At 46.8% G+C, this 140,361-nt stretch overlaps 9 protein-coding genes across 18 annotated transcripts in view; 4 read left to right on the forward strand and 5 right to left on the reverse strand.

Annotated features, from left to right (window-relative positions):
* Nucleotides 1-4,309, forward strand: part of acvrl1 (activin A receptor like type 1) — a 13,327-nt gene extending 9,018 nt beyond the window's left edge. For all 3 annotated transcript variants that reach the window (XM_029246270.1, XM_018760643.2, XM_018760644.2), the window contains exons 6-11: nt 218-317; nt 641-787; nt 957-1,232; nt 1,626-1,823; nt 3,331-3,461; nt 3,805-4,309. In XM_029246270.1, coding sequence (XP_029102103.1) covers nt 218-317; nt 641-787; nt 957-1,232; nt 1,626-1,823; nt 3,331-3,461; nt 3,805-3,951 — 999 coding nt within the window. In that variant the 3' untranslated portion in view covers nt 3,952-4,309. The remainder of the gene's footprint in view (nt 1-217; nt 318-640; nt 788-956; nt 1,233-1,625; nt 1,824-3,330; nt 3,462-3,804) is intronic.
* Nucleotides 4,310-9,092: 4,783 nt separating this feature from the next.
* acvr1ba (activin A receptor type 1Ba) lies at nt 9,093-27,827 on the forward strand. Of its 3 annotated transcripts, none has more exons than XM_018760419.2 (9): nt 9,095-9,477; nt 21,942-22,181; nt 22,491-22,742; nt 23,524-23,754; nt 23,878-24,045; nt 24,253-24,409; nt 24,963-25,087; nt 25,732-25,862; nt 26,100-27,827. In XM_018760419.2, the coding sequence occupies exons 1-9, from the start codon at nt 9,387-9,389 to the stop codon at nt 26,223-26,225; spliced, it is 1,521 nt and encodes a 506-aa protein (XP_018615935.1). In that variant the 5' UTR covers nt 9,095-9,386; the 3' UTR covers nt 26,226-27,827. The 3 variants fall into 3 exon arrangements, with proteins under 3 accessions (XP_018615934.1, XP_018615935.1, XP_018615936.1); XM_018760420.2 differs by lacking the exon at nt 9,095-9,477 and adding an exon at nt 21,809-21,860; XM_018760418.2 differs by having other exon boundaries at nt 9,093-9,477; nt 23,524-24,045.
* A 5,794-nt stretch (nt 27,828-33,621) lies between these two features.
* Nucleotides 33,622-65,752, reverse strand: kmt2d (lysine (K)-specific methyltransferase 2D). Its single transcript, XM_018760422.2, has 56 exons — nt 65,527-65,752; nt 64,042-64,124; nt 62,963-63,074; nt 60,919-61,121; nt 60,592-60,701; nt 60,195-60,357; nt 59,919-60,090; nt 59,675-59,792; nt 59,143-59,321; nt 58,844-59,031; nt 58,460-58,567; nt 57,420-58,201; nt 57,057-57,167; nt 56,666-56,779; nt 56,474-56,578; nt 56,033-56,214; nt 55,668-55,832; nt 55,149-55,258; nt 54,621-54,659; nt 54,251-54,418; nt 53,829-54,038; nt 53,569-53,691; nt 53,321-53,451; nt 53,041-53,194; nt 52,861-52,947; nt 52,690-52,764; nt 52,434-52,595; nt 52,127-52,196; nt 51,785-52,023; nt 51,602-51,675; nt 51,341-51,391; nt 49,591-51,198; nt 48,186-48,350; nt 47,651-47,763; nt 45,596-47,544; nt 45,363-45,486; nt 45,167-45,254; nt 44,087-44,153; nt 43,477-43,709; nt 40,154-43,342; nt 39,411-39,557; nt 39,063-39,233; nt 38,799-38,946; nt 38,618-38,699; nt 38,354-38,520; nt 38,005-38,147; nt 37,773-37,911; nt 37,553-37,692; nt 36,213-37,434; nt 35,961-36,097; nt 35,747-35,877; nt 35,075-35,360; nt 34,798-34,871; nt 34,599-34,707; nt 34,316-34,391; nt 33,622-34,113 (listed from the first exon to the last, which is right to left on the reverse strand). Exons 2-56 carry the CDS (start codon nt 64,088-64,090, stop codon nt 34,073-34,075), a joined length of 15,303 nt encoding a protein of 5,100 aa, XP_018615938.2. The 5' UTR covers nt 64,091-64,124; nt 65,527-65,752; the 3' UTR covers nt 33,622-34,072.
* A 5,241-nt stretch (nt 65,753-70,993) lies between these two features.
* dhh (desert hedgehog signaling molecule) lies at nt 70,994-80,587 on the reverse strand. Its single transcript, XM_018760224.2, has 3 exons — nt 79,417-80,587; nt 74,101-74,362; nt 70,994-72,394 (listed from the first exon to the last, which is right to left on the reverse strand). The coding sequence occupies exons 1-3, from the start codon at nt 79,726-79,728 to the stop codon at nt 71,565-71,567; spliced, it is 1,404 nt and encodes a 467-aa protein (XP_018615740.1). The 5' UTR covers nt 79,729-80,587; the 3' UTR covers nt 70,994-71,564.
* Nucleotides 80,588-90,447: 9,860 nt separating this feature from the next.
* Nucleotides 90,448-105,696, reverse strand: lmbr1l (limb development membrane protein 1-like). 3 transcript variants are annotated; one of them, XM_018760196.2, is made up of 17 exons: nt 105,483-105,696; nt 98,207-98,291; nt 96,712-96,745; nt 96,268-96,407; nt 95,421-95,524; nt 95,174-95,297; nt 94,058-94,126; nt 93,893-93,957; nt 93,734-93,806; nt 93,573-93,656; nt 93,363-93,439; nt 93,162-93,239; nt 93,008-93,081; nt 92,763-92,853; nt 92,616-92,682; nt 92,208-92,369; nt 90,448-91,658 (listed from the first exon to the last, which is right to left on the reverse strand). In XM_018760196.2, exons 1-17 carry the CDS (start codon nt 105,543-105,545, stop codon nt 91,564-91,566), a joined length of 1,485 nt encoding a protein of 494 aa, XP_018615712.1. In that variant the 5' UTR covers nt 105,546-105,696; the 3' UTR covers nt 90,448-91,563. The 3 variants fall into 3 exon arrangements, with proteins under 3 accessions (XP_018615712.1, XP_018615711.2, XP_029102275.1); XM_018760195.2 differs by having other exon boundaries at nt 93,162-93,439; XM_029246442.1 differs by lacking the exons at nt 98,207-98,291; nt 105,483-105,696 and adding an exon at nt 97,946-97,979 and having other exon boundaries at nt 93,162-93,439.
* Nucleotides 105,697-109,254: 3,558 nt separating this feature from the next.
* Nucleotides 109,255-112,218, forward strand: dnajc22 (DnaJ (Hsp40) homolog, subfamily C, member 22). The gene is made up of 4 exons (XM_018760369.2): nt 109,255-109,294; nt 110,388-110,995; nt 111,201-111,493; nt 111,763-112,218. The coding sequence occupies exons 2-4, from the start codon at nt 110,458-110,460 to the stop codon at nt 111,952-111,954; spliced, it is 1,023 nt and encodes a 340-aa protein (XP_018615885.1). The 5' UTR covers nt 109,255-109,294; nt 110,388-110,457; the 3' UTR covers nt 111,955-112,218.
* Nucleotides 112,219-114,178: 1,960 nt separating this feature from the next.
* Nucleotides 114,179-120,990, forward strand: ikzf4 (IKAROS family zinc finger 4). 4 transcript variants are annotated; one of them, XM_018760139.2, is made up of 9 exons: nt 114,179-114,402; nt 115,516-115,678; nt 115,807-115,861; nt 116,072-116,176; nt 116,411-116,716; nt 117,708-117,875; nt 119,064-119,216; nt 119,389-119,520; nt 119,754-120,990. In XM_018760139.2, exons 2-9 carry the CDS (start codon nt 115,628-115,630, stop codon nt 120,554-120,556), a joined length of 1,773 nt encoding a protein of 590 aa, XP_018615655.1. In that variant the 5' UTR covers nt 114,179-114,402; nt 115,516-115,627; the 3' UTR covers nt 120,557-120,990. The 4 variants fall into 4 exon arrangements, with proteins under 4 accessions (XP_018615655.1, XP_018615656.1, XP_018615657.1 ...); XM_018760140.2 differs by lacking the exon at nt 115,516-115,678; XM_018760141.2 differs by lacking the exon at nt 119,389-119,520 and having other exon boundaries at nt 114,179-115,678.
* Nucleotides 120,991-123,556: 2,566 nt separating this feature from the next.
* On the reverse strand, nt 123,557-125,991 carry rps26 (ribosomal protein S26). The gene is made up of 4 exons (XM_018760318.1): nt 125,897-125,991; nt 124,390-124,567; nt 123,819-123,949; nt 123,557-123,656 (listed from the first exon to the last, which is right to left on the reverse strand). Exons 1-4 carry the CDS (start codon nt 125,897-125,899, stop codon nt 123,621-123,623), a joined length of 348 nt encoding a protein of 115 aa, XP_018615834.1. The 5' UTR covers nt 125,900-125,991; the 3' UTR covers nt 123,557-123,620.
* Nucleotides 125,992-136,583: 10,592 nt separating this feature from the next.
* Nucleotides 136,584-140,361, reverse strand: part of wnt1 (wingless-type MMTV integration site family, member 1) — a 4,323-nt gene continuing 545 nt past the window's right edge. Inside the window, exons 2-4 of the mRNA XM_018760329.2 lie at nt 137,671-137,924; nt 137,189-137,454; nt 136,584-137,075 (exon numbers count right to left, since the gene is read on the reverse strand). Coding sequence (XP_018615845.1) covers nt 136,584-137,075; nt 137,189-137,454; nt 137,671-137,924 — 1,012 coding nt within the window. The remainder of the gene's footprint in view (nt 137,076-137,188; nt 137,455-137,670; nt 137,925-140,361) is intronic.

Genomic DNA, 140,361 nt, shown 5'->3' on the forward strand with positions numbered 1-140,361 from the left:
GGTAGCGATCCACAGTAAATTCAGCCTCGCTCTTTCTCAGTGAGTCACTGCAATCTCTGCAGGGGGGAGAAGTTTAGCCACATCGAGTTCATCCAGCGTGGTAAAATGCGAGATCTCAAGTTTCACTTCTGTGGTCGCACAGGGCTCCTCTGCAGCATGACGGAAACGCTTCCCGCTGTGTCAGTACGATGGATGTGCCTCTCGCTCTCATCTGCAGGACATATTTGATGAGTTCTGCACGTCGGGCAGCGGCACAGGTCTGCCCTACCTGGTACAGAGGACGATGGCCCGGCAGATCTCTCTTGTTGAGTGTGTCGGTGAGAAATCGACTTCCACACGCACACCCACACGCGGAGTTTCTCAGTCATGGTGATCTCTTGCAAGTGCAGCAACGTTTAGTTGCGCAAGCGCTTAGTCTCACAATCTCAGAAACACAGGATAACCAAATAAATTGTGCCATTAATTGGGTACGCGCCACAGGAGGAACACGGTTTCGACCTTCAGTTTCATTTCAAATAAAGAGATGTAAAGTTGCTCGAAAGGCCTTAAAATAAACCACCTGCTGCCTGCCACTGTCGACCTGCAGCAACCTTTGTGTCGGTCCTTGACGGAGCGTGTTGGTCTGCTGCATTCCCTCCAGGGAAGGGCCGTTACGGTGAGGTGTGGCGGGGCACGTGGATGGGGGAGAGCGTAGCCGTGAAGATCTTCTCCTCTCGAGATGAGCAGTCCTGGTTCCGCGAGACCGAGATCTACAACACCGTTCAGCTCCGGCATGAGAACATCCTGGGTGAGACCTCCAGCGCTCTGCTGGGCGGTGTGCTTCCCGGGATTTACCTCAATGTTACCACTGACAGATACTCCAAAACACAGAGCATATGTCCAGCTCCCATGCAGCGCTGAACACTCCGCTCAGTCCTCAACAAGCTGTGTTCTCCCTTTTTCTACTTCATCTGTAGGTTTCATAGCCTCCGACATGACGTCCAAAAACTCGAGTACCCAGCTTTGGCTGATCACACACTACCATGAGCTGGGCTCCCTTTATGACTTCCTCCAGTACAGCAGCCTGGACCCCGAAGGCTGCCTGCGCATGTGCCAGTCGGTGGCCTGTGGCCTCGTGCACCTGCACACGGAGATACGCAGCTTCCAGGGCAAGCCCGCCATCGCCCATCGGGACCTCAAGAGTCGCAACATTCTGGTGAAGAAGAACGGCCAGTGCTGTATCGCAGACCTGGGTGAGAGAGGGAAACAAGGACGCAGACTGGGAGTGCGGTGATTACAGCTGTCGCCCTGCCATCGGAGGTCTTGGGTTTGAACTCCCGTTGAGCAAGATGCCCTGAATCACTCCAGTAAAAAATGACCCAGCTGTTTAATGGCTAATAATTCTAAGTAGGTTAATTTACAAACTTAACATTGTAATTCACGTTGGAGATAAGCACCATTTAAATGCACAAGTAATAAATAAATAATAGAATGATGGCTCCCTCCATGGAGGGGAGCCCACTGGACAAACGTGGGAGCTTGTCTCTACATGTGGCCCTTCGTGGAGTTCAGTGGGTGCAACAGCTTCATGGTGAGAGATTTGTGCAGTGAAACGGCACTACTGATGCAGCGCTCTGTCCCTTCAGGCCTGGCGGTCATACACTCTCAGACCACAGATTACCTGGACGTGGGCAACAACCCTCGGGTCGGAACCAAGCGTTACATGGCCCCTGAAGTTCTCGACGAAACCATTCGGATGGATGTCTTCGAATCCTACAAGCAGACTGACATATGGGCCCTCGGCTTGGTTCTGTGGGAGATCACTCGTAGGACCGTGGTAAACGGTACCTCTCCCGTTTCTTAGTGCCTTTTTATTTTCCGCTCTTCCCATTCGGGCACATGGTGCAGTACCCTCATTTTCATGTTCCTGGGCTGTTGTGTCCATTGCAAAGCTGCTGAGTTCCTTTTTTAATCCCAGATAGAATTTTGAATGGAGAACATAATTTTCAGTGTTTTGTAACAAAATTAACATCCTGTTACTTTTAATAATGTGTGCTTCATCCCATGCGCGCAGCAGGTTTCTTCTGAAGTTCGTTAGAAGTGAAAAGAACTGTTGGATCTGAAAGACGGTGTTATTTGTCTCGGCAAATATAGCATTTCAACATGGAAAAGGCAAAGTCGTTATGATTATTGCTACATTTAATGACACTTACACTGAAACAGAAACAATTATGGAGATTTGATTAACCCTTCTCCAGGAACTAGGCAGTGCATAAATAAACACCCTGGCTAACCTTTCTAGTAATCATAATGGGTGTTTTCTTCTTAATCTGAGATTTATGACAGTAATAAAAAGAGCAAAAGGAACTGGCCAGGGGGGCAGTCATAGCAGAACAGCCTACAGCTCTTCAGTCATCGCACTGTCCGTCTCTGGTTTCTCCTTCGCTGTCTGGTATCCTCTGCTCCGATTAGCGCTCCAGTAATTATAAACAGTCTTATCTGGTGTCAGCACTCAGCCCAGACACGAGTTCTGTGCAGAGCTCCAACAAACACAGGACCCGCTCTAGGGACCCCGGCAAATCTTTCTCGGGCCATTTCTCTCTCTCTCTAATTCAATGTACAGCTTTCGTGTTTATCCTCGCATTCACTTCTAATGTTTCAGTGCATTCTTGGCCCACAGCAGCGGTACAGTGAGAACAGAGCAATGCAGCTCGATAGGGTTTTGACCTCTCTAGCCGTTGCTGACTGTTAAAAATCCTGAAAAGAAAGATGGAAAATATGGAGGGTGTGTACGCTCGTGGCACAGCAGATATACGACTGATAACTAAACAGTATATCAGAACGTGATTTATAACACCTCATTTATAAATGTGTCATTTGAACATTCAACTTCAGTGTTCTACTGTATTTTAAACACTCAGACTGAGAACGTAGAGGCTTCATCCACTGCTGCTGGTAAAAAAAAATCTCTAATCGTGCTAATAGAGATTAGGAGGTTAATAGAGGGTGACGGGGGCAGCTGGTAGCGTGGTTGGCTTGAGTTGCTGCCTTTGGACCCGAAGGTCAAAGGTTTGAATCTCACCTCCGGCTGTAGCACCCTTGACCTGCACAGGTACACTGTACAAATAAGTAAATAATTTTAACTTTAGAGAAAAGTGTCAGGAAAATGAATAAATGTAAATATATACAGTAATCTGTACTGTACCCGGGGCTCATTGCAGCAGGACCCTGGTTACACATTCAGTGTGAGTTTCATGTCACTGTGTGCCATTTCACTTGGCTCCAGCCTCCTTCCTCTTGCCCAGCGGGGAGGTCCTTGAACATTCAGTCCTCTTTCTGTTCTGCCCCAAGGAATTGTGGAGGAGTATCGGCCTCCCTTCTTTGACGCGGTGCCCTCTGACCCTAGCTTTGAGGAGATGAAAAAGGTGGTATGCGTGGACCAGCAGAGGCCGAGCCTTCACAACCGCCTGCACTCGCACCCGGTGAGCCCTCCGCAGCACGTGTAGAGGAACAGTCCTTCGCTCTTGTGCGCCATAGAATCTACTGTGTCTTAAGGAACGAGAGACGTGACGTGCGCTCGAGATTCTTTAATTTTCCAGCGCAGTCACTGCCATCACTAGGACTCTCAGCCGCTCCTACTTACCGTATGTCTCCCTTCCTAAAGTTTTACTTTCAGGCATGTCGTCGTGCAATCTTGAGCATAATTCAGTGAGAGAAGTGGCTTTTTGCTCTCTGTGATGTTTTTCGACCAAAGATCCAGTGTAAAGGGACACGGCAATGTTCGGCTATCCCGATCTCACTGTTCCTCCTCCTCTGTGTGTCCAGATTCTGTCCACCATTGCCAAGATCATGAGGGAATGCTGGTTCCAGAGCCCCTCGGCTCGGCTCACCGCTCTCCGCGTGCGCAAGACCCTGTCCAAGCTGGACCAGGATCAGGACTACAGCCCCAGCAAAATGAAACAGGACTTCTAGGCCACAGACGGCTATACGAGAACTCCCGGCTAACGTTCAGCCGCTCAATGGCTCCATCTCTGGAAAGCTGAATCCGTCAAGGTTATGTGAATCCACCGTGCATAATAAGATTTACGGGGTTATTGAACTTGGCCGGATGCATTAGTGTGTCACCACTAGCTGGGTTCGCTCCCTTTTTCAAGGACGCAACAAAGAAGAGCGTTCCGTGTTTTTTACTGGGAGGACTGCAGCCCTGCCCTTTCAGCTCCATGGGCTCTTCACCTTCACCTCGTGCCCTTCCGCACTGTCCAACAGCAGCGCGCCGATCAGCCACCTCGCCTCACAGACACACTCTGGACCCATCCACGCAGCGTCCTTTGCACAACTTCTTGAACCTTCTTCCCGGCAGGCTCCCAGCTTCTAGGGCAGCATCAGGGAAAGAAAAATAATGTTTTGTTTTTCATGTTTCGGCAGCAGTAAAACATACCAGCTCAGCTGACTTTTACATGCAGTTTGCATATCAAGACAAATATTTAAATGCCTCTCTTGCAGTCTTAATAAGAGCCTTCTTCTGCAGAAAGGAGCTCCAAACTAAAGAACTTTTTATCGATCGCTATAAGAACGACATACGCATCTTTGACTAGCATTGACTTTAAATGCAACCGGATGTCAAAAGTATGTATTTTGTTACATATAAGTGTTTTTGATTTATTTTTATAATAATATCTTCATAATGAAATTCAGTAGACAGTATTTATATTTGTAAACTGCTGTGAGAATACATTTAGAAATAGGACTGTATAATCAGTCTAATCACAGGCTAAAACATTTAAAGAATGTTAGAGGGACGAATAAAGCAATTCGGGCACATTAAACATGGCATGTGTTACACAGTCACAGTGATTGTGATTGGAGGTGTTTATGCTTTTATTTGTGTGCTGCATGTTGTCAACAAAGGACCAAGAGTTAAATGTAGGTGTCCACTAGGGGGCGGAGTGTGACTCCACTTGGTCTGCTGCTGCCTGGCTACACCCTGCAGGCCCAGAGTAACCCCTCTTTGAGGAATTTAGCCATCAGCAAGCCTCGACCCCCTCCTGCTTACACACACACACACACACACATACACACACACACACACACACACACACACACACACACACCATTGTTCCAGCATATTCTGTGAAAAACAAGCAAAAAGGCGATTCCTCTTAATTAGACAAACCCTCGGAGAGCCGATCGGTTACACGTTTTCTACATTGCTCATACAGCCTTCGTATCCCGCGTTTCGCTCCTCTCAAACGGCGGCATTTAAACGCTCGATTCCGTGACAACCAGCAGATGGCTCATCGCCGAGGCCCAGGAGCGCCGCGCGCAATTCCGACACCCAAATCTAATTCGGCGCTCCACTCGTGATCGAGTTACACGCCGGACTATATTTACTCTTCTGCAAAGAGACATCGTGGATAAGTTCTGCATGGGAACCGATTCGCCAAATGCACGCGCTTCTGGTGAGGGCCGTCTCGGCGAAGTACACGGCTCGGTTTGGCAAGTGCTTGGAGTACGTATGTGCGACTGCCGGCCTGGCGGCACCACTGGTCTGCGTAGCTGTGACACCGTGGTGAATCCATGTGTGCCGGTGTGTCTATATCTGGAGCCCGAACATGCCTGGGTCTGAGTACTGTATATATCTGTCTGCAGCACTGTGGGAGTGGGTGAACTTCAGAGAGATAATACTCCTTCAAAGCCCCCATCTGTCTGCTCAGCCAGGACATGAGGGGAAGGGAGGGGAGGGGGATATTTTTAACAGCTTGTGTGGAGGGTGCAGGGGGTTGTGGGGTATTGTGGGTGGACTGCAGGGGATCCATGTCCTTGTTTCCTGAAAGAACACTGAGCCATGTGGGGTCACGCCGGGCCATTTTTGTTCCTTCCTCGTCTTCCTCGCTGACAGCATCGGCCGGCTCCGCATGGCACAGCCTCGAATTTTGGATTTCCGCGCACAAAGTCTGCGGCGAGAAATCTGCCGATCCGCTCGACAGCCTGATAAGAGCGAGATACGCCACGCGACGGCATGTTGCCGCGCTGAGGCAAGGTGGGCGACTGGGACGGAGCCTCAGCAGAGGCACAAGTGATACTAAGCGAAGCAGATAATGTTCACGCAGCCAGATTGCCAGCGATGGGCTGTGGATTCGGAGTACGTGTTTTGCGAGGAAATGTGGACAAGCCCGACTCCGGCCCAGATCTGGAGACCTTCGGAAATGTCGGTCTGTCTGCTGGCGCGCCTCAAGGAGCCACAACTAGGCAGCGTGCCGTTCATTGGGGGCGGTGCCTTTTTATGCTTTGCCAGCATTTAAATGTGTATCATGGTGGAAATATCTAATGCATCTTTCACACACCCCAGATTCGAGTCGTGAGCTCCTCAAACATCCCAAATGTGCCATTCTGCTGTCAACTGTGACAGACTGCACAATGCAAATGTTCCCAAAGCTCTCGCTGCAGCCGTCTCCTTCAGGCTGTTTCTAGCTGGACATTAACTGTAGCTCTGACTTGTACAAGCAGCTGCAGAAAAACCATTCGATATAATTTGTCTGCAATCTCCTGAGACGGAGCCGATTTGTCCGCCGTAGAGGACACATATTTTTCAGTGTCTTTTCCCCAAATTCCACATGCTAAGGTGCTGAGTCCGAGCAAACCTTACAGAATATGTGCCATGACTCGAAATGATAGCGCGTGTTTCGGGGCGGGCCATGGTCAACTTTCTAGAAATCCTACAAATATATTTACGAAACTCTTTTTTTTCTGGGTCTCAGGAGGATGTGGCTCTTACTCTCTCCTCAGTTAACGTCAGCCTTTCGGAGACTCATTCAGCTTGGACGTATGTTTTTTTTGTGCATCTCTATATATGTTGAGTTTATTTCGCAGTCATTTTTGATCTCATCCCTCACAGCAAACACCAAAACACATTTATGGTTCCAGCACAGCCGGTCAAAGACGATAAAAAGGATGAATAAAGAGCAAATTTGCACCGGACATGTGGCTTTTTCTAACCATCGGTCACAATGACCGTACAGAGACCGTAGCGGCGAGAGAAGCTCGTCCCCAGAGCCAACGGCGAACAACAGGCTGCTCAAACATCACCTGCTAGACTGAAGTCCCAGTCTGAGCAAAGCTGCCAGTCTCCCCTCCCACGCCAGGAGCCTGAACCAGCCCATCTGCCTGGAAGATTCTTATATCTCAAGCCTCTTGCCAGAAAATCCTTGAGCAAGCTTTAAGAGCTTGTTTTGCGGTTCAGATCAAGAGCATCACAAATGCTGCTCTTCCTCTAGCTGCTTGTCTGCGTTTAGGATGGAACGTGTCAGACACGCGGAACCCCGGCACAGTATATGTTTCTGAATTGTTTTTTTCGGCATTTTTAACTGGTTTAAGGCATCTGGACTTCATGCAGGTTGTCTCAAGAAAGTATGCACATTTTCCACTCAGCCGTCCAGGAAATGCCTACATGTCAACAGTTAACATTTCAAACAGCTGGACTAATTCCGTCTTTGTCACAAACGAGTCTTTTCTCTTAACTCGGTATCTACCTCCTGTAAATTATGTATGGAGGATTTTTTTGCGTTAAAGGGCGCATATGTTGTTTGGGGAAGCCACGTGTATCTCGTCGTTAGTTGGTGTTTGGCACAGTGCCTCCCCAGAAGACAGTGCTGAATATGTCATCCCGAAAAGAAATGCGTGCATTTTCACTTGTGCAAAGTGAAATTTAAAAAAAAATCCATAGCGTAAAAGTCAATAAAGTTTTCATTTTAGTTTAAAAACCTTTTCAAACTGGAATGCATTTAGAATTCTGACACTTGCGCTTCTGCATCGAATGAATGAAAGTATGGTGGCGAAGCCAACAGAAAGATTCTTAGCCTATTTCCTCTGAAAAAAGCGCAAACAGCACGACGGTGGTGCGACTGAAGGAAAGTGTAAACGGTGTCCGCTATCCTTGTTTTATCTGGAAAATGAGCCGCTCTCAGGGACACGTCCGAGGGCTGCCGGTTCAAACGAACGCGTCCTGGATCGGAGCGGCGATAGGAACCAAACCGAAGGCCTCTTCACTGCAACGAAACCTGCATCCGCCTTAAAGTGCAAAAGAAGAACTCGCGTTACGTGCATCAGCTCAGCATCAATACGCTGAAGGCTTCAGATAGATTTCGTGAACTGACAAAGAGGTTCCTAAAAATCACTGCATTTGTTTTCTAAAGCAAAGGCCTTGTTTCTGAGAGTTGTGGACGTCCATCCGTCTGCTTTCATCATCTTTATCTGAAACCATTTCGAGATTTATAAATTATGAATAAATAATACAATTTATTAAAAAATGTATTTATTTATACAATATTATATGCCCTCTAAAAGCAGCGAGAGCTGCAATGCTTTTGTCTATATAATAAAGTGTGTATCTTTATAAAGAAGAAACTTAGAAAGACATACTTTTACTGCATGCGGGCGCCCCAGGCATTGTATTTATTATATTAGTTTATCTGATACTTTTCTTCAAAGTGACTTATGACACTGAGCTCTTGACATTTATACAGCTGGGTAATTTCACCGACAGAGCAATTCGGGGTAAGTAGTCACCTTGATGAACAAGGTGTGTGGGCTGGTAACACTACATAGAGTTCATTGGAAGTTGCTTGGAGAAAAGCATCTGCTAAATGAATAGATGTAACTACCTCACCCAAGGGTACTACAGCTGGGGGTGGGATTCGAACCTGTGACCTGTAGGTTGAAAGAGAGTCTCGAACCATGACACTACCACCTGTTCGGCACTGTCGCTCTGCAGGCTGATGGTTCCTGGTTCAAATCCCACTCCTGGTGTTAATACTAAAGGGATGGCCCTGACATAACAATCCAATAATAGAATGATCCAGAACACTTGCTTGCTGATAATATAGTGCATTAATAGAGCAGCGCGAGCAAAGTGCTTAGTTTAAGTGTCCTAAAGTGGCCCCGCGTACAAGTTACGGAAATGGAATCAGTTCGACGCGCAAGGCGCTGTGTTTTCCGGAGGATGCTTTTGGTTTGAACGTCAACATGTGACATTATGATTCCGCTCCAGTCGCAAAAATGAGCACGGAGATATATTACTGCGACGTCAGATTGACGTCGCCTCGTGCACGCGACGCGCGACGCCCGGCGCGCTGCCGCCGCTGCTGCTCAGTCGTTCCGCGTCCCCGTCTCACCCGCGGCCGCCCCCACTTTCTACAGTCTGTCCCACATCGGCCGCAAGGAAAAAAAAAAAAACAAGAGACCACAACAAAGGGCTTCGCGAGAGCGGCCCTCCCCTTTAAAGAGCCCGTCCCTTTAATGGCGCGAGCGCGCATGTCCGCCTGGCTCGCGCTGCGCGCTCTTCGCCTCGCCTCGCCGCTCAGCTCACACTCTGCTTCCCTCCTTGTCAATATGAGCGCGCCGATGTATTAATGCGGAGCGATGGGATTTCCGCAGACATGGCTGGGAAACGCGCTGCTGTGACGCTGCTCGTCCTCGCGGGCTTCTGCTCGCTCTCAGACGGTGAGTGCGGCGGCGGCGACGGCGGTGGTGCTGGACGCGGCGTTCGGGCAGCCTGCGTCGTCGTCGACTTGTCTTGTGTGTGCCTCCCCGTTTTTGTTTGTTTGTTTCTTTCTCTCTCTCTCTCTGTGGTGAGATCGTTGCGGAGCGGAGGTGGCGGAACATGGCCGGCGCTGCGCTGCGCTGCTCTGCTGTGGGCTCCTTCCTTCCCTCCTTCCCTCCCTCGCAGCGCCCGTTCAGGCGGCATCGATCTCGTGCTCGTTGTTTGTGCGGAAGCCGCGACGGCATCATTAATGTGTGTATGTGTGTGTGTATTTTTTATATATATATATATAATATATGACGTGTATGTATGTATGTGTACCTACCTACCTACCTGTGTGTGTCGTGAGTGTGTGTCGGCGCGCGTCTCCGAGGACACGACGATGTGCTGGATCATGATCACGTCGCGCGGGTTCCAAATCAAATGTCCGTGTTTGTTACGGTCTGGATTTGGGCTCACCGGGCGGTTCGCTCCGCTGCCCGCTTTACACACACACACACACACACACGCAGAGCTCGCGTACCGCAGCGTTGTGTGTGTGTGTGTGTGTGTGTGTGTGTGAGGCAGCGAGTGTACGATTTTGCACTGCAGCAGTGTGTGTCACACGGGAGCGCCGAAGCTCTGGCGGATGATGATGAGGAGGATGATGATGATGATGATGATAAGGGCGATGACGACTTTGCGCTTCGCTCCTCACCGATGACTGAAACACGACTAAGGTGATGACGCCGTGGGAACGGAGGATGTGGGGCCGCGTGAGGGGAAAACACATTTCGGAGCGATCCGTCTCTGCGCGTCGCGTGAAGCTGTGCACGGAGCTTACATTGGCGGATGTGCGCGTGCGCGCGCGCTCTAGCTTTGGACGACAACAGCCCTTCATTTCCATCGCCTCTTCACCCGCATCACGTGCAGGTGTACCTGTGTTAGGCCCCTATTTTACCATGTTATTGCCGTTCTCCTGTCACGGGGGCAGGCACATGCCCCCCACCCGCATAGTCCACTGTTCTTGTGCCTCAAACCTACGAGCAGACCTCAACTGCATTGCAAGGCCGCTTGTTCACGGTACGCGTACCGTACCCTGGTAAAGTAAGGCCCGGCTGGACCGGTCGTGTCTCCTGGGAGCTGCGAGCCGTCGCTGCCGTCACCCGGCCGCGTGGGCCCCGTGAGCGAGTGTGTGCGCACTGACGCGTTCGTGGTGTTCCAGGTGGGTTCAGCGGCCGACCTGTGACCGCTGATGCTCCTCTAGTGTTTGGGATCGATGCTCCGACTCTGCTGATAGCTGCTCTGTTGACTTTTACGCTCTGGGAGGGACTGGTGTGATTCTCTCTCTCTCTGTCCACACACACAGAGGTCATACATGGATTTGGTGTGTGTGTGTGTGTGTGTGTGTGTGTGTTGTCAGTCATTGGCAGCGACACTAATTTACAGGATACAGTTCAGATATGACTTGCTTGGGTAGCAGGTACTCTGTTTGCCTAGGATTGTCACCTTTAAATCTGATGGGTTCGAGTCCCACTCTTACTAGTACCCATGACATCGGGTTTATTATCTACCATTTATATATTTATCTGACACTTTTCTTCAATGGGACTTATTAAGCCACTTACAATTATTTACCCATTTATACAGCTGGGTAATTTTACTGGAGTAATTCGGGGTTAGTACCTTGCTCAGGGTTACTACAGCCGGAGGTGGAATCTGAACCTGCAGCCTTTAGGTCCGAAGGCAGCAGCAGCTCTGTCCACTGCTGCCATCCCTCATTTCATTTTAGCTCATGTTTTTTTTTTTTTTTTTTTTTCCCGAAGAAACTTATTGTTATTCCCTTTCAGAGATTTCCCTTCTGTGCAGCTAGGTAACTTTTACTAGAGTAATTTTAAGGTTAAGTCCTTTCCTAATGGGTACTGTGGAACCTTGGACTTCCAACTCCAGAGGCAGCGGGTCTAAACCACTACGCCACCTGCTGGCTGATGCTGCATGAACATCGTGCTGTGCAGATGGGTAAATCGTGGTAAAACGTATCAGCTAACGCCGTACCAAAAGGGTGCGGTAAATAAGGGCAGTAATCGCACGTGTCGTGTGACAACGAGCGGCGCGCTGTCGGTCGTTAAAACCGCGAAATGCCTCGTCCTGAGCGACTCCCCAAAAGAAGCGGTTGATTTAAGTCGGCCGTGGAGCACATGTTTACGACGGGGCTCTGAAAGCGATCTGGCCGACGGCACAAGCGGCACGGCGCGTAAGCCGGCGTAAAATACCGCGGTGCTGCGCGTGTAAACGGGGCCCTGTGCGGTGGCTGCCTGCCAGCCATCAGAGCCGTGCGTTCGGGCACAGCAGACTAAAGTGACAGCGCAAGTCTGGGTCCTTTGTCATGGAAATGAGGGTGGCAGGGGGTCTCTATTGCGCCTGGCATGGGCCAAACAGCTGCCTCGCGTGTGTGTGAAGATGGCTTTGCCTGCAGCCTCAATGGGGACGCCTCTTAGTTGTGCTGCGGACGTCAGTGGAAGATGGCAGCCGGCTGCTTTTGCGCCGCTCGACACTCGCGGCTCTGCCCAAGGGGGCTCCGCGGGGTGTGTGCGGCGCCATCCGGCGTTTCCGCACCCTCCTCACCTTTTCTCCGCGGGACGGCTGGCTCTCGTCACCGTGATGCTTTTTCGATAAACCCGGCGGTGCAGGCCTCTCCCCCCCCCACACACACCACTCTTACTTCTTCGCTGTGCTCCCATTACAGCGTGGACTGAGGTTATTCCGTTGACGTTGGCGCCTAAGTGCCTCTTTCCGACCGATTGTATAAAACGCGGTACAGGTGCCGCCAGGGAGGCTGAACGGAAGAAGAGAAGTGCAGAATGGTGTTTTGATTTGGATGGGGGGTGTAAACAAATATCGGGCCCCCACCTTGTATCAAAGCAGAGCTTTAAGAGCCTCTTATTTCCTAAATGGAATAACGTGGCGGAGGTGAGACTTTGTTCATCATAAATGTCTACAGGCGTCCGGCCGTTCGGTTTTATTCTTCTCTTCTCTCCATATGGCCACCTTGGGTGTTGCGTACCAGTGCCGTGTGCTAAAAAGTGAGCATCCGGTACTGTGACGTTTAATTCTCATCTTCGTCAAATTATAATATTCTAAAGAATATGTATATGAGGTGTTCAGGAGCTTAGTCTTGAGCGTTGAAGTGCCAAAAATGTAATGATTGTAACTGCTGATTGTTGCCTTTATTTATCGATTTATTGTAGAAGCTCTAAATAATTGAGAGAAGGGTTTTTCTGAAAACGTGGAGCTCTACCAATGCGAGTGGCTGATTGGAATAAAAGCGCTCGGTCTGAGACGAGTTACGTTGGGGGCGGCTGGTAGTACGGTGGTTAGAGCTCCTGCTTTTGGACCCGAAGCTCATGCCTTTGAATCCCACAACTAGCTGCGGTGCCCTTGTACAAGGTACTTACCCTGAAATTGCTCCAGTAAGATTATCCAGCTGTACAAATGGGTAAGTAATCGAGTCGCTTCGGAGAAAAGTGTCAGATACGTGTGATTTCGGCCGCTTCGGACGATGAGCAGCGAGGAGAAACGGGAGGGGAACGCATGCCGGGACTTGGATGTTGTCGGGTTCTGCTCCGTGCCGCTCCCGTGTCACGGCTTGCCATGCGGAAGGCACGCGTGAGGGGGAAGCGCCTCCGTTTGTCTGCGCGCTGGCTCCTCCTTCCATTGATACCCTCTCTGTTTGACTTTGTGACATTTTTCCCTTCGCCGGTTAGAAGAGAACCCGGCAGGGAAGGACGGGAGCGCCGCCGTACGGAAGACTCCGCGGGGAGCGTCGCGTGGAGCCGAGGACGACTTCCGAGCTCGAACGGCCTTTTGCGAACGCGGCTCGTGCGGGCCGGCCGGTGACGCCGGCGCTGCGATCGCGCTCCATCTTTCGCGGGGGGTGTGCGGCAGCGGCTGGCTGTAGGTCTTTGGTGAGATGAGGTGAAGGGTGGCGGTAAACACCCGCTGCTGATTAACTTGGCGAGGAACGATGGCGGCGCGGCATCGCGCTTCCGCCTCCGGGAGCCAGAGTTTGCACCCTTGGGGGGTGCGGTTTGGGAGTCGGCGACGGACGCGTCACGCTCCGCGTCTTGCTCCGTGGGGGTGGCGAAGCCCCCGGCGCCAGTGGGCGCGGAGCACAGCCCACCTCTGAAGTCCACGGTACACACCTCACAAAGGGTTGCGCTCGCTTTGTTTTGCGGTTGTTTATTATTAAAGTAGGATTTTTAACTTCTTACAGGTTGCATTGTGGTAAACAGTGATTTTTAGAAATTAGTGTCACGATTTGCCCCCTTGTCGGTTTCCTCGTGGTTGCTTACCCAGTTCTCGTGTGTCGCTGGAAATGCACACACCCGCTCCAGTGTGTATGCTGAGTTGCTGAAAGGGGCGGGGAAGGTGGGGCAACCTGGTCTACAGGATTTTTTTTTTATTGCTCAACCTTCTCAAACATTTTGATTGAATGTGTGGCATGATTCACATCATGTTCAACCAGAATGGTTGGCTGACAGCTCAGCTCAGCGTTTCTGCCAGGCCTGCTCTACGCACTGCACGACTCCTCGGGCCAAGGAACGAGCCTGGGGGCGGGGGGGGGACGTGTCCCGATTCGCACCGGTGGACCTGCGGGTGTCCGGTCAAGTGGACCCCGAGTGTTCCGGTGAGCAGGGAGGGAAGAGCCGTGTCGTCGGGGCCACTTTAGGGGTACCGTGCCGGATCGCCGCGTGAGGATTTCCGCTAAAAGACAGACTTGTACCATCCTGTCCCCGAAACTTCCCAGCATGCCAAGTTGTGACAGCATGATTCGATTGTTTATCGTAATTATAGCGGGAAAAGGTTGAGAAAAATTGGACGATCAACAAGCAACATGTAACCGAGCCAGGAGTCGTGGTGAAGACATGATGATCGACTATCTGCCATGTTTTGGAAACACAGCTGACAGTTTTTAAACAGAGCACTGAAGTGATGAAAATAAAAAGTAGATAAATTGGGGGGGGGGGGTTAAATTAGAAGACCTGGGAACAATAATTCTGTGGACGGGAAGTGAAATTGAGGGTTTGATCATAAACGACACAAGTCTGGTCTGAGGTGGTTAAAAAAAAAAAAAAAAAAAAAGAGCTGATGTTCAGCAACGCTGAAACATTCTCAGACTCACCTTTTGCCTTGTGGCAGTCATTGAGAACTTAGGAAAATTAGGACAATTCTAAGAATTAACCTGGTTTTTTTTTTTTTTTTTAATTTTGTTGTGGAGTGAAATTGAAATGCGTTTTTGTGCCAAGCCATAAATTGGCAGGAAAAGGCACCCAAACAGAACAGGAATGTGGGACGAGCCTAACTGCCCACTTCTGGTGTTCGCAGCTCGTGTCTGGTGTTCCTCGGCGATGGTGATCAGTACCAAGATGACAAATGTTGCGCGTGTTACGGGATGAATCGCTCGATAGGAATTTGTGGCAAATACATTTTTACTTTTTTTTTTTTTTTTTTTTTTAATCTAGCTCAAAGAATAAAGTGGTGTGTGTTTTTATCACAGCTGTGTCCAAGATTTATTCTCCCCCCGAAAATTAAGTGAGAATAAATCAAAGGACATCTGTATTATAAAGATTTAATTGATCATGTAGGTAAAGTTTTAACTTCTGGCCACTTGCAAAACGTAGAGATCCTTATGTGATGAGTCAGTGAGCAGTCAGAGTTCAATAGTAGGTTGTGTAGATGCCCCCCCCCCCCCCCCCCAGTAATTTTAGCTGTAGTGTTAAAGTTATGCAGAGTGTTTGTCTTTATAGAACCTAACCGGATAATAAATCAAGGGACATCTGTGTTGTTAACATTTAGACTGTAGTTTAATGGTAAAAGAGACTTTGGATGTAAGGGAAAAATACAGTAAGTTGTGTTCGGATGGTATTTACCTGCTGCTTTGCGTAGCCTGTTAAACCAAGTTATTTTAAGTGCAGTATGTTATAATATACACTTGGCAAGGAGGTGGTATCATGGTTGCCCTTGCAGGACCAGCAGTGTTCAAGTCCCACCTCCTGCTGGAGTACCCTTGGTCAGGTACTTCCCCTGCATCGGTACGGTAAAAGTGACCCACGTGCATAATGGGTAAATCGTTGCAAGTTGCTTCGGAGAAAAGTGTCAGCTGAATAAATTTTAAAAATGTGCCACGGTATCGCTGCACAAGAGAACGTTTAAACTTTGCTCTCGGTTCCATTACTCATTCTGCGTGGTATTGTACCGCGTCCTGCGGAGTACTTTGTTCCTATCGAACCGGTCCTTCGCTGCCTGCGTGCTGCGTCTCCCGCGTGCGCGAGGCAGCGCCGCACCCCCTCCCCGTGGAAGGTTTTGTGTGCGTGTGTGTGAGAGAGGGAGAGAGAGAGATACTTAAATTGGCTGCACGGCACCTTGGCAGATTTTTCTTTTAGAGGAACGCTGAAGCTTAATTTCGTTAAACGCGAGTTATTGAAAGGCCTCGAAGTAAGGAAGCCAAAATAAACTACAAGTTAGTTCAGATCAGATACGCCGTCGCCAAACGTTTTCCTTCGACTGGCCACGATTACAGTTATTTCCTGGTAAATGTTTACAGAATTAGACATTGTTTAACACGCAGCAGATTGGGTCGTGGTTCCAGCGGTCGCCCTGCGGTCAGAGGAGGCCGGTTTGAATCCCCGCTCTCGCCGCGGTACCCGGATCACGGGGCTCGTCCTCAACGAACGGCCCCGAGAGCACTTCTCCGCTCTACGAATGGATCGTTTTAAGTAGCGGAGGAAACGAACCTCCTGTAAGGTCCTTGGGGGAATGCACCGATAATGCGGTCGCCGTTCACCATTTGCGAAGGTAAAGGTGCAGATGGCCGCGAATTCCAGGAACCGCATGTTTTCGGCGGCGGCGTTTCTGCAACGTGTGCATCGTGCTCCGGAAAGGCGACCGAAGGGGAAAAAACGTGTCAAAATTATCGAAATTATACTGACATCAAAGCATACCGGGGCGTGTTTTCTCATGCCCGTTGGACAGAAACCCGAGAAGTTAAGACGTGTGTGTGTGTGTGTCTCGGAGAGAGAGAGAGAGAGAGAGAGAGACCATGGTTGAACAGCTGAGGTCAGGGTCAAGTCGAGCCTGTCTGACTCTGAGGAAAACAGGGTACTTCTACCATGGCGATGTTTGTTGCCCATCAACAGAATGGGCTGAGTGGGTGGGGGCTTGGGGGGCTTAATTGCCCAAGTAGACGCAGTGGCCTCCCTACGACCTACCCTGGAAACTCTTATTGTGTTAGGTGACCGCAGACCGGCTCGATGCTTTCCTGCGTCTCGTTGTCTGCTCGTCCCTCCATTTGTTTCCGTTTTTTTTTTTTTTTTTTTTTTTTTAACCGTTCGAGTGCTCTGCCTTTTTCGAAATTATATTTCTCCCCGTTTTGGGAACGAAGATGTTTTGCCCGCCTGGAGATGGACTACTCCTGCAGTATACTCATCATACTCATCGTGACGAGGCTGATCGGGTTGCTTCGGCACAGGTCCACATGTGAAATGGATGTAATTGGTGACTGTGTTGCTTACCTTGACCTTACCCTGTTTATGAAGTAAAACTAGTAGTTTTTTTTTTTTTTTTTTTTTTCTTCAATGTTTAGTCTGATTTTTTAAATTTAATCAGAGGAATGTAATCATTAAATTTAATCAGTAAATGTAATAAATAAGCGTCGCATCATTGTGTGAGAACTGAACCCAGGAGATGCAGTGGCAGTGAGGTCCAAACCCGCTGGTTTCGGTGGTTCTTTGCGTTTTTATTATGTGGTGGTGATGATAAAATCGACAGGAGATCCTCCTTCAAGACCCAAAAAAGAGGGATTTTGTCCCCTGTGCTGAGATGTGCATTTTAAAAAGAGGGCAGCCACTCTTAAGGGTGAAGGGTACATGTAAAGGGTAAGGGGAGCTGGACTTCTTTCTTTTCCTTTCTCTCTCTGAAGGACAGTATTTTGTGCGAACACCCGTCACGGTGGTGATCGGCGCTGCAATTTGCACTCGAAACGGTCGGGAAACGCTCGGCGGCGTCATTCTTGGCGGCGATGATGGGGTCGACGGAGCACTTCCTCCCCTGGCTTTCATACGCGTATTACACGAGGGAATCGGGGTTGGGGGGAGGGGGGGGGGGGGCAGCTGTTTCCCCCAGAAGTGTTTTCTTGTCTTAATCTCTTCCCTCTTCTTGAATTACAAAAAAAGCACATTGAAATGCGCAAGTGGAGGAGATTCTCTCCCTCTTGCTAAGACTCTGCTGGCGCCTGCTTGGCCGGCTAAACCCCCCCCCCATTGACTTGCAAACTCGGGCCCCTGTGGTGGGGGGGGGGTATGAATAAGGTGGCGTGAAAGGTAATTGCCGGGGAGGGAATGTTTATTCACTGATCACTCCTCCCCTCTCTCTTTCACTCTTATTACCATGAAGAGCAGCGAGAAATATTGCATCATAGAAGTACCGTAGTACTGGGAATTTTACTTGATTCATGTTGCGGGAGGCTCTGCGCTGTGTAGCGAGTTGGACTTGAGCCCAAACGGGAGAGAGTGCGGTGCGGATCCCACGCTCGACACGGGGTGTCCTCCACCCCCGCGTGCCGGGCGTGTGCTCTGCGCTCCCTCCGCGTCGCATCCTCGCCGCACAGCGCTTCCCTTCCGCTTCCTTCAGCCGACCGAGCGAAACGAGAACCGACTGGATCCTCTCGAAGGCCGCGAAATGCTGACCTCGCGAAGCTCTAAACCCCGTCTCCCCCTCTTTAAGTCAAAGTCTAGACTGGGTTTAATGATGGTGGCTGCAGCTGGTCTCTCGGTGGGTCCCCGCAGCTGGGGGTTAAACGCACTAAGCTCCTTTTGTCACCCTTACGGCTGTCTGTTGGCCCCCCGCACCCCCCCCAGCCCTCCGTTTGGCCTTCGGCGGCCCAGCGGGTCGCGGGATCTGTGAAAAGGGCGCGGGCGCTTTGCGCGCACGAGCGCGTCCCGCCCGCCGCTCGCGTCGTTCCCGCTGTCGTGTCACGGGCGCCAACGTGCGAACGCCTGAAGCGCCCCGTTCCGGGGTCCGCGCTCGCCGAGGCTCCTTGTCTCCATAGCAATAGCCCATCGCGTTCGGTACATTTCTTGAGCGATTTCTCGCCTTCTGGGACTCGTTTCCATCCTCCGCCAACACGGCCTTCCAAGATGAATGACTTGCCGTGCTCCGTACTCTGTTTCCAGACCGAGTTTCAGGCAGCGCCGCATGTTACCTTATTAGATCGTTCAGCTGTGTACATGGGACTGCTGGGAGCGGTTGGCACTGCTCCCTTTGGACCCAAAGGTCACAGGTTCGATCCTCACCTCCAGCTGTAGTATCCTTGAGCAAGCAACTCCTTACCCTAAATCACTGCAGTAAAGTTACCCAGCTGTATAAATGGGTAAATAATTGGGAATAGACTAACATTAAGTCGCTTTGGAAGAATAAATAGAGGTGAAGACTGCAGTCGTCCACCATGTGATGTATCGGGACACTGAAAAACTATCCGGCTGTATGTTTGCTGAAGCAGTTGAAGTTATTTACCATATTCGGTGTTGGAAAGACCTGCTGGGGTGGGATTTGAATGTCCCGACTCCCAAGTAAAATCCGTTTGGCAGGTGCACCAGCTCCAGCCCTGAAGTTCCGGCATCCTGCACGTTTTCGGGAAAGCATTTCGATGAGTTCCTGCGCGGCACCTGACCTTCCAGATAAGGGAGATGTGCCGTCCGGTTTGAGGAAACGGTTGCTCGGCGGTGCAGGCGAGCAAAAACCCGTACGCCGCGTGGCCCTTGAGCTCCGGAGCCGCACAACTCTGCCGTAATGCCTCCAAAACCCAGCCTGCCATCACTGCACCTTCGAAATGTCCTCTGACACGCTAAACAACCTGAAAGATCTGAAATGGTTCTTTATCTCCCGACAAGAAACTGGGACAAAACGCTCCTTGTTTGCACTGCATCGTCCTTTGAGGGCCTGACGACCGCACCCGGTCTCATTTTGCTCGGTGTGCGATGTTGTACACATGGGTGTTCCTCCCGCACGCCAAAGACAGGGTTCCCTAAACTGCCCGTGTGTGTGTGTGTGTGTGTGTGTGTGTGTGTGTGTGTGTGTGTGTGTGTGTGTGAGAGAGGCTGCCCTGCACTGGAATGGCATCCCCTCCAGGGTGTACCCTACCTCACACCCTTTGCTTCTAGGAAAGCCTTCGGATCACGGTGACCCTGTGACTTGGGCAAGTAGGCAGTGAAAAGGAGAACATATGGATGTTGACCCTTCCCCCATCTTCAGGGCTTTAACACACACACATGGGTTCTACAGGAAGTAGCGGAAGCTCCTAGTGTCACCGTCGTTCGTAGAATGACGCGCAGAAGCGATCACAGGCAGACCAGTGGAAGAAAAACGGGATGGTTGTGCCAAAGGAACCGTGAGCAGAGCGATGCCGACCGTACCCCGGTACGAGCGTGCGGACGGACGGTCTTGGAGCTCAACTGATCTTGCGTGGCTTTTGAAAGCGATCTTGCGAAATTACCGCCTCTCTTGCGGATCATCTTGCTGATCAACATCGTCTCGTGTCCAAGTAATGGACGCTTTACCGGAAAATGACCCAGAGGACAACTTCCCATTTCTCCATCAGTACCTCCCCCAGCCATTGATCTGCTCCTTGCATTTCAGCCATGTGCTCCATTGCTTTGTTTGCAGGAAACCCATAATCCATATGGGCCCTACAGAGGGTTTTCAGAATCAACATTTCCAATGTGATTATTTTGGACTTTTTTTGGGAACAAATGTATGATTTCCTGTGATGCAGCAGGTAACGCTGCCATCTCGCAGCACCTGGGCTGGAGTTGGTATGTTCTTGCTGTGTTCATGCGGGTTTCCTCCCGCACTCCGCACATTTGTGCTCTGCAGTTGCCTGTACGGAGGGGGTCGATGGGCGCACTCGATCGCCCTTCGGTAGACCGGCGTCACATCCAGGCTGTACTCTGCTTCATGCCCTGTGCTTCCGGGATAGACTCCGGACCACCGCAGGCTTGACCCGGACGAGATTATGAGGGATTGATTAGGAACGAATGAATGAAGGCGTGACTTCCTGACCCGCACCTTGTGTGCGTTCACAACTTTGACAGCTACTTGGGATGCGGAAGTTGGTTTCCACCGTTAAACGTTTTGAAGAAAATGTCAGCAGCCTAATGGGACAGTTTTGTTTTCCCCTCAGAGCAACTGAAAACAACCAGAGCAGAACAATAGAAGAAGCGTGTCACCGAGGCTCTCGAACCTCGGGACGCGTTGAGGCAGATGCGCGGAGCTTCTCGTGCGACGCGGTCGCGGAGTTGTTTTTCAGCCGTTATCAGGGCCTGGTCACCTCCCTTTAATGGACAGGAAATTCCTCATGCTAGCAAACCATTGTGAGGTTGGACATGGTCCACCTACAGTTCCTGGAACTTCTGTTTTCTGTGCTCAGGAACTGATGAGAAGTTGCCAGAAATGACCAGAAGTCATAATGTCCACCAGTAGGTTTCCCTGCAGTGTGTGTCACAATGCCTCCCACACAGTGTGTGTGCGCCAGCATAGCCTGCCTGTTGCATCTAGAAGCTCACGAAGCATTCCTAGGAAGTGGTCATCCTTGGCACCAAAGCCCTTCCTTTTATCTACATCTTGGTGACCGAGCTCCACAGATGAGCATCGTGTGCGCGTGTGTCTGTCGCCAAGCAGAGGCAAGTTTGTCGCATTTCGATGTTTAGTTCCAATGACTCTGTAAATCAGACGACCTCTGAAATGAGTCATTGCAGTAGATATGGATTTTTTTTTTTTTCCTTCTTTTGGGAGGGGGAAGAGCAGACAGTGGCTCCCTTGAAAGCTTAAATTGATTAAAACTCCTTGGCGAATGCAAGGCGAGCTCTCGATGGGTTGAGCTACATTTGAGCTAGACGGCGATCTGCGTGATGGAAGAGTCGAGAAAGGGGCCTTGAACACATTTGTATCTGAGTGAATGTAGTAGGAAAATGGTTCAAGCGCTCCTCGGATCTTCTGGACAAGGACTGAGGAGGTGCTAAAGATCTGCTTCCTTGAATCAGTTTCTTTCTCAGCTTTGCCTCCAGAATCTCTGCACCTAGTTAAGGTAGGGGACACACGGCCGAAGCAGAAGCGGCGGTGCCGGCATGTGTCGAGTCCCAGTCGTCTGCGGCGTGCTGTCCGGTCAGCAACCTTTCCCGCTGGGGTACATCGTGGAGCCTCAGCCCCTCCCAGCAGCTTGCGCCGTTTCTGCCCCCTGGTGGTCGGTGTCGGTGTTGCGGACTACAGCAGCATCGCTTTGGGCTAAAAGGCCTCGCCAAACAAAGAAATCGTGAGGCGTTAAAACTCGACGTCTGCTACGCTCCCATCCCTGCTTTCTCCTGCTCAGCTTGTGCCTTCCTCTTTCTTCCAGCTTTGAGGTGCAACTGCACGGTGTGCGAGAAGACCGGCTATGAGTGCGAGACAGACGGCGCCTGCATGGCCTCCATCTCCCACATCGAGGGCCAAGACCGCCACGTGCGCATCTGCATCGCGGAGGTCAACCTGGTGCCGCCGGGTCAGCCGATCTACTGCTTGAGCGCCGACGGGCTGCTCAACACACACTGCTGCTACACCGACTACTGCAACAGCGTCGATCTCAAGATCCCCCTGGGTGAGTCTACGCCCTGCGGCCGTAGGTATGAGCTGGACTCGGACCCGCGCCGGGGGGTCGTCGGTCGGCCTTTAGCGGAGGCGTAACGTTAAGTGTCGTTTCCCGGTGGGCTTGGCGCCGGCATCCGTTCCAGTGTGTTTCCCATCAGTCCTTCAAAGCAGGACTTCCAGGCACATGTAGTAAAAGTGGAGTGTTTCTTCCCCCCCCCAACGCTAAATATAGACCTCGTGCAAAGCATTTGCTCGCTTTAGTTACGGGTTAGAGCTCGGAGGCGTCGCCGTGCATCAACGTCGTCTCTTCTCCCTCCAGGAATCGCGGAAAAGCAAGCGGATCAAGGCTGGCTGGGGCCGGTGGAGCTCGTGGCCGTGATCGCAGGGCCCGTCTTCCTGCTGTGCGTGCTGCTCATCGTGGGCGTCTTCCTGTTCCAACACCACCAGCGCACCTACAGCCACCGGCAGCGATTGGACGTGGAGGACCCCTCCTGCGACCACCTCTATCTGGCCAAGGACAAGACGCTGCAGGACCTCATCTTCGACCTGTCCACCTCGGGCTCCGGCTCAGGTACCCTTGGGGCGTCGGCTCAGTATCGCACGTGAACTGCGGCTCCGCTGTGCCGCTCGCTTCGGCACGGCGTTCAAACTCCTCCTCAAAATGTTAGCGGAGCGGCGGTTCTGAACACGGAACCGGAACGAGAGTCCAGTCGTCACAGATCGCTGGACCAGGAAGACGTATAAACCACTAACATGCAGAAACGCCACACTGAGTAACAGGGCTTTATCGTGTGTGTGTATGTGGATTTTTTTTTTTTTTTTTTTTAAAAACACTCATTTCATACATCCATGTTAAGATGATACTAATGTAGAATAATATCCTAAATACAGTATAGTACTGCAGTTTTATTGGACTCTACTTATTAAGAAATGCTCCCCTTCTCCCTCAAAAAGTGTCCTGATGGGAATGACAACGGGAAAGTTTTGTCAACAAAGCACAGTCGCAGCTAGACGCCCAAACAGAGTGTGACCCGAAGGTTTATGAATAAATATGGGCGACCGTGGCACCACGGCACAGTGGTTGATGTTATGGTGCCGCAGGTGCAGCGCTCCTCCCTACGCCATCACAACACACACACAGAACAAGTAACGCTGTGATAAGGGTGACGGGACCGACCTCGTAAGTGCGGGTCGTTGTAACTGGAGGACCACTTGCGGTCAAGTTCCCGTAAAATCCCTGTTAATATGTCTGGGGCTCTAAAACCTGAACCAGCCTACGTTATAAATCTTGAAGTCTTAGCTGTGCTGCTATCGTGACCTGAGTTTTTCTTCCCTTCCCTCCCCCCCCGAAGGCCTGCCTCTGTTTGTGCAGCGCACCGTGGCTCGCACCATCGTGCTGCAGGAGGTCATCGGGAAAGGTCGCTTCGGAGAAGTGTGGCGCGGCAAGTGGCGGGGCGGCGACGTGGCCGTGAAGATCTTCTCCTCGCGCGAGGAGCGTTCCTGGTTCCGTGAGGCGGAGATCTACCAGACCATCATGCTGAGACACGAGAACATCCTGGGCTTCATCGCTGCTGACAACAAGGGTAAATGGAGCTGGTGCAATAGAACCCTAGCAGGGATGGGAAGTTTTCAGTGTGCATTGCCATCGTGCCACTATGTGTGTCTTTCGATCTCCAATGCTTGTCTGCCCCTTGCTCCTTTCCCAGACAACGGCACCTGGACCCAACTGTGGCTCGTCTCCGACTACCACGAGCACGGCTCCCTGTTCGATTACCTGAACCGCTACTCGGTCACCATTGACGGCATGATCAGACTGGCGCTGTCGGCCGCTAGCGGGCTGGCTCACCTGCACATGGAGATCCTGGGCACGCAGGGTGAGATGCCTCACAACCTTGACAAAGAGGTGTGATGACTTTAGGTGACCCATTTTGTCTGGGGAAGCAATTCCTCCCCCCACCCCCACATAAGACTATCGATCTGATCACCTCATAACAGGAACTTGGTTAAGGGGGTAATTTCATGGGGCGAAACAGTTAAGCAAGGGATGGTTGTACTGATAAAGCACTGCATGTCCAACGCAGGCAAACCGGGCATCGCCCATCGAGACCTCAAGTCCAAGAACATCCTGGTGAAGAAGAATGGGACTTGTGCTATTGCCGACCTGGGCTTGGCTGTCCGTCACGAGTCCATAACGGACACCATCGACATCGCCCCCAACCAGCGCGTGGGCACCAAGAGGTACGGACGTGTCTCCAAACACACGCACTGCTGCGCTCCAGCTAGAAAAAGACGCCCTTTTTCTCGGTCTCTCCAGTGTTGTATAGAAGGAGCCGGTACTATAGTGGGTACAGCTGCTGTCTTTGGATGCAAAGATCTCAGGTTTGAATCCTGCCTTCAGCTGTAGTACCCTTGAGTAAGGTACTTACCTCAAACTGCTTCAGTAGAATTACCCAGCTGTGTAAATGGGTAAAATCACCGTTAGTTGCTCTGGAGAAAAGCATCCGCTAAAAGAATAGATGTCAAGTGCAGAGGTTGGCGTTAAATGCCCTGTAAGCACCGACCTCGCGATAAGGGCACGCTGCGTGATGGCTAAATCGTTCTAAGTACACCGTCAGTCACTTTGTAGAAAAGTGTCAGATAAATAAATAATCCCTAGTGTCCACTGACACATTGAGGGCCACTCAGTCTTACCTTTCAGTCCCTCTTAAACATAGTGTTTTAAGTAGGGCCTCCGAAGGGGCAGTTGGGAGATTTCTGCATGGCAGGGACAGGAGTTTTCCCTCTCTTCCAGGTACATGGCTCCTGAGGTTCTGGACGAGACCATCAACATGCAGCATTTTGACTCGTTCAAGTGTGCCGACATCTACGCGCTGGGGCTCGTGTACTGGGAGATCGCTCGCCGCTGCAACGCCGGAGGTGAGACGTGACCGGAAACGGCGCGAACGGGTGGCCAACGGACACCGGACGCCGTGTGTCCTCCACAGGGCCGCAGCGTGTAGCGGCAGTGGTAACTTACACTGGTCCATAATAAGTGAATAAAATGTCTATGCAGTTAGTGGCAAAGAAAGCAATGTGAGATATTTACCCCCGTAAGTATGCCTATGACATCACAGAGCAGCTGATTTGTTAGGAACGCAGGTCTGAACGCAGCTGCTGTGTATTCTTTACTCCGGGCTGTTTAGGCTTCTTCTGTGCGACACCATTCACATCGAGCAGCGAATGGGCACTCTTTTCTCCGCTGCGTTCGTTTTGATGTACCCAAGTGCTAAAGATTGCTTTTTCAACATCTTTCCCCGATGAAACTTCGAAGAGACGCCACATTACTTGTTACGTTTCATCGCGAAGCGGCAGATTTTCGTCGCTGTGGAACGTTCTTTGTAGAACGTAGTGATTTACGGCCATAAATACTGCTGTGCTCACGGCGCAGTTCAGTTTGGATTTCTGAGCTCGTTTGGCTCCAAGAATCTCATCACTGGTTGTTATGCAGGTGTGTGTGTGTGTGTGTGTGTGTGTGTTAAGCTCTGCCATCACAGGTGCAATAATGCTGTGTCTGCATCCAGGTGTCCATGAGGAGTACCAGCTGCCCTACTACGACCTTGTGCCCTCAGACCCATCCATCGAGGAGATGAGGAAGGTTGTGTGTGACCAGAAGTTACGGCCCAATGTGCCCAACTGGTGGCAGAGCTACGAGGTAAAACCCAGTGTGCAGTCCCCCCCCCCCCCCTTTCCCAATTTCCCCTAATAATAAATTTTATAGCTGCTGTGTATATATAGCTTCTGGAAAATAAACTTGACGCCACTTCTAGCAGTACGTGAACGGAGCCTCAGAAAGACAAGACACCAGTGTTTTAATTAATGAAATGTGGCCCTCCGAGCCATCGGGTGACCAGCTGACCCGACCCGACCCGACCTGTGCGTCCCCCAACAGGCCCTGCGTGTCATGGGAAAGATCATGCGGGAGTGCTGGTACGCCAACGGTGCTGCCCGGCTCACGGCCTTGCGCATCAAGAAGACTCTGTCTCAGCTCAGCGTGCAGGAGGACGTCAAAATGTGACCGGCAGGAGCGGCACGCGTTTCTGGAAACGCACAAGAGACAAAACCTGCCAGTTCCCAAGTCGCAGTGGAAACTGTGACGAGGTCTACCTCGCGTTTGCAGCCAAAACTACTGAGTATCTCGTCCCACCCCCAGCCCCTAGAGACTACCCATACTCCTCGGTCCTACCCAAATGGGCCACCCACAAGTGGTAGCGCTAGTACTACTCCTCCTGTCCCGTCCCGTCCCGCTTCTCTGGTTCCTATGGCAGGAATTGTACAGCGATGACCTTTTTAATGTCTAAATTTCCCCACACAGCTATGCGAAAGACTTCTGAGATCAACACTGCATAAACCCATTTCTTTAGAGGTAGATTTTGGTGGATTTTAATTTATTTTTTTTTGTTCCTTTTCCCTCGGAGACTGTAGTGTATTGCTGTGGTGATAATGTGAAAGTTGCTGTAATTTTTACTTTTTGCTTGAGGTCAAGTGCCTCAAATGTACAGACAGGGTGTAGCAATGGCTGCCGAGGCCGTCTCGAAAATGTATGTTGATGCTCCGCGTCGATCGTGCCCGCGCGCGTCCCGAAGCGGGTACGCCGGGACACGAGCGCACGGCGACAAGTCGGTCCGGGGTTGCCCTGGAACAGAGCAAATAATTGCACTGTCTGCGCTGATGGTAGACAAAGCTGTGCACATTTAAAGTGCGAGATGGAAATGGATTTTTAGTCCTTATTTAATCGTCGTTTATAACCAGTTTGACCGTTTATATTTTGCGTTCTTATAAATCAAGCTGAGACTGTACAAAGGAGGTCATTCATGAGCACGCTGGCTATTTATAGTCACGACGCCACCCATGGAGTCGGAAAAATGGCAGAAATGAAAGCATGTCTTTCCTGCTTTACAAGGTGCTCACGCGTCACTGTAGCCTGTTCTCTCGGAGCGCCGTAACATCTGTGCCGGGCCTTTCCGAGCGGAGCTGCGGCCCGTGAGGTCGCGTCCGATGCCACGGGGCTCCTCCGAGATTCGTCGGAAGTGGTTTCGTACCCGTGCAGAATTGTCCGCCACGTTGCTTCGCCGACTGGAAATGGGGAGTTTCTTGGGTCGGGACGTGAACTTCGAGTCTGAGGATGATGCTTTAGTGACGAGGAAGAGCACTGACGGGCGGGTCCTCGCCGGGGGGGGGGTTGGATGTAGCCGAAAGACGGAAGACTCGAGCCTGTATCTGCCGCCAGTGTGGCCGCTTGTTGTGCGAGAGCGCGGTCCACGTTGCGCTGGAAACGTGCTTCTGGAAGAACATAGAAAACACTGATATAGCCACTGCAGAGAAGAAAAACGCACGAATTGTAACTCAGGCTCAAAGTGCTGCTATTGTTTCGAATGAAATCACTTCACCCTTTATTTACTGATGGTGTCCAACACACTGAGCAGATGTGTATGACTATTAAATGACAATTTAATGTCTTTGTACAATACCTGTAATCTGTATATAGATGCTACACGTTTTAACTCACCCGAAAGACTACTGTATGATAGTTTTATTAGGAAAAGGAGAAAAAAAAAAGCCCTTCCCACCCAGTCAGATACAAGGTACAACTTATCTTAATAAACAGAACATTAACAGCTTCACTGGTACTATTTATTTTAGATGCTTTTGGTCTATTGTTTGTATTCAAAAGTTTTGCCTCTGATCCTTCAGTGAGAAGTTCATTATGACTTCTGTAACTACAGTATAGCTTTTTCACTGCCTGCTTCTCCTTTAAAGTGCTTCGTTTTGGTAAATATCAGTATGCCGAATTATTCCTTTTTTTGATTTTTGTGAAAACTTTTTTCCTCTTCAGTGAACACTAATTCTCACCCACTTTTTCTTTTTTTTTTGTCATCATTGAGAACTTGATGCTTCTGTTGATCTATTTTGATATCATAGGATGTTAATTCTGAAGCTTCCTGGGGACATGAAGCTACAATTTCAGCTGTAATATTAGGCTCCTGCTGGTAAACTCATTTATATTGTCATTCATTGCAGGGGAGAAGAGAAATTCTGCATGGTTTTTATTTTTAGTAGCACCAGATTACATATACTGTTTCTTAGCTGGCTACAAACTTCTCTCACACACACGTTTTATGTAATAATTAGCAAATATTCTGTGAAAGTCACGATTAAGGTTTGCGAACTGGACTGATTATTTAAGCAATGACGTAGTTTGTACTTTTTGGACAACAGAGCCTGATTTGATAGTGAGTGAATGGATTGCATACTGGAGGTTGTCTCAAGCATGTGGGGGCATCCTATGTTGGGAGGGACATTAGCTGTGCAGCTATTGTGTGTGTCTCAAACTGTCAGCCTGACTGATTCTAAGTCGCCCCCACAGGCCTAAATGTCCGTGTGTGTGAAGCCGCTGCAGCAGAGCAAGTGCTGCCCTTTCCAGCCATCGAAATGGGAGGTTGTGTAAATCGACTCAATGAACTGATGACACTAATAGTGCGTTTTTAATTCAGGGAAACTTGTGTTTATTTCGAGGTTTAATGGCCCACACTGTGTGCTGTTCTGCAGAGGATTTCTTTTTTTTTTTTTTTTTTTTGCACTGGATGTTCTGATTGATCAGATGTGCTGACCAGTTTGCACTGGTGGATATTGATTTGTGTTCTGCCCAGCTAAACATACTCCCCCCCCCCCCCCCCCCCATTGATAAGCAGCTGCCAGTCTGTTGGCTTGCAGTTTATTTTACATTAATGCTGTGAATTCTTTAAATTCAGGGGCAGCTTTACCCTAGTGGTTGGAGCTGCTGTCTTTGTCTCCAAAGGTCACAGGTTTGAATCCCACCTCTAGCTGTAGTACTCTTGAATGAAGTACTTACCCTCAATTACTCCAGGAAAATTACTTAGCTGGATAAATAATTGTAAGTTGCTTGGAAGAAAAGCAGCAGCTGAATGGTAAGTGTAAATTTCCATATTGCCACTTGATTCTCCCTAAGTGAACACTATCCACTGTACGAGTATGTACAAAGTTTTGGAGATGTGTACTTGTCACATTGTACCTGTGCAGACAGGTAATGGGACTATCAGATGGCTTATTAGCTGGTAACACTAGGGTGTGTGTGTGTGTGTGTGTGTGTGTGTGTGTGTGTGTGTGTGTGTGTGTGTCACTTGTATGCTTCATGTTTGCAGATTTAAAAACTGGTGCTTCATGAATTCATTAGCCATGTTGGATATTTGGGTATAGAAAAAAATAGTAATCAAAACTACTGTCCACCAGGAAAGAATTTGTTTCCTGCTGTTATTTCTGATATTGTCTGTTGCATTTTGGCTTCTTCTCCAGGGGAGCAGTCTGTAAATAGTTACCGATAACGTATCCAGAAAGTGAATGAACTGCAGCATGAACATTCATGCCACAAGTCCAAAACTAGTTTAGCTTAGTGCTTTTTTTTTTTTTTTCCCCCCCCCCACCCCTCTTTACATTTCACATATTAGCAAGTACTAGGAGACCAGTTAGGGAGATGTGCAACATGCCATTTACCCTGTTAGTGTCTGCACAACTTTATATTTTCAAAACCTATTCAATCTTTTCAGGAGCAGTTTGCAAATTGTACATAAATGGTATACCATAATAAACTTTTTTTTTTTTTATTCTTGTCTTGTTTAGTTTTTTTTTTTTTTTTACAGCCAATATAAAGTAGCTGTCTGGTGAGGGACCAGGTACTAGAACGTCTCTATGGATCCCCGCACTGTATCCTGGATTACTTTGCACCTTTTCCACCAACATCTCCATTTCATGCTTACTATAAGCTTAAAGTATTTTCTTCTGTCCTAGATTTAAATTTGAGCGATGAAAACTTTACCAGCAGGTCAAAATCATTTATTCCTTTAGGTGATGTCTAAACCAATCTCACCCCCCCCCCCCCCCATATATACCATGTGGTCATTTTTACTGGACCATTTTAGGGTAAATACTGTACCAGGGTCCTTCAGCTAGTGGGTTGTGGCTCTAACCACTATACTGTCTTTTTCCCAGCATACTGCTTAATTTTACACAACTTAAACAGCTTTTAATTTTTAAAACCTAGTCATTGGGTGAATTACATCTCATTCAATATGCTTTCATAGCATCTGATTGCAGAAGACTGTTCTAGAAAGTTCACGAAGATGTTAATATTTAATGTTAACGGAATATGCCTTCACTTTCACATTTAACCACTTGTCATCTTGCAATGAAGGGTTTTTTTTTTGTGTGTAATCTCCACTCTTGCTGTAGTATCTTGATGAGGGTGCTAATATACTGAACTCTTCCAGTAAGTTACCTTGTGAAAATAGGCTTGTAATTGTAAGCTGCTTTTAACAAAGGCTGTGGCAAAATGCTTAACTGGCAGCAGACCTAATGCACTTATTTCCATAATCTCACTGACCATTCTATTGGCATATTTTGAAAGTTTTAAAACTAGCTGTCGACACCTTTTTTTTCTGAACATTAAAAAGCCAAATTTGAATCAAAGTGGCTTGAGACAAACTTACCTCTAGCCTCGTATGGGCACAGTACTCTACCTTAACCCTTCTGCAGAGATTTTGATTTTTTCAGAATTCATACTTTCTTTCCTAGAAGTCATTGCTTGCCTACTGCAGCCAGTCAGCCCTCCAGCTGCTCCTGCAAGCCTCTGATCGAAATGTCCCCACTCCAGAGAGTTGCAAGCACCGTAGTACTCCGAGAATCTGTCCTGGCCCCCCTAATGCATCAGTATGTACATTGACTATTAGTGCAGTTGAACAGTGTGCAAATGGTTTATAAAACTTACCTTCTGTTGTAAGTGACTGAAGGCTCTTGAGAGATCCAGGGGATCCACAGTGCACCTCTTCTTCATGTCGTCTTCAGAATTTCAGGCGCCTACGCAGCACCTCTGCACAACGCTCCAAGAATTTAGTTTAATACCCCTACTTCAGCCTAGGAGGCACATCTCCCAACTGCTGAGCCACCGTTCGTCCCACATTAAGTTGTCAAACTCTGTTGGCCCTTGTTTGCTTATTTCATCTTATGTCTCAGTTATCGTGGCCCCTGTCGAGAGATCAGCTTGTTTGATGTGCGAAGCCAGCGGTGTGGCTTTTACACTTCTGTTGCACTAGGGGATGAACTAATAGAAAGACATTAAATAAACTGAATAAATTCTTGGGTTTAAGAATTCACTTCCTAAAGGAGTTTCCAGGAACGAGTGAGTCATCTCCCACCTCACGAAGGTATGTTACTCCTGTCAACATGAATAGAAATTAAAAACATTAGGTGAATTAAAGCATTAATTTCAGCTTAACCCCTGTACATTTATTCACTTAGCAAACCCTTTTTTCCAAAGCGACTTCCAACGGATACTACGTAGTGTTACTAGCCCACACTGGGTCACTCACATACTATACAGTACAGAATACTGAAGCTCCCTAAACTTTTCCCCAAAAGTGCCCAGTAGAGGATTCAATGGTATATATTTAAAATGCATTTTTATTATTCTTTACAAGAAATAAAGCAAGGACAGAAAATGGAGGGGGGAATGCTGTATAGAAACAACCTCTGGTGTTGTCAAAAATATATATACACAATTCAAAATTATATCCATACAAAACATGCCACATACAATAAAAATTATAATTTCAATACGTCATTTCCCCTTAATGAGCTCTCCTGTACAGGTACGCATTTTAAAAAATTAGCTAATGCTTTAAAAACACTTCAATATAAGCAATCTTTTTTTCTTAAATTAAGAGTTATGCAGAGAATTTAAGATAATCAAAATAAAAACGGATCAAAATAGTCTATTCAGCCAAAAAAAAAGTCAACTCCTGAATACATTTTGTGCGAATGTCTAGCCCTCTAAAGTAGTATGTGAACAACACAAATGATCCATTCTCGTCTACACGGGTATGATTTTGGAGACAGATGTCAGAAAGGGATGTTCTCTAAATTTCACACAAGCTTTTCCACAACCTACGAAATTCCCAAGAAAAAAGATGGAACATAACATGACCGCACTGACAGTGTCAACAGTTGAAGGGTTCAAATTTGCTTTTCAGATTTTCCTTTAAAGAATCATCAGTCCCTGGCGGACCCACTTTTTGGTGATCGACTTGCATTTAAAAAAAAAAAAAAAAAAAAAACATTTTATATAAATACACAAATGCCACAAATTGTTCCTCTGATTTCGGTAAGAGTAAGGAAATGGGTTTCAAACAACTAATCAACATGATAAAACCCTCTTTTTGAAAACCTCAGCTTTTGCACTTTTGTGTACCAAGTCATTGCCAAACGTATTCATACAAACGAGTAAACAGCTTACAAAATGTTAAAATATGAGATTAAGATTTCCATTTATATATCTATAATAAATTGATATCCAGTGGTTGATTTGTATCAGAGCTCCTCTGACCATTATTAATTTAAGAGCTCAAAACTGATGTTTTGTGCTCCATTTTATATACACAGTTTGTACATGTTTGCATTTCTGAACAGATGAGGTCACAGGAGAGAAGTACTGCGGTGTTGCAAAGAGACAGTATAGCTCCCTTTTCAAGATACAATTAAAAGCAATGCCCATTTTCTGCCGATCCACGCCTTGCTCCAACTCTGAGTACCAGTAACTCACCCTAAATGCACAAACATCAATTTCACTGGCTGCAGCAAGGCGAGGAAAGACTCACTACAGTAAGTACACAAGACGTCCACACAAGTGTGTTCCTACAGCGGGGAGAGACTCTGGTGTTTAAATGTCCTGGGTGGAGCCGCACAAATGCAAGGGAAAGCAAAATGAAAAAGGAGTTCTCTAATTTCAGGAGGACAGTAATTCGTATTATAGTAGTCTTGAACTGCATTCACTGTTGTAGTCGTGAATGCGGTAAAACGCATGAAACATGTTCTTCCCTCTGCTGAGGTTGGCCAGACCGGCTGCCATGCAGAAACACCAAAGGCTACGCTCTGTCGCTCTGAATCGGAGCTGCGGTCCCACCTTCCCCCATTTACACACCAACCGGCACGTGGAAACAGCCCATCGTGCTTCCCCCAAACTTAGTCTTGATTTTGTGCGTTTACATGTAGAACACAACAACACAGGCACACAAACATGCACTCGCACACAGTAAACACAAATATATTCTGTCAAGGAAGTCTAGAAATCCCGGTGTGAAGGTGAGTCAATCGGTAGACTTATAAATCTTAACTGCATAATCTTGTACAAATTAATAGCATATTGAATCAGTTTACATAATTAATATCTACAGTAATGATTACAGAGTAGTTACCTTAAATTGTCATTGTCAGCTAGATAGAAAAGCAAACCTGCTGCTAAATTTCCCTGCTTGCCCGAAAAAGCATTTTCAACAAGAGCATTTCCACAATCCACTGTCTATACTAGTAGTAATTATATATATATATATATATATATATTTTTCTTTTTTTTTTTTTTATATATAAACAAAGCCAACATCGCTTACACATCCAATGAGGTAGAATGGGTCTGACTGACCCACTGTCAACTACATATCATCATCTGCTGCCGTTGGGGCCAGTGTCAACAGTACAGCATCTTACAGAATCTCCATCCACCATCTCTACTCTTCCACCGCACACCACTGCAGGATTGTCTTGTTAAAACACACACACACGCACGCGTGCACACACACAAACACACGTGTTCCTCCTCACAGATGAGATGGAGATCTGTTGCTTGCTCTGGTACTTCCTTCTGTGCTCTTCCGCCAAAACGCTGTACTTTGCATGAAACATCTGGAGCAGATGCAAAGAGTCTAAAAATGGTCATCTTAAGTAGGGCAGCACAGCAAGGAAGAGACACTTCGTTTTGGCATGAGACTGCTCGGGTTTCGTTTGTCCTCAGCAGTCGCATCAAGGAGTTGTTCCAAATGTTGTCCTTGTAACTGTTTCAACTGCGCTCATTTGAAAAGAGGAAGGGGGAAAAAAAACAAAACAACTTTGGCTCTGAAGTCTGTGTACAGAATCATGTTTTTAAAAACGTTCCATTTAATAATTAGAAAAGGTTTCTTCCGTTCCTCACAAATGCAGCAGAGGAAAAGGACCAAGTGGTTTTCCGAGAGAGGCCACATGCTTCCAGTCAGTTCATCCACTTACGGCAATTCCATGCCCCACAATGGCAGGGGATCTTGTGCTGATCATCCTCAAAGTCAAACTGATAATCGTACGTCAGCTGGAAATGGACAAGAGTCAAAAAGTTATGTTACTCACACACCCTTTACTTGGTACGGTTCTTCCTGGTGCCATACCTGCCATAGTTTACCTTTATTTTCTATTTTTTCCTACCCACACTGGATTAGATCTTGACCTAGACTAGGAACTGAATAATTAGAAGCATTTCAACAGCATTCATGAGCACATGAGATTGTCTTGATATTACCTCCTCTCCTTTCGGAATTCTGCGACTGGAGATGATTATTATTTTATCCTCTTTATCGAAGGTCACAACCTCTGCCACGCAGTTGGGCGCACAGGAATGATTGACATAGCTGAAAGCAAGAGATGTATTCAATGCCACAAACTGAGAAACATGGTAGTGGGGACTGTATTGAGGTAGATGCACAATGTAGATTACCTACCGGGCTGGACCACCAGTCAAAGTGGCATCAATTACATGCTCATTGTTGATCCGAAACATATAGATTCCCCGGTTCTGAGAATACAAAATGTTATTACTGATTCTTTTCAACGATGCACATTTTTCACATTATTGGTGCCTAGTTGAAGCATCAACTAAATCCAAGGAAAAAAGAATAATCCTCAAAATTGGGAAAAAAGAAAAAAGCTTTCTACTCTTTTTGAGGTGAACATTTCCACTCAGCTCTACTAATATCATGAAATACAATGAACACTCACCTGTTCCTCATAGACCTTCTCACGGCGGTTGGCCACCTCATTGCGGATGATGGTACCAATGTACTCGATGACCATGGTATGCTTCTCCAGGTCCTTTGCAGCATACAACCCAAGGCCCTGGATCCGTGAGCGGGCCAGGTACACATTGTTCTTCCACTCTGTCTTCAGGCGGCGATATTGTGAGGACTTGGAATGGACAAACTGCTTGCTGTATGGAGTGTTGATCTCACCAGTGAAGGTGCTCTGGTAGGCCTTAGACATGCTGGTGCTGTTTAAGGTGTGCGGTCTGAAGGAAGATGCACATGGAGAGCAGTTAGCCATGTTGCGCTTACAGATGATCTTATTGTTCAGGTAGGAAAGCCAATTATTGGAGAAAAAAGAAAAGGTGAGCTGGTGTTGAGTCTTTCTTCTGATCAACAATGTATGAATTTCATTTAGGTGTTAAAATAACCACTAAATCATTAAAGGGGTGAGAGTCTAAGTGGATGAATTTAGAAGTGAATGACAAATTCAGTCTAAAAAGCAACATAAGAGGGGGGAGGGAAAAAAAAAAAAAAAAAACCAAAGTGCTAAGCTTGTGAATAACCATTACAACACATTAATTGCAGTGCTTCCCAAAAAAAAAAAAAAAAAACATGCACACACACGCCTTGTGGTTTTGGTTTTCATCACCTCTTGCAGTGAGTGGGAACTTTGGGCTCAGAGCGGGCACATCCTGTGGGGTTGATCATCAGCGGAAGCTCCATCAGTGGGTGGCGGCCATACCGGAAGACATAATTCTGACAGTTCTCTACACCAGGCAGCTAGAGAGAGGAGGGACATATCAGTACAGTGATGTGAATTGGGTCTTCACTTGAGTAAGAGTGTAGGAGGCTGGAGAACTCACAGACTCTGTAATGCGCATCACAGCGTGGACCGTAAGGCCATACATTTCCTCTCCCTTCACGTGGTCTGTGAAGAGCTTCAGCATATCAGCCTCTTGCCGCAGTTTTGCCACTTGTGCCACCACATGGGCCCAGATCCCTACACAGACACATTCAAAGGTAAGGGGAGGAGGACTTTAGTGAACCGGAAATCAAAGAGCAGAGAACTGCTCTCAGTCTGCTTGTGTGATACAGCAGATCATAGCACAGCGTACCGTCAGGACTGGTGTCTTTAAAATGCAGGTCCTCCTGGCCGTGTTCCAGCACTCGCACCTCGAAGAGCGGCCGGCCATCCGCCTCGCTGATGCGGCAGCGGTAGCGGCAGCGACGATTGGGGACTCTGGTGCTCCAGTAGATGCGTGTGGCCTCGTAGCCGACGGGGAAGATGGCAGTGGGTGAGTGGAATGCAGCCATCTGGGAGGGGAGCAGCTGGCCGATAGTGTGGAAGATCAGGCCGCCAACCCGGAACATGTGAATGCGGTCACCACGCTGCAGGATGCTGGCGATCTGCTTGACCTCATCACGCTCGATGTAGACGCGGCGGAAGACGGCGAAGTTGGTGAGCTCCTCCTCACTGGGGCCTTTCAGCTTGTGCTGGGTGCAAAGCATAGTCTTGTCCTTGAAGAACATGCAGCGTGCACGGATGGCACAGGCAAAGTGGTATACATTGGGACAGCGTAGACGGTTGCAGCTGTTAGTAGCGCCTGTCTTCTGGCAGCAGGCGCAGCGTGTGCGCAGGCCCCGGCGCAGTGCTACCTCCACGTTCATTAGCGCACCACCTTGCGTCTCGTACACCTCAGTGGACCAAAGAGCGCAGTTAAGGTGCACCCACAAGTCCACATCAATGTTCAGCAGGCGGGCTGGGCCATCTGTGGCTCCATCTCCCTCCTCATGACAGAAGCAGCACTTGCGCTTGTCGCGGGGCAGTCTGTCCGGCCGCAGCGTGATGCGCAGGCGCTCCATGAGTTCCGACACCTCCTTGCTGTTCTCTTTCCGCGAGCTGCCTTTGCGGATTGTGATAACCAGCTGCAGGCGCTTCCAGCGCAGTCCTTTCCACTTCTTCACCTTTGGCCGCAAGTCCTCTTCATCAGAAAAGGGACGGCTTCGCTGCTTGCAGACCTTGGGGGAAGAGTCCTGGGCAGGTGAAGCAGATCCCAGTGGAGCTGGCAATCCAGTGGTGTCAGCTGAAGTCAGGAGGGGCTCCAGGGTGGACTCAGGTTCAGATTTGACATGAACACTTGTGGGGCTGGAGGGAAAAGAAGAGGTAGACTGCACAGCAGTCTGTAGCTGAGCTGAAGGTGGTGCAGGAGGTGGTGAAGAGGGTGATGGTGGTGGAGAAGCCTCTACAGGGAAGGTGGGTAGGTGGTGCACATCCAGGTCTGACACATTGGTTGTGTAGCAGTGCTGGACTGGTTTGTATTCAGGTTCATCACACTCCTGAAAAAAATAAGTTTGAAGAGATGTCTACATGACTGAACTTTGAGAACTTACCCAGAAGAACTAAATTTTTCAGACAGTTAGAAACCAGGCTGGAGAAAACCCCAGACCAACCAACCAGTTTGATGAGAGAGAGGATGTCCACCTGCTTCTTGGCTGCACAGCCAGGTAGAGAGCCATCAAACTGCTTAAGCCAGTCAGCACTTCCCTGACTTGTGGGGTTTGCATCTATCTGGCCAGGTTTCATACCCAGAGCTCCTAATGGAAAGAAGTGTCTTTATTTGAACACATTAACATGCATCTACTCATAATGCAATTTTATTACGCAGAAAACCTACCTGTGGCCAGTGAGTTGGGGGCTTTTCCAGGTTCTCCAATCCTCCTTCGGACTGGGCTTTGTGGAACGGCCACCTCATAGGATCCAGGCATCCTTATGTTCAGAAGCTGGGCCACTGCCATCATTACCGTGTTCAGATTCTACATACACGAACGGAGGCAGCATTACAAAGGGGAAACCATGACGACAGCAGGACACAAATGTCTATGAGCCAGTCATGATTTTCTCAGTACCTTTGGTGCAGCAGCAGAGAGGATGAGGCTAACAGACACTTCATCTGTCTTGGTTTTGTTCCAGTGACCAGGTCTGGTTACAGTTATGCCAGGCTGGCCTGATGAAGAGCTCGGTGACACCAAGGGCTTAACATCAGGAAATACTAACAAAAAAAAGGAAAAATTAAATTTCTAAGAAGCAACTGAGGAGCTGCAGGAATAATTTTCCTTGTAGAGACAGAGCTTAAAAGATGGTGATTTCATTCAACAAAGATTTATCATGAGCTTAAGTTGTTGGGAGTTTGATGCTGTTCTTGACCAAATTTAAACCCTTCAGTAACTTGACTTGTGTTGCAGTTACAGAACCTACCAGGAATAGCAGTACGAGGAATAAGCGGGATGACGGGGGAGATGGCTCTTTCGATTTCCTCCAATTTCGGCTCCCTTAAACTGAGTGCTTCATCTCCTAGTACGCTCTCGGGGGAGGAAGCAGGGACAATGCTGTCCGGAGAATCGCTGTCCTCGTCACTTTCCATTCTTAAAAATAAAAAGTAAATAGGCTGCTTCCTGAGGCAGCAACTTACATTTGCATGTAACACCATGCTTGAACTGAAATTCACCACATTTTACCCACCTGATGTCCTCATTCTGGTTGTGTGGAGGAGTGGGCAGGGCTGCCAGTAAATCCACACTTCTCACTGCCTCAGCTGCAGGATCTAGAAAGAGGAGAGGCGGGGGGGGGGGAGGAAACATGGTTGAGAAGACCACAACAAGGTCAGTACAGATATGGAAACTCAGTCAATACAACCACTTACTTGGGTTCTCTTCCAGGGCCTCAACTTCCTTCTGAGCCTCTGACAGGTCCTCAATGGCATTTACACCATTCACAATTTTGTGCTTTACCGAAGGGGGTGGAGTTGGGGGTAGGGAAGAAGGTGGCGTCGGTGGGTTACTGAGGTTGCTCTGTGATGACAGCACAAAAATGTGATTAAAAAGAAATACCAAAAAAAAAAAAGACAAATAATGTCTTCAACGCATTTGTATCCATTCTACTTGAGCAACTCTCCACAGGGCGGTACCTTAGCGAGCAGCTGAGAGTAGTAGTCAGGGATGTTGTCCAGGACTGCGTTACCAAAAGAGCCTTTGAGCTGTGCTTTGCCATTGGCTGGGCTGCTGCCAAAAGGGGCAAACACATCCAAGCTGGCAGTAATAGAGGGCTCCATCAGGGGCAAGAGAGACAGCAGAGACTCCTGTTGATGAAACAAGAATATCTATTTTTTCCACAACCCACATCCAAACCAATACCTGAAACAAAGCAACAAGCACTTTTCACTACGCCTACTGTCTCCTTACAGTGATAGAAACACAGTATCCATGGAAAGCTAAAACAGTATCGTTACTATTCCTGACCATCCATCAGCTCCTACCTGCTTCAGCTGTTTCATCAGGGCTTCCGTGCTTTTCCCCGCTTCATCCTTTTTTGTCCTTTTTCGATAGCTGGGAACTCGCTCTCCAGCCTTCAGGGTTCGTTTAACCTTGGGTGCTGGACATTTCTTGGTGATAGACTGCAGGTCCTAAAAAGGAAGAATAAGATTTACATGAGGCAATGTACAGGTGGTCTTTGAGTTATGAACACCCACAGTTACAATGCCCACCCCAATAACCTTATAATATTATTTCTGAGTCCCAGTGTTTGGTCATAATGTCCAAAAACAGCCGTTTCATTTGTCCTACAGCAAAACTGGCCGTCAGTGCCAGTGCCACATGGTGCTTGAGGGTCTAGCAGCAATATCGTGTGGCGAACAAAACAAAGATTTTGATTCCTTTCAAGTAACTTATTTAAAATGGCTAGCAAGCAAAACATGTGTTCCAGTGGTGCTGAAAAGAGAAAGACAGCTTTAGAAATAAAGATAATAATAGGGCAGGATGAAAATCCTTTGCTGTACTTAAAATATATTAATATAGAATAATAATGTAACATGAATGTGTGAAATTTGTGAACTATATTAAAGCTCAGTTGTACAATGTAGAATTCATGCATGTTTATATACCCTTATAAAGGGATTTTCAGCAGAGTCAACTTACAAGAGGGTCATTAGAACAGAGCCCTGTTGCAAGGACTATTTATATAAAACAGACTTAATTTAGTAGTCAAAATAAAGGTTGTCACCTCCACATTACATGGTGTCCCTTGCAACTTCTGCTCCAGCACAGCAAGCTTGCCATTGATGTGGCCGTTGATCTCACTGGGGATACCATCTGAAGGTCTCTGAGCAGCAAGCTGCATGTTTTTTGTGCGCAGGAGCTTCTGGAGCAGCTGTTGCCCAGTCTCAGTCCGTGGCAGGTGAGGCCCTGTAGCTCCTGGACAGTCTCCGGGGTTGATGGGATTGGCACAAGCTGTACTGCTGGAACTGACAGGCTCCTGGCAGGACTCGTGTTTTATTCCTCCATTGCTAGGTTCACTCTCTACCTGAGAGTCACACTGCACCTCCCTTGGTTCCTGTTTAATATTCTCCATAGATTTGTAGCATATAGTCTCTTCACTTTGGTCCAGGGTAGGCTGAGCCATCCGGTTGTCTGTAGTTTGTCTCTCTGATGTTGGTGGTTGTGGATTTTCTCCCAAGTGTGGTGGGGGATCATTAGCTTGGACAGAAGTCGTACGTGCACTATCATTTGCTTGCTTCAATGAGGACTGGGGCGCCATCTTTGAACCTATCTGATTAGGAGAGCTACTTGGCCCAATCAATGAAGACTCCTTGGATTCTGCCACCTGAGTAAAAGAACATCGCCCAGTTAACTGTTCTGCTTTTATAGCTGAAGCAATAGTAGGAGGCTGTGTGGGTTTTCCTGGGTCATGCTTGTTGACAAAAGTTGGGCTTAAGACAGATTCTCGTTTCTGGACAGAAGATGGGTGGCTCAGCTCTGAGGAGCCTGAGTACTTCAAGCTTACTGGTGAACCAACTTGAGAAGGACCGGTTGGGAATGGATTTAAGGCCACTGTTGTGCAAGGCTGCTGGTGTGGTAATGCTTGTGTGGGAGAGGGTTGGCACACATTGGAGGACTGTGAATGTTGCAGGTGTGGCTGCAAAGAAGAAGGATCTCCAGGGGAGCTTTGTTTCAGTGCCGGATGAGGTGACATAGGTCTAACTGGGTGACACTGAGAAGTAGGACAACTTTGTCCCACCACACCAAGCACAGCAGGTGTATGGCTCCTTTCTACTTGTTGAGGACTTTGGTGTGGCTGTAGTATGTGTTGTTGCTGAGCCACAAGACCATATTGTGAACCTGGCTGCTGGGACTGACTAATTTGATGTTGTGTTGCTGACTCTGTCATCATAACAGATTGTGAAGAACCAATTATACTTTGCTGTTGACAAGCTACGCCAGGGAGCTTGTCTATCATTCCTTGTTGCCTAGGGGCAGCCATAGCCCCTTGATGTTCCATGATTCCATGATTAAGGAGTTGATGTTTCTGGGGCTGTTGAAATTTCCCTTGTTGATCCAGGAGTTGGATCTGGTCCTGTGACAATCCTTGGTTTGTAGGCATTCTCAGCAACTGGCTCTGCTGAAGTTGTCGCTGAGCAATCATTGCCTGGATTTGCTGAAGCTGCTGATTATGTGGGAGATGACGTAGTTGGGGGTTCTGGGCAATGAAGGCCTGAAGATTTATCGGTGTTCGAATCTGTCCAATAGGCACTCTTGATGTTTGACTTGTAACCCCATGCTGGGTTCTCATCATGACCATTTGCTGCTGCCTCTGCTGCTGAGCTAAAAGAGCTTGCTGCTGGTTGGGATGAGCTATATCAGGGCGGCTGTGTGCCATCATACTTTGGACCTGCCCCATCCCTTCATGCTGCTGCTGTTGTTGCATTACTTCCTGAGACTGCTGCCCAGGTTGCTGACCAATTGCCACAACTTGCTGTTGGGTTCCATAACTAATCTGCTGAGCCTCCTGTTTCACGGTAATGCAAGATTTCTCTCCAGTGACTGAGTTCTGCCTTTTTAATTCAAGTTGCTGTACTTGGGACAGCCTACTTGCTTGTGAATTGCTTAAATATCCTTGTTTTTGTTCAAGGCTGCATGAAGAGCTGGGATTTGAACGCATTTGCTGCTGCTGCTGAGCCAAGTAAACATTTGCTTGTTGCTGTATAACACAACCCTGCTGTTCCCCAGAAGAACCTGGATGGTGCATGTTCATGGGAGTTGAGGGAGCCTGTTGCTGAGGTGGTGTTTTTGGGCTCAGTATTGTACCTTCTTTAGCACCAGGTGCTTGAACATCCTGACGAAAATCTGTAATTCTTTGTTCCAAACCATCTGTTGGGCCTTGCAGTTGAGGACCTTCCCTTCCAGACTCTATCTGAGAAGAGGGCCCTGGCATCAACTGGGTATCTGATATGCTCATCTGAGGCATAGTTGCTGGCGGTTGTACTCCTGACTGAGGCTGTTGGATGGTTTGGTTTAAAAAACCATGTGATAATTGCCTCTGCGGGGCCAGCTGTTGCTGTTGTAGCTGACTCGGGGTAACATTCTGCTGCTGCTGGGCAAGAAGCATCTGATGTGTCAAGACTTTTTGCAGCTGGGGTAGAATTTGGGTTTGAGACCCCCTCAGCACCTGCTGTTTGGGATCAATTGGACCTTGCTGATTGGTCAGTGGTCTCTGCTGTTGCAAAACCTGCTGATTTCCCATCAACACCTGCTGGCTTCCTACCACAGTCTGGCATTGGTCCATTGGCTGCCCTCCCATCATGTCTGGCTGTGACTGAGCCATAGCCTGACTCACCATCATGCTTGGTGGTGCCTGCATTGGGGCCTGCTGAGTTTGCTGGTTGCCCATCATCTCTTGCTTTACTGTTGCCTGCTGTTGGGTCATTACATGATTACTCACCATACCTTGTTGCATTTGTCCAATCATGCCACCTTGTGGTTGACCCATGATACCTGGTGGCTGACTTGGGACAGGCTGTTGTCCCATCATTCCTTGTTGCTGCTGATGCTGTTGCTGCAATTTCTGGACCATCTGCATTCTATGCTGAAACTGCAACTGTAGCTGCCTTCCATCAGGGCCCTGAGCTCCAACACCTTGGGGGCAGAATCCTGCAGGGGGACCAGACTGAGAGGGCTGAGCTCCCGTAAGGAAAGGCTGGCCTTGAGGCCTTACTGGCATACACACGGCCTGCTGACCCATCCCAGGTGGCCCCTGTTGGCCCATCATCATTTGCCCGGGAAGTTTAGAAAGCATTTGAGGGCCCTGTGTGGAAGACCCAGGAGCAAGGAGAACAGAACTCTGCTGCTGGTGCTGCTGCTGTTTGCTGCGATATTCTGCTATCAAATTGGTGTGCTCTTTCTGCTGTTTGCGCACCTGAAACAGAGCAACACAGTTATGAGATTAAAGACCAGATCATTTTTCATTTAACCACAAATTGTAATGCACAAAAGCTCCCAAATTCAGTCTGTGTCCAGAATCTATACTTAAATTCACATTTATAATTTCACCTGGTCAAGTTGTTTCTGTATCTTGCTCTGCTGTTCAGTAACCAGTTTCAGCTTCTCAGCATCAGCTTCTGCAAACTCCCGCCCAGCCTTCTTAGCTGTACGCTGCTTGGCACATAGTGCCTTTCGGGACTTGCGGTGTACTCCTATCTGTTCTTCCAGGAACTTGAGCTGCATCTGCAGGAGCTGCTGAGTATGGAGCAACCACTCCTCATACTGGTGCTGCTCTGTATCATCTAAGTGGAGCAAATACAACCATTAAAAGGAATATGAAAGAAAAACCCAAATCAAAAAGCCATTTATATTAACTGTCCATTGTTTAAGTTAACCTTGATGCACTACAGAGATCAAGTTTCAGTTTTGTAACATACAATTCAGAACAATCTATCGAACTACAAACTGCCATGTAGAATTTCCCATTTTACACTGAAGATCAAGCTACTTCTTGCCGAATTTTAGCCATTTTACGGGAAAATGGTAACAATGTGATTCCTATAATGCTACAAAGTACTGAAGAACATCTGTGGCCTATATTAACATGTTTATGGTGCAGCTAAACAAAACAAAAGAATCCAGGGTTTAAATCTGAATTACATTCGTAAAAACTACTTACTGATGATGCCTTGGACAAACTGAGGAGGGTTGGGTCTGGATTGTGTCGGATCACTGGTCTCCCCTTCCTATGGGGTGGAAAATAATACTGAATAATTACAGTATATCACCATAGCAGTTTACCCATTATGGCACATAAAAGCCACAACTCGGACCTGCAGATACATCCTGCATGACATCCACAGGATCCATCCCTACGTAACAACAGGCTCTGTGCAACTGCTTGTCAAGGCCACGGTGACATCCCACCTGGGCTACTGCAACTCTCTCCTGTCTGGCTTTCCAGCTACTGTCATCAAACCTCTACAGCTGATACAGAACACCACTGCATGAGTTGCGTTTGATTTGCCGAAGCATTCCCATGTATCTCCCCTCCTCATCAGCTTCCAGCAGTTGCCCAGATCAAATTCAAAACTCTGGTTATGGCCTACAACAGCAGAAATGGATCTGCTCCCTGATAACTACAAGACCCGATCATCCGCTACACCCCAAACAGACTGCTGTGCTCATCCACCTCTGCCCGCTTGGTGGTCCCATGTACAAAAGGTACAAAATCAAAAGCATGAAGGTTCTCAGTTCTGACTCCAATGTGGTGGAAAGACTCACCTCCCACTCAAAACTGCTGAATCCCTACATTTAAAAAGGGTCTTAAAACTCACTTCTTTCAGACTCACTTCTCCCATGATCTCTTAAGAACACGTAATGTATAAATGTTCATGCTCTATAACTTTGAGATAACTGTTAAACGACAGGTAAACTTTCACACAGCTACTTGTGTAATGTAAATTTTTTCAAAAAAAAAGCAGGAACATGATTAGGAATGATTGATATTCTAGTAAACTTTTATGTACATTGGTTCATATGGTGGAAAGTAAAACTAACTGTACTTTAAAATCACGCACCTACATCTACGTCTCAGCTAATGTAATGCACACATTGTATTTATGAGATGTACAGTATATTGCTTTGGAAAAAAGTGTCTGCTAAATGAATAACTGTAAACGAATGTCAAGCACACTGTAAAATAAACTATGATTTTGTGGAAAATGTTTAGTTCAGACAGAAAACAGAAGGCTCTTACATTTGGTAGTCCTGTCACGAGCCTGCCCTGCGGATCACTAGCACTTGGTCCTGTGGCAAGCCTCTGAGCCAAGAGTGTAACCTGTTGCCTAGCAGAAGACACCAGAAAGATTAGATGCAGTTAGCTGAGAAAAGATGGGTTGACAAAAATAAATATGGCACACCTAAAACAGAATATGATAAAGTACTCAAAGTACCTGTTGATGGCAGGTGCCATACCAATGGGACCCTGTGCCATTACCCTCTTGATACCTTTCAGCGCCACCATCTTTGCCTTAGCAATAGGATCCATTATATCATCTGCTGCAAACTTGTCAAGATCTATTAGCAAAAAAACATTTAATGATGGAATAAAGGTTATAATGACTTTTAACAAAAAAAACAAATACAGCAAAGCTTCAAGATCAAGAAGTAATGTAATGTATAATACCTTTGTCAGGGAAAAAACTGTTAGGCATTGATGGCCTAACAGGTTGCTGCTGTGGCGGATTAAGAGCTCTCTGGATTCCTCCTGGCTGCCCAGCTCTGATCATGACCTGATGTTGAGCCATAGCCATGTGGGGTGATGGGGATATCGTAGCAGCCAGGAGCCTTTGCTGTTGCTGCTGCTGCTGCTGCTGTTCAGGCAAGAGGACATGAGGTGGACAAGGAACCATGTCTGACTGAGTCAGGAGCCCCTGGGAAGGTGGGCACTGGTGCTGGGGTAGAAGGCCTTGGCTGGTTTCCTGATGATGTTGAGGTGGATGAGAAGGTAAGCCATGAAGGTGGGTGTTCAGCCCAGTCTGGTGCAGTGAGTTGAGCTGCTGCTGTTTTTGAAGCTCTTTCTTTTCATGCTCAAGCAGATCCTGAATTAACAAAGGTAGCTCACTGGCTTCCAGGGAGCTTTCCACTTTGTCCAGATCCACAGCAGGGGAGTGCTGACCACCACCATCAGGTAGTCCAAGAGGGTCTTCATCCAGGTCAGGATTTTGGGGAGCAGGCGGGAAAGACAAGTGGTCAGGGAGAGGGTATGGGAGGCCTCCTAATCGGACAGAGCTCAGAGATGCAGAATTTGTTTGCGTAGAAAGCCTTTCAGGAGGCTTATTGGTTGGTGTGGCTTCAGTAAGCAGTACAGAGGCAGTTTCCCCCACCCCTGATGAGGCTGGCTGTTGCATCTTTTCCTCACTTAGATGTGTGCATTCTGAGGTTTTAGTACTAGTAAGCCCTGAAGTAGGAACTGTCTCCTCAAGTTTAAGACTAGGATGCACACAGGATGGGTCCCGTAGCACAGGGAGGTTAGTAGAGGGTGCAGACAGAGCAGAATCTGAAACCAAGGATGTGGAATCACTGAGTGAATCCTTCTCTTTCACACCTAGCTTTGGGTTGTTCTCTACCTTGATATCAGGGGCGTTAGAAGAAGGTCCAGGCACTTCATTTTCTGCTTCAACCAGTGTCAACTGATCAGAAAATGTATCCTTAGGGTCACCCTGGTTAAGCTCTGGGTCTGTGTAAGCCAGCAGGTCAAACTCATCACACTTCAGAAGGTCATCCAAATGTGGGTCATCCAAGTGGGGATCTGTGGTCTCCAAGTTGTCCAAGTTGCCCAAGCCATCATCTCCCTTATCAGGGTCCAGGTCTAATGTGGCAAGGTCATCAACATCATCTCCCCCTTCTTCCCCTGCAACACCGAGTCCTTTTGAAGAAAAGGCATCATCCAAGTCTGGCTCTGCCAGATCAAGCCGGCATGGTTGGGTTGCAATGGAGTCTGAAGAGGTAGTCTGCTCCTCTACTGTGTCAGTTTTTGGGAACTGGAGGTGAAGATTGGGTTGAGTGTTGGCAGTAGATACCCGGGGCTGCAGCTGTGCTTGTGGTATGCTCTGTTGTGGTTGTACAATAGGCAGGCCATTCTGTGGCACTCCCAACCTTGCATCTTGAACAGCTTCTGTTTGAGAGGTCATGGGAGAGGGCAAAGATGGAGGTGGTAACGGAGGAGGAGGAGGATGATGATGATGGGATTGGGATACAGAATGCTGGACAAAAGCAGAGCCCACAGCTTGTGGTGGATAGAAACGTTGGCGGGGCTGCTGGCCACGTGGCAAAAACTGTGGTCCCAGGGGTATCCTTTGAGGGTTGTGCCTAAGCTCGATAAATTGTGGTGGAGGCCCAGACAAGCAGTTCTGCATGCCCTCCACCCCTGTACCTGGTCCCAGTGCAGGAGGAGGTGCAAGGCCCTGAATCGCTGGTGTATTGAAAGGATGGCTGACAGATGGATTTGGGTGGCATCTGGGTCCACCTGCTTCAACGGTGGCTGGCTGGGGGAACCGAACAGGTGGCCTCTGCCACTGAACAGGCAATGGAGAGCGAGGATACAGTCCCTGGGAGTTGCTTGGTCCCAGTGGTCTTCACAGACAGAAAAATGAAACAATACATGGGTTGAAATAAATATAGCAGAGTACTTACAAACTATTTTACACACATTTAGAAATTCATTTTTTGTACAATGTACCTGAGTGTACTTGGGTCCATCATTACAGGTGTCCCAGGAGAAGGTGGGCAATTCAACTTGTTATCCATAGGAGGAGGAAGATTCCCTGTTGATCCTCCAGCACCAACTCTATCCTTCAGAGAAAAAGATGTGCACAGTCCATGTTTACACTCCCTGTTATTTCTTCCTCAGCCTGGGCCTGTGTCATCTTTGGCAACTCTAAGTCACAGAACACTGCTCCCCTCAGTTATCAGTAGGCTTATAAACAGTACACAAACTACTACATGCTCACTTACTGTATCTGCACTTTCTGTTATTTATCACTATCAATATACACTCTGATAATAAGAAAATGAAAATGCCTTTGAGTAAAAGTCAACCAGCAATTGCTACAATACTACACCGCATATGGTCTTCATTTGTGCTTTAAGAAAGTTTTTCATAATTCTTGGCAAATTATACTTTGATGTTCTTTATATAATATTTATACAACACAGCTTTGTGCATACATCAGCTTCATTTAAATGTTCAGCACAATGACAGACAAGTGACGTACCTGAGGGTAAGGTGGTGGTGCACGCTGGCTCTTATCTTGCAGATATACAGTTTCTCCTCCAGGCCAAGTGGTGACACCACTGTTTGCAGCAGCTGCTTCTTTTTCTTGCCGCAGAGAGTTTCTTTGCATTTGCTGTCGTTTCAAGAGTTCACGAATCCTTTGTCTCTGCAGCGGGCAAGATGAGGAAACAATAAGTACCGCAGTAAAAATGCAGTAATTCCTCAATGCTTTATTTTAAAAAAAAAAAAAAAAGGGACACACAATGTCTGGTTAACAGGTATTCATTTAGCGGAAATTTTCCATGACAGACCATACCATTTTGGACAGAAAATAATTGTCATACTTGTCAAATTTCATATAAATTGCTAGCCTTCACCAGCTTCTACAATTAAACAAATCTAGACTTTGGTAAAACATCACATAGGTTTCACTCCGTCATTATTTATTCAGTAAAAAGTAAGTGAAAATTCAGAAACCATGTAGGAAAATTACATCCCCGAGATCAATCCCTGCCTATGACGACATGACCGCTTCCATAGGAATTAAGAAGGTAACAGCCAGGTGCTGCTAATGAAATACACCTCATTGGTTGAACATCAGGAAGCCGGATCACCTCTACAAAAGCTACAAAACTTTTGGCAATCTGGTAGTTTGGGGCATTCAGGTGTGTTGATGCCATACCAAGCAATGAACTCAGAAGTAATTGTTGCCGTTCATCAATTCAGGTTTATAAGGCTGTTTCCAAAACATTATTAAATCTATCATTCTATGGCAAAAAGGATTATTCACAAATGAGAAATTTCAAGGTGGCTGCCAATCTTCCAAGGAATGGGTATGCCTGCAAATTCACCCAAAAGGTCAGACTTTATACTGCTCAAAGAAATAAAGAACCCAAGAACCACACCTAAGAATCTACAGGCCTCACATCATTAAATGCTAAAGTTTGTGTACATGTTTACATTTAACAATTAAGAATTTTTATACATGTATATGCGTTGATAAAGGTGGTATGTGACAAATTGACCATACTGAGCAATCATGTGTCTGCATCCAAATCTCTCCTGTTGACGTAATGCACTTTTTGTATTGCATTTATATTTACATTTTTTTCATTTAGCATTATTTATTATTCAGAGATGTATGTTACTTTGGAGAAAAGCATCCATTAAATATATACTGTAAATACATGTAAAACATGCACAAACCTTCCATTTCTTTCCCTCATCCCCCAGGTTTTTTGAACTACAATGTGCAATCTCCAAGAACGTTATGTTCTACTTCTGGATGCTTACTCTGTGCTAATACCAGAAAAAAATTTTCCCTTTTATAATAAGATGGAAGCCATCAAAGAACCCTCTCCTGTAGATCAAATCTGTTCTTTTTTTCTTAACTTCCACATGCTTACCTGTCTATGCTTTTCCATTTCTGCCTGGTTGAGTCCAATGATCATGGGATCCTCATTCAGAGGGAGGTCTGGTAGCTCCTGTGAGACTGCCATATTTGAGGTGAGTTGTGACGCTGTTGTATGCTGGGGAGTGGTATCCGGGCTTCCTGGAAGCAACTGTATCCTAGAAGAGAAAGTGTCACTTGCAGTAGGGGGCTGAGGCTTTGGTAGCTGAGGCTGGGCTTGGGACGGCTGGCATTCTCCGAAAGGCATGTGCATCTGCGACTGTGTTGCTGAAAACATGCCCACATTTGGGCTGTGGCTAGGAACAGGTGGCCCAGAGGGCTTTCCAGAAAGAGGATCCACTGTAGCAGGAGATAGTGGAGGTAAGGAAGGCTGCTGAACAAGTTGAGGAGAACCTCGGAAACCTGGGTTGCCATCGGGAGTTGCCAAGGAGGACCGAGGGTGCTTGAGAGGATTAGCAAATGTCTCCCTAGACTGAGGACGTGATGGTGGTCGGGAGTGATGGTCGGGAGACTGGAAACGAGATGACACAGGAGACTGCGCAGAGAAGGTGTCACTGGTGGGCATGGCACCTGGAGTAAGTGGCGATTGTGAGCTGCCCTGTGACTGTGGGCTGGAAGGTATCCTGGAACAGGAGTCTTGAAGTGGTTGAGGTCTCTGAGAAAGGGGAGAGCAGGCATCCCTTGAAGAGGGCCGGGGTGTGAGACAAGGATCTGAAAAGGGAGTAGAAGGAGACTGACGGTATCCATCAGAAGGATGGTTAGGGGATGCACTGGGCAGGAGGATGCCGGTGGTATTGGTAACATCTCCCTGATGGCTCCGAGGAGTCATGGGTGCCTTGAACAATCCATTCCCTGAGTCCATAGTTCCAGCAGGTGAGCCAGAGCCAACATCTTGGCGCCCTGCTGAAGACAAGCAGGGAGAAGGGACACCCACAAAGTCTGCACGAAGCTGACCTCCACTAGCAGGAGATGACGAAGCTGCAGAAGGTGATGGGGTGGAGCAGTAGTCTTGTCGCCGAAGAGGGTCCCCAAAGTGGGAACTGTGAGAGGGGGACAGAAGAGGGGAGTCTCCAGTTCCGCTGCCTTTAGTCTGAGGGCTCCCTGGGTGACTTGATGGCAGCTGCAGGTGTCCCTGCTGTTGAGCTTTACAGGCGGGTTCCACATGCTGGGATCTGCAGGGCGTTACAGAAGTGCTGAGTTGGAAGTCTGAAGATCGCAGCGTGAGTGGCTGACCTGGGGAAGTCCCCTGTGGATCAGCAGAAAGATGCAGGCCAGAGGAGGCAGTCAGCAAGGGGCTTGAGGAAGACTGAGAATAAGTAGTAGAGGGCTGAGACTGAGCACAAGGAGATTGAGGATGCACTCTGGAAGAAGGGTCTGCTCGACCATCTCTCGATACTGCCATCTTGATCGGACCCTCAGGGAAGAAGACTGAAGAGCCACCCGATTCCCTTGAGGCAAGAGGGAAAGGGCTCTCAGCAGAGCTAGGCTGGGAGGATGTAGAAACAGAGCCTTGAGGTGGGGGGATCTGAAGGTGCAGATTTGGTCGCTCCCCCTTTGTGTTCTCAACCTCGGTCTTCACAGGTCGGCAAACCTGAACCTCCACCTATCAATGAGGGAGACAGAAGAAAATTACATTCTAAACACATAAAGCAAAGCCTGTGGCCACATACATGATCTGAAAGATAGTGAGTCATGAAGAAAACCTTGAGCAACAGAAAAGTCAAAGCTCTCAGACTACATCTTACCTTTTGTGCCTTATTAATGCGCTGAGCAGCTCTGTTGTCTTTGGCCTTTTGCTAATTGAAAGGGAAAAAACAAATACTAGTTTTTACAAAAAAAACAAAAAAAAAAAGCCAAAAGCTATGCTACTATATAACCACCGGATAGTTTTAAGAGTGGTGCAACTACCTCAAAAGAGGTTAGTGAAAAATCTAAATATTCCACCAGGCGTGTCCCCTTTTGGTGTATATTACGTATACCCAGAATGCATTTCCTGCAGTTCTCACCAGATAAGGAACTTTGTCAGCTGCAGACACCTTCCTCCAGATCTTCATTATCTGTTTGCAACGGTTACTCCATTCTGTCAGCAAACAAGAAAGCACACCGAGTTAGGGTTCTGGTGGGTCAGCCTTGTTTACTGGCATACAATGACCACAGCAGAGATACAAACTAATGTTCTGGGTCCTTACCTGGATAGTCCTGTTTGAGGTTAGGGAAATTTATGTTGGCATACAGCACAGGGGAGATGGTTGACAGCTCGCCCAGTTCTTCGTCTTTCTCCCAGCGTTGCAGACTGCGCTGGTTGTACGAGAGCCCATCACCTTCTGGCTCTGTGGGAGTGGTGGGTGTGGAAGGAGTAGCTGGTGTTGAAGGGGTTGCCCAGGGGCTTTCATCACTTTGGTCTGGGCTGAATAATCCTCCCCGGTCCCTGCAAACACCGGGAGGAGATGACGTGAATAGGAGATCAGTTAACTCTGAAATAGCAAAGACTAATTATACAGGCAGAAGTTTTTTCTCTAGAACCATCTTACCGGATGTCAAAGAATGGAGGCTGGGAGAGCCCAGGGAAAGTTTCCATCACACCTGCAGAAGGCAAGGGCCCTGAGAGAGAACCACCAGAATTAGTCACCAGACTCCACCAGTCAGAATTCTCTATAGTAATAAATCCTGAAGCTCAAACAATGTAGAACAATGGTAACAAGTCAGAATATTCTACTTCATCTATTAACTGGCATATTTGATTTTACTCCCACAGTTGCAAAGTATTACTTAATTTAACATCAAATCTATTCTGTAATTTAGATGCACAGTTTCTAATTCAACTCCCAAAATCCTTACCTTGCATAAGGCTCCTCTGAGGCAGACTACTGTGGCTAAGCTCTACCTTTCCTGCCTTCGTATTGCCCTGCAGTGTCCCACCAAGTGGAGCACCCTCTGACACTCCAAGCACCTTCCGGAAGAACTGCTCAGAGTCTTGGCTCTCCACACCTTGAGGAAGTCCTGGAATGCAGAGACGATCAACCATATGTTGACAACTGTATTCTTAATGCATAGCATCGTATCATCTCATGAACGAAGGGTGTGAGCGTCATACCTTCAGGAATGATCATACTGGCACTTTGTGCATCAACTGAAGTCTGGTCTTTGGAAAAAAATGGTCCAGTGGTTCCTGAACAAGCAGGAAAGAAGCAATCCACAAACTGCATTCAGTGAACATGCAGGAGAAAATTAATTGTCTCAATCTGCTCTTTCAGTGCAAACCCACCTGGTACCTCAGAAAGAACCTCAGGTTTACCCTGTCCCTCCTGCTTGAGTTGAGTTGATGCACCTTTGACTTCCCCTTTGGCCTCACCTGTAGTGACAGTAGCACATGTACACACAATTATAGATATTTATTCTACTGTGATATTTGTTCTATCAATCCACACTGAGCTGGCAGGCTCACCTGACTCTGGGGCAGAAAACTGAGCACCTGGCTCCATAGCAACAGTCACAGCAGGCTTTGGTGGGGGCAGTGTGCCCTGAGCTGGTTTACGCACAGTGGTAGGCAGCAGGGCTTTCTTGCTGAGATCCAACAATGTTTTACCAAAAAATGCCTCCTGTAAAATGGGGTAGCATGTCAGTCGTTCCTCGTATCAATTTCACACCTTAAACTTTGCAGGCTCAACAAGAGATAAACAGTGGAAGGGGACCCAAGGAGACCATACACAATAATAATGTCCCACCTGCAAGTATGCTGGGAACATATCCTCCAGTTTGCTCTTCTTACGGCCTCTACGCTTTTTAGCTTGCTCACCTTCCCCGTCAGCCAGTTTTGGTTCAGGCACACCCTCCAAAGGGGTGTTTGCGTGAGCACCTATAAAACATATTTTCTTTTTAAGCAGATTTTTCACTGTACCACATTAGTCTGCATTCTCTGTTTCTGATAAATATGAAGCCAACAAGGACAGGCAATTGATCCATTCCTACTCACCTTCCGCTGCAGGTTTCTCCAAATCCTGTGCATTGGTCACACCCATCCTGGGCAATGGTGGAAATAGACCTTTCTTCAGCCGCTGGTTACACTTTCTCTGCCTTACCATGAAGCCACCAATACCTAAACAAACAATACTAGAGTTATTTTTACACTACAATCAATCACGCACAACTTCTTTTCACCTTTTAAATCTGTAAGTGAAAGAATAAAACTATTAATCTCAGAATTCCACTGTAATCTTGATCCTCCATTCTGACCTGGTCTATAAGGTTTTCTTTTTCTCTTCTTCCCATCATCAGTTTCCTCCCCTACTCCCTTCATGCCTTCAACATCAGCAGCAGCAGCAGCAGCAGCAGCAGCAGCCTCTGTGCTTCCTTCTGGTCCTAGTTCTCTCTCTAGACCACCATCTCTGTCAGGGCTTCCTGGGGCTTCTAATTTGGGGTCACACTCCATGGACTCCATGACACCTTAAGAGAAAGAAAAAGACTTTCCAAAAGGTCTCTTAAACACTTACCTTCAATTTAACATTCCTTAGTCTCTATAACAGGGTGCTTTATACTGTAGTATTTCAGGGTGTCTTGCTCAAGGGTACAGTAATGTATGGATAACCAATAAAGAGCTCTTCATGCATACAGATAAATAAGAAAGCTCCTACATCAGGAGTAGGACAGATTCTCACCTTTGCTCTCATCACCCTCCCCTTCGCCCTCCTTTAGCTCCCCAGCAAAGGAGCCTGGACGGGAGCGCCTTTGGCGACGCTTGTGAAGTGGAGACATGGAAATGCTGCGCAGGAGGGACATGCCTGTCTCTGTCAGCCATACACCCTCTAATCGGTAGAACTGAGGCTCTGAAGGGATACAGAAGGGAATACACAGATCGTGAGCAAGAAAAATGTCCATCACCCCTTTAAACAAACACAGCCACACAGGCAACACCAACATCATCATGACAAATGATAGAAAAAGGCCTTTTAGAAGACAAGCACACAAAGACAAATGGAGGTAGAGACAACTGACCAAATAAACCACCACCGTAAGATGCACACATACCTGGTTCTTTCATTTTTATTACAGGAGAAGGCTCCACTGCTGAAAAATATCAAGGCAGCAATGAGCAACCAGAGGAATTAAACACTGATGTGACTTTCCATAAGTGTATGAGTTGCTAGAACAGCCCAAGTGATTCTTTGAAAGATTAAACACCTTAACGAGGTGACATTACTGTAAAAATGTGCATCTTGTTTAGCCAAGATAAGCGCTATGGGTCCCACTGTCCCCATCTATTAATCATCATATATTCTCTAAACGGCTTTACACTAGACATTATTTCTAATACTTAAAGACCCCAATAGATGGGTGTACAGAAGAAATACAGGTACAACAGTATCATAATAAAAATGCATATATGATCGATAAATACCTTCCAAGCATACAAACACCTTTTAAAGTAATCCAAGCCAGTAACAGAGAACCTCTGAACATGTTAATTTTAAATATCATGCATGAAATGTTTTCAGAATCAGCCTGACAGCTATAGTGTGACCAGAGCAGACGTGAAAATGAAGACAGCCCATTTACCGATAGGCTTGGGGACATAGGGAGAACAAGCCGAACAGGCAAAGCCCTCATCAGATGCTTGTTCAACCTCATCCTCGGTGTACAGTCCCTCACAGACAGCATGGACCCACCTGCAGAACATGGGAGTCATCAAATCCTGTGGTACAAAGTCTAACACTTTTAAAATATAAACTACATCCAAATTCAGTCATTTCAAAATTTTGTATGAGAAAGACAGCATGGAAGATTTAAAACCTTTCCCAATGCAGTTAAAACAATGCTCTGAGAAACTTCTGATTTCTTCTCTTGGAAGACATCTAAGGTGTAGTGCACAGCTCACTACTTTGAGAGAACAGGTTTTCAGTGGCTGGAGACTACAGAAACCTCCCAAGAAACTTAATTTCTTTCACTGTCTCCTCAACAGAACTACTACACTTGACAGGTCACTTCACCAAAGCAGTTCTTTAGTTTGTCGAGTTCATTGTGAATGACCTTCTAGACCGACACACCATCGCAACGTGAGAACAGCCAGAGACTCACCGATCACAGTGCTGACATTGTAGCAAAAGCTCCTCCTCCATGAAGTTCTCCCGACACACAGGACAAGTGACCAGGCTGGCGCAGGGCCCGCAGTGTGTGTAGTTATTTTGCCACTCACAGTGGAACCCAGGTGAGCTGGCTCCACACTGCATGCAGCACACACACCTGTGCAGGGGTGAAAGCTACTGTAAAAACTGCTTCTGAGGACTGGTAAACAAGTTAAAATGTAAACAACCATACAAAGCAGGATAAACTGAAAGCAATTTTCAATGCTCAGAGCAATGGAAGAACAACAATAGTAGGAGCGTGGTCATGCTTGTTCAAAGGGCCAAAGAGAAGGAAGGCAATGAATCCAGGATACACACCATTTACACTTCCAGCCACCCTTAGGCACAGTCTGAAGGGGTGGATCTAGGCAGTACGTGTGGTAACTAACGTCGCAGTCGTCACATAGCAGCAGTTTGGCGGGGTCAGAGGCCTTGCCGCACACCTCACACACGATGCACTCCAGGCAGCGCCAGCCTTTGTACAGCATCATCTTTGTGATCTGGAGAGAGTGGTCAGCAGTACAACACTGAACAGCTAAAGGTCTGAAAATAGGGCTGAATTTTTTTTTTTTTTTTTTTTTACACCATGTAATTTTTACACCTGGGATGGCATGCTCAGGAACACGTGTTCATGTTGCATTTCAGATGAGGTGATGGGCCAAAAATGATCAATGCAAATTCCAAACCCACAGAAGAAATGAAAGATAAACAACATGAAAGACATTGAGATAGCGTACGCGACGAAGAGACGTAGCTCACCTTGCTGTTCACGCAGTAGGGGTGATAACACTGCGCGCACTGTGCACAGGCAAGCAACTGGCCCTCGACACCCCGCCCAAAACTGCCACACACTACACACATGTCCTGATGAGGAAAAAGGGAGCGGTCATCAGATATTGCATTTGTGAAGCAGGATGAAGAGTAACAGCAAAGACTGGGGTGTTCAGTCACCTGCAGGAGGACAAACTTGTCTTTGTTAGAGAAGAGCACCACGGTGTTCTGCATGGTATCATCTTCCTCATCATCTTCCTCCTTGCTTATTCCACTATCTGCAGTCATGCTCAGCTGCAGCGAGCACAGGACAATACATTAGACACTTTTTCTGTGGATTACTACACCTCAGTGAAGTAAAAACATTTCAGGTAAATCAATCGGAGTTGAAGTTATACACAAATACTGAGACACAGCAGACTTGCCTGAACACTTTGGGGGGGGGGGGGCAACCCAGCTCCTCCCCTTGTTATGCATATATTTAGCCTGTTATTTTAAATGCAGAAAATATAGGCAAACGAGTAACAGAAATTCAAACTGGGCTAAAGCATGTGGGCATTTGTGTTGTTACCAAGAAGGCATCAATGCAGGAGGCCATGGCTTTCAGGCGTGATCTGCCACGGCCCCTTCCGCTGCCACCACCACGAGGACGCCGCTTTCCTGGGAAACTGCTGCTTCGCCCCTGAAGGAGGAAAAAATAAATTTAATGTATTACAAAAGAACACATGCATACAATGAGTTTACACTCCCCAATCAAAAAGCCTAGACAAAAACGACAGCAAATATTGTTCAATTACCACCTGTTTGAGTATTTTAAATGCCAAAACAAATTATTTACATTTTCTCCTGTATATTCAAATGTTTGTCATCAATGCTTAAATAAATAAAATAAATAAATTAACAAATAAATATTTTTAAGCCCCCCTCACTTTACCTGTTTCACCCGTGAACGACCAGGCGAGCCTCTGCGTTTAATCTTGTCTCCCTCAGGTTTCAGGGGGTCAAAGGGCAGCAACTCATCAACATCTGTGAATAACTCATGATGGCTGGCTGTGGGCTCCAAGCTGAGCTCCATGGACTGGCTCTGCAGATCAGGCTCTGTGGGGGAGCCCAAGAAGCCACTGCTGCTACCATCCCCATGGCTCAGGTTGGACATCTCATCCAAGAAGAGGTCTTGCTTGGTCCCAGTTTCTTGCAGCTCCTGTTCATTCTTGATTTTGACATCTCCCTGAAAACTTTCCTTGCTACTCATCAACTCCTCAGCTTCTTCTTCCTCATTATCCTCAGCTTCCTCTAACTGGCTGGCCCCTGTCTCCATGTCAACAGCAGAAGGGCATTCTGTTTGAGCAGCTGACGTACTAGTCCTTTGATCAGCCTCATCTGCCTCCTTAGGTTCATATTCATCCCTGGCCTCAGCAATACACCCCTCCTCCAGGGCTTCAATGGGCGGAGCTAGAGAGCACTGGGAAGCTGCAGGGGAATTTTCACTATTGCTTTTTTCCTTTTTCACAACAGACTCCAAGTCTGTCAAAAGATCTGTCCCAACCTCGTGCTCGCCAACAGCCTCCATATCATTTCCTGTGATATCCATTGAGGCGTCCGCCATTGTATCAGGATCCTTGCCGCCGTCAGGCAGAGGACTTTGGGATCCTGCGTCTTCTTCCTCTGCAGAATCACAGGGCTGAGGGGGCTCTGGCTCTCTGCTCTCACTTTGCCCTGTCCAGTGATATGACCACCAGCAAAGATGCTTGTGACTTTACACATACAAAATTAAAGCACATGAAAAACTCTTTAGAGAGTATATATTTACTTGCACAGACACTGAATGAAGTCAGTAACTTCCAGAAAGATTTACAATTCAGGCAGCAACTTATCTGTTTTCACCTGCTTCAATGCGTCTCTTGAATTGCCAGATCGATTTACTCTAATATAACATAAGGTGTACAGATCCAGGTCCTGACAGGACACCTTTACCTGTAGCCTCTGGCAGGACTGAGCGCAGCACTGAGGGTTCTTCTGCCGTCTCCAAGGAATGTTCCTCCTCCACCAAACGGTTTGCCTCTTCTGTTTCTCCTCCTACATCTAATAAAATTACTCAGAGGTCATTGACAGCATCTCCATGAATACACAGGTTCCTCTCTCCCCGATTTCCATATTTTGCAGACAATCCTGAACATTGCCTGCTTTGTGCTGTGCATTCTGCAAAAAAAAACCTCCTACCAGCTGAGTTTCAAATCTCTGGCCCATATTTTAACCTGCTTTGCCAAAAAAGCGCTCCGGATGCTCAACAGCAGCATAGATGTTCACCTGTTTTTCAGCAACAAAGAGATGCAAAAAGCAGAAGAGAGCAAGTCGTACCCAGCTCCATTGGCGTCTCCTCACTGGCTTTCACCTCCACCTGAGTTTCTGTCCTGGGCTCTGTTTCAGTCTCTGGCTGGATTGTTAGCAGCATAGCCTCAACAGCACCTTCGTGTGGTGGTTCTTGGCACAGCAAGCAGGTGCACCGCACAGAATCCGACACAGAAGCACATTCACTGTGTACCAACCTTAAGGAAGGCGAGAGGAAAATAGCACCTCAAAGCTAAATATTCCTTATTTTACCGGGAAGGTGCACAATTTCAGAAGGAAGCTGTACATACAATAAGAAAGGGACAAACCTGCAGCAAGTAGAGCAGCGTTGCAGGTCAGTGTTGGGCACTGGGGCCTTGTTGCACACAACACAGACAGAGTTACGTTGCAACTGGCAGCTCTCACACAACGTGCAGTTCTCAAACCACTGCTCTGCGCCCGTCAGCGCCGAGCCCTGGACGCCGCACACACTGCACACGCGACACCTCTGGAGCAACACATAGAGCAGATGACTGTCAGCCATTCAGCTATAGATAAGACTGATGCAAGAAATGGCTATAAAAAGAAAGTGACAAAACACTGGAAATTCCTTGCTCACACTGTCACGTATTTTACGGATCATTTCTTTTCATTACCGATGAAAGCTTAGATCCCTTAACCGCATGATGTCAAATTCATTGTACAGTGATAAATATTTCAAAGTATTAATGTCAGAAATGCAAGAATTTACAGTGCAAGTGTACTAAAACAGAAATCAGCTGATCTAAAGCTTTGTTAAAACAGAATGCTCCCAGAATATGGGCTGCGGTGATCTAGGCTCACGGGGAGGGCTCTACTCACCCTGCATTTCCAGCCGGGGTCAGAAGGCAGGGAGTCCATGGCTGGCTGCAGGCAAAAGGTGTGGTAGCCCTTGTCACAGGAGTCACACACCAGCATCTTGGAGTCCTCACCAGGTTGCCTGTGAGAGAACACATCAAAATGGTCTGAACCAGGAATTTACATGTAGTGCATCAGCTGATGAGACAGAAGCAAACTTATACTCACACACTGTTGAGGAGGTTTTACCAAGGGATGATCAACTCACCTGCAGGTTTGGCACACCTTGCACTCGGGGCACTGCCAGCCAGAGCGCTGCAGGGGGGTGGCGCTGATCTCCAGGCAGGCGGCGTGGTAGTGCTGCCCACAGCCAGTGCAGAAGAGTAGGGCCGGGAGCTCGCCCACCGAGTCACACACAGCACAACGTGCCTCCTCACCCGCTAACACAACCAAGCACAGGGACATGAAGGTTAATGGTCTGACTTGGGATAGATACCAAATTGCAACTCATCTAATCTGAAAGGTCCTGCAATGCAGTCATTACCTAACTCCACTGCCTTGTCTATGTGATCTGGACACAGGAGGGCCAGTAGCTTGAGAGACTGGAAGGATCCGCTGGCAGCCGAGCAAGGGAAGTGATACAACCGCGAGCAGCCCTCTGCCTGGCACCGTATAGTGGCACCCAGCCTTTTACAGTATTCACATCTCTGAGGAGTTCAAAGAAAACAGACTGAGCATGTGCATTTATCAACCATGGGTAAGGGACATCTCAGAATAAAAAAAAAAAAAAAAAAAACTGCAGCCAAAGAAAAGTTCTGCCTTCAGCCCTCAGGTCTCATGCTACATATGAAGAGAGGCGAGATGTTTAGTAAACCATTATGACCAGTCTGCGCACAGGACTCACTGTGTAACGTGCCTCCCTTGAAAATCCCCGGACCAACCTGTTGAATCCCTGAGATGACAGCTCTGTCAACATTCTCCAGCTCCTCGCCGTCTAAAGTTTTCACACCCTCTGACCAGACTGCACACCAGTGGTGAACCCAGCAGTGGCCTAACGAAAACAGTCACAGCACCCGTTAGTAGTGAGACACATTTCAAAACGATCTGCACACACCCTTAACTCCACAAGCAAAGAAAATATGCAAAATAGTGCTTATTATGAAAAGCAAAGGACTGAAGTCATCCGTTCTTAATGCAAAGACACACTTTTACCTCTCAAATATGTCTAGTAAAACACCCATTGACCTTCCCACCATCTGTCTTCTCACCTGCTTCATCAAAAAGTGACGTAGTGGTGGTGCCTTCAGGGAAGCCAATGGAGCTGAGGTCATCAGCACCAGGCCCCAGGAGGGAAGAAGCGTGGTGCTCCCGAGGTGGTCGGTCAGGTGGTGGAGCAAATCTCCGAAGCTCCCTCTGGCCATGCAGACTTTTCTCAGCACAGCCACAGAGAGCACAGGCCCTACCACTCTCCCTGTGCAGACACGCATGGGACAGAAGTCACTACAAAATGTGTAGTGAACAGCCAACACTGATGGCAGAAATACAGACACCCCTCTAACACGTAAATCTGGCTTTACGTAAAAAAATTCCCGCCATACACATTTATTATTTAAGAATAGTGCATCTATCCTGCATCATAAACATCTGAAATACGTTAAGCGCAAGTCAGCGTAGCCAGACGAGGCAGGCGGCTTCATCTTCCCAGTTCCTGCGTGTTTTGAGCCATGAATGCATCTCCTCTCCTTAGCGGAGTGCTTTTTTCACACATTCATTACCCATTTGGTGGTAAACGTGCACTTGAAGGAAAACGAGAAGCATCTCAAGCGTACAGCAATCGATTTGGAGATGAAATTGAAAACAATAATGAAGTATGAAAGTGGACAAAGATTATCATCTATAGCATGAGAACTAGGTTTAGTGTATAGACTGAATACGATAGTGAAGGATGCTGGAATCTGACATATGTAACTTTTGACTTACGTAAGGGGTTGAAGAACGGTCTATTTGCGCAAGTCGAAGGGTGTCTATGTCTCATCACACACTAAAGTTCCATATCAAAACTGAGAAATTGAGAGGCTGAGACAATTCTCTACAAAAGCAGTTCTAAGAAACCCTTTATTGACCTGCGAGGAAGACAGAATGAGCCAGTCTCTGGTCTCTTACAGGGTTCATAAGATGTTCAGAAATATGGAGTAAAGAACTAGAATATATATGTATATATATATTTTATATAGGGAGTGAAAACACCAAAGCACAGAATCTATCATATATTCAATATGACACATCCATTCCAATGCAGGGAGCCATGCAAACATACAGGCTAAGTGGGTGCAGCTCATTTCCCCCAAAACTGCACGAACCTGTACATAATCTACTAGGGTTAAAAACTGAACATTCGCCCTGGCTACAAATTTCCTGAGTAACAATCCAGCACTACTGAGGTTATACCTACTGATAAACATTTCAAGTGACAGCTTATTTCAAGCAAATGTTTACTAAAAAAACAACACTCGAGATTAGAATACACTTCTCCTGCATGAAAACTAAATATTCTGCCTGCCAATTTTGAATCCACACATTTTGAATACACTCTCCAAGAAGAGGTAGAATCTAGTTTCCAGTTAGAGAGGCAAAGTCTGACTCAGACAGGGTAGCTCAAACTATGGCATAAAGCCATAAAGAGTTGTAAATCATAATCACTATGTATGATCATAATCACATAATAGTTTATTGTATAAAGCTGCATAAAGAATCCTCAATCAGTACTTTCTGACACCACGGTATACCAGTGACACCACAGCCAACAGGTGTCATGGGTGTAACAGCAACAAACTTACAAAGTAACATCAACTCCTAAATGCTGATAATGAGATATGCTGGACATACTATGTTGGGTCTCATATATACAATATATATATTTAAAAGAATGCATTCTGTACCACAAACCACTGGAAAACAAAAGCACAATAAGGAAACATGCACTTTTAATGTCCAGGCATACAGCCTGGGCTTGGCAAGTTCATAAACTCATCTCCCTGAAGCAGAACTTTGCACACGCAAATGGAAATTGTGTGTCTCGCTAACTGCTCACCGGCTTCTGCTTTCACTCAGAAAGCTTGCTTCCCCGTGAATGGAGAATATCTACAACAGCAAACACCTTACATCAGCGGTAAATTTGTATGACACAATTTAATATGATTTTAAGTATTCAGTTTTGCAATAATATAAATATTGAAATTACAGTATTTTGACACCCCCCCTTTTACATTTGGCACAGACAATGGATACAGAGGATATCAGCAAGGGACTTACACAGGTGAAGATGAAGTGCTGTCTAATATCTTTGAGATCCCCTCCCCAGGCAAAGGAATGTGTGACTTCTCCTCAGGTAGGACACACTCCTTTGGCGGGCCATTGTCATCAGCTTTATTAAGGAGCGAAAAGCATACAAAAAAACCTAAATGCCACAATTAAGACAGTAACTGAGAACATTAAACCGGATGAACGTAGAACGCAAGGGGAAAAACTACGGCCGATAGCACACAGAGAGGTCTGGTCAAGTTGTTCCTAAACTACCAGTATTCTTTCAACCCTGTCTAATGGTCAGAGATGCCACCTTCCAAGATTCTACATATGCCTCCTATGTCTTATCATTGTGTGAGGGTAAAACTACATGAAATTAAATATGTAAAGTTAAGAAATGATCCACAGCACACTCAGCACCAAATGTAAAAAGTCCATCTAGGTCCCTCTGTATAAACAAGCATACTGGATCTCAGTACACACATACTTCAATGAATACTTAGGTTCATTACCTCTGCTGCAATGTAACAGCACCCTCACGGTTTCCTCCCAGCATCCACAGACATGCATTTCAAGTGAACGGTTTACTTTAAAATGCCTGTAGTGTGTGAACGTATGCGTATTTGGCCTGCGATGGACTGAGATCCCATCCAGGATGTACCCTGCTTCAGGCTCTATGCTTCCAGGATAAGACCTCCTGTTAAACTAATGAAAATTTGTACATTTGCTGCTGCTTACACTTACTGCCATCTTCTGGAGATACTGCACTGTCATTGTCTTTTACACTTTTTGTAAGAACAATTTTCAAAGGGTGTTTGGAATGAAAAGATCTTCAGCCACAACATTTTTCAATACACCTGTTACAATTTGTACAAAGTATTCAGGTCATAAGTTTGTGTCTTCCATCTTTGTCTTTCCAGCTTATGAAGCAGGCAAGACACAAAGTTGCAACGAAGCAGAACTGCATTGCAGTTAAGGCTTTTTCTCTGCTTGATCTCTTCCCCCGAGAACTAATGCATGTCAAAGATAGTGAAGTTCATGCATTGCACTACACATATAAAAATTCTGTCCAGACATGTACAGCTTACCTGCCGTTTCAGAATCATTCTCCTCACAGTTGGATTTTTGCTCCTCCATCCCTACTCTCAACCCTGATCTCCCTCACAGAGACCTGGAACAACAGCCGATAAAAACAAACTCTTCATGAACAGTGCTGTCTACTTCGCGGTAGCAACATTAAAAGTTTACACCAATACATCTTATAGAAGTACCTTTAAGAGGGATAACATAACTGAAAATGCATATGGGGGGGCACATATGTACATAGAAAGAGTGATATTTCATCATTTATCGCCCCACCCTGTCGATCACATCTTCCAAGCCCCCCCTTTTGGGAAGTGATACAGGGCAATCGGGGACATTTAAAACAAAGCAGTGTCCCTTAACAACCTCTGAAAGCCACACTATAATCCATACCACACTTTCACAGAGACTAACAAACCCCTGCGGGCATCCAGCTCGTAAACTAATACAAGTGAAGACTTTGTGCTATCAATATCCATATCCCCTTTTTATTTAGTAGCCTCACTATTCATTTCCACTGACATTTATTCACTTACGGCATCTGACACTCTTCTCCAAAGCAAGTTGCAACGTTAAGTTAGTTACAGTTATTTACCCATTTACACAGCAGGATAATTTTACTGGAGCAACTGAGGGCAAGTACCTTGCTCAAGGGTACTACAGCCAGAGGTGGGATTCGAACCTACAACCTTTGGGTCCAAAGGCACCAGCTCTAACTACTGCACTAGCAGCTGTCCCACTAGCTGCCCATTACTTAGACATACACAATACATTCCTGTAAAGTATAACTATTTCTATAGTATTTATTGCACTTCTGACTTTACTTTGTTACAAAGTTTGTACAACTATGACTTTGATGTTGTTCGATCGTGTAAACGAGCATCAACGACCGTCACACTCACCCCTGTGCAAGGCAATAAATAAGTGTTACATAGCCATGGCAAAGTGGATTTGTGCAGATGGGGGAAAAGGGAATGAAAACAAGAGGCTAGTTGAAGAAAAAAAAAAAAAATGTTCTCTTTCTTTTGACACTTCCTGCTACGATTCGGAAACAAGTGATTCGTGTCCGAAACGCGTGCGAACGAGTGACGGCAGGAAATGTGTAAACAGGGGGAGCCTGAGCCGCCCGAACTAAGCAGGTCAACTAGCTCCAAATGCTAGAAATCCTCATGTACACGACCGCAGCTTTCGTTCACATCGCAAAGCATCACAAAAGACAGTTCGGAGAGCAAATCACAACCAGAATCATGATGGTAAATAAAATAATACAGTCAGTCGTTCCAATACAGACCGTAGTCGGATCAACTCAGCCGTCCATCATGATTTCCAAACTTTCAAACTTTTTGTTTGTCAAGCAGGCGAAGCAAGGTGACAAACTTCACTTCCGCTAAAGACGAAGATTTATGCAACACTTCTTCGGTTATTTGGAGAAGAGAAATATGGACACGCTCGCTAGGGAATTCTCAAAGTCGAGCAGAGAGGGAGCGCACTTGCTTCTGCGAGATTTCCGAAAACTGTTGGCACCGAATTCAGCAACATTCGCCAAGCGTTTCAGCAAAGGTCCCGTAGAGTCGCAGCTGTCGCTACTCACAGAGAGTCGCTCTCGGCAGCTTTACGGACACTTGCATACATCCGATTTTGAATATTGCTCTCTTTAAATAAAACTACCCCCAAAGGTAGAAACACAAAAGACAATACAACTTCCGTGTGCTGAACTTCCTGTACGGCGGAGGAACCGTGTAGAAACGTGGCGCGGGAAGAGATGGTTCCGCAGTGCTTGTGCACTCACTGTAAATGGCAGCTTGCAGAATACGTCAGTTAATTTTATCTTTTCAGTATCCGATTAATAGAAACACCTCACGTACACACAAAGTCACGGAAACTAAGCAACTCATTCCGACATTGTTTTTAAATAACGGCTTATTGCAATTCCATTTAAGAGGCATAAACAACTTGACGGGTTAGTTGAGAACCAGAAAATTCAAGCATGAATAGTACGGTATGAGTATTAGGGCTATAACTTGGACTTGCTTCGGTATTTCTTAGCACGTTGCTCCCCATTATTACATCTGTGTTCATCATTTAGATTAGAAGCCACTTTTTAAAAGTTATTTATTTTTTAAAAACCCAGGACAACTCAGGGCTGTTTGAGGCGCGAAATATAGCACTCTGTGTGTTCCGCAGAATTTGACGGACGTGACGGCAAATCCAAACCGTCAGCCGGTGCATTAATTTCCCATAAACGACTATACTTAACGATTCGGGAGTTGTGGTTCGACATCTGGCATCGGAATAACTGCCTTCAGCGCTCCCGAAACTGCTTCAATTTTGCCACAAGCCTTATCGTGACTTTCAGACGGTCGAGGAAACAGACTTGGATGTCGCCTCCTGGCGCGAACACTTCACCACAAACACTCACTGCCTTCGTGACACTAAATTACAGCCCGTTTCCTCCACTTCTGCAGACAGTTTGAGGGGGAAGTGGCTGATTCGAGTGTCTTGCAGCTCAATAAGCTATTCAGTTTCGAAATTCTCGCTCCTTTGATGTTTTACAGAAGCTGTATTTGTGAAAGAAAAATCCGTGTACAGAAGCATATTCCATGTATTTAGACTACTACGCATTGTCCTCATATTTGCTAAGAACTGTATTTCCCACATCTGCTGAACACTAGAACGTACTCTTTCTTGTAAAGTTTCTCCTCGTAATAATTACTCTATTCTGAAAAACGTTTCTCTCAGGTAAACAGGCTGCGTAACGGTTTTGTCTCAGGTGAAAATCTTAAACCTGCCTTGGATGCTGATCAAACAGTCCAGCTCCGTAGAATAACCGTTGGATATTTATCTTCAAAATATGTGGTAACGATTATGTTGTGGAAAAAAACAGCCTAATTTAACCCTGCTGTCGCCCAAGAGAAACATGATTCGGCACCGCGAACCAGCCTCTTTATTATCTCTTTTCATACATCGTGTGGGACACAAAACAGTCGCTCTATTATCCAAAAGTCTGGTTCCTTCGGCGCAGATACGTAACTAGTTTGCATGTTTAGTAGGATAGCCATTTTCTCCGTAAAGAAATGCGTTATTCGTAGTGGATTCTCAGTTCGAAGTGTTTGGGGAAACTCTGTGCTTTCTCTAATTCACTGAAAAATTCTCACACACTTCACACACAGCAAATTGACAACTGAATAAAAAGCACCCGCAGCAGAATACAGCTCACTTCCCAGCGGGAAAAGAGGAAACGGAGACAGCGCCGGACACTGGAAGACCGGAAGTTAGAAGCCGGAAGTTGACGCCACAATGTTGGAGGCAGCGCAACGCAAGACCTGCGCAAATACTAGAGAAGGTCTGTGGTGTGTAGCTGCGCCTATGTCTACTAAAAATAAAAAGCTGCATGTATTACCTACTGTGTTTTATCATTTTACCTTCTTGTATCTTACAAATTAAAGGATTTGTGAAGTCAGTATACCAGTGCACAATGGTATACTGTACTACCCAATGGTAATATTGGTAAAACACACCCTGCTTGTCCCAAGCAGGATCACAGCAAGCCAGAGCCTAACCCGGCAACACAGGACACAAGGGCAAAGAGAACACGCCCAGGACACAACACCAGGCTGTCACGAGGCACCCCAAGCAGGACTCGAACCCCAGACCCCCTGAGAGCAGGGACAGGCCAAACCCGCTGCACTGCTGCACCACCCCACCCCCACATTAGTAAAACATTTTTGTCTTAATTAACAAAACACGACTGTGTCGTTCGCATTTGGGCTTGCTGTATTACAAATGAATGTTATTACATTTTCTTAAAAAAACGGTGGTTGCAGCATTTGACGAAGACAGACGGGCTAAAAAAACCCCTGCAGCAGGTAGCGATCTGCACAACTTCCTGGAGGGAAAACAAACCGACTGTGAAGCCGACTAACTGTCACACCCAGCAGGATGTGCTCCAAGTGCCGAGCCAGTTCCTCAATTATCGCTACAAATGGGAGTGTCATCCAAACACACAGCAGCCTAAAGAGGATTACTGCTGTGCTGTAACTGCATAAATAACTGAAGGTTCGTGGAACCCATGACATATAAAAGCAGGGCATTTCTGAAAATTCCTAGTGGGAGTAGCTGGTAGAGCTGCTGCCTTTGTACCTAAAGATGGCAGGTTCAAATCCCACCTCTAGCAGTAGTACCCCTGAGAAAAATACTTATCCTTTCAAAAAAAAAAAAAAATTTTCCTGCAGTAAAATTACCCAGCTGTCTAAACAGGTAAGTAATTGAAAATTGCTTTGGAGAAAAGTATCAGATAAATGTAAAACACAGCTGCTAAGAGAATCACTGTCATCTGAGACATTGATTGATGTTGTGTGATATAAACTGACCACCAACTGACATCACCCAAAAGGAGACATAGTGGCACAGTGAGTAGCGGTGTTGTCTCGCAGTGCCTGGGTGGTGCAAGAGGACATGGATTTGATCTCTGCTTGGTGTGAGGAGTTTGTATGTTCTCCCCATGTCTGTATGGGTTTCTTCCAGGTGCTCTGGTTTCCTCCCATAGTCCAAAGACATGCTGTTGAGGTTCACCCCTAGTGTGTGAGTGACAGAGAGAGAGATAGAGTGTGTTCCACTGATGTATGGATGAGCGACCCAGTGTAAATAGTGTATCTAGCAGTGTAAGTCACCTTGGTGAATAAGGTGTGTGGGGTCGTAATACTACGTAGAGTTCATTGGAAGTTGTTTAGGAGAAAAGTGTCTGCTAAATGAAGTAACATAAATGTATCACAGTATTGGGACAAGCGGCTTCAGCCAGTCTCTGTGTGTGTGTGTGTGTGTGTGTGTGCGTGCGTGCGTGCGTGCGTGCGTGCGTGCGTGCGTGCGTGCGTGCGCGCGCGCGCTTGAGTCTGTGACATCAGGAGACTGATGTCTGAATGATCTGGGGCTCCCTGCTGCACTGCTATATTCTGCCCAGTGGGGAGCGCACTAACATTTGTGGACAATTAATAATAATTTTTTTAAAAATTTGATGTTCTCACGCTTTATAGGGTATATTTTTATAGTGGCCTGGGCAAATAGCATAGTAAATAGCCTTAAGAACTAAAACTCGATTCTTAGTTTAAATGATATTTCAATTATTAACCAGGAGTTTGCTGTTTAACCAGACCCCAACCTTCATAAAATACAAGGAGGTTCACTGAGCAGACCCGCTGACCAGTGGTTTTCCATCGAATTTTTCAAGAGAATGGGGTGTTTGATGCTGAAACCTGTTACACGCAGAGTACAGAGCAGGAAGTTAATTCTAACAGCAAATGCAGGATCCGTGAACTGTTGAAAGAGGGGAGGGAGGCTCCGTATCGAACGACTGGGAGAATGAAAGGAGGGCCTGCTGGGGCTGGTAGATCCGAAACACCCAGCTGTCGTACCTCTGGACCACCCTCAGACGTAGGAAACGATGTCAGAATTATAGTGGAGAAGAATACTTGCCATAAGCCCACTTAAGGAGCTGGTGCTTTTTGCAGCGCAAGGTGAACAAGGTCAGGTGGTGTGAAGCAGAAACAGCGCTAGAGAGGAAGACTGAGACGAACGGGTGGTGATACAACGGCATGCGAAGCACCTGAGGCACATACTGGCTTCTTATTAACCACTCGAGTGGCTGTTATATTCCTTAAGAAAAAAAAAAGTTGGACCCTCTTTACTCCATTGCTCCAGACCGTAAGTGTTTGTGGAAAACACCCCATCAATGCATCATACACTATATTTCTGCTATATATATTACGATATGGAGTCAGTATTATGTCACAGAGCAAAATGCCAGAGCAAAAAAAGTCATGAAATCTGTTAAAATGTACACTGAACAAGCAGTGATTTGGTCCCAGTGAACCACATCTGTGTTCAGCTGAGTGGTGATTTAAATAATTATGCTAAAATAACTATGGTTGTGCTTTCATGTGCTGCTGATTGAATCAACCGGATGATTTTAATGTAATTATTTATTAATAATTTTACTACGAACCTGTTGATGCAGGATTCAGTTTCCTTTTTGCGTGCCCTACATAATTATTCTCTGTGCTCGGCAATTAAGTTATTAATTAATCTAAAATAGGTTCGAAGCTCATTTATTTTGTTTTGCTTTGCTTCAGGAAAGAGCCAAATAATGCAATATCGTATCGCTGCACTTGCAGCTATTTTCTTTCATAACTGAAACTCGGTCTGAAATTCACACGCAGAGCCTTAGTCAAAATATTACACTCGTCCTTGAAGAGGCCTTGGCTGATAGAGGCGTTCCAGTATCTATAACTGTGTCATATTGCTAAGATAAATGACATAAACTCAACAAATGGGATTTAAATGATAGCGCGAAAGAAGGAAATATGTTATGGCTGTTTATGAAAAGTTATCCTTCAAATCCCCTCAGATGGTGAAGAATACGGGTACGAGTTTTTTCAAATTCTCTGCTGGAAATAAACACAGAGCCCAGCGACGGTCCTGGGAAATGACCAGCAGCCTGTTTTTACAGTTGTCTCTGGACTCTCCCTGCTGAAGGTGCCCTTTTTGAAAACTCTGCCATTCCAGACATTTATAGTTTCCCGCTGTGTGACACACTCAGTCACAACTGATTTAGCAACAATCATTAAGTGGGAAATAATTAATGCAAAAATAACACAAAGGTCAGAGGTGTAATGATACCGAGGACGGTGACGGGACACCGCTGTTTTTGTCTCGAACTTGAACTTCCCGTTGTTTTCGACCAGTCAGAATGTACGCCACGAAACATTCCGCCGGAAAACATAGTGAAACAACCAAACAGAATTTATAGAAAAAAATTAAATTATTATTATTTTTAATGACACTTTAAAAACACCAGTATTACAAATGACACAAAGGCATCATTAAGTTGAATAATTCAAATAAAATGATACATTTATATATTATGATTCCATAGGTAAAAAAATAAAGCTTTCGTTGGTTCTAGCCCATATTTATTTTCATTGTCTTCTTAGAATAATAAAAAGCTGATTTCACAAATTACACCTTTCAGTGTTTTAGTTCGTTCTTCCAGAAAAACACGACCGCGAACGCCACTTCCGAATGTTAATAAAACAAACGACAATTTTTCTGATATTTACCATAATATCTGGAAGCTATTGCAGCAGGATAAAGGATTTCATATTGGCTACGGAGTGCATTGCACCAGGAGCTGGTGAAAAGAACATCCTTTCCAGTGTAAAAACCTTAACTGTGTCTCCATGCGCAATGCGTGAGCAGCAGAAACGCTTCTCCGGGGCCTTCCACCTTCTCGAAACTTGCTTTATAACTTGCTAACATAAATATGACGGCAAAGAACGGTAACTGTAGGTAGAAGCACGCTGAATAAATAAATATGTTTTAAATGCACGTATGTGTCAATAACGGGCCTGACGTCGAATGGCTTCGAAGGGCAGCGAATGTTGTCAAGGAGCAGGAGGCAGCGTTCGGAAGTGCTGGCCGCACGCGGACCTTTCGCGGGACGTCGAGATGCGTTGCCCGCCGAATCGCCGGGTCTCTATGGATGAAACCTTTCCGGATCCAGAAGAATGCGGCCTAGAGCGTGGAGCAGCCGGGCGTACCAGTGCACCTTCGGTCCCCGGTCCCGCTCGCGGTCCTCACAGCTCGCCTCTGCGCTTCCCTGGGTCGAAGGCACGGGCCAAGTCCGGCGTCGCCGGGCACTAACGAAGGCTCCGTTCCCACCGGTTACGTTCAGGCCCTGGAGATTGCCGTGAGTGGCGCGGTTCTCAGAGAGGCCTTGCCCTTCCTTTGCAGAGTGGCCCCCTTCGATGCGTTTCCCCTGCAGCGGCTGTGTGACGGACAGCAGGAACCTCAGCGGCCAAAAGGCCCGGTGGGCGAGCGCGTGCTCCTCTAGAGCCGCGTAGCTGGAGGCCAGCACCCCTTCCACAAACAGGGTGCCGTGTTCAGTCAGGGGGGCGTAGACTCCCTTCCCTTCCTCCGCAGATATGGAGACAATCCGAGAGGGCCGCAGCCCCCCCTCGTCCCCCTGGACGAGGACGTAATGCCCCTGCTTAGCCCTGCTGGCAAACTGAGCTCGGAACTGGCTCGGGTGCGGGGCGCCACTCGGGGCGAGGAAGAGCAGGTGCGAAGGAGTGAGCGACAGCCTCTGGCCGTGCTCCGTGTGCAGAACTAGGAACCGGACTCTGCTTTCGGAGTCGCGGTGCAGGAAGAGCAGGACCCGGCTCGGCACGACCCGGCCGGACTCGGACAGAGCCGGTACCCTGTCTCCGGGCCGAAGGGAGGACATGGCGATCCGCCCCCCTCCCACCACGTGCACCTGGGCCCGTCCGGGGAAACAGCCCCCTTTCTCCACCGTCACCGAGTGATCTGAGGAGGAGGAGAAGAATGAAGTGGGACAGGAAGAAAGAGGCAGGGGAGAAAAAGAGAGAGACAAGGCTGTTAGCATAAACTCAAAGGTGAAAGTTTAAAATTTCAAAACAGAAACTGTCCCCTGCCATTCGAGGAAGATAAATACAAAGTGAAACATTTGCACTCGAGCTTTTGTTCTTGAGAGCTGATCAGTTTTTCTGTGCCAAAAATGAACGAATGGCTGTCGAAGTAAATTCTGAGTTCGAAACGGACGAACCCTTATCCCCGATTCCTCAAGAGAATTAAACCGTGGCGAACCGAGAGCGTCCCGGGCGATAGGGACGAGCGCGTGGCGAGCACCAGCGTCCAAGGAAAGCGGAAAAGCAGAAGAAGAACAATTCACACTGGACAGAAAAACTGTCCCACGGCAAACAGCATGAGCAGTTATGTGAAGCGAACGTGATGGCTGGGCGGCACAACGGCACAGCGGGTAGCACTGGTGCCTCATAGCTCCTAGGCTGTGGATTCTGCCGTGGGTTTCAATCCGAGACAGTCTGTGTGAAGTTTGAGTGTTTTCTCCAGGTCTATAAGTTGCCTGTAGTATGTGTATATATGAGAGTGTGTGTTTCCCACTGTCCTGTGCCTCTAGGCTAGGTCCTGAACCACTAAACATATGGTTATCGATAATGACTGGATAGATGATTATATTGTTTTCTACGCAAAGCAAAATTTTACAAATTGAAAGGAGATATTTATTACGTAGGGGGTGCGGTGGCGCAGTGGGTTGGACCGCAGTCCTGCTCTCTGGGGGGTCTGGGGTTCAAGTCCCGCTTGGGGTGCCTTACGGCGGACTGGCGTCCCGTCCTGGGTGTGTCCCCTTCCCCCTCCAGCCTTACGCCCTGTGTTGCCGGGTAGGCTCCGGTTCCCCGTGACCCCGTAAGGGACAAGCGGTTCTGAAAGTGTGTGTGTGTGTGTGTGTGTGTGTATTTATTACGTAGGGGGTGCGGTGGTGCAGTGGGTTTGACCGGGTCCTGCTCTCCGGTGGGTCTGGGGTTCGAGTCCCGCTTGGGGTGCCTTGTGATGGACTGGCGCTCCGTCCTGGGTGTGTTCTCTTCCCCTCCAGCCTTACGCCCTGTGTTGCTGGGTTAGGCTCCAGCTCCACGCGACCCCGCATGGGACAAGTGGTTTTGGACTCTGTCTCTCTCTGTGTGTGTGTGTGGGACACGATGGTGCAGAAGGTTTGGCCGGGTTCCACTCTTTGGTGGGTCTGGGGTTTGAGTCCTGCTTGGGGTGCCTTGAGATGGACAGGCGTCCCGTCCAGGGTGTGTCCCCTCCCCCTCCAACCCCATGCCCTGTGTTGCCGGGTTAGGCTCCAGTTCACTGTGACCCTGCTTGGGACAAGCAGTTTCAGACTGTACGTGTGTGTGTGTGTGTGTGTGTTTATTACATTACCCCTCAGCTTCTGCTTGGACTCTTGTGAAAAGTCGTTTGTTTAAAGGATGGTTTAGTCAAAATGTACCGACAAATACTTTGGTAGCATTTTAACATCAGAGACAGGATTTGACCAAGTTTGCATTGCGCCGTACGTTTTACCACAGCTTTTCATGCTTTCGGGGAGGGTGAGAAGTTTCACCGCAGGCGAGATGAGCCGAAGCTAGAGTGGCCAACTAACTCGCTGCGACGAAAATGCGAGAGGCGTGCGTGCGGCACGGGCCGACTCGTACCAGCCTTCACGGAGCAGTGCACGTGAGACTTGGACTCGTAGTGCACCCAGTCGAATCCGGCCTCCACGGCAAGCTGGGCCAGGAGGCCATACTTGGAGGCGTCGCGGTCCGAGGTCGTGATGTCCACGGCGCGGCCCTCGTAATGCAGAGAATTGGGAGGGTGGTGACCGTCTTCGTCCCAGGCCTCCGTCACGCGCAGGCGAACCCCAGGCCACTGGTTCATCACAGCGATGGCCAGTACGTTGAGGCAGTCTTTGCATCGCTGTTGGGGAGACGGTCTCGGGGTTAATGAGGAGTCTACTCTCTGCGAACAAGACGTCGAGACCAGTCGCTTGAGTAACGGACCTCCGTACGTTCACATTTACATTTACTCGTTTAGTGTACGCTTTTCTCCGAAACAACGTACAGCGCTGATTGAAAATATGCGAACTTTACATGGATGGCCATTATTCTTGTGTAAAATATTAAAATAAACTTAGAAAATTAATAAGCGATTATAATTTATGCAGCTGATCCTACTTACCTATTTGGTTTAACCACTGACATTTGGGGTTCACTTATTTTTACACCTGCACTACTTGTGTGTTTCTACTACACACATGATTTCCTCTAAAGCAACATACAGAACTGGTCATTTCACACCTATTATGTCACATGAGAAACAGTGATCTGCATTAAATAACCATTTTATGGTAAAACTAAGGGACAAGAGGGGTTCGCACACTTTCGAGCAGCACTGTACGTCTTGGAGAACAATACAAAAAGTGCATCACATCAACAGAAGGAGAGATTTGGATGCAGACGTGATTCTGGGGTACAGTCAATCAGTCACATACCACAGTAGACACCAGTGTACACTGCGCGAGTAGCTCCGCTTACATTTACATGTATTCATTTAGCAGACGCTTTGCTCCAAAGCAACGTACCATCTCAGCGAAAATACAATTTGTGCATTACATTAGGAGAGAGAGACATAGTGATTCTTAAGTAAACCTAGTTTGTTACTTTCTACTTTATGCACCGATCGCATTTAGGCCTTTTATTTTAAAATTATAAAACAGATTTAAAAAAAAAAAACACATTTTTCACATTACACATATAACGCTTACGAGATCAAGGGAGAGGTGAGTTTTGACAATGTAGAGAGAGTCTCAGCAGTTCTGAGTGCAGGGGGGTCAAGGTAAAGAATGTTCTACTTTTTTAACCTTTTTCCCGAAGACTCTTCTGGAAAGCGATCTTTAGATGCTCTTTCCCCCACAGTTGTGCATTTCGCATGAAAAGCTCTTGCTGCTCCACTACAGGCGGGGACACCTGCACACCCACAAGCACTTGTGCGTACAGGTAAACTCAAAAAGGAGCGGAATGTGTCACACGCGGAATGTTTCGCTAACAGAGGACAGACAGCTGCTGGGAAGAGCCTGGGTTCTGTCCATTGTCCCCCCTCTCCCATCTGGGTTTCATTCATGCGATATCTGTTTTGTCATCACGTTTTCAAACAGCCCCCCGACACAATCCCATCTTTGTCGCTTGGCCGTTGAATGTGTTTCTTGCTCTGGTTTCACACGTGTGACATCAGCATGTGCCGTCCCCTGTTTTCTGAGCGCTGGTAAAGGGCACCTCGGCCCCGCCTTGCTCAAACAATCAGAGCGGCGAAACAAAGGCCCTGTAGCCAATCTCCAGGCATTCCTTCGCAATTTGTGCAACGCGAAAGAACTTTCAAGGCCGTTTGTCTTTTTTTTTTTTTTTTTTTTCTTTCTGCTTGTGCCTTGTGCATTTTCTCCGTGTTCCTCCGGGAGCTTCTCGCTCAGAAGTCGCTTCTGTCTCCAGCGTCGCCCTGCGCTGCTTTGACTTCCACCCTCAGTCCATTTTTCCGGTGGGGACAAAGGACGTACAGACCCGCCTCGCAGCACGCGCTTCTCGGCTTTACCGTCTCGTACGCGACGGGGAGGACGAAACGAAAACTGCGCGCACACGTAGGCCAAAGAAGCTGGAAACAGTGTGCTCCTTCTGCTGTACCCTTAGTTAATGATCTGCACAGCTGAAGGCTCTGGAAGGAAAACTTGGGTGTGTGTCTCTCGCTCGGCCAGGGTGCGAGCTTACCTATATCCTCCAATTAGCGAGAAAACTTCTACCTACGAACTATGGGCCGAGAAGACGCGCACACACACACACACACACGCACACACACGCACACGCACACACACGCACACACACACACACGCACACACACACACACACACACACACACACACACACACACACACACACACACGCACACACACACAAGGTGTTAGCCATAATAAAGCAGCAGGACAGGGAAATCGGTGGAGGGGAGGTGGCAGGGAGCGGGGGAGCCAGGGCCAGCAGAGAGGCAAGGTCCAGGCTAAGTGAGAGGGCCGAGGGTGGAATGTCCGGGCAGGCAGAGGGGAATGTGACAGCAAGAGTGAGAAAGGAGGACGGAGAGTCAGAAAACAAACTGAAGGACATTTTTCTCGCACTGCAGAGCAGAGAGGCATTTCATTGTCACAACTACAATAGGGGCTTTTCCAACGGTGCCATTACTTCAGCAGGCGGGAATTTCGGACAGGCGACCCCGCAGAGCCTCTAAAAGATGCACAAAGGATCCCTTTGAAAGTTGGGCAAAGGAGAGGGCACGAGCGCACATACATGCGCTCGACTTTGGATCGGGTACCGAGAGGCCAGATACTTAGACACGGATATTTACATATGTAGCCAGACAAGGAGAGAATGGACTCCATACTTAGCAGCTGAAAGAGTGTACACACAGCATTGCATAACACAATTGGACCGTTTCTGCCTGTCATCTCTCCGTAATCGATGAGCGGGCCCGACTCACGAACGATCACCGGTGAGAAAATTGTTTTTTCACTAGTGCAAAATATTTTCCATACAGATGCTATACGTGTAGTGCAGACCCGAAAAGCAGCGCTTTTAATTCCACGGTCATTCGCCGAAATCTTTACCGTCGGCAGAACACGTGAAATTCCAAATGATACATCTTGAAGTCACACTTTAGTTCAAGGACAACTTTTTATTGCTGGACATGGAACAAACCGAGTATGTGTCCTTATCAGGTAAATGTCACAAATAATGACTTGCAGTTCATACCGGTGCTAGACCCTCTAAATAAGTTGAAGACAATTTTATTCTTGGGCGATCTTATCCAGCACAAGATACATTTATTAATTCAGCAAGATGCTTTTCACCAAAGCCACTTACAATGTTAATCTCCCTACAATATTTACCCTTTTATATGCAGCTGGGTAACTATATTGGAGCAATTTAGGGTAAGTACCTTAATCGAGGGTATTATAGCTGGAGGTGGGTTTCGAACCTGGGACATTCAGGTCCAAAGGCTGCAGCAGCTCTGACCACCACTCTACCAGCTGCCCCCATGTATGGATGGTGAAGATGTGCTTGAATCCAAATGCGTAACAGCGATGCCACTAAACTAAAGGTACGAAAGGTGCGAATGTTGGCTTACCTAGAGCGGAAGAGCCTGTTGCTCTACCTGTCATTGAAAGCTCTTTATTGCCAAATGACAAAAAAGGCAACAGGAGCTACTGTACAGAGACAGATGAAACTGGTGCAACAGCTAAAATTCTGCTGACTAATCAAAAAAACTACGGGGTGTATTTTGAAAATGAACATAACGGCCCAGTTTCCAAAGCGCAAATCAGGATAACAGCAATAGCGCAGTATAATTTTATGGTGTGTTGCATTTCCTGAAATGATTTACTCCTCAATTAATAATTAAAAAAAAAAACTAGGCTGGAAAACCACTGTGTCTGCAGTGGCCGGGATTTTATCGCCCGACTTGGAAAAACAAAGGACTGTTTGAGGCTTAGAGTTGGTGTATTTGTCCTCGCTCATCATCATAGCAGAAACACACTTCCGATTTCATCTTCACCATGAAGCAACACGTATGAAAAACAGGCGTGAGAGCTGAGATACGGCAAGAGTGAAGGTCGCAAGAGTTCATCAGGGAATCTCTGTGAGTCACGTGAAACGCACGGTGCCCCCTGTCCTGGTGAATTAATAACCAGGTAGAGGAATATCGAAATATTACATCTTTCCTGACATGGCACAGACACAGTTAAGTGGAGGGAACAGTAGAGCAGGTGTCCTGCAGGTAGATCCCTATCATTATTATTATTATTATTATTATTATTATTATTATTATTATTATCAGAATCAGATTTATTTGGCCAAGTACGCAAATGCATACAAGGAATTTTGCTTTGATTCCCAATGGCTCATACTGTAGAGTAGACCAAAAAACAACATACATATACCATATACACACATATAAACATACATACACACAGGGATTCATTTGAGGGGGGTAAATAATGGGGGATGAAATAAATAATGAGGGATCGATTAAATAACGAAGGAGGGGAATAATTAAGAGGGAAAAAGTATTGCAGCGGAAAATTTAAACATTAACAACAGTCAGCTGTTCATGGACATAACAGCGTGGGGAAAGAGACCGATTTTGTATCTTGTTGTTTTGGCGCACAGTGATGTGTAGCTCCTACCGGATGGGAGAAGTTCAAAAAAGCTTTGGCCTGGGCAAGAGGGGTCTGTCACGATTTTCCCTGCCCGTCTCCTGATTCTGGAGCAGTACAGGTCCTGGAGGCATGGCAGTCTGGAACCAATGAGCTTTTCTGCAGACCTGACTATATGATGCAGCCTTATTATTATTATTATTATTATTATTATTATTAACTGAGCATCCTTGGGATGAACTTGAACCAAGCACTACATAGCAGAGAGCAAAAACTTTGTAAAAAAAAAATTTTGGCAGATGAACAAAATCGTGTTTCCGACTCCAGTGCATGATAATAATTTTGTTTGTAATGCAAAATGTAAAGATGAGAAATGTTTCCTTTAAAAAGTGGAAAAAAAAAACATGTGAATGATTAGACATAAACACACACACACACATTTTCCGAACCGCTTGTCCCATACGGGGTCACGGGGAACCGGAGCCTACGCGGCAACACAGGGCGTAAGGCCGGAGGGGGAGAGGACACACCCAGGACAGGACGCCAGTCCGCCGCAAGGCACCCCAAGTGGGACATGAACCCCAGACCCACCGGAGAGCAGGACCCGGTCCAACCCACTGCGCCACCGCATCCCCCTAGACATAAATATCTGGAATAAATTGTCAGTAGAAAATTCTGGCAAAACGGGTAAATTTGTTTTTTTTTTTTAGTAATAAATGAAAGATTAAATTAGAGCTAACGCGAAGCCCCCCACCCCACCCCACCCCACCCCGTGCGCTCTTACCTTGGTCATGAAGCGGTCCGCTTTGGTGTTCTCCTCGTCTTTGAAGATGACGTCGGGGTTGTAGTTGCACACGAGCTCGTTGAAGCGCTCCGAGTTGCGCGTGATCTTGCCCTCTGACCTCCCGCTCGCGCCCAGGTTGTTCTCCGAGAAATTGGGGACGAACTGCTTGTAAGCCATGGGGGTCACTCTGCGGCCTTTGGGACGAACCCCGTAATTCGGGCCCGGCCCGCATCCCTGGACCACGACGCAGGTCCAGGTGCAGAGTGTGAGCAGGCCGAGCCGTGCCAGCCTTGGCCACGAGGGCGGCGACATTGGCGCAGGGACAGGGGAAGGGGCAGGTGCAGGGGGGCGGGGGAGGGGGAGGGAGGTGATTAGCCCACCTGGCGGGCAGCTTCGCGGGCACGTGCTGCCATCCGAAGTGGGCGAGCGGCGCGGCTCACACTTTCCGCACGACAACGTGCAGCCAAAGAGCAGCTTCTACAGAACTTTTAATAGGAGATGATAATAATAATAATAATAATAATAATAATAATACCTATTCAATTATTATCTGATGCTTATCATAGCCAAAAAAAAAAATCTCCTTAATACGTTCGTGTGTTTAACTATGTTTCCTACTGCACGCGGAGGTAGATCATTTTCGTTATTTATTTATAACACTGTTAAACGAAATGCAAAAAGTTCCCTTTTAACGTCGTAGGTAAATTTGACACACACACACAAAAAACAACTAACTAAGAGAACTTTAACAGCGCGATCTTTTTCTTCCCTCGACCTCCTACTGGTTTATTTAAAACGTGTGTTGCCGCGAAACAATAAAGCCGAATAAACTCGTTCCACGCGAGCGCTGTGTAAGAGCGCGTCCGAAAGTCACCGTTCTGTCGGCAGCACGTGCGGTGCGCCGCGCGGCTCCGCTCGCGCAGCTCGGCTCGCGCAGCCCTCGCTCGCAGGTGTCAGTTCCAGGTGGTGTCAGTCGCAGGCGCTAAAGGGGCTCCTCTGCGCACTCCCGTGTCGTCGCGCGTTCCTAGAGGCAGCGCTGCTCTTGCCTTCCCCCTCTAGTACCATGGTGATCCCATGCCATGCGCGTGCCCCGCAGCCCGGCTTCACTCTGCGCGTCCTTGGCGAGCGTCACCTCCTCCGGAGAGCGTGCGCTGCTGGACGCTCCGCTCCGCTCCTGCCATCGGGTCTTTAATAATGTGGACGCAGGATCGCCCTCCCTTCCTGCGCCTTCGCCACTGACAGCTGCGCACACGCCCACCTCCATCTGACGTCCAGTCAACCGCTCCTTTTTTTGTTTTTTGTTTTCTTTTTTTTTCTTTTTTTTTTAAAAAAAAAAATAATAATTTCTTTCTCTACCAGCAAGCAAACCTTTCTTTTATGGTTACTTACTGGGCGCAGCAGGCAGTGCCAAACTGACAGTGTCCCACTGCACCCTCAAGGGTCTTTGTTTTAGCCCCTAGTATCTTTGATCAAAGTACTTTACCTTGAGTGGATACAGTAAGTATACTCTGTTGAATAAAAGTGTGACTCACTTGTGCAACACTGTATGTCGCTGAAGAGAAAGGCGTTACCTAAATAAAAATAATACATTTATAATGAAAATAAATAAATATAAATAAAAATACATTTCTATATATAACATCGGAGGGCGTGGTGACGCAGTGGGTTTGGCCGGGTCCTGCTCTTTGGCAGGTCTGGGGTTCGAGTCCTGCTTGGGGTCCCTTGCGATGGACTGGCGTCCCGTCCTGGGTGTGTCCCCTCCCCCTCCAGTCTTGCGCCCTGTGTTACCGAGTTAGGTTCTGGTTCGCCACAAGCCGTTTCAAACGGTGCGTGTGAGACAGACAAGTGACATCCGCATCACTTTCGGAAGCATTTGTGGAATCCCATGCGCTGTGTCAAGCGAACGATACGCAGAAAAAGTGTAAATGAAACCTTTACAGCGATTATTAATAACCGGCCTAATTGATCACGCTAGTGTCCGTTGTTTTTCTGCATGTTCTTAAGGCTAGACTGTTTTTCATTGCTCTTCCATTGTGGTGTATAAATAGCGTGTATTAAAGGTGAGGACCCGTGACTCCAAGTCAGGGCTCCCTCTGACAGTTTCCTGCTCGGGAGACTCCCCAGCCCTGACACAGACACAGACACTGACATTCAAAGGGCCCTCCCTTTGTTCCTAGCAGAATCAGGGGACCCCCAGTGACACGCAGCCCCTGACCCTCTGCACTGAAGAGCTCTTAACTGGAAACACCCTAGTCAGCTTCAGCCGTGTATTATTTTTAACCGCAGCAGAACAATAGCTTGGAATTTTAAAAAAGCCAGAGAAACCCATAAGATAATGATATAATACCAGCAAAAGAAGGAGGAGAAAAATGCGCGTGAAAAATATCCATATCCTTTAACAAAGAGTGCATTTCCAGGATTATGACAAGTCTGATAATTTAAATTAGAATAAATCAACCTGCAGAGGCAAAGGGTCAAACTGTTTTGCACGGGTCACCGACAGCGAGGCTTCCTGGAAATGCCCACACGCCGGAGAGGCGAGGTGCACGCTAGCGCGTGCGGTATATACTCTTACATTCGCGAAGCAGTTGGAAAACAAGAGTGAGGAAGGACTGCTGTGTGGGAATATCGTACATAAACATCGCTGTAATCCAGCTCCGTCTCTTTAACCCCTCGTGGTGTAGGGTCTTGCCGGGTCTTCCGACTGGCACTTGCTGCGTTTTTACGTGTTCTCTCCCTTTTCCCTCCCAGCTCGGCTGTGGTCAGTAGCCCAGTTCTGATGTCTGCCCTTTCAAGCATGACACCCACGTCAACCGGAGGGATGAACACAGACTCACACCTCCTCCGATGTGCATACTGTGAGGCCTCCCACTCACCTCCTCTTACTGTACTCCATCGGGCAACATGACGTGCTTGGTAGGAGGCCCATGTTCGGAGCCACTTTTAATAATCATACAAAGGCTTAAAACGTGAAGTGAGAAATAAACTATTAAATAAACATCGAGAGAGGTGTGGAATCAGTGGAAAATCCCTTAGGTGGAGCTCAAATGTAAAGCAGGCCCGAAACATACAATATTTGTTTGACTGGTTCGTTTGCTTTTTCTGCTAGGGCTTGAGGTCATTTTTCTCTATGGACTTTTTTATGGGAACGTCGGTAACCTCACGAAGACCTCTTCGGATCTGCGGATCTGCTGCTCGTCAACAATCTCGAAGATGGAGCATCGGGAATGAAACATCTCTCCAGATTTAGACACCGTGCAACCCTGGACCAAGTTTCAAAGCGCTCCGGAGAAGGCCAGAATGTTCAAGGGAGGGATGGTGCGTCTGTCTAAATCCAGACGCGGAGGAAGGTCGAGGGTGGGTTCGAGTACACAAAGGGACAATATCCCAAATAATCTCGAAATCAAAGGGAAAGTCAATCGAAAGGAGAAACGTTTTAATTGGGACAATTAGTGACGTTGAAGTCCTTTTCCGAAGAAGAGAAGTCAAAGCGCTTGCATTAGACATTAAAAGGAACGGAAGGAAGCAAACTTGTGTGCGAGAGAAATTGATTTCATGCAATTATTACAAGTTTTTAGAATTGCATACTCTCCCACCCTTACCCCCCCCCTTGGCTCCCAACCACCCTCGCTCCCCCACTTCAGGATGGGAGTATGGCGTTGTGAATAGCTTGGCTTCCTGCGCAGCCACAGCACAGAAAACGAGATCTTTCCTGCCCGAGTTACTCTGCCCCGTGTACTTTCCTACTGCTGCAGGACTGATCTCACACCTGTCCTCACAGTCGCCCAGTCTGGAGCCTCCTCTCCCCACAGCACCGAAGCGCCTTCCCAGCATACGGCACATCTCTGCTACTGGAAAACCTCTCAAGGTTAACATGTCCCACTCTTTGTCCGTCCTCACGGTTTCCCCTTAAATCAATACCCTTCAGCACATCACTGTCAACATGTACCTTTTCGGGGTTTTGCCAGCGGAGCATAAAAACACAGTAACTTGGCTTGTGTGATGTTATTCACTCTTCTCCAAAGCAACTTGCAATGTTAAGCCGCTTACACTACGCCCATTTGTTCAGCTGGGTATCTTTTTTTTACCAGAGCAATTTAGGGTAAGTACCTTCTCAAGCGTACTGCGGCTAGTGGTGGGATTCAAGCTTCCAGCCTCGAGAGTCCAGAGGCAGCAGCTCTAACCACAGTGCCACTAGGTTCCCCTTAAAGCCCCATCGTGTTGCATCTGCTCTCTCTACCCAGAAAATGGCACAGCGAGTAGAGCTGCTGTTTCACAGTGCCTGGGTGGTGTGAGAGGATGTGGGTTTGATTCCTGCTCAGTCTGTGTGGAGTTTACATGTTCTCCCTGTGTCCCCTCTGGGTCCTCTGGTTTCCTCTCACAGTCCAAAGACATGCTGTTCAGGTTCACTCATAGTGTGTGAGTGACAGAGAGAGAGTGTGTGTTTCACTGATGTTATGGATGAGTGACCCAGTGTAAGTAGTGTATCTGGCAGCGTAAGTCACTGCGGTGAATAAGGTGTGTGGGCTGGTAAGTCTACATAGTATCCGTTGTAAGTCGCTCTGGAGAAAAGCGTCTGCTAAAAATGTAAGGTCTCCAGCACTGGCTGGGATCCAAACCCAGATCTCCAAATTGGAAGGCGAGACTCGAACCGCCAAAGTCTCGGCCGAACGTGGAACGTCGAGAGAGGAGAGGCGAAGCGTCTGTTGGTTCGCGCAAGCTGAGCAGATCTGCCTCCCGAGAGAAGACGGGAGCAGGAGCTCCTCTTCCCACCATGCAACGCTCTCTGACCCCCTTATCAGCGCAGGAAGAAAAGGGTGGTGGCAGCTGCGTGTGTGAGTGTGTCGTTCGCTGCGTATTTTTTTGCTCCTGGCACAAGGTTTTAAAGAGCGTCCGCATTGTTTATGCATTATTTCGACGCGTTCCAAAGTGACCACAATGCGGCACGAGGTCAAAGACGTAAAACCACAACGCGTCCGTGTGTGACGCGCTGACGGCAATTACATGATCCTGGTACTTCTGGAAATATCAAGGTAATCTGTGTATCTGTGTGGATGCTGCAGGAGGCTGGACAATGGCTAACCCGGGTGGAACCTTCCTGTCGTGAAGCGGACAGGTCAGAGGTCAAGTCCGCAAACAGGCCAGACACACGTTACCCGCACTCATTCAGCACTTCTCCAGAGGCCGCCCGGCGTAAACCGGGAGCAGTTGCCAGAACTTTCCGCGCCGCAGCTGAGCGGTTCCATCCGACCGGCGCAGAGGCACGCGGGATCGGTACGTGGCCGCGAGTGTCCGGCGGCGTGGTGCCCGAGCGCGCGAGAGCGACACGGAGACGGAGCGCCGCCGCGAGAAGAGTGTGCGCGGGAAGCCCGTCGGAAACGAGCGCGCCACGAGCGCGGGGCGAGCGTGCATGCGGGGCGGGGGTGCGCGGGGCCCGGCGGACAGTGTGACCCATTATCAGTTGATTAAGAAGAAAGTCTCGCCTTTTCCTGCGAGCTCTGTTCTGCTCGCCGGTGGCTAACAGCAGGAATAATAGCTCCTAATGCACTTTGGCACGCGCTTCAAACGGCTGCCTGTCAGGAAAACTAATCTGTGTCTTTTTCCCCCCTTCATTCTCGTGTTTTGACAATAAAGATAGCCTATCGCATCCCGTTACAGGCGGCCCACGTCCCGTTTAGTCTGCCGTGCGGAGAAATGGTGGTACGAGTCGCCGCGAGCTCCCCGGGTTCTCGCCTCTGGTCACAGAGGGATCTGCCTTCGTTTCTCGCCCTTCCACCGCGGCAAGAGCAGCACATGTATTCGGCGGGAAAAGGGAGCTCTCGAAGCAGCGATACGTTCACGCCATCCCAGTGGTCACGGTGTTTCGGTGAACGGTATTACTGAGCCGCGGGCTGTGCCAATGATGCCTAACCCCAGCATGTAGAAAAGGATGAAAAGGACCAGGGGGTGCGGTGGCACAGTGGGTTGGACTGGGTCCTGCTCTCTAGCGGGTCTGGGGTTTGAGTCCCGCTTTGGGTGCCTTGTGATGGACTGGCATCCTGTCCTGGGTGTGTCCCCTCCAGCCTTACGCCCTGAGTTGCTGGGTTAGGCTCTGGTTCCCCACAACCCCATATGAGACAAGCAGTTCAGAAAGCATGTGTGTGTGAAAATGACCAAGGGTATTGTGGCAGTAGACAGCATAGGGGTCAGACCATCACCTGCTGTTTCACACATATCTAACACTTTTCTCCATCCTCACTTCACTACTAATTACTCACCTACTTACACAGACTAGTTATTTTACTGGAGCAATTTACTTTAAGTACCCTGCTCAAGGGTACTACAGCCAGAGGTGCAGTTTGAACCTGCAACCTTCGGGTCCAAAGGCAGCAGCTGCAACCGTTAAGCGACTAGCTGTCCGTGTGCTTTTCCTGGTATTTGAAGGACGTACCCTGCTTGCGCGGCACCCACAATATTGGTGCCTCTCATTCGGTACAGTAAAAATTTCCCAGCAATGTAAACGGTAAATTATAGCGAATGGCTTAGTAGAGGAACCTGCTGTGGTAAATCACTACTTATGATGGCTTACCAAAGGTGGCAACCTGCTGAACTCTTCTCTTTTGAGGAGATACCACATTCTTCAGTTGAGAAACACACACACACTGATTGGCCCTGGGTGGGATAAGATGCGACCCAGACGTTTTGTACATGATAGCGGCGATAAGCACGGCTGCGGAGCTTCCGTATTCCCTTTGTCCCTTTTCTCCCAGCCTGCGACTTCTTGAAAATGATACCTTGATGGGCGACACCTTAGATGGTTTCATGACGGAAATTTCCGGCTGCTGCTCCAAACGTCTTGCCCAGCGGTCAGACGCCATCTCGCCAGAGGAGCCTCTCGTTCCTTTGAACACCTAGCAAGAAAAAATGTATTTCATACAAATAACAGGTCTTTAAAACCTCATTTTCGAAATGACCCTCAAAATACTATTCAGAGAATTCATGCCAACAGGGAATAACCTGAAATTCACGCTATGATAGCGTCTCAGCCTGGAAATTTTTACATCTCACCTTAGAAATAAATCTGCACTTGTTTTACCCCCCCGCCATCAAAACTTGTATAAAAATGTGAGAAATCCTACCTTTAACAACCTTAATCACAAATGTTACATTTTGCGTTTTCAGTAAGAGAAGCACATAGGAAAATGGAAACTTCCCCATGTAGACAAGAAATGCCAGTTTTGCTGCCCTACTACTAAGGAAACAAAATTAAGAAAAAATGATTTTGTTATGGGGGGCGCGGTGGCGCAGTGGGTTGACCGGGTCCTGCTCTCTGGTGGGTCTGGGGTTTGAGTCCCGCTTGGGGTGCCTTGCGACGGACTGGCGTCCCGTCCTGGGTGTGTCCCCTCCCCCTCCGGCCTTACGCCCTGTGTTGCCGGGTTGGGCTCCGGTTCCCCGCGACCCTGTATGGGACAAGCGGTTCTGAAAATGTGTGTGTGTGTGTGATTTTGTTATTCAATCCTCATGCTCAACTTGCCAAGTATGAAGTTTTACAGGTCCTGATTTAGTCCTCTTTCCTTTTTCACAAATGTGCATTTTAATCTAATAATAGAATAGTTGGTGTGGTGGCGCAGTGGGTTGGACCAGGTCCTGCTCTTCGGTGGGCCTGGGGGTTGAGTCCTGCTTGGGGTGCCTTGCAACAGAGTGGTGTGGTGTCCCGTCCTGGGTGTGTCCCCTTCCTCCTCCAGCCTTATGCCCTGTGTTGCCAGGTTAGGCTCTGGCTCCCTGTGACCCTGAATGGGACAAGCAGTCCAGAAATGTGTGAAATAGAATAGTTTATGGAACAGATGGTAGCGCAGTGGTTAGACCTACTGCCTTTGGACCCAAAGGTTCTGGGTGTGATCCCAACCTCTGGCTGTAGTAACCTTGAGCATGGTACTTACCCTAAATTGTTCCAGTAAAATTAAGCTGTATGAATGGATAAATAAAATGTTAAACCACTTAAAAGTAAGTCATGTGGGGGGGGGGGGAGTGACACTTAAGTGAGTAAATGTAGAATATCACATTGCGACATCCAGACATTTTGCATTATTGACAGCCTCTGATTAATCACATTGATTTCTAACACAAGTTCCCAAAAAAAAAAAAAAAAAAGTCATAAAGATGGGAATATGTACATGTGGTTGAAGATTCCAGACTAGAAACACCTACATCCATAGAAAACACTCCCTTTAGATACTTAACTTTCTGAGATTACAAGACACGTAAAATAAATATACTGGAGACACGAGACCGAGTTGAGTACGGAAAACTATACAACTTATTTTAATTAGTAAAACTGGATACGCATTAGGATTTGTCACTTTTAATATCCCCCCCCCCCCCAAATAACCTGACATCAAGCGTAAGCAGTAGCTCAAAGAACTAGTGACGAACAGACGGGGGGGAAAGAAGCGTTTTATAGTGCTGTTAGATTTGGAATACAGTTAGACTGAGTGCACAAAAAGCTATAAGCGAAGAGGTGGGGTGAGCATGCGTGGCCACGGGGGCACAGGAAAGGCCCGCTCCTGATGCGTGGCGTTTCGGGAACATTTGTGCTGACTCCCTACCGGCCGAGGAAAGGCAGCAGAAAACAAAGCGGCAGGAAAGCAAAACAAAAGAAAAGAGACTAAATCAAAATTATTCAATTACAACATCCAACTAAAGAAAACAAGAAAAGAAATGCAAACAAAATTAAGATGGAGAAATTAATCAGCGCGCTGGCTGGGGTCTCTCCCCAGACTTCAAAAAAAGGGAGAGGAAATGAATAATAGAAGGGGAAGGAGGACGGAGAGGGGAAGCGAGGGGGAGAAGGCGAGCGGCCGACTCCCCTGCTGATTTTCTGTTTGTGTGACAGTGGCATCCGAGTGGGGAAAGCGTGGGTTCGAGCGGCAGCGCCGTCTCCGCCGCGGCACGCTGACAGACGCGGCGCAAAATAAGCTCTTTTTTCTAGGCCTGATTAAAGAGCAGCGATGGAGGGCGGAGGGGCGCCGTCGACAGATGCGCAGACACGCGCTCGCACTCACGCACAGACACCGGTAAACAAAGGACAGAGGCACGCTCGGGGAACGCACACCAGCGCCACACGGACATGCTCGTTGCAGGCCCCATTAAAACACTTTTCTCTTTCTAGAGGGGTGTGTGAGAGAAAAGGGCAAAAAAAAAAAAAGGACATCATTCATAGGAAGGCCACTGAACAGTACACTGAATTTATTATTCATAACAATGCAAAAACACTTATCCCAATACATCACTTTACCAAGGGGGGGGGAGGAAAAAAAAGTGAAAAATCACAACATTCAGTGGTCCAAAACTTCCCAGCATTTTTAAATGTATTGAACTCTGAAGGTTTCCTCCCAGAAGAAAAGTTCTCAATGTCAAAGATAAAACTGGGGAACACAGTTTTAATCATTTAAAAAAAAAAAAAAACACACAACTGGGGAAAATCTGAGCGAAACAGAAACGCATTCAGTTCATAACCACGGGTGAGCAGTACAGAAAAAGTATTTCTGAAAATTACACAGACACAAAAAAAAAAAAAAAAAAAAAAGACGTAGGTTGCCTGAACTATGCATAGCATTTTTTGGAGCGGAACAGATCCGAAATTTCACAAGTTTTGAACAGGAGAAAAGAAAAGAAAAGAAAAGAAAAAGAAAAAAGAGGGGGGGGAAAAAAAAAAAAAAAAAGCCAGTTGCGGGTTAGAAAAATTTCTCTTGTAATTGAACACGCGGCAGCGGGGATGGAGAGACGGCGCCGCCTGCGCTCCTGCTCGCTTCCAGTGTCGCCAAACTGCCTTCCTCGGCACCTGCCAGCGATCGGCAGCTTCTTCATGCATTGCGTTGAGGCCGAAATGTGCGCTGGAGGGATTTCTCCCCCCCCCCCGAAATTAAGACACGGCTGAGAATTATACGCACGGGGAAAACTGACTTCCCTGCAGACCACATTAAGAGGGAAGTTTTAAAGCGGCATAAACAATCAATGACCCTTCACTGAATTTCACACCTGTGCTAAATAACAATTACGATGATGAAATAATTAAAGTAGGATGTGTGGTTGTGTGCTTGATTATCCAGCACCATAAAATCACATGGGACAAGTGCGTCGGCTCGATAAAGGTTAATAGTAATTGTCATGAAGAGTAATGATTATTATTATAGTGGTAAGAGGGTGAGTGTGGAAACGTGAGCACACTGAGGGGAGGAGATACTGTCCTCTACTGGCAAACAAAAAAGCATTTTCAAGACTTACAGGGGAATGCGGTACGGAGGTGAAGCGGGGTATCGTCAAAGAAAAAAAAAAAAAAAAATCAATGTTCAAGAGAAAATTGCTGAATCTTTGCTAATGCTGTTAAAGAAAATTTGTCGCTTAATGCTTCGATTCTCCTAGGTGAATCAATACTAACTTAAATATTATTCAGCCAAACAAAATCTAACAGAAACAAATTTAAGTTGAAAAGGGAAAATAATTCACAAAACATACAATGCAGCAATAATAAATAGAGTTTAAAAAAAAAAAAAAAAAAAAAAAAAAAAAACTGCTTCTTGCAAATGATCTGACTGCAAAACACAGACAGTTACAGTCCTGACTGATCTCGGTTCTGTAGGTGGTCTTGGATCAGTTAGGGTGTTTTTTTGTTTAAACAAACATACATGATCTGTCTACTTACTGACCTACCGAAATCATCAAAAAAGTTGAAGGAAAAGGGAAAAGTTCCCTCTTAAGGCTCAGTAAATACACACACACACACACCCTCTGAACCACTTGTTCCATTAGAGGATGCAGGAAGCCAGAGCCTAACCCAGCAACACAGGGCGTAAGGCTGGAGGGGGAGGGGACACACCCAGGATGGGATGCCAGTCCATTGCAAGGCACCCCAAGCGGGACGTGAACCCCAGACCCACCAGAGAGCAGGACTCGGTCCAACCCACTGCGCCACTGCGCCACCCGGCTCGGTAAATGATCCCCTTTTTTAGTCACACACACCAGAGCCCAGTAAACCAACACCATACCACAGAAGCCAAAACACAACAATATTTAATAATTCTATAACGTCACAGACACTGATGTAAGAGGGAAAAGTCACTCAGACCTCTACATCATTAACAATGAAACAGATGGGGGAGCAAGTGAATGTTTTTTTTTTTTTAACCACACCCAGATGTGACTTCCCTTACACAGCAATATTGCACTTAGGTGTCTCTCTCTCTCTCACACTCACACACACTCTCACACAGAGTAGACAGGCGTTCTTGGCCACAGGGCCTGGGTCACCATGGCCGGTGTCACTTGTGTCCACTGAGGTTTCAAGTAGGATGGAGTGTCTCCAACTAGGCAGCTTCCTCTTTTAAAGGCCACTTCACTAAAAACGTAAAGAACTCTAAAACTGCGGGAAAGTTCCGAGTTCTCCCTCTCGCCTCCGTTGAACGTTGGCCGTGAGGTCACGTTTTCATTCGGGGGGCTCTTTCCCCAATTAAGTGCAAATCACTTTGGACCAGTCGGGGGGGGGGGGGATGAAGACAGGAAACAGCCTTTACGGGATGAAAAAGGTAAGGGGAAACACCACCCTGGAACAAAAAAAAAAAAACAAAACGGTGTGTTCATAAAGTAGGAGGCGTTAGGGCAGCGGAGGAGAGAGTTTTGTCAGGGACAGGAAGTATCCAATGTGAACCTTCCTGCCAGGGCAAGAATAGAATCCAGAACGAGCCGGGAAGAGGAAATAACGTCTCAGCCGTGACGTCACGTCCCAAAAAGATTTGCTGAGTTCATAATCCAATTTCCCTTTCTACATCTTTTGTTCATTCAGCAGAAGGCGCCGCTCGAGCAGCACAATTCCACGCCGTTGGGCGCGAGCGCGTCCAACCTTAACGGGAACGACTCCCGTTGTCGCGACAAATCCATCCACACCTCCGCTTCGCAGAGGTGGAATCGAACCGCGTTGGTCCCCGGAACAAGAGCCCCTGCCTCTCGCGTCGTTCCGCCGTCTGCGGAACCGAGCCGCCACGCGTTCGTGGAGCGGTACGGTTTTGTCCAACCCGGAGATGACGCGCCTCTAGTCCGAGGGACGGCTCGCGTCAAACACGGTGCGGAAGATTCCGGGCCCAGTCTGGCTCAGATACAGGAGAGAGGGCGGCGTCATTGAATCTTTGACAACCCGCTGGCCAAGAGCAGCCTGAAGGGGACTGTGGTACGAGACACCGTCAAAGGCAGTTTCTGGAGTTTATGGAGACCTGTGGAGACAAAGAGAATTATTATTTCGGCAGGCCTGAGAAAACAAACACACGTATACAAACGCACGCAGGCCGAGCCGAAAGGAGGAAAAGCGGCGCGGAAAAGAAAAGGTGGCGGAGGAGCTGGCGGAGGCGAGGCGAGGAGAGGGGAGGCGGAGCGGCGGCGGCGGCGCGTGAGCTCAGCCTCCCGATGCTATCGGAGCACCGGGGAGAGGGGGTGCGCGGCTCTGTGCCCTGTTCTCGAAGAGCCGCCTTGTTTGCGTTGGGCGGAGGGCGTGTGTGTGTTGTGTGTGTGTGTGTGTGTTCTGAGCAGGTTCTCAATAGCTTTGCCTGCAGTCCCTGAGGGGCTCCTACTCCCCTCCCGTCCCCTGCACTTTCCTCCGAGAATTGTCCGCTTTCTATCTGAGGAAAGAATGAGCAGCCTACGGGGGGGGGGGAAAACCTGGCACGCACGCACGCACGCACGCAGACACACACACACACACACACACACACACACACACACACACACACACACACACACACACACACACACACACGAGGACTGACCAAAGGCCCGTATGAGCTCCCGCTGCACAGCCCAGGTCACGGTGTTGATGAGAGATGCTGAAGTCAGTCCCGCGAACAGCATGTTGTAAAGAAACACAATTTTGAAGTTTCCCAGCCAGTTGTAGCGCCCAAAGTCGCCCAGCAGGTCAAATCGCGTGATACCTACGAATGACAGCAGGGACAAAGACAATTACTTTAAGAGCCAACCGAAAAATTAAAGCCTTTCTGGTCACCGCCATGCCTCAAACTCACACTACTCACTGATCTGACTGACAGCACCACCTAATGGTGACAAGTAGTAGTCAACTCTGAACACACTTACTATTTAGTAATTTACCGCACTCTTTTGCCAACTATTTACGTAACTGGATTGGACCTGGAACTGGCAGGTTCACCCAGGAGACTCACCCAGGGTTCGAGAGAAGACTGGCAGCGCCGAGCTGAGCACCAGCAGTGAGATGCAGTTCCCGATGATCTGAAGACCAGCAAGAAGCTCAGTTTGAGGAAAGTGACGCAGTGGCCGACACAGAACGGTGCATTGGGCGCCAGACGTACCTGTGTCAGATTGGTGTCCTGAGAGTGGGGGAGCAGCCCGGCGAAGAGGGGCGAGCTGTAGAAGCCCACTACTGACGACACCATCAGATACCTGATCGGCGAGGTCAAGGGTCACGCGCACGATGAGCCGAGAGCACCACTGGATACAAAATCACACTGAACTACACGACACAAACACCACGGTAAAAAGAGTACCGACACAATCGAGTTGTCAGCGCTGCTGTCCGGTGTACGTGAAAGGATACAGTATGAGGACAACCTGGACTGCAGCTCCCAACGATCCAAACATCGAGAAAGAGGCTGCGCCGAGGAGAGGGTCCTGAGGAACCCCCACAGTTAGTACAGACAGCTCTGGAGGCTCCCACACTTACTCTACTCTACAGTAATGCCGTCCCTTACCTCCATCCCTCTGGGCATGGCTGATTCATCAAACAGCAGCTCCAGCACATGGAAACTGACCATTAGCACACAGACCACCTGATACAGGAGATGAAGAAGGGGACCAACAAAAAAGAAAGCAAAAAAGTCTTTTAGGGCATCGACTGCACCTCCCAGTGGTCCGCTGCACCCAAATATACCACGGCGTTTGACGCTCCTTACCGTGAGAGCTAACAGCAGCAGCATGGCGAGGGGGTAACCCAGATTACGTTGCCAAGGCGACGCTCTCTTCCGCATCTCTGACAGCACAAAGGCGGACAAGGCTTTAAGAACAGTTTCTAGTAACGCACGTGCTACTTCACTGCAGCGCCTTTCCCAACCGTGTGCATATTTTCATTAAAAGAACATAAGTGACCCTGCGTTGCGCCTTACCGAGAGCGATGCGTCGAGCCCGGATGTTGAGGAGCTGTCTCTTCGCTGCCTCCGCGTTCAGGCTCTTCCAGCAGGAGGCGTTACCTAGAGTACGAAAACGGTCCCGTCACGACGACTCGCACCCCACCTGCGTACAGACCCAACGAGAGCGCAGCACTCACTGCTGATCTTTCTGGAAAGAGCAGCCTCCTCGAACACGGCACAGTCCACCGTATCCTCCACGTCCTCCAGCAGCTGGAAGGGACACGGAGACCCGCGGTCACTCCCTGAAAGCCCATGACACCCCCCCGACCCCCGGTACCAGAGAAGCCGGTGCTCACCCGTGGCTTTACCAGCAGGCTTCCCGTCACGCTGAACATGCGCGACAGTCCAAAGGGCGTACACACTGTAGGGTAACACAGGGAGCTGATGGGCGCCGACCTCACAACACAAAAACCGAGCGCTTCAACACGCCCTGACATCGCAGGCCAGGGAGATATACTCACAGAGGAGCAGAAGAACCCCGAAGAGCGAAATGCAGGAGTACAGGTAGGGCAGGTAATACTCCCACAGGTCTGGCCGAGAGGAAGAGAATCAGGAGCTCATTGTAAGGCCACAATAACTACAGTAATTGTCTACAGGGGCTGAACTGTCTATATCAAGTGTGTGTGTGTGTGTGTGTGTGTGTGTGTGTTCTACTATTATACAGTATTAAACAATCTCAGTGTAATGATGTCAAATGACTACACTCATCCCCAGGTATTCATTCTTCCAACATTTTCTTTTCCACAGTCTGCAATTGGCAACGAGTCCATAGGTACTACCAGGGTAAGTTTACTTCATTATATTATTTTTAAATTTTGTATATATGATCCTTAAGATTCCCACAAACAGCTCACTGTTATCCTATAAACTTAGCAAATCTTAAAAAGCAACTATAAAAAATTAATCTTTAATTTGTGTTTTTATTTATAGAGGATAAGAAAAAAAAAAAGTTGTTCATAAAATACAACGGGGAAAAAAAATTGTCATCCTATTGCAAGTGTAAATTGTAAACTTTAAAAAAAAAAAAAATCTTAGCTACATATATATAAATCTTAGCTGGTGAGGAGACTTTTGAAACACAGGCCTACGTTTCCTACGACTGTGTGTAGCTCAAAACAAGTCCAGCAGGCAAAAAAAAAAAAACATCTATGGCAAAATAAAATAAAATAAAATTAAAAAAAAAAAAAAAAATTTTAAAGGCCCAGGAGATGCACAAAATTCAAAAAAAGCATCACGGTCACAAACGAAAACAATTTATGCTATTAAAATAGAAAGAATAATAAATAATAATGTGGTACCACAACTTTTTTTCTTGTAATAACAGCCATCATTTAGGGTGATTTTGGGGTTTACTTGGAATGGGCTGAAGATGGACTGGAATTTTTTCCCCATAAGAAATAATGGAATAAGGAATTCCATTGATCAGTTTCTCAATATTCGGTCCCTTTTCAGGAACAAATCAGGACCAGTTAACAGGGGATGAGTGTGTGTCAGTGACAGGAAGAAGGTGAGGTTAGTGAAGACTGTTGTTCAAGCCAGGGTGACACACCAGTAAGGAAAGTGTGCGATCAGCTCACCGTAGAGGCTCTCTCTGGCCGTGTCGTGGTAGAGGAGGGCTGTCGCCACCCACACTATACCCAGCACTAGGAGAGTGAGAAGCAGGAGCACCACAGCTGTCTCATACACCCGCGCCATCACACCCTGAAGAGAGCGTGGCACAGGAACAGCTCAGACCCTGAATGCACGCGCACACACACACACGCACAAGGCAAAGGCCATCCCATCCACCGTACAAAAAGCTGGTTGACGTCAGCGATAAAGTACCTTCTTGGAGCCGACAAAACCCACAGACTCGGTGAAGAAGTACGCGAAAGGCATGAGGACGACCAGGGAAAGGTTTGAGAAGAGGAACACGAGATTCCAGAGCCCTGGGGAGAAGGGAAAGAGCGTCACGCACTAAACACGACCCTCTGTGGAGTCCAGTGGGAAAACGGCCAAAACTAAATGTCTCACCTGACCACTAGGCACCGGCCTTCAGGTCATCACCTCAGATTTACCTTTTAATTCATTTCACTCGCACTTTTCTACAAGGTGTCTCACGATTGCTTAACCGTTTATACAGCTGGGTAATTTTACTGGCGCAATTCAGGGTAAGTACCTCGCTCAAGGGTACTACAGCTGGAGGTACCTGGGTCCTTCGGTCCAAAGGCAGCATCTCTAACCACGACGCTGCCCGTTACCCCGACTCTCCTTTCATTACCATCACCATTATATTATGGGCAGAGGGCCTTCTGCTCATCCATACGAGCATCACAGGTACCATAAGTAGTCTACTGGACAGTGGAGATGAGCAGCGACAGGGGTCACCGCAGTTTACCATACTCTACCGCAGCACACGATCACGTCACACCTCCGTCCCGGACGATTTTACGTCCCGGTTCCAAGAGTGAGTTTAAGCGGGTGGCATAGCGGACAGAACCTCGGCTTTGGACTCAAAGGGCCCAGCTTCATATCCTCCATCCTACTGTTGTGCCCTCAAACGAGGTGCATACCCTAAATTGTGCCGGGAAAAAGAAAATGACCCAGCTGTATAAATGACTCAAGATTTGTAAGAGTAAACGGGCGATGACGTGCGAAAAAGTGGGGTTTCGTCCCGTCCCCCCGGCCGTACCGTGGATGAGGGAGCCTTTGAGCCACTGCATGTAGTAGCATTCTGGGAAGGAGAGGAGGATCTCGTTGGACAGGATGGAGATGGGCAGGAGGAGGACAGCGCCCAACGCTACGGAGAGCGTGAAGGTGCACAGCCACAGCCTGGGGACAGGGGGCGACAGAGAGAACATTACACACTCCGGCAGCGTAAGAGCGGCGCCACTGTGGAAGGGCGAAGGTCAAAGAGAGCAAGTTATAAACAAGCTTGATGAGTCAATAAAAGCGCACGGAGACCGTCCGACAAGCCTCGAGTGACAGGAACTCGGGAGTCGGGACCACGTGCGCGCAAAATATTGCGAACGCTCACACGCTTAGAGGACTTAGTGCGCCGACAACATCCGTGTCTTGATACCAGTCGAGAAGAATAAGAATAAGAGGGAACGATGGGTCTTGAGAAATCACTTACGCAATTCTATTGACCGTGGCTTCCTCCGTGTCATCTGAAAGGACAAGACAGGGATTAGTCAACGCGTCACGCTCCCTCTCCGCTTAGCCCCGCTCTGCGATTTCCTCCACCTTTCCGATACCCGCGTTTGAGCGGGACGCACGATTACGGTGCGCGTTGCGCTGGAGTCCGCCGGCGAAGAAACGCTAACGCGGGATCTATTTTTATCTTCTGTAACCGATAGGCGTCGTGCGAAGCGAGACGTCGCGAGGGCAGCGTCCCGCTCTTGAGAAACTGCGAGAAGCGGAGCGAGACGAGGCCGACGAATCGTTCCAGCCGCTCCTCCTCAAATGCGGAACTAAACTGAGCTTGTGCAATTCACTCGGGCCGCGAGGAACAGGCGTTTAGAACAGCAAAGAAAACGTGGTAAAAGCTGAGTTCCTTGAAGCCTAACCTTAGCACCGCAGTGAGTCAAACCCCCCCCCCCGGTGCCAGCTGGCACCAAGCAGGTCTACTTGTGGTATTAACACAACTACCCCATGTGCGTTTGCCTGTCTGTCTGTGACCTACTGCTCCATAATAAACGTTTTATTCATCACATCCAAAGCACTATAGTGCAAACATGAGAGCGGCTGGTAAACATCAGTCCAAATTAAATATTAGACAATCAGGAACTAAAAAAAAAAAAAGCAGAGCAGTGATCAGAGCTACTGTCTTGCAATCCAAGGACCCACAATATTGACATTTATTTTTTTTTTTTTAGTTGATGCTTTTCTCCAAAGCGACTCACGATGTTAAGTTACTTACAATTATTTACCCATTTATTCAGCTGGGTAATTTTACTGGAGCAATTTAGGGTAAGTACCTTGCTCAAGGGTACTACAGCTGGGGGTGGGATTCAAACCTGCCTTTGGTCCAAAGGCTGCAGCTCTAACCACTACACCCACTACACTACCAGCTGTCCCTAGTCCATGACCCAGCTGTAAATTTGTGCCCCAGCTGTAGTACCCTTGATCAAGGTACTTACCCTGAAGTGATGTGGCAAGAACACCCATCTGTATAAACAGGTACATCACTAAGTCACTAACCCTTGGAAAAAGGCATAAAGTAATTAAGTAATGCTGAAAGGTGGACATGTGTCGGAAATGTCAACGAAATTTTGACAAAGAAGAAACACTGGATTTAAAAAAAAAAAAAAAAAAAAAAAAATCAAGGTGCATTGCGAAAGCCCAGCGCCACCGACCCCAACACCTACCGGAGATCCGCCGGACACAACCAACCAGGCTTAAAAATAGCAGATGGAACATGTGACACATGATTTAAAAAGCAAGTGTCTTTTCACAGCAGGCATGAGGCTCTCTCTCTCTCTCTCTCACACACACACACACACACACACACACACACACACACACACACACACACACCAGGAGCAGCATCGCGTAACGCTTCTCTTATTCCCGGCGGTAGCAACGGCGACTTCGCCCTGCGGGAAAGACGAGAAGGAGGGTTCGCTTACCAGTCACAAACTCCGCGTTCTTCTTGAAGTGAGTGATGATGAAGTAGGAGACGATGTAGAGGCAGGCGAAAAGCAGCACGCAGATCTACGGGGCGAGATCAACGCGTCAGCCAAGTTACTTCACGACAGATACAGAAGGTGACGACAGTACAGCACCGCAGCTCTTTCTAGACCGTGTTGCTCATCACTTGCCTCCCCATGTGCACCATCGTGCTACTGTTACAGATGTGGAAAAGAGCCGCAGGGGAACCAATTACACATGTAACCCCACCCGGTGTCGCACGGGAGGTGAACGGGTTCGACCTGCGTGCCGCACTTAAGAGGATTAGTCCTGGTGTGTCCTGCCGTCTGAGATGCAGTGAGCTACACCAAGGGGGGGGGGGGGGGTGGACACACACTGCACAAAGACAATGATGATCCCTGATGAGAACAGCCTACACTATTCATGTCTTTTAGCTTCATTTAACTGGAACAAAGCCTACAAATGTCAAAGACACCAGTTCACTGCAATAAACACGGTCCAAAGGCTCCCAGTACCATTCTTGATCCGCCAACTCCTCCTCTATTCTAGAAAAATGCATAAATATCAAAACATAAAATGTATTTTTTTTTTTTTTTTTTTAAGGAGAAAATAAAGTATTATCGAACCCGAAAAAACAAAAAAAAAAAAAATTAAAACCCATATTAAAAACAAAAAGGGGACGTCTGGGAGAAAAGGGGACAGATGAAGATTATCCTGTTTATCCAAAGTGGGGGGGGGGGGGGGGAAACTAGGTGAAAGTGGAAGGGCAGGGATTATAAGAACAGAGCTGTCAGACTGGATTTGGAAACTTCATCCTGATCAACTTAGGTCCATATCACCATTCAATATATTGCTCTGCTGAAAGCCTCCCGATGCTCTGACAAGTATCTCCACTCTATACACTTGTACTCTGTATCACCAACAGCAGGCACACTCATTTTTGAAGGCAAACATTTGAGTGTATTTATATTTAATTGGGGGGGGCGTGGTGGCGCAGCGGGTTGGCCTGGGTCCTGCTCTCCGGTGGGTCTGGGGTTCGAGTCCCGCTTAGGGTGCCTTGCGACGGATCGGCGTCCCGTCATGGGTGCATCCCCCTTACGCCCCGAGTTAGGCTCCGGTTCCCCGCGACCCCGTATGGGACAAGCAGCACGGAAAGTGTGTGTGTGCGGAAAGTGTATACTTAATTGTATTTTCAACAGAAAAATGATTCGTCAACAGGAAATAACGTACCATGGTAAATCACACTTTCACTAAAAGCTCTCAAACTTCAAAGCATCTCAATTTGAAACTAATGGGGAGGGGGCTTTTCCATTAGGTGTGAAAGCCTCACAGCGGCGTAAGGGGGCTCTGGGTAGGGGTAGCACCTTTGCTTTTCGTCAGCTGCATCCTACCAGCAGGACGGCCGGAAACACCGGTCCCCGTCCGTCTCCTAAATCTCTCACATGCTGGTTCCAAGCGCCACGCCTCGGGCAACGGCCTCAGCTGGCCGGGGATGCAAATTTGGCACCTCTAATACCGCATCTCTGGACGCGCGATCCTCCACGTCGAGACCCCTGAAGATCTCGTCGACCAAGCGTTCGCGACCAAGGTGCGCCGCTAGATAACTGCGGACAGGAGCTGTGGCCTACCAACTACGGTTGAAATAGCAGGGGAGGCAGACCTCTTCAGCTTTGGTCAGCAGTCTGCCTAGGAGAGGTAAACTCCGGTATAAAACCTACCTCCTGAGCACCTCATCGCCGCCATCCCAGCTTGCTAGGCTATGGCAGATGAATCTCAGGCTTAAAAGGTGGGATCAGCTCCGCGCACACTGTATTCCACCTTATAGCTCCTTTGCACAGGCTTTAGGATACATCCACGACTCCTTTAAGTCAGGTCCCGCAGCGACGGGAAACCGTAAACCGGTCCCTCCCATGCAGCCGCCGCGGCAGACTCTGCCCGTCTCGCGTTGGCCTCATGAGCCACCGGCGTGCCCGCATCAGACGTGGGCCCTATCCTTCCTAATCTTCGTTCGCGAGAGAGAGATAAAGCCCACGGTCTTTGAATCTGGCCGGAGGAAGGGAGGGAAGGGGGGGGGGGGGGGGGGGGGTCTGGGACACAGGATGCAGGACACAACCCCTGAGGAGACGGTAACTGTGAGAACAATAGGTAAAAAACACCTCTGGCCCCCTGCGGCTGCCAGAGCAGAGCACAGCTTCCCGTCTTCCTGACAACATTATCGTATTGTTTCCAGCGCACAGTTCAGACAGCAGTGTACCCCACAGCGAAATATCTCCAAGTGTTTCACTTGTTCATCGTGGCTTAACATTTATTTTATTATAACAGACCGTTTATTGCGAAACACCTCTGTTAATAACACAATGTACCGATATTTTTTTTTTTTTTTTTTTTTTTGCATTATCCGTTCAGTTTTGTCAGTATAAGCTGGGGAACACAAGGGTCAGATAGGAAATAAAGTTGATTGTGACAGATGCTGCAATACAAATTTATGAAGCTGTACGGAGATCAGCAGAGAAGTGGGGCTGAAAGAAATTCTGGGACACTTACTGTAATAAAATCACATACATACATACATACATACATACATACACACGCACATATATATATATATATATATATATATATATATATATATACACACATATACACACACACACACACACACACACACACACACACACACACACGGTTGAGTCACATTATTATGACCACCAGCTAATATCCAGAGTAACCGTCGTGTGCAGCACGGACAGCAGCTAGACGGGCTGGGAGTGACTCAATAAGGTGCTGGTAGGTTGTCACGGGTATCTGGAGCCATGATGACTGCAGTGCACCCCACAGCTGCTGGAGGGTGCGTGGCGGAGGATCCATAGAGCGAACACGACGATCGAGGTGGTCTCACGGATGCTCAATTGGGTTCAAGTCCGGGAATTAAGGGGCCAGGGAAGTACTTGGAAGTCTTGGTCGTGCTCTTCCAACCACTGTCGGACATTTCGGAAATACTGCCACCCTTGGCCCGAAAGCCGATAATCATCCCTTTTTGCAACTCTGATAAAATCGCCCCTTTTATCCATGACAGCAACGAGTGATATGCGGGCAGACGGCCTGTCGCACACCTTATATACCCACCAAGCCAGCTCACGACACGTGACGTACTTCATGGGCTACGTGCCGCCGACGTCAAATGCAGGAGGTGGTCATAATAATGTGACTCGACCGCGTATGTTCCCAACACTGGTGTGCCCAAGGCCCTTTTCCTTGTTATTTTGCTGGGATGCCAAGTGAAGCAGGAGACTGGGAATAAGGTCAATAATTAATGTACAGTGTTGGATGACTGGATCACTCAATAAAAGTCGTAGACATGACTCGGACACGAACAGTCAATAGGGGGAGCGTATACACAGCAGGGTGACAAGAGAACACAAAATAGGGGGAAAGGGCTCATGGGACAGGGTCATATCTTCTATAAGGCAAGCCATGAGAGCCTTTTGGAGGCTGGCAAGTGGAAAACCCTGGAAACCTGGCAGGGCTGGACTAGAACTGCCAACGTAGCCCGTGACTCAGTTCATTAAAAGGCAGCGTGAAAATACACAGCCGTCATCAGCGATCGATGCAGCAAAGCCGGGGCAACGAGCAGTGTACTTGTACCGGCTGTGCTTCAGTGCTTTCACTGCAGGGGAAATGAGCTGATGTCGAAACGTTGCCTTTATCTACATTTACATTATCTGCACTCTAGATAGAAGGGACTCCTCAGATTAGAACTCCAAGCCTCTTATACGCCATCACGCCGTCGTCAGGGAACCATGCGCTGCTCTCTCTTGCATTTAGTCAAGAGACAGTTGGTACTGTATCGGTTAGAATTGCTGCTTTTGGATGCAAAGGTGACAGGTTCAAATCTCATCTGAAATAGCAAGGTACTCCCCCAGAACTGCTCCAATAAAAATTACCCAGCTGTATAAATGGGTAAATCATGGTAAGTGCTCTGGTTTCCTCCCACAGTCCAAAGACACGCTGTTGAGATTCACCCCTAGTGTGTGAGTGACAGAGAGAGAGAGATAGAGTGTGTTCCACTGATGTATGGATGAGTGAGCCAGTGTAAGTGGTGTATCTAGCAGTGGAAGTCACCACGGTGAATACGGTGTGTGGGCTGATAACACTACATAGAGTTCATTTGAAGTCGCTTTGGAGAAAAGCGTCTGCTAAATAAATAAATAAATGTAAATGTAAGTAGCTTGAGGGGGTGCAGTAGGTTGGACTGGGTCCTGCTCTCCAGTGGGTCTGGGGTTCAAGTCCTGCTTGGGGTGCCTTGCGATGGACTGGCGTCCTGTCCTGGGTGTGTCCCCTCCCCCTCCAACCTTTTGCCCTGTGTTGCCGGGTTAGGCTCCGGCTCCCCGCAGCCCTGCATGGGACAAGCGGTTCAGAAAATGTGTGTGTAAGTAGCTTAACAATGCAAGTTACTTTGGAGAAAAGCAACAGCTAAATGAATAAATGTAAAAGCAGCAATGTATTCTGTAAGTTCCACTGTATATACATTGTGTTGCTCTACTAACTGTGCAGTTCTTTACTTTGTTTCAATGTAGTAAATGACATCAATAATTATTTTTAAAATATTAAATGTAAAATATGAGTTTTAAACACCTAACTGCAATAAAGAGTATTTTAATCCTCACCAAATCATGATTTTGACAGAAAAACACAGATGTGTAATTTTACTATCAAATCAATCTTTTACCGCCTTTTTATACATAAATTATAAACACATCCATCAGCACCTCACACTGATGCCTTTTTAACCCTTACAGAAACCAATTAAAAAAGAAAACCCGGCTAGCGAAAACGAGGGAACCCCCACAATGAAGGCTAAAGTCTAAACATAGTAAGGAAAATACCATACAAGCATGCTTTTGTGCATAATAGGAGTCTCCTAACAAAAAGCAACCAACCAATTTCAAGAACTGCTTGTCCCAAGCGGGACCGCAGCGACCCGGCGCTATCCTGAAGACATCGGGCACGAGGCCGAAGGGGTTGGGGGCACACCCTGGACGGGACGCCAGTCCATCGCAGGGCCCCTAACAAACACACGTAAGCTGTTTCAAACAGCTTTTCAGCCTCCGTGGGTGTTATATGACTCCAGTCTTAGTAAAGACCGATGAGCGTACAGATGATGTCTTCTTACATTTTCTAATACTAACAATGATTTGAGGCAAACTAGCCAGTTTACATCGATTTCACTGACCACCCATACCACTGCGTTGTGGCGATTCACACTACAAACCAGCATTCCCCGCAGTCAACCATGTGGGTGTCCTCCGAGGGCACGTGTCAGTCGATGACAAACACAAATGCATCCCCACCCCCACGTGAATGCATTGTGTACCCTTTCCCCTGACCGACTTACTCCGTTTACATCATTAAGGGGGGGAGAGTGACAGATGACGTTTCACTCCTATGGGGCATACGGCAATTTTGCCCGTTTCTGAACGCAGGCGCGTCAGCCGAAGGAACTCGGCCAATAGGTTGCAACGACTTGCCAACGTTTCCTTTAAAGAAAAATCGTCAAACTTGCACAAGTGACACTATAGTTCTTTGGCAACGGCAATGGGTCAAGTCACCCTTTAATATGATAGACGGGCAGCTTTCATCGAGACCTGGAACACTTAAATATGGAGGCATCCCTGGAAAATTTGTTTGTCCCTTTTTCTCCTGGTATGGAGCTCAAGACCCGGTTACATTTCATTTATTCACAGTTTCTTTTCCAATTCCACACCACAACTGTCCAGTTTAACAGAACATTCGCTATACTGACTATAATCTTCAAAACGAAAGTAATGCGTACACAAAAATAAAACAAAGGACGTTTGCGTCACACAGTTTTTCTAAAAGTTTGTAATGATTCTTCATCCATCTACTCATATTTCAAAGTGATTTAGAGAGGAAAAAGCCCGAACGACGGCTGCACGGCTGAGGGCGAGAGAACGGCTGGTCTTTGTTGGGGTTAAAGTTCAGCCCTGCTTTGCGGTGTTGGACAACTGTGGTGGACTAAAGTTCAGCGAGGGCTGTTCGGTGTCCTCCACGTCACTCGTCGCTCGTCACATGCACGCGACCTGCTTGGCATGACCCCCAGGGGCAGCGGGCACACAAAACTCGCTGTGAAGATGGGGGTTGGGTAAGATTGACAGCGCACCAACTGGACTATCAACACAGTCATACATCAGCGTGTGTGTCCCACAACAGCGACTGGAGTTTTTCAAGCCACACGCATTGTCTCATGTACATGCAGGTTCTGCCACATGAACTAGGTGTAATGCTCTTCCACATCTTCCCGCTTGGTGGTCCCGCGCACGAAAGGTAAAGCGCCGAGGTTCTCGGTTCTGGCTCCGTTGTGGTGGAACGACCTCCCCCTCTCACTCAGAACTGCTGAATCTCTGTCCACATTTAAAAAGGGTCTGAAAACTCACCTCTTCCAAACTCACTTCGCCCATCATCTCTTAAATTCATATAAGGTGTAAATCCGCACACATCAATATCCCAGGAGCGCAGCTCCACCACCCCCGGCGAAGATCATGCGGTTTAGTCAATCTCCAGCAGCTCAGCGGAACATCAGAGCAAACTGTCTGTGCCTAGCGGGGGTATTCTGCTCACAGACAGCTGTTTGCTCAGCGGTCTAATTCACAGTAAAGCTCCAGGAGCCCCAGACCCTCCTGGATTCAGGTGATGTTCATCTTCTCAGCATCTCCTCCAGCCTGTCTCTATTATAATGCGGTTAAACACTGCAGGCAGCAGTTACTTCACTGGAGGGGTGGATGTGGCACAGGTAGGGGGGGGGGACCAGGTAACACGATCAAGCGGGGTGAAAGGAAAAAAAAAAAAAAAAAAAAACAGATACGAAGCGCGTGAGGCTCCACTGAACACCTCGCGTCGAGTCTGTCACAGAAATTCACGTTTGCAGCTGGATTCCTGCCTTATAAGTGACCGATCGCAACGAAAACGGGAGAAACATGTTAACACATCTGTGTGTGTCGATAAAATAAGATCGTTTCCAGGCTGAACTGGAGTTAATTAGCGGTACAGAGTTGAGAACCATCATGATCATGCGTGGCGTGGGATGGTCGCGTTTCCGTCCCAGTCACGAAGTCCTTCAGCTACAACATCGGGATGCTGCGGAACGTGATTCGGAGCAGGATCTCGACCCCGAGCACGTTAGTAGTAGTGTAGTGCGAACGTGGTGTAACCACGACGTGGTAACTGGTTACTTACGATGGTCTCCCGAACCCGCTCGTGGAAGATCTGCTCCCTAACGGATACGTCGTCCGTTTCCATTCTCCGGCAACCATGTCGTGCCAAGGCTAACAAAGCAGCACGAGTGTTACACCACTTTTTTTACAAGTTCCTCGTGAAGCAGGAAGAGCCATAGCAGGCGCCAGTATCCGAAAAACAGCGCTGTCCCACGACGAGCAGCACGCAGCACTGAGGAAACAGTCACGAAAAGCAGCTCTCGAGGGGAGAAACAAGAGGGGGCGGAGCTTGTCGGAGCCGTAGCTGCTGCACTAAGCGCTTGTGATGTTTTAAACTCGGGTGGGCGTGGCCCAAACAAGAACAGGGGCGGGGTTTTGCGTATTCGAATGACATCGAATGTGACGTGAGTCCTGATTGGCTGAAGACGCGTCCAGGGATGATTGACAGTACGTCTGGCGTGGAAAGCAGCGCGATTTTTGGAAAGGAGGATTTCATGGGGGAACAAAATCCCCCCCCACGCCGCGCGTAAGACTTAAAGCGGACGAATCGTTGCGGGTTTTCCGTCAAGGGAGAACATTTATTACAGTGCAGTAATTTTAGCAACATTTTTACTGGTGAAACATGACAGGATCAGAAGAGAAAGCAGACATAAAATAATGAGGGTCTTGTTCATTTTTTGGCCCCTGCGACGAATCATGTTTAAAATTAAGGTCACCCGTACAAGTTTTTTTACCAGGAAGTGTGAAAATAACCCAGCTCCTTTATGTTAAATGATTTCACTTTGCACAAGGCCTTCAAAACTCAAAGGAAAAATTGTTGCTTTGCAAATACATATTGAAATTACTGCAGTCCATCATTCCCGAATAAAATACGTTGAATTATTCACAGAGTATAAATAATATAAGATACATCTAGTCATATTACCTAATAAAGGTACAAGAACATGCAAAACAAGAAATAGAAGATTGCAACATATGCCGCCTTCTATTACTGACAGATTTATTTCGGTTGTATTCTTGGATGAAAAAGGAACAAATTAATAGCATCTATCTATTTTCACCTATTAACTGTAAGGTTTTAATTTTTTGTCTAATAGGTACAGGGGATTTGTATCCCTTTGTCCCCATTGCTTACAAATTTTGAGCTTCAGTAAATTTATAAAAAACAGTTAAATTTCAATGTCTCCTGAGCAAGATTTAAAAGATCCTGTTCTCAATGCAGACTTATTGATATTACAGTAGTAATTGTAAGTGCGCGTTCCAGCGTAACCAGTGCAGAGAAGTTCAATCGAATTGGGGGAGGAAAAAAAATCATCCAACGGGGGCGCAGGGCTCTCTGGGTTTTTTTTTTCTTCTATGTCTGACAAATCTGCGTTTCTTTTAACATCAAAACAATGTCAAGAATTTGTCATCTCATGCGATTATTATAATTGAGATATTTCCAAATTATTACTTCGTTAACATTCACTGCTGATTTAATTTTGAAATGTTCCGGAGTTCCCTCACCGCAGTTTGTCTATAGCTTGTTCCGCGTGAAAAAAATCACATAATGATAAAACACATGATAATTTTCACATTTTTACCTCTATCTTCAAATATCAGATCAGTTCAGAAGTGGGACAATGCAGTGTATTCCTACATAATAATTAACAGCAATTATTTAAGTATTAAGGGGTGCAGTGGCGCAGTGGGTTGGACCACAGTTCTGCTGTCCGGTGGGTCTGGGGTTCGAGTCCCGCTTGGGGTGCCTTGCGATGGACTGGCGTCCCGTCCTGGGTGTGTCCCCTCTGGCTTTACGCCCTGTGTTACCGGGTAGGCTCCGGTTCCCCGCGACCCCGTATGGGACAAGCGGTTCTGAAAATGTGTATTTAAGTATTATTAGAATTATTTTTATCGTTTAAAATAAAATTACTCAGCTGTTAAAACGGTTCACAAACACTTCAAAATAAATACCAGAGATGATGCAGCAGGACTATTATTTTTCAGACTCCAGTCGTTTCCTTTCACTTTTTTTCTCCTTCCTCAGACTGTTTCATTACGTATAACCCCAGAGGTGACCCAGCTGTCAGGGTGTCTCTTACTCCACTTCTGCTTTGGACGACTGACTTTGTCGGGTGCGCCGGATCGGTCACACACATCACATCGCTTGTGCCCCTGATTCCATACCCGAAAACACTTCTGTAAATGAGATCCTTAGGTTTTGGTCGGATCACGCTCCCTATAGCATCTGCGGATGAACACACATTGGACACAGTTTGTGGTGTTGGTAAATCGGAGGTGTCAATGGGTCCTGTCACCGGGCCCCCTATCCTGGGATAAGCTGATGGCTGCTGTAATTTATGGAAAATTTTTCAAGCTAATTACAGCTAAAGTTAGGTGTAATGCTCTTCCACATCTGCCCAGTTCAGTTGGTGGTCCCGCGCATGAAAGGTAAAGCATGAAGGTTCTCAGTTCTGGCTCCGTTGTGGTGGAACGAGCTCCCCCTCTCACTCAGAACTGCTGAATTTCTGTCCACATTTAAAAAGGGTCTGAAGACTCACCTCTTCCAGACTCACTTCGCCCATCATCTCTTAAGTTCATGTAAGATGTAAATGTTCATGCACGAGTCTTGACTGTAACTTTGAGATCATGCCCGGATAAAGCTTCACGCAACTGTAATGTAAATGTTACGCATATGAATGTATTTTTTCAATAATTTTTTTATATACAAAAAAATACTAGGAAGGAATCGCCGATATTCGGATAAAGTTTTATGCAGCTACGCGTGTGATGAACATTGGTTCATATGGTGGAAAGAAGCAACTAAGTGCACTTAAGAATTACTCGTTCATTGGCAACTATGTCTCTCTTTCTCTTAATAATGAACACATTGTATTTTCTATGAGCTTTGGAGAAAAATCTCTGCAAAATGAATGTAAATTATTCAAGATGTTCGGTTGCCTTACATGATCCGCACATTTCACTTAACGTCACCATTACTCGTCAATGCACATTTTCTCGGGGGACCGGAGCCTAACCCGGTAACACAGGGCGTAAGGCCGGAGGGGACACACCCAGGACGGGACGCCAGTCCATCGCAAGGCACCCCAAGCGGGACTCGAACCCTAGACCCACCAAAGAGCAGGACCCGGTCCAACCCACTGCGCCACCGCACCCCCTTTTATAAGAAAGGGGTAAATTATATAGTTTTGATTAGCTGCTATGCGTAAGAATACATGTTATAAAGCTATGAAAATGTGGGGTAGGTCAAATATAGAAGTAAAAAAATAGTAGAAACGCCAGTCATTATACCACTATTTCATTTTATTTTTAACATATCTTTAACGTTAACGGTTATTTAATTTCAGAGCATTTATAAGGTTTGATGATTTTTTCATAAATTTAAACCAAATCATCAAGTCTGAGAGAAAATAACCAGTCCGTTGGGCCATTATTAAAAAGCAATTTTAATGTATGGCAAATATTACAGACAGTAAAATAATTGCACATTTTCATTATTTGTAAATATAGCTTCACAGTAAGATCTGTAGGGTAGTTCTGGAAAAATGTGCATTTTTAATCGTGGCTTCAGTACATTATATCGACCGGATCCGCACATAGCAACTCATTACGCGAATATGATTTTGTATATATAATAATACAATATGAATATAAGGACACATGCATAAGAGGCGACGCGTATCAATAATAGGTGCGATCGCTGTCGGGAGCGGTTTTGCGGCGCAGGGACTCGACAGAAGTGCCGTCGTGTCCGATTCACGGTCCACGTCCAAAGTCCAAAGAGGGAAACGGTGACGACACGAACGGCAGGGAGAGAATGGCGCACAATTCCAGGTAAGTCCTCAACACTCGACGTGTTTTCTCCGTGTCTTAGTCTTTCCCTTCTCTCGCAGAACGGCAACGGGCTTCGTAACAAGTCTTTTATGAGTGGATTCATTGGATTATGGATTTTATTAGTTCTTCTCCATTTCATTTGATTTGTGTCTAGTAACGCCGGCGTTATATATGCAGTGTTTGAGAGCGACACACACACACACACACACAGAGTACCTGGGCGGCCCTGCATCTGTCCATGTGATTCGTCCGTTTTGTGGTTCAGTTAATCTCAGAAATCCATGCATGATTCAATGAAGCTGACGGTGTTTTGATAACCCGACAGCAAAATGCAGGGTTTTGAGTTCTGCTCATGCTGTCTGTCTGCCAGCCTTTGTATCTGCAAATGACTCAACTCAGTCAGTGACAGCAAAGTAACATGACATTTGATTATTTATCTGACACCTTTTCTCCAGCAACTTCCAATTAACTCTATGTAGTGTTACCCGCCCACATGCCATATTCACCAAGGTAACTTACACTGCTAGATACACTACTTACAATGGGTCACTCATCCATACATCAGTGGAACACACACACACACACACACACACACACACACACACACAAGAGGTGAACCTCAACAGCATGTCTTTGGACTGTGGGAGGCAACCAGAGCACCTGGAGGAAACCCACACAGATATGGGAAGAACATGTAAACTCCACACAGACTGAGCAGGGATTGAACCCACATCCTCTCGCATCACCCACATGCACAGCACCCAGCAGCACTACTTGCTGTGCCACCCCAAACAACATTACACCAAACTGTGTATTAAGTTTTTTCTTTCAACTTTCTGTAACATACACTTTAAAACGAACTCTAACCCCTTCCAATAAAAATAAAACTTCAATAACCCTTTTTATAAACATCGCTGAACGTATGTCATTTGTAGCAGACATAAGGCATTCTTTTGTGTGCACATTATTTAAATAAAATGTTCTTTAGCTTTCTAATGATGTTCTAAGAACATGACACTTCTCATGCAGTTTGAACTTCTTATGTTACGATATTTCTTGTGATAATTTGTAACTTGCTTTAATTCAACTGCAGGTAAAGGAGAACCTCAGGGCCAAGGATGGCAGTGAACCTATAAAGACCATGCTTTCACTGCCCTGGACACATGGCCAAAGGATTGATCATCACCTACGCACTGTGGGCCATTGGGGGTCCACTGGGACTTCATCACATATACCTGGGTCGGGATAGCCATGCTTTGCTATGGCTGCTCACTCTGGGTGGCTTTGGAGTGGGCTGGGCCAGGGAATTCTTCCGTCTCCCGGCTTATGTGAACCAGGCAAACCAAGAAGCTTCCAGAAAGAAGTACCGTACAGCCAGACCACCGGTAAACTTGATCCGATTTGCTGGCCAGGTCTGTGTGGGAATCTACTTTGGTGTGGTTGCCCTGGTTTGCCTGAACTCTCTTAGCTTCTTCTACCTCTTGGTGTTACCGCTGTGTGTTGGCGCTGGGGTCCACTTGGTGGCTTCTGTCGGCACGGAGACATCAGATCTACAGAAGATCCTCACTGCTTGTGTCGTCACTTCACCCATCTTTTACGGAAGTAGATTTTCTCCGTTACCCATTAGCCTGGCAGCCAGTGTCACGGCTGTCAAGCACCGCAGGTTCAAAGAGCCTCGCTCATCTCCCCCCAGACAGCTTGGTAAGACCGCGTGACTCTGCGTCTATAAGTCAACAGTAATATTTACAAACATCAAGTGAGCGACTGATTTTTGTGAGGATTTATCTCCGCTATGTTTTTGTGTTCATTTTTCTTTTTTTCTCTCCATTGTTTTCTTCGTTCTTCGATCTCTAATCTTACAGGTCATTTGCTAAGTTAATTGTGCTCCTCTTGTCCCCTTCCCAAGGTCCTCGACTCTACCTCCTGGGATTAGGTTGGCTGGCTTTCTCAGCCCCTCTGGGATACTTTGTTTTCCACAATACCACTGCCACCATTTTCTACCTGTCAGACTGCATGTCGGCAGTGCTGGATGCGCTGTGGTTCTTTCCCTGGCTCCAGGGGCTACTTGAGTACCTTCTGCTACTGCCATATAGGATCCTGTGTGCCCTGACCGGAGCTGGGTATCCAGAGGAAAGTTGGAAGAAGGTGCTGGAGATCCTCCTTAGGGAGTATAGCCAGAAAGAGAAAGAGGCGTTGGAAGTGAGTCAAAGTCCCGTATCTGGGTAAACTGTACAGTGCACCTTACAGAGGACATTTGGTGCTTTTAAATTGTATTAAACGTTTCAGGGTAGGTTTGGACAGCTTCCTGAAAAAAACAAACACCTTAGGCCACCTGCATAAATTTTTGTTGTGTTGGGGAAGAGGGCCCTCCATTGGCCAACCCTCAAAATGCACCTTCCCATTTATTCCATGACCCAGTGAGGTTGTTCCTTTCTTTAGCTGTGTGTGACCTCTAGTTTGTGTTTCAGGTTTTGTCAGTGAGTGAGGAGGCCTCTCTGGAGGAGATTACCCACAGTTACAGGGAGCTGGTGAAGGTGTGGCACCCTGATCACAACCCCAACCAGATGACCGAGTCCCAGCAGATGTTCATGCGGATCCAGGATGCCTATGAGACTTTACTGCAAAGGCACAAAGGGCCCCAGAGACATAAGTCTTTATAACCAGCCAAAAGTTGAAAGGACACACTAATAATATTAATTTGATACACATGTGGATATCTCCTTTCAATCCGATGCTGAGATCGTTGGTAGTTTCCAGCTGGAAGTGACACATATCTTGAGCGGTAATGAAGAAGCAGTAATGAATTGAAGATTGGTGCCTCAACCGTCCGTATCCACATTTAAAAAAACGGAGTTACAAATATTCTTTTGAAATGACAATAAATTGTCGACCAATTTTACAACGTGACAATTCAAAAGCAAAAATTTGACCTTCAATTTGAATTACTTCAAAAACCACAAAATGTGGTTTTCTTCATCACAATTTATAATAATTGATAAATCAAAGCTCTCATTAAGCTTCGATCTTATAAATGTGTATTTTAGGAATTAAGTTTGGTTGATTTAAAAAATGAAGACTTGTCCTTCGTTATACACACACACACATTTTCAGAACCGCTCGTCCCTTACGGGGTCACGGGGAACCGGAGCCTACCCGGCAACACAGGGCGTAAGGCCGGAGGGGGAAGGGGACGCACCCAGGACGGGACGCCAGTCCGTCACAAGGCACCCCAAGCAGGGCTCGAACCCCAGACCCACCGGAGAGTAGGACTGCGGTCCAACCCACTGCGCCACCGCACCCCCTCTTCCTTCGTTATATTAATTTGTAATCTATGGACTTTATAGTTTTAAGTTTGTACAGAGAGGGGGTGCGGTGGCGCAGTGGATTTGGCCAGCTCCTGCCCTCTGGTGGATCTGGGGTTTGAGTCCTGCTTGGGGTTCCCTGTGTCTGACTGGCATCCCGTCCTGGGTGTGTCCCCTCCCTCCTCCAGCCTTACGCCCTGTGTTGCCGGGTTAGGCTCCGGTTCGCCGTGACTCCGCTCGGGACAAGTGGTTTCAGGCAGTGTGTGTGAGTTTGTACAGGGAATATTCATTAATTACAGCTGCATGTTAAGTAACATGGGTATGTATTTTGCTGAGTAAAGGCTAACACAATAATAAAAGAATTCTTAATGTAACATATGTTGAAGCAAAAATATTTTTAAACTATAGTATGATATTGAAGCTTGTAACTATGGTGTTGATGAGGACAGAACCCAGGAGACAAGTTTTGCTCGTATTTAGACTTTTTGCTGGTTTTACATTATGAAACCAATAGCATTTATATATTTAATCCTCATCATTTTATAATTTCTTTTTAAAACAGTTTTACTGGACAAACACCATTGTAACTAGCTCAAAATTTCAGAATTTTAATAAGGTGGCAAAAGTGAAAAGTACTAAAGCTTTTTTTCCAATAATATTCCCACAATCTTTTTCACCACATTCTGCCTTCCCATTGTTGCTTTTATGGAGTTGAAAGGCAGTATGAAAACAGTTCACAAATTTCCCCAAAAACTTGTTTAAATTTTGAAGGAACACTTCCCCCGTCCTCGCTTTTACACCTGTTCTTTTTTATTCCAGTCTTCAGTGCTTTTCTATTTTCATAGATATTATTTAGTGTTGCTTTTAAACCACGAAAACATCTGATACCAGGTGGACTGAAATAAGATAAAATCATTTCGGCATATTTTAAAACATAGATTTACTCATATTTTTTGCATAGTTCTTTTCCCCACTGATACTATGGAATTAGATTTAGTGGAGCGACACTTGATTATAGTGATTCTGGATCATTGATTTGTACAGTATTAGGGATCACTGTTAGTTTCTCAACAAAAATCTCAGTGGTCAACAAAATCTTCCGCTGCTTCTTTGTGTTACCTGTTCAATAAGCAGTTTTTGCTCGTTTTATACGACTTCTCCCATCACCTTTGATGCGACAGTGAGCAACATGATTATTTATTACATCCGGCATCAGCGACAAAAGAACAACTTCATTGAAAAACAAACAGACAGAAATCAGTTGCACATTTCGACTTGCAGAAATGAGAATTCAGTGAAAGTACTGTTAATTACACAAATTCTTGCCTATAAATACTGAAGATGTGGAGTTTGTTCAGAGGAGGAGCACTTAGGAAAAGGAGCCTAACTGAAATGTACAATTAAAGGCAGATGACAGGGCTCATCAGACCGTATGGCACGAGATCGTTCCCTTGGAAGTAAATTAAAAAGTACGAAGTTAAAGTCTCCGTCACGCGCAGATCGATGCGTTCGGCGCTCCGTCGGCCGATCGGCGCGCGCGGAGTGGGATTACTGGGGTCTGTGTCCCCGTGCGGGACCGGAAGTCGTTCGGAGCTTCAGGTAAAAGGTCCCGGAGATGATGATGATGATGATGATGCCTTCGCGGGAGAAATCGCTCCGACAGCCAGACGCGTAAAATCTGAAAAGCGGGGCGTGCGTGGGTGTGTGTTTTAAGAAGCGACGCAGAGGAAGGCTGGGAGTCGTGGCCGTAGCAAGACAAGATCGACGGCCGTGCCGTGCGGCTCGAGCCCGCGCATCGGTGTGGAGGTGGGTGTCATAGCAACGGCGCGAGCGAAACAAGAGTGCGGCTCGAGGTGGTGGACTGGAGACGGAGCGCGTCACGTGTCGCCTTGGGAAGCTCTTTCGGGATATGGAGACGACGGTGTGTGTGTGTGCGGCGGACAAGTCGAGGTGGAGTGACGAGTGTCAGTCAGTGTCCAGCGAGTGGGAAGTGAGCCGAGGGCGAAGAGTGTTTGTGGAATAAATAACTAGCGCCGCTGTCATGGAGAAGAAGCGCGGAGTGCGGGATTCCCGGCTACGTGTGTGGTCCGCGGAGGCGCCGCGTGCGGCCGCGAGCTGAAACGAGCGAGGTGCTTTCCTGACGCTTCCTCGTGTGCACATTTCCCCTTACCTTTCGTGGTAATAACTCGGCAGAGTCAGAGTGTGTTAACATACTGCTCTAGGTGCTCTCTTCTTCATGATCGTGTCAGAGTAAGGAGGGCTCCGCAACCTGTTGTGACACACACACACACACGACGTGTGTGTGCTGCTCTTCCTGCTCCCTTCACACACTCGTACCAGCTCCTGTACCGCACACACTGCTCACACCTGCCAGGCTCCTGTGTGTCGCACTTGCTGCTCATCACGTTTGTCATCTTATTGGAAGCTTTCTAGGCATAGATTGGCAGCCTCTCTAAAAACACAAGTCACCGAGTTTTACTCTGTACCTGCTTTTTGATGTAAGGCTGTGCGCTAATGGAGGTACCATGGGGTCTGTCACCTTTGTCTTGTGTGTGTTCAGTTGCCGATCAGAGTTGTTAAGTTGTGCTTTCAGCAACATCATCATGGCACGTATTTCGGTTGTGTATTCCATTCACCTAAATCATGTCTCTTCGATACAATTTTGGACGCCCTTCTCGCTGCACAATACACTGCCATGCCATGGCATGGGTCAAACAGCATAAGAAGTTGTACATCTATGTTTGTATTATTTTTTCTATATGAAAAGAGTCTTTCTGAAAATAGCAAGTTTAATAATCACAGACTCGGAGAGTTTGGCCCCACATGTGACTTGTTTTTGCAGTTTGGTGGATTTCTGACTCATCGGGTTGTATGTCGTCTTGGAAGTCATCCAGGCTAATTTTCAGTGCTTTTCCAAAGTTGCATTGAGGACGTTCGGGAGGAAAGACTGAGTGAGGGCGGTACGCGGCCTGGCTGTCACGGGCGGTGGGGGCGTGCGGCGGTCAAATGAACGCAAACGTTAAAGCGGTTTATGGCACAGACTGAACACGAAGGCGGAGAAAAATCTGCACCTCAAAGAATGGTAGGGATTTTTCGAGGAGGAAAAAAAAAGAAAAAAAGCACAGTGTGGTCCGCCTTAAGATGCCATGTGAGATGAGACAACTTGAAAGCTCTGATTTTAGAGGCTGCCTGTCACTTGTTGTCCTATAGTCCGATGGTGGGAAAATGAGCACTGAAGACTGCAATGGGCGCTCCTACGTCTCAGGTAAGACAAGTGCTTTGAGGGCGGTATTTTTTGCACTACTTCTTTTGATTGTACCATATAGGCTCTATTTGCGCAGGAACAAGCGGCTCAGTAAAGGTTAAGCAAATGGCAAATAACGAACTGGTACAAACAGGCAAGATCGCAGTGTGTTCAGTGAGTCGCGCTGTCATGTACTCCTGCCCAGGGTTGTTTGTGTGTGCATGTGTTTAGGGAGTGGAGACTCCTCGACGGAGAAGGAGTTCTCAGGGGGATTTGGAGGGCCCATGGCAAGCACTCCTAACAGCCACCACTCCTCCCCCGCTCGTACCCATAGTGGTCAGTATGTACACGCTGAGTGTCTGATGACATGAATGTTCACGACTAATTTTGACTTTGACCCCATTTGTATGCACGGCCTACAATTAAGGCTACGCGCTGTGGGAATTAAGGCGTTTAATTAGAATGAAAATACAATACCGTTCCCTTTTGGGTGCTACCGGATCTTTTTTGTGCGCTGTTGGTTGACTACCCCATCGGTGGAAACGGCGGACTTTTTGTTTGTCTCTGCAGCCAACTCTGTCAAGGTGGAGCTTTTCAGTGAGGATCAGCTGTACTGCTCAGCACAAACGGAGGACAGAGGACAGCAGCATGAGGAGGAATGGAAGGATGAGAGGGTGGACCACGTGGAGGAAAGGGGCCTGGAACTTGGCGGTGGGGCAGCCAGGGACGGAGGGGGAGGTTACAGCGACTTGGCAAATCCTGAGCCCGCCGCTCAAGGACCGGCTCGGCTGCCCAGTGGGAAACTCAAGTGCGAAATATGTGGGATGGTGTGCATTGGACCCAACGTACTGATGGTCCACAAGCGCAGCCACACCGGTGAGTAGGTACCCGGTGCCTTGGTGGAATGTTGCATTTGAAATTAATTGCTTTCTTTCTAATAAAGAATATAGTTATCTAATTTCACGTTCTTTAACTGAGGCAAAGACAATTTAAGGTCTTAAATGTTTCATAATATGAGGTTTTTTTTTTAAAAAATCTTTCTGACATTTTGCGGTAGTTTTTTGCGACGCTGTATCATTTACATATTTATATGTTACCCATTTACAGTATATGTTATGGAAGTAATTAAGTTTTGTTGCCTTGTTCAAAACTGCAAATGTATTGTGCCACATTTTAATGTATTGGCTGGAAGTTCATCTGCCATTGAATCAATGCAAAATGTAGAGCTGATCTGAGATTTTAACGTAAACTGTGATAATCCGCACTCTGTAATAAATCCATGATCAAATTAGACTATTTAATACAAGTACTTAAAACATGAGGTTTAACTGATCCTTTTTACCCGTATGGTTTTGTGGAAATTTTTCTTTCGCCAGTTTGAAAATACTTAATGTGGAATGTTCTCAAATTAGTTGTATGTAAAAAAATTCCAGCGCTAGTTGTGGAAAGTTTTCTGAGGTTTAGGGAAGTTTCCAAAAGCCTTTAAAAAAATTTCCTTGGCGATAAAGAAGAATTGTGTGATGAGTAGAGAAGAAAGAAATGGGAAGTACCTGGATGGAACTGGTAGAAAATAGGATGTAGAAAATAACTGTAAAAACCAGGGTGCGAATTAGTGACTTCCTTGTACTGCTAATTAGGAAGAATCACTATAATACAAAGATAACGGAAGCAGAAAATATCTAGCAGTATGAGCATTTCATAGTTTGCGCCATCTATGTATGTATCTCTCCTGGATGCTTTAAAGTACTGTAATGAATCAACATTTTATGGAGTACTGTAACGTTAAGGAGGGTATATATGTGTTAAAAGGCACGCTAAGCATCGCGTATGACTTGGTGTGTACGTTTGTGGGTCTCCACGTTGCTAGGCGAGCGGCCTTTTCACTGCAACCAGTGTGGTGCCTCCTTCACCCAGAAGGGCAATCTGCTGCGTCACATCAAGTTGCACTCTGGAGAGAAGCCCTTCAAATGCCCCTTCTGCAGTTATGCCTGTCGCCGGCGCGATGCGCTCATGGGACATCTCCGCACACACTCCAGTAAGATCGTCCGTATGCTACCCGGGGATCTCCCTGCATAATACAAAAGACATTATGGGAGCATAGAGAGGCAAGTTGAGCCAAGATCTGAGACTCAGAAGGTGGAATTTGTGCTCGGGGGTCACGATCAGTCTGCGTAGACAGATGTTAGAGGGACGAGTCACGTACGGCGTATGAATGACATTGTAGTCAGTGATGCGCGCTGATTTTTGGGGAAACTACATGCCGTATTCTGTGTTGAGCACGCTGAGCAGGTGATGGCAGTGCACGGAGAGCGAAGCGATAGCAGGAACTCATTTTGGTTATTGGTAAACGAGTGCTGTTGCGAACTGCCGGTTTTAATGGGTTTTGTGCCGAAAGGTAGAAATCCCAGGAGATGAATTTGTGGCGAACCGTCAGTTCTATTCCTGGCCTCTTCGTGTGAGGTGTTTTCCTGGCAGGACGCAGAGTTGAGCGTAAATGTGTGCTGTGTGGCAGGGGTGAGCAGCACAGCACACATTTCTGATGGAAACTGGAAATTAAAGCATCACGATATTCTCATATAAACAGTACCTGCGATGGTGGCATTATTATTATTATTATGTTCTTTTATTACCTGATCTATTTGAACAAGGCGACTTGCATAACTTTACGCAAGGGAAGAAAGTACAAGCAATGCTGCGAGGTAACGAATCGGCCGACGAGTCTAGGATGAGATCTTGCGTTGTAAGTAACGCAGGAATATAATTTAACGGTTCAGTTGCATCTCAGTGTAATTACAATTACAAAGTGAGAAAAGGATGCAAAGAAGACAGTTTGACGAGGTTCTGTTCTGAAAGAAGCAACCTTGTGAATAAGGAGAAGGGGGGGGGGGGGGACTCCCAGGCTGAAAAACTGGGAGAAAAATAGACATCTGGGTGTCCAAGTACCAGTGGCTGCTCCCATCCCCCCCACACCACCTCCAGGCATTCCGGTGTATTATGGTGTGTGTGTGTCACTACGGCTGAAAGGTACATTTCAGTTGACCAAGGGTACCTTTTTAATATAAAAGATGGGCTACCTAGATCTTGACGTCTAGGTGTCAGGTGCTCCCATCAGAGCGGCTACTCTTCATATAGCCGTGGTAGAATCGACGACACCCGTCCCGGAGTGCGTTTGTACGGCCTTTGTGTTCTGAAGCGCTTTTCCCGTTGTCTCCTCGTCCCCCAGTGTCCTCCCCCACCATGGTGGGGAAGGTCTTCAAGTGCAGCTACTGTGGCCGAAGCTACAAGCAGCAGAGCGCCCTGGAGGAGCACTGCGAGCGCTGCCACAGCTACCGGCGAAGCCTGGAGTCCCGGTCCGCCCCTGGCGCTCACCCACAGGGTAACTCGCACCTGGAGCCCTGGCGAGCGGCAGCGTTGTGTCACGTTTCTTCCGGCAGATTGGCACACGGAGAGTGTGTAGCAACACACGCCGCAGGGGGGTTTACCCGAGAGATGTGTCGTTTGTGAGTACAGGGTATGCCGGTTCGGTTCTGATGCTCTGACCTGCGCAGGTGAGGAGCTCCGGGACGCGGAGTTCACGGCAGACTCCTTGCACCGGGCCTCCGCGGACAAGCTGACATTCATTGACAGGCTGACCGACAGCATCACTAAGCGCAAGAGGTCTACGCCTCAGAAATTTGTGGGTCAGCACCTATTTGCAGCGCCCTGTACGGGGGATTTGCCCTCGCGCAGCACACCGCTTCGTTTGTCCGAGTCAGAGAGCAGGAGAAACGGGTGTTGTAATGACATCTTCGCGTCCGTCACCGTTCGTAACGCCCGTGACGCTTTTTCGTGCCACGTAGCGCTTATGTAGCTCATCGTAGACTTCGCGTGGAGCGTATTCTGCTGACGTTCCCTGTGTGTGTTTTTCCGACAGGGGAAAAGCACATGCGTCTCAACTCAGCCGATGCACCTTATGAGCAAAACGGCACCGGTGACAAGGAGGGAGATGGGCTAAGCTCGCACCATGGGTCGAGTGACGCTTCCAGCTTTGCCGGAGCAGGGTACCTTGGAGGCCCAGCCGGGGTTGTAGCACCTGAGCCCATTCGCTCCCTTAGGTTGCCTCATCAACAGCCCACCGGCGTGCCGGAGTTTACGTCAGTCATCAGCTCTTTCTACAGACAAATGGTGCCCCTGGGGCCACGGATGGACTTTGCAGGGGGCGGGGCGGGAGCGGGGGGGCTGGGTTTGGGTTTAGGAGGACGGGAGATGGGAGAGGGCCGCGAGGATCTGCCTCTGAGCCGCAGCCACAGCCACATCCCCTCTCCCAGTAACGGTTGCCAGGAATCCACGGACAGTGAGAGCACCCCCGAGGACCCCCGTGTGGTCACTCCTCCTGTGAGCAACTCCATTCAGCACCCGCATCCCCCACCGCAGCGTACCTTGAACCATGCCAAAGAGAGGGATGGGGAGCACCAGAGAGAGGACGTGTCCATGCCGCCATGGCCACTGCAGCAGACCCCCAGCGGGCTGAGAGTGGTGGACGGGGAGGGGCGCCCCGTGCGCTCCTTTCGCTGCGAGCACTGCCGTGTCCTCTTCTTGGACCACGTCATGTTTACCATCCACATGGGTTGCCATGGATTCCACCAGCCGTTCGAATGCAACATCTGCGGTCACCGTAGCCAGGACCGCTACGAGTTCTCCTCGCACATCATCCGCGGGGAGCACAAGGTTGGCTGAGGAGGGGTGGGAGAAGATGCATGGGAAAGGTTGGGCGTTTCTGAGACAGGAGGGCAGCTTTTGTTTGGTCTGTGCTGCGATAGAGTCGGCCAGATTAGGCGTTGTTTCTTTCTCTTGGTGGAGGAGCCAAGGGACGAACGGCACACTTCAGCTGCACTCTAAGACTGACTGATTCATTCTGCAAAATCTGTTGGTTTGCCTAAGAAGTGCCTTCTTCCAGTTTGGTTTACCTTCATCTCGAAAGCTTTTAGTTGGGGGAGAGGCTTTGCAACAAACACCATACTGAACCCGTAGAGATACGTTGGGTATTTAAAGGTGACCAGCTAGGGCGATCTGACGGCACCGGGGACATTTACTAGGTCTTCGGCTAACGGCTGAGTTGAGGGTTTAAAAAAAAAAAAAAAAAAGATTGCGGCATGTTTTTTTTTTTTTTTAAAAAAAGAAAAGCATTTGTTCTCAGACGCGTATGCCGCTCTGTTGGTGATCACCTTGAGTAGGTAACGTCTACATACCATGAGAGTCAGGGGCACGGCCTTCTGCTTGAGCGAGTGACCAAATGGCCACCTTGTAGAAGACGCGCGATGGACGTCCATTGCCTTAGCGAAAACTCCACAGTTCACCTCTACGATGAGCTGTGCCGCCAAGGGTCTCCAGGTCCCGTCTTTTGGACCTTTGCTCTTCATGCACCATCTCAACGGTTATGTAGAAACACGGCGGTACTCGAGCGCCGTATTTGTGAACGCCGAGGAGTGCGGTTCTGATTTTTATGTGTTGACATGGAAGTATTGCATATCAAATGTCTCACCTGGATCAGTTCTCCATTCCTTTTTCCTTTGTGGTTTTGTATCAGAAAATCAGCACAAATGTGAAAAGTGGTATCTGTCCATACCTGTTCCTTCACATGGTGACTTTTTTCCAGGGAATTTGGGGGTGACTGTTTTGGAGAATTGCACTTTATTTTATGCCTTTTGTTTGGGTTTTTTTTTTTTTTTTTTTTTAAAATGTGAAAGGTATGAGAAAACAGGCTTTAAGGTGTTACAAGTGAATCTTAAAAGTGAACTGTACCCCAAAAAGCCTCTTTTGTACTTTTAGAACATTGTGCTGTTGAGGACGTAGTTTGGTCTGAGACATAGAATTGTAAGTTTCTATTCACTACTGTGTTCATATTCTTTAATTTTAAAATCGGTAACAAACTTTCGTTTATAAGGTTTCCTCTTAAAACTCTTTGTGTGACAATTGTGTGACACTTGTTCTTTTTCTTGGCACTCAATCTTAAGGAGCACTTGTGTGTGTGGTTTTTTTTTTTTTAAAATTAATTATAAAACCTCCACTTTTTCAGGATTCCAAGATATGAAACATTCAGTTTTGCTACAACATAGATCTAAATGAATAGAACTTTTTGAAAAGATACCACTCATAGCCAGAATACAAAAATCAAAAGCACTAAATCAGTTAAGCCTCTAATGATCTTATTTGCAGAGTTAGTGATGAGCGCTTGTAAAAAAGTGTCCATAATCCAGGCTATTTCCAAATGTCTCTCTGACACACCAGTGTGCTACTTTGCCTGTTTAATTTATCCTTGTGTTTCTCTTTACAGCTATTTGAAACTTTTTAAAAATTCAGATAATTTATGTACAAAAACACTTTTGAGACCAAATAATTTATTTCTTGTAAAGAAATGTTTGGAGATGAGCTGGTAAAATAGGAAACACAAATTAAAAGTTTTTTTTTAATATTGAAGCTGACTGGTAAAATTACTTTTATAATAAAGAATTAAAATGCACTTAGAAAAAAAGAACAGCATTTTGAACATTGAGAGTGAATGAGGGTGTGTGAATGAAGCAGCAGTGTGTTGATCTGTGCACGCTTGTGGAATATGGAGTGAGTGGATGTCAGGGAATGGTGTTCAGCTTCTTTTTGGAGGCAGATACCCCCATGTGCTCTTTCACCTGGGCTTGAGCTTTCAAACCCCTACATGTATAAAGGACAAGTTTTATATGACATGTGAAGTACCATAAAGGTTGTATTGGAAGGGGATTTAGCATTAAGTTACTTGGTATTCCTTGATTTCCTTGTCTTTGAATATTTTGTGAGATTAATCTATGACAAAACTTTACCTCATTTGTATACATATTTAACTGCCTCATCTTTGGAAAAGGTGTAGTTTTGTAAGGTATTCTTTTTTCCTTTAGTTCTAAGGGAGTGAAAATGCAAGCTTATCTGTTCAGTAGTTTTTCCATGTCTAATGGATACCTTGAATAAAGTCCATATTTATTGTAAAAAAAAAAAAAAAATTCTTTTGGTGTTTGTTCTGGCACTGAAAATGCAATGGTAAATGTTGGGCTGTTTATAAAACACATGCTATTCAGTACATGATTAAAGTTTTTGCAGATGTATTAATAAAACCCTGCAAAATCAGTTTTGATAATGTAAGCAAGTATATTAATGCACAAGGTGGCTTTAAGAAAAGTGAACTCAGATTAAATTTACATTAAGTATATACATTTTGGCTACCATGTTAGTGAAGTATTGACTGATCATACAATTATTCAGATTTAAATGTTACCCAGTAGATATACTTGCAGTCTAATGTTAAGCTGCAAACAGTAAGCCCTTCCTCACAGCCAATGCAAGTCTTTAGTTTGAAATCAAGCCTGTGCCAGTGAATGAATCACTACAATACATGCATTTCAGTCTGAGATTTGAGTAATTTACAGCTAATTAGGAATTAACACCAATAGTAGGAGGGGGAAAAGTGACTTCCTGAGGAAACCAGTTCAGCCAATGTTAGGGTATAAAAGTTATCATGCTCACCGTAACAAAACTAACTGTACGGCAGTAGAAATGGCTATGGATCAAGCTGCTCCAGCTTCTTCCCCTTAAACTATGCAAAACAGCCACATATAATTCAGCTGTTGCTTCTAATAAAAGCATGCTAGAAACATGCACAACATAGAAACATCCCTTAAAAATTGACCAAAAAAAATTCCCCACAAACAGTTGTGTATATCCAGTCACTTTTATTATTGTGCAAATATTCACACAATCTTCAAAGCTGTCCACATCACATAGGTTTTGGTGGAGGTCTGGGGGCAGCACCCTGGAAGAGGACAAAATCTTAAGACATGCACTCTGGCAACCACTGTGGTATCTATATTTCCTAATCTGAAAAGTTTCCAATTCGGAACCTTGCGGTTAATACATCTCTGTACAACTGACATACTGTTAAAAAAAACAAATTTAGTGTCAAAAGGTGACTCACAGTGGGCCTGAAACGGGGCGGTGGGGTGCGGTCCTTCCGTGCCTCTCTTGAGCGGTTCCTCACCACCTTGCTGTGGATGGCACAGCTCACGCAGTAATGCAGCTTCACATAGAGCTTGGGCAAAACGTAGGCTGTGCGTGAAGAGCAAAAACAAAGATGTCAGAGTAGGAGTGGGTTTAGTATTAAATACTAAATTTGAGGAAGAAGAAGGAAAAAAAAAAAAAAACCTTCCCTCTACAGAATAAAACAAAATGCAATGCTTCAAGCATAAAGCATTGTATGCTAATTACTTGCACCACTATCCTTTTTTGAACCCATTATACTATGATATTTCCCTACAAGTACAACTACTGCAGTGGGGGAAACCGCAAAAGGGATCTAACAGGTCATGCAGTCATTTTGTTGAACAGCAACTTAGGCGGAAAAGAGACTACCATTTTAACCATTATTCATTAATGAAATCATAATTTCAATATTGCTAAAAAAAAAAAAAAAAGCTTCTATTGTGCTCAAATCTTTGTATCAAAAGCTGTTAAAAATGGTGCACCATAGCAGCATGCCAGACACTCACAATCAAAGACACTGGCTTCTGAGATGTCCCTGACAGCAGCAGCCTCCACAATGTTCCTGATGACAAACTTCTTGATGGCCTTATCCTTGGGCACACAGCGGGCACAGTTGGTGCAGCGAATGGGCTGCACATGTCCACGACCCTTCTTGGCACGACCATTGTTCCTTCTCTTCTTAGTCTGTCAGATGAGAAAAGAGGGGGGGGGAAAAAAAAAAAAAAAAAAAGCAATGTTTTTAAGCCATCTGAAAAACACCGCCAAAGCACAGGCCTCAAAGATGTAAGAACATTGTACTAATGAGGTCTGAATTAAAGATTCTTAATATTTTTAGGCAAAAATAAAGCACTGATATGCTGGTCAGGTAGATTAGTAACTCTAAACATCAACCAGTGTGTGTGTGAGAGAGAGAGAAAGTGTGTTTCACTGGTGTATGGATTAGTGACTCATTGTAAGGAGTGTATCTAACAGTGTAAGTCACCTTAAGTATGGGCTAATAACACTAGTGTTCACTGGAAGTTGCTCTGAAGGAAAGTGTCTGCTAAATGAATAAATAGAAATGTGAAGCCTGACTACCTTCACATGAAAACTGTCATAGTAAAAGCACAGTTTTTCCATTTAGTGTTTCCCCCCCCCCCAGTTACATTTAACAGATGCTTTTCTTCAAAGTGACTTCCAATGAACTCTATGTTGCGTTACCAGTCCACACACTTTATTGACCAAGGAGACTTACACTGCTAGATACACTCCTTACTGGGTCACTCATCCATAGATCAGTGGAACACACAGTCACAATTTTTCAAATTCAAAACATGTCTGCGCTCCATGAACCCCTGAAGCACATCCAAACTCCCCAAGGTATTCAAGGTAAGAAAGCCCACTGTAGCTCTACGACTACAAGTGCTCTACCCATAATCCATTAGGCTAAAGGGGAAGCTGGGATCTGTAGTCCAGCCCACAATGGCATGCCCAAAGGATCAATATAAACCACCTACACTGGCCACGACTGGCGGCGAGCTGAACTGCTAACATTTGTGTTCATCTAAAAATAGTATTTTATTTTATCACCCAACCTCTAAACTGTGTAACAGTTAATTATAAGGAATGAAATAACGAGCTTCCCGGTCAGATCAGCGCTAGGCCGGCTATCAGCTTAGACAGACAGGTTTCAGACATGCTTACTTTAACTCGCTAATAACAGTGCTCATTATTTTAACTGTGGATTATCGAAGGAAACGTTGACATGCCTGTCAGCATGATAAAATGGCTAAAAAACGGTACAACACGAGAGGCCTTGACTTGACGACGAGCCGCACGCGCACCCCTGGGCCTGCAGCCGCGGCCACAAAACCCACAATGCTTTCAATTTCATGAACTTTTTCACCGTCAAATAAACATTTGTTAAATAGTCCAAACGTTAGCTATACATCTGTGAGTCATAGGGTATATCTGAGCTTTTAACAGCCTTGAAATATAACGTTTTGTCCAGAAACATGTGCTCCACATACTCACCATTTTCGCGAGAGAAGCTGAAAAGAGGGCCGACAGCCGCACCGCCTTCGAGTTTATAGTATCTCTCCGCGACAGGCCTCGATAGTTTTTTTTAAAACGAGAAGAATTCGACAAAGTTAGTTAAATACACTGTAAATAAATAACGTTAAATACGAATAGTGACGTATACGTTATATTCTAACTGATATTTTGTCAATACTCTCTTTCTAAGAGGGGAACTATTTTATGACGGAGGGATTGCTTTAGGTCCCATACATCGTATACGGGGTCATTTCTAACCCATAATGCACCGGTCGCACAGGTGACTGGTTGAGTCTGGTTCTGTTCAGTGATGTATTAGGTAAAAGTGATAAAGAATTTAAAAGTATACGTCTTTCCATGTTATTGGAAACTGCACAAAGAGTAAATAAGGTGCAGTTTTTTTTAAAATGTGTCATTGCTGGCTGAAAAAATGCAGTAGCCTTATTCAGCTCCTGGACTTAACTGATTTGATCTATTAGCACCCAGAGAGTAATATTAATTAATCACCACAATCCCCGTTTTTTTGCTTTATTGTCTGCCTTCTTTTCATTGGAAATTGGTTTCTTACCAAGAAGATAAACACAAATTACTTTTATGAAAGGCAATTAATCGCTTAAGAGTTTTTAAGTGCCTAAATCCTACTAACCCTTCTATAACACCCCGTGTACCTTCCTGCTAAACAAGCCCATGTTCAGCTAAGTTTTTACTGAAGACTGGCAAGATGTGTCTTATTTTGGTGAAGGAAAAGTTCCCCTAATAATGCTGAAAACAGTTTGATTGTTTAAAAAAAAAAAAAAAAGCAATGTGGCATTTAAAACTAATAAGTACTTGTCCAGTGCAGGGTCATGGTGGTCTGGAGTCTATGTCCAAAGCATGCTGTTTGAGGCCCGGAACATGCCGGATGGGATGCCTGTCCCTTGCAAGACACGTGCGTGCGTGCGCGCGCGCGCACGCACGCACGCACGCACGCACGCACGCAGAGAGAGGGTATTGTAAAGTCATCAATTCCACTGTGTCTTCGGTGTGTTGAACAGAAGTGGAGGAATCCCACATGAATGGAGGTAGAACATGCAACCTTCACACAGATTGATCTGCACCAAACCCAGAGTCCGGGCACCATGAGGCACCAGACCTGCCTGCTACACCACTATGTCATCCTGGTATACACTTTCTAACTAAAATAAGACGTTTCTCGGCACACTTCTACACTGTGCACACAAGGCAGTCCAGATTTAAAGTAGAAAGGTTACTTTATATAACTGTGTTCTTTTGTGCCCCATTAAAATTAATTGCTAATTAAACTTAGCAAGCTTTACAGGGTATGTTGATTATGGTAAATGTTTGTTCACTTTGGTTTAGTTTCTCTAATTTTCTTCTATATATTACATTTGTAATACCTTCCTCTTAAATTTTCTCTTGTATTGAACTGTCCAGTAATATTCTTTTACCCCTGGTTTTTTTCTTTAACATGGGTAGGAAATACAATATAGATATTGTATGGGCGTAGATGATTGCTAGTGAGCCAATTTATTTTTTTTTTCATAGTTTTAGGATATTGGTACACCATGTACCTAAGAAGTACCTAAAACCAACACCATTCTTGTAGTGTATTGTGTGGACCTAAATACTTTGAACATCTTTCCGGCATTGATTAGTTATCCCAAAGAAATTCTATCACTGTATTATTTTGAAATACAAATAGCCTGATGTTTTTTAGTGGACCCTTTTCTCCAAATTGTCCAATACACACACACACACACACACACACACACACACACACACACACACACACATTTTCAGAACCGCTTGTCCCTTACGGGGTCACGGGGAACTGGAGCCTACCCGGCAACACAGGGCGTAAGGCCGGAGGGGGAAGGGGACACACCCAGGACGGGACGCCAGGCCGTCGCAAGGTACCCCAAGCGGGACTCGAACCCCAGACCCACTGGAGAGCAGGACTGCAGTCCAACCCACTGCGCCACCGCACCCCCCAATTGTCCAATAATGTTAAACCATTTACAATGATCCTCTCATTTATACAGCTGTATCTTTTTTTATTGTAGCAATTCAGAGTAACTACTTTACTCAGGGGTACTGTAGCAGCAGCAGGAATTTGAACTAGGGTCCTCCTTGTCCAAGACAGCAGTTTCAGTCAACATGACAAACTATACCAAATGAAATCAAGGTTTTCTAGGGGAAAAAATATCTAGTCATTATGCCTGTTGTTGACCTTCTCCTTGGTAGGCCAAGCTGCCTGTGAAGGAGGTGCTTTTGGGGCACCAGGCACTGTGTTCTAGCTGTGTGCGAGAGGTGACTGTTGAATGTCCACTAGATGTCAACAAAGGCTTTGCTATGTCCTAAATTTTGTTTGCCTTGTTTTTGCTTAGTAGACGTTTTGCACATACTGTAAGTGATTTGAATGGTTTAGTTTTCTCCTGTTAAACAACTTGTATTTTACCAGAGCGGTTCAGGTAAGCACTGTGTTCAAGAATATGAATGGGGTCCCTTTTGGAAATTGATAAGTTTCTTTTCAAGCTTCCATTCATCTATAGCTATATTGAATACTACAATTGCAGTCACTATAAAATAAAATGATCATGGTGCAAACCTGTGAAAAATGATGTTACAATAATAGTTACAGTAGGATGGGGGACATTACTTTCAAAATTGGTGGTTTTGGCATTATTTTTCTTCCCACATATATGAAAGACTCGTGCTCACGCTTAAGAGCATATCAAAACTACTCTGGCAGTACACAGCTGTGAAATCTGGCTACAGATTGCTGTTGTTTTGCGGCACATCCAATTAGTAAAGAACACAAAGTAAATAAGCATAGATATGCAAACTCATACATGATGACAAGTAACAGACTTAGGCCTGACTGTGGTGAATTTCTTCACGATTTCACCTCCAAGGAGGGGGGGGTGACAGTGCATGACAGAGAGAGGGACGGGAAAACTGAGGCCGATGACACATTTTTCTGTCGGGACAGTTGTGTTCTGGAAGTGATTAAAGAGCGGGGTGCATGGGGCGGTGAGGGAAGAGTGGGGGGCTTACGCAAGAGCCTCTCCCAGCATGCAGTCAGGCTCAAGGGGAAGATGTGCTGCTCCCGTGGCTGTCGTCAGTGTCACTGTAGTCAGGAAGCAGCAGCCAAGTGAAATGTCTTCCTGACAGCGCTTGGCAGACCGGCACCAGGGAATAATGGATGGGACCTGAACAGGGACACGCTGACGAAAAAGTGATTGCAGTCAAAATTTACGCACGCGTGTGGATGTAGACATTCATGGTCGTGCATAGTTGTGGTTTAGACATTCCTCCTTTTCATTCTGAAGATATACTGTGGCTATAACGTGTAGCTTTAGCGCAAATGAGGGAACGCATACGCAAGCACGCAGCGAACGTCAAGCAATTCTCTGCCAACTTTGACCGTAGCACCGGAGCGACCGGTCCACTCCGAGAGTTTCGTCTGAAATGAAGCGATCAGCTGCAGTAGGCATGGTTTCCTGGAGGCTGCGGCCTTTTCGCACGGGGAGCAAAGTGACAGATCTCAGTGTGCGTGCCTTGTGTGTTTTGCGCCTGTCTGCGTATGTGACTGACAGAATAATGTGTCAGTGTTCCTGCAAGCCACTCTGCTCCCAAACTGCAGCAAATAAACATTCTTCTCCCCGTGTGTCAGAGTTGAGCCCTCGCCCGCTGTCGCTGTAAAAACACAAGCAGTAATTAAAACCAAAAACCCAGCTCTTTCTCCTTTGTTTCAAACAATATTCATATGTTGATATTATTTAGACAATAGGCGATTAATGTGGGGCTCGTCACGGATGGGGATTAGATGTGGCGTTTTCTTCATGCAGTCTAAGAGTCTGAGATACGTGATCAGGCAGGCAGGTAGGCAGCAGTGCACATTCAGACCCGTGGCACTTGTGACGATTTCTCAGAAAATGGGACGTACATGTATATACTCTTCATGCAAGAATGTAAAAGCCCTTAAAGTAAACCACATGTAAACTTGTAATTATGTTTTAAAAAAAAAAATCGAATTATACTAATGTCACTTAATAAGCTATAGGTCATCTTATTAACAGTATTATTTTCACTTCCACCTTTTTGTGTATGATATATCCTTGATTCTTGACTGAATTAAAAAAAAAAAAAAAGTTAACTGCCCTAAAAGTGAACAATTTGTATAACAGTTTGCTGTTACTGAATTATGTCTGCATGTGTCATGTATCTGTAGTTGAAGTTTTTTGCAATGCGCGCTTTCATCCAAAACTCTTGATGAAAATAGAAAATAAATCTTATAAATCTTGTAATTTCCTGATTGAGGACTGTTACTATATCTAAAGATGATTTAAACCAAATGAGGAATCGGCTTTCTGGGTGTTGCTCTTCTTCAGGGCAATCAGAGATAATCAAAGAGGTCGTGGTCAGGATATGTGGGGGGTTCACAGCGGGGTGTAAATTATACCCCATTGCCATCCTCCCACCTACCCCAGTATGTCACCCCGCAGAGGCGCACAGTCGTAGCCAGAGACATCATACTTGTTACTCACAGGGGTCTGGTGGTTTGTCCACATTCCGACCCTAGTTCCCAGCGTGAAGCGGAGGCTTCCTGGGGATTTTTCGGGGGTGCGGAGAGTGTTCACCAACAGAGTCAGTGTCCCCTCTGACTCTCTGTCTCTCTCCATCAGTTTTTATGCCTCGATAGGTCGTCCATCTTTCCCTTTCAGTTGGATTCTCAAGCGATCGTGATCGGTTCAGCAGCTCAGGGCAACGCGAGGTGTGTTGCCAGTGTTCCCGCACATTGGGGAGGGGGGTCCTCTAGCTCACTCTTCCACCTGGATGGAATGCGGGTTGTGGACTTAACCAGCAAAGTCATCTCTATCGCTGCCTGATGCCTTTGTGCCTGCAATCCTTGGTTCACTCCATCATGCAAATGTTAGCGGCTGTAAGATTAAGCACATGTGTTACCATCCTGCCTCTTTGTTACTGTCATGGTAACGGTATTATAGCATGACCATGAGACAAAGCACGCCCTGAAGTCTATCTTATGCATTAACATAGCAGCCTTCAGCACCCTCAGTGGTATTTCTGTAAGACGCGATTCATCACTGCTGTTGAAGAGCTTCCGCTGAGGTGGCAGAGAAGTCTGTCTTCTTCATGCAGTTTGCTTCCATTAGCTTTAGTTTCAGGAGGGTTGACTTAAAGCGTAAAGCTGACATTCACAAGTGTAGATTGTGAAGTAATTTATTCTTTGCTTTCGCAGGATCTGCAGATGATGGAGTGATGGAGATGTATCTTGTGCTAGGGGCCATTGTAAGGCACCATGGTTGTTCTCAGGGGGCAACCATCTGCTGACAGGGTCAGTGGTGGGGGCTCAGCTCTCCTGGACTCTGCCTGCTTCCCAGCTGCTCTGCCAGGCGCATCACACACATACACGCGCATGTGTACGTTAATAAAACCTGACTCCCAGTTGCGCTGATGCAGCGGAAGGAAGTTCGAAGTTACATCTGAAACCAGCATAGAACGTGTCACTTGACCCTGTCTCTCCAAGCCTCTTTAAACGTGTAAAACGCGCTATGTCTCTCTCTGCTCGGTGCCGGCAGATAGCACAGCACATCTGTCCGTTAGTGTGCGCGCCCAAGCTGCATCTACGTTCGGTGCAGCCGCCGTAAGGCCAGCACCCCCTCAAACTACCAGGCCCCACACCCTCTGTTGGGAAAACAGTCTTCTGCAATTTTGCAGGAATTTTAATAAGAAGCCTTGACCCAAGTCGTACTTTTTGTGTAGGATCATCTTCCCCACAAAAATACCTACTGTTAACGTTCCTGTTTACTGTACACTCTGAGGAGCACAATCCTGCGGGAGTTAATAACGTTTCCCACAAGTAAAACTATGGTAGAAAGTTGCCTCTTTGAAATAAATGGCATTCAAGAGTGCTGGTACCCGGAAGACAGCAAACAGTGGTTTAATTTTAGTTAACTGCTGAGCTGCCCGAAATGGCCTAAGAAACAAAATAATTAGTTGGCAGGAAAACCAACAAAATAACGATTACTGAGTTTGCTTCATACCTTTCCTCATCCAGAAGCACGGTGGTGGATGATGTAGTTATTCTAGCTGTATTTTTCATTATTTAAAATTGAAATGGGGAGTATAATTAATGGTGCATTTAAAATTATATCTCGTGACAGTACACTGACATGATGCACAGGGTTCAGGTTTAGATATCACACCTCACCAGCTGATCACATGTTGTTTCTAAGATTTCCGTGCTGCGTGTTGGCAGGGACCGTTGTCGTTGCTGATTTTTGCTGATTTGTGTCTTTACCTGAGAATGAAGTAGAACGGAGGGAGTGGGGGTGTCAGAATTCCTGGCACTCTGTCTTTCTGTCTCGGCTCTCTTTGTGTCCCACCCTTCCCCTCACCCTCTCCTTCTGTCTTGGCTTCAGAATAATGATGAATTTATGTTTTTAGGGACTTGTTGTTGTTTTCTCCCTCAGTGTTCCAACCCCCCCAACCCCCCCATTCCCACTCTCCCTCCCAACACCCCGCCTGGCAGACCTGTGTGTCAAAGGTGGCTGCAGGGAAGCAGACTGTGGGAACAGCCGGTCGGCCTCCGCCAGCCCCCTGCTCCCCAACCAGAGGGGCTGCCATCAATCCAAGCCTCCCAAACCCCCCCCAATCATGCACACCCTCTCCCCAATAATCCGCGGAAGCAATTTCATCTCTACTCGGGTGGCGACCCATTGTCGCCGGCCCCTTCAATCTTTCCTAATTAACTCTCGCTTTGTCCTGCATCCGAGCTCCTGGACTCATCTCCACTGCATTCCGATCAGGCTTGGTCCCAGCACTCCCAGGCAACCCTGTTCCCTAATCCCAGTACCCCTCTGTCCCCCAGCACCCCCCGCCCCAACCCCCAAAACACCCTCCGCATTTTTTCAACCTGCCGATCACCTACTTACAAAGTTAGGTAGGGGCATTAACTCTGTGGGTTTTTTTTGAAAAGGAGTAAGGGAGGGGTAAAAAGGGGGGTGGCAGAAAGTGACTCCAACCCAGACAATTAGAACAATGGCACAGGCTGGTAGGGGGCTAACTCGCAGCGTCACGCCTGGACGGTGGGGCATTTTGTCGGTTTAATGAATTGTCCGTCAGGCCTGGGCCGCATAGCAGGCTGTGCAGGGATGGGCCAGCAGGGGCCCAGACACTAAGTCAGTATTTATTACACTGCCTTTGTCACTAATTGAGCTAATTATCACTGACTCCTTGGCACTCCCACAAGGACAGATTCCCCCACCTCACTCTTCTTGCTTCTCACTCCTTGAGAACCAAGCCTTGGCACTTTCATTATTTCTTTTTTTCTTTTCCTCCTTTTTCTCCTTGTCTTTCTTTATACCTTTTGCTCTTCTTTTTCAAGTATTTTCTCCTGTTTGTATTCCTCTCGTATTCGTCCGTTATCTGCAGCTCTTTTGGGCAGCGTTCCTGAACTGGGCACAGCAGCTTCTTCCTGAATCACTGTTTCTGGCTTGCTCGCGTTTCTCTTCTCCCTTCCTCTCCGTACCAAGCAATTAGGGGTAGACGCAAAATGATATATCTTTAGTATCTTCAATAAATATAATGTGCTTCTGGCACAAAGGTTAATTGCAGAGAGCAACAGAGATCTGTTATTTTTCTTGTGTCTCTTGTTCTTTGTCCCTCTCTGTTTGGGTCTCTACTTCACCACAGGCCTTTCCTTTCCTCTTTGTTTCTTTGGCCACCATGCCTTTGTTTTCGTAGCCTTTTCCATCTTTCCATGTCCTCGTTGCCTCTCCATCATCTGCTTACGTTCTTCAGTGTTCTTCTTTGGCTCTTTGAATTTTCCTCAACAGTCCAGACTCTTCTCATATCTCTCATGTTTAAAACACCCCTATTATTTCTCCATGTTCGCTCCTGCTCTGTATTGTTTTCAGTCTTTTACCTCTTTTTGCTTTTACACCCCTGGCCTGAATTGTCTCTATTCTGCTTTCCTTTCTTTCTCCTCACTTACCCTGTCTCAGACTCCTGTGCTCTCTTTTATTCTCTGTTTACCCCCTCCTCTCCACTGTCCTCTCCCCTCTCATAGTAAGGCTGGTTTAGGGTGCTGGCCGGCTCTCCGTGGCCGTGTGGCTCTAAGCCTGGCTGACCCCCTGCGCCCCTCCACAGCGCTGCGGCCGGCTGTGGAGAGCCGCCTGTGTGCTTCCAGACTGCTGTGGTCAGACTTGCCTGCCAGGGAGCAGAGGGACTGGAGGCATTCCTTATTTCATTTATTTCATTATTTTTCCCCAACATTAAGTAAATGAAGCAAAACACTTAACGTCATAAAGTCCATATAATAGATGGTATGTGCGCCGGAATCCAGGATTCAGCTGCGGTTATGCTGGGGTTGGGTGCAAAACCACTGGGTCGGGGGCATGGTGGTGGGGGGATACTGGGCGCGTGAGAGTTCATCACAAGCATTGGTTTAATAGAAATGAATGGGGATACAAGAGTAGGACAAATATGCAATCAGTGGATCACAGGAAAGTAAGCAAAAAGTTAAAAAATGACTAGAGAACATGTGTGACAAAAAGTGGCATCAACCCAGTGCTGTGAGCATGACAAATGACTTAAAAAAGGCTGCTTAATTGAAAATATAAACTTTATTCTGTGCTACAAGAAATACAAATTACACTAAATCTGTTAACAGGAGAAGACTTAACAAATGGCTAAAATACTCAATTTTCTCTCATGTCAACTATAGCTGTATAAACATTCATAATAAATATATTTTGTTATTTACAGAAGAGAAAGTAAATTCCAGTGGATGTGAAACACAGGCAAGGAGACAGTAGTGACCCAGCAGTCATGTGAACATTTCTGTTTATCAGGCCCAGGTATTGTCCACACAATTGTGAGTTCCAGTTCAAAAAAAACAACCTCATTTCCCACGTCCAGTGAAGTCAAAGCAGATCATCAAAGACCAAATGAGACTAAAAACACTGGTCCAACAGTGCTCAAAATTCACGTTTCCTTTTCGTCATTAAGGTTTTGTAAACTCTCTGTAAACGGTTTTTTAAAAGATGCAGAAATTCCTATTTTTGTTCAGTGTACCTGCAACATAAAAATATATTCACACTTTTTTGGTTCTGCCAGCTCAAATACGGTATAGGACACGCTCCAGTGGTACCGTATGTACTGGTTTCTGTGATTCAGCTGACATGTGTTTGTCAGTCACCCTAAACCTCCACATATATTATCGACTACTTTGCTTATAACAGAAACTTCCCCTAGAGTGACCCTATAATTTTAATACACATTTTTTTTAAAAAACTGACAAGTGCTGATTGGTAAGAAAAGTGAAAGCAGCCTAGTACAGAAGCGGTCAGTGAAGATGTCAAGTTTTTCACATCTTCATACTGTTTTTTTTCCACATTGAGAATAATGTCAATTTTTTTTTTTTTTTTTAAATAATTACTACCTCTTCACTCCTACAGTATTGCAATACTACAGTCTTTGCATATACATGCAGATCTTGTGAAAATGTTCATATGGATTTCTTTACGTACTGTATTTTCAATAGTTTTTTTTAAACTAAGACTTTCCAGTTTTTTGGGAGGGCAGAATTTTCATTTAGTCAGGGTCCAGAGTGTATCATAGTGTGGTAAAGTAGACATTGCTAAATCATGCCTGAGGAGCATGCAATTACAGCAGAATCCAAACATGAAGGGGGAAGTTTGGTAAATTAGGGTAGGAAATTAAAATAGGTTTGGCTGGTTGAGCGAAACAAGTTGAGTAAAGACAGCTCATCCCCCAAGATACACTTTGTATAGCTTCATGTGCGAAAAATATACGGCAGCAAAAGAAAACAAAATGCACTGACATTTAAAAAAACCACTCTGTAAGAGTTCTTCGCTGGTTTATGAGAGAACATGCTTGTGGTTCTCTGGCTACAGAAACATCTGTTGGACAACACGTCCAGCTACTACTCTCCCTCAGACCGTGAGGCACTGGAGAGAGAGGAGAGGGAAGATTGAAAAGGCCGATGAAAGTTTGTGAAGTCTTGGAAGCTGGTCTACAAGTCCTCAAATCTTTTGTAAAGTGTTATGTTTATTTTATATTTCAATTATTCACAGCTTCTCACTCTTTTCAGTCTTTTACTCATCTCGGTTACCTCTTCTGGACCGTATTCTTATTCCTATTCATAACTCCTATGGTTCAACATTTCTCACTCTTGTTGTCTTCTGTAACCCTGTCTCTGTACTTTCGTTCACTGATGCGCTATCTATGATTCTAAAAACAAAACACTACCAGGTACTTAACTAACAGGTACTACCCCAAAGATCCACCCCTGGACCCCTGTGTGTCCTCACACTTCCTGTGATATCAGTTCTCCGCATTCACACTCCATCCCTTTTTCTTTTTACTCTCTTCATCCTTAAAATATCCTTTCTTCTTACCTACATCCTTTTCCACCGTCTCCTGTTTGGAACTCATTCATTTTCATTCTTCTCAGTTGCCCCACCATTCTTCAAATGATCCTCATCCCTCATATCCAGTCCCTCTTTGTCCTTCTCCCTCCTTCCAAGTTCCCTGCTTGTCTAAAGTACCCTTTACCCTGTCTCATCAGTTCTCTGATGGATCCCCATCCCTTGATTTTGTTGACCTTACACATTGTTCAGAGACACTGGTGCAATATCTGGGTGCTGGTACAGTTGAGGCAGCTCACATGGCAGCACCAGTGGAAGGTGCAGTGACACCTTTCTGTCACTTTCTCAGTCCGTGTCCTGTACCCCCGTCCACAGCACAGCAGCTCGCACCCATCCAGGGCTGGGGATGAGCTGTTGCAGGTGCGTCCTGATGTGCCCTGGGTTCCAGTTCTGCCATTAAAAGAACAGAAGTTGGGTGATTTCTCAAAATACACCAGGTCCCGGACTGAGGGGGGCTTGTGGGCGGGGTTCTCCGGCTCCAGATGGCGCGGGTCGGCGTGATGGGAAGCCCGGTTGCTGCCCTTGTTGGCGTAGACGACCCGCGAAGCCCCGTCAAAGCGATCTTTCAGGAAGTCCCCCACCGTTCGGAAGCTGGGTAGCCGCATCCAGCAGGTGCGCACCGTGCAGGAGCCTGACATGCCGTGACACTTGCACTCTTTCTGCATCTCGGAGGACACGGTCTGGGGTGGGGGACACATGGGTGTAGAAACAGGAGTAAATTTGAGGATTTGAGGGTGACGCTGAGGAAATAAAGAAGGATACAGTGTTTCATTGTTGCTTGTGCTCCTCTTACCATTCTCCCCGCCTCATTGTTATGCAGATTGATGAGGTAGCGAAGATCCCTGCCCCTCTCGCTGGAGTCCACAAACTCGCGGCTGAAGAGCTTTCCGAAATCCACATTGTCACTACAGCCGCCCCAGTGCCAGTCTGGGCCACCAGGGCCTCGGCGCCGGTAATCGCAGGTGCAGGACTCGATGGCGCCCTCTGAGCAGGACCTGGCCACCGCATGGGTAACTCCCGCACTCGTAATGGCAAACACGAATGCAGTTTCCCTGCAACCTGCCATAACCGCAAATCTAATTCAGTAACGAACTGGAATACTGCACAATGGGTTAATGAACACATACCAATGACATGAGAACCCATGCAAATTAGGCCAGTGTTTCAAATAAAAAAGTTAGGCCACAAAAAGAGTCTTTCATTCTCCTTATTAGAATACGTTGCTCTTCCAAGGGCGTGAGTGTTAAAGCTGGGCAAGTGGCAATGGAAACTCACCGCGGTTGACGATTTTGCCGAAGACAGTGGGGCTGTGGGTGGTCGGGCAGTTCCAGCGCCGGTTGCGGAACTGCCACTTGCACTCCTTTATGGCTGAATGCAGGCCGGCCACGATGGCATGCAGGATGCCCGGGTTCTGGCGGATGAGGCGCCGCTGACGGCGACTGAGCAGAGCCAAGCTCGGATCGAGCACCAGCTGCACGCTCTTGGAGTTGGTCAGAAGGTTGGCGGATGAGGCCACGTTGACGATGCCCCTAGAGGGAACAGAGGAGTTGTCAGGTCATTGGGGGACATGGCCTTTTGAAAGCCGCACACAATATAATGCTATACAATGCTGTGCGGCAAACAGTGCCGTTGCTTCGCAGCACCTGCACAGCACGAGAGGATGTAGGTCCGATCCCCTGCGCAGTCTGCGTGGAGTTCGCATGTCGCTCGCATGTTTGTATGGGTTTCTTCCAGATGCCCCAGTTTCCTCCCAGCCATGTTTTTCAAGTGAACTGATGACTCTAAATTGTCCATATTGTGTGTGTGTTAGTGTGTTGCTCTGCTGTACGTGACTGATTCACTGTAGGTTGCGTAATGCAGTGTATCTGGCACTCTGAGTCACCTTGGATGAAAGGTGTCGGCTAAATATTATAGAGCATTCACTATAAGTTGTGTTGAAAAATAGTGTCTGATACATGAATAAATGTAAAAATGTCAGTATTGTCCCTCACTGTATCTGTCAATATTGTACCAGTTTCAGTGTCAGAATTTTTTGGGTGCAGCAGCGTTATGAGTGGTGTTCCTACTCCTGTTGTAGGACTGTACTTGGTTGCAGTCACCTGTACTGATACTGTAAGTATACCCTGCTATATAGAAGAACATATTATTATACAACTGATTACCTAATCGTGTAAATCACCTTGGACAAAGGTGTCAGCTAAATAAAGAATAATACGGGTTACCTTTCCAGATTCCTCTGATATTTGCTTTCGAAATGTTTATATATCCTTTTCAAAGAAATAGTAAAGATTACCATAATTTTAAATTCTTACATTTTTCCTTGATTAACCTGGACTTAGTTGCATTCAAAAACCTCAAAGGCAACAATATTGTTCCTTATGCAGGAAACAAATTTCCTCCTTAGTGAGGAATCTGCTAAATCGGACAGGCTATACTGCTCTGTCTTTTGAAATTAATACTTCGTTAATGTCTGAATTTTTGACTTCCGTCAAGCATAGATAAAATATCCTCTATATTATTTATGTTTCTTTTTTTCCCTATACAGTAACAAGCCATTTTTATGTACTGCGGTGCAATTTTGTTTAATATTTATTTCATTTTTTATTCGTCAGTAGTAATGAAAACTGGATTTTCTGTTTTTGAGTTCACCTTCACTGTTCCACCGTTAGTCGCTGTATTAACTATATTATCAAAACAAGAATTAAGCAGAACATAATAGTGATGTGAACAGTGAAAAGTCTATTGTGGCCAGACTAGCCAAGTTCAGGCCTACATGTGGGTTACAGTGACTATAAATTTTATTATTTAATGTAATAATGTAATAATGTAATACTACCATTCAAAACGTATTCAAGTGATAATCGAGTCAGTTGCGAGTTTATTTAAAATGTTGTTATATTTTTACCGCATTGTAATTATATTTATGCCACAAAATAGTAAGCTCCATATTAGTCACCTTACTGTAATTACAGCTCTTATGAACTACTAGTAGATTAATATCAGGACAAAGATATTTAAATATCTGATAAATATATATATATATATTTATCAGCCGTGTTATATAACATAAAATAATTGCAGCTGCAGTAAAATGTAGGTTCGTATCTTTCAAATAATGTTTGCATGTTAAATATTTAAATATTGGTGCACAGGATTTTCTCAGTAAATCACATCTTCGTAAATCTTTACAAATTTCGTTTTCATCTTGTGGCTGATCACTAACGCAGAAAGTGTCAGAGCAGTAATCACAAGTTTACATGTACTAGTTTAAATTGGCGTCGGGAACGTTCGGTATATTACGCGAATAACCCTGCGCGCGACCTAGAATGGAATTGCTCACGGCTATAAAATAAATCCACATTTAATTTATACCACATTGGGCTGAAAAATGTCTGTCCCGTGTTCAAGCCACACTGTCAAAATGACAGGGGAGGGAAAGAGAGTGAGAGAGAGAGAGAGAGAGAGAGAGAGAGCGAGGGAGGGAATCGATTCACAAAGGTCGGATCACACACACAGCTGTTATAAATAAATAAACACATGATGGGTGGGGGGTAAATAAAGAGGCTCGCATAAGAGCAGAGTATTATTCTCTGAGCATCGATTAAAGATTTAATCTGATTTCGTTCTCCCTCCTATTTGATGATATTAAACAAGGCCGTCAAGTTTCATCAGGCTGCAAGTGACTTTATTGAATTAGTTATTAATAACTGCAGCGAATCGCTGAGTGAATGGACTTGTCGGGAGCGTCGCGCGCGGCGCCGAAAACGCGTGAAACGCGCAGACACGCGCTAGACTGGAGCGGGCCGCCCTGCTCTTGAGCTTTTTGGGAGAGATCCTGCGAAATGTTCCTGAAGACTGACATCCCTCACGGTGCTGCGGCAGTATTTCACGTTGGGTTTTTGTCCCCCCGCACCGTGACTGACTGTCCCACCATGTGTTTCTATATATCATAATTTCAGGCAGTTT

This window comes from Scleropages formosus, chromosome 19 (genome assembly GCF_900964775.1).
Source record: "Scleropages formosus chromosome 19, fSclFor1.1, whole genome shotgun sequence".
In the NCBI taxonomy this organism is placed as follows: Eukaryota; Metazoa; Chordata; class Actinopteri; order Osteoglossiformes; family Osteoglossidae; genus Scleropages; species Scleropages formosus.

Bases quoted from the DNA above. Each gene is read 5' to 3' on its own strand.
- acvr1ba (XM_018760418.2), top strand. From the start codon at position 9,387: ATGCGGAGCGATGGGATTTCCGCAGACATGGCTGGGAAACGCGCTGCT. The intron at 22,182-22,490 runs GTGAGTCTACGC...TTCTCCCTCCAG, and splicing joins CGATCTCAAGATCCCCCTGG to GAATCGCGGAAAAGCAAGCG. The intron at 22,743-23,523 runs GTACCCTTGGGG...CCCCCCCCGAAG, and splicing joins CACCTCGGGCTCCGGCTCAG to GCCTGCCTCTGTTTGTGCAG.
- kmt2d (XM_018760422.2), bottom strand. From the start codon at position 64,090: ATGGAGGAGCAAAAATCCAACTGTGAGGAGAATGATTCTGAAACGGCA. The intron at 45,487-45,595 runs GTATTATACATT...TTTTGCTAATAG, and splicing joins CAGTTTTTTCCCTGACAAAG to ATCTTGACAAGTTTGCAGCA. The intron at 34,708-34,797 runs GTAGGTAATCTA...TCTTGCTTTCAG, and splicing joins TTGACTGGTGGTCCAGCCCG to CTATGTCAATCATTCCTGTG.
- dhh (XM_018760224.2), bottom strand. From the start codon at position 79,728: ATGTCGCCGCCCTCGTGGCCAAGGCTGGCACGGCTCGGCCTGCTCACA. The intron at 74,363-79,416 runs GTAAGAGCGCAC...TCTCCCCAACAG, and splicing joins CGGACCGCTTCATGACCAAG to CGATGCAAAGACTGCCTCAA. The intron at 72,395-74,100 runs GTACGAGTCGGC...CCTCCTCCTCAG, and splicing joins GCACTGCTCCGTGAAGGCTG to ATCACTCGGTGACGGTGGAG.
- lmbr1l (XM_018760195.2), bottom strand. From the start codon at position 105,545: ATGGAAACGGACGACGTATCCGTTAGGGAGCAGATCTTCCACGAGCGG. The intron at 96,746-98,206 runs GTAAGCGAACCC...TTGTCCTTTCAG, and splicing joins GAACGCGGAGTTTGTGACTG to ATGACACGGAGGAAGCCACG. The intron at 96,408-96,711 runs GTAAGTGATTTC...CCCTGTCCCCAG, and splicing joins GCCACGGTCAATAGAATTGC to GCTGTGGCTGTGCACCTTCA.
- dnajc22 (XM_018760369.2), top strand. From the start codon at position 110,458: ATGGCCAAAGGATTGATCATCACCTACGCACTGTGGGCCATTGGGGGT. The intron at 110,996-111,200 runs GTAAGACCGCGT...CCCCTTCCCAAG, and splicing joins ATCTCCCCCCAGACAGCTTG to GTCCTCGACTCTACCTCCTG. The intron at 111,494-111,762 runs GTGAGTCAAAGT...TTTGTGTTTCAG, and splicing joins AAGAGAAAGAGGCGTTGGAA to GTTTTGTCAGTGAGTGAGGA.
- ikzf4 (XM_018760139.2), top strand. From the start codon at position 115,628: ATGGCACAGACTGAACACGAAGGCGGAGAAAAATCTGCACCTCAAAGA. The intron at 116,717-117,707 runs GTGAGTAGGTAC...CCACGTTGCTAG, and splicing joins CCACAAGCGCAGCCACACCG to GCGAGCGGCCTTTTCACTGC. The intron at 117,876-119,063 runs GTAAGATCGTCC...CTCGTCCCCCAG, and splicing joins ACATCTCCGCACACACTCCA to TGTCCTCCCCCACCATGGTG.
- rps26 (XM_018760318.1), bottom strand. The intron at 123,950-124,389 runs GTGAGTGTCTGG...CTTCACGCACAG, and splicing joins AGAAGCCAGTGTCTTTGATT to CCTACGTTTTGCCCAAGCTC. The intron at 123,657-123,818 runs GTGAGTCACCTT...GTCCTCTTCCAG, and splicing joins CGCCCCGTTTCAGGCCCACT to GGTGCTGCCCCCAGACCTCC.